General features: G+C 42.7%; 2 protein-coding genes across 3 annotated transcripts; one reads left to right on the top strand and one right to left on the bottom strand.

The window, feature by feature from the left end:
- The first annotated feature begins 13,329 nt into the window (after positions 1–13,329).
- MCRS1 (microspherule protein 1) lies at positions 13,330–35,945 on the top strand. 2 transcript variants are annotated; one of them, XM_063426198.1, is made up of 14 exons: positions 13,330–13,563; positions 17,341–17,479; positions 18,499–18,540; positions 25,443–25,601; positions 26,116–26,225; positions 26,323–26,431; positions 26,511–26,649; positions 26,751–26,826; positions 27,197–27,225; positions 27,313–27,405; positions 29,425–29,507; positions 29,904–29,991; positions 30,305–30,432; positions 34,383–35,945. In XM_063426198.1, exons 1-14 carry the CDS (start codon positions 13,448–13,450, stop codon positions 34,467–34,469), a joined length of 1,398 nt encoding a protein of 465 aa, XP_063282268.1. In that variant the 5' UTR covers positions 13,330–13,447; the 3' UTR covers positions 34,470–35,945. The 2 variants fall into 2 exon arrangements, with proteins under 2 accessions (XP_063282268.1, XP_063282259.1); XM_063426189.1 differs by having other exon boundaries at positions 18,436–18,540.
- A 1,745-nt stretch (positions 35,946–37,690) lies between these two features.
- KCNH3 (potassium voltage-gated channel subfamily H member 3) lies at positions 37,691–103,772 on the bottom strand. Its single transcript, XM_063444736.1, has 16 exons — positions 103,579–103,772; positions 102,454–102,567; positions 88,364–88,597; positions 66,985–67,119; positions 66,765–66,895; positions 61,159–61,408; positions 60,391–60,548; positions 58,316–58,523; positions 53,824–54,087; positions 51,852–52,051; positions 47,833–48,082; positions 46,782–46,999; positions 45,713–45,972; positions 45,440–45,525; positions 42,364–42,425; positions 37,691–38,302 (listed from the first exon to the last, which is right to left on the bottom strand). The coding sequence occupies exons 2-16, from the start codon at positions 102,530–102,532 to the stop codon at positions 37,805–37,807; spliced, it is 3,033 nt and encodes a 1,010-aa protein (XP_063300806.1). The 5' UTR covers positions 102,533–102,567; positions 103,579–103,772; the 3' UTR covers positions 37,691–37,804.
- Between the last annotated feature and the right edge of the window lie 18,124 nt (positions 103,773–121,896).

The following is a 121,896-nucleotide window of genomic DNA, read 5'->3' as shown; positions in this document are numbered from 1 at the left end:
CATAACACACACACACACACACTACATACACTGACAAAACACACACACTGCATACACTGACACAACACACACACACACACACACACTACATACACTGACAAAACACACACACTGCATACACTGACACAACACACACACTACATACACTGACACAACACACACACACACACTACATACACTAACAAAACACACACTACATACACTGACACAACACACACACTGCATATACCAACACAACACACACTGCATACACTAACACAACACACACTCTGCATACACTGACACAACACACTCTGCATGCACTGACACAACACACACCGCATACACTTACACAACCCACACTTTGCATACATTGACACAACACACTCACCGCATACACTAACACAACACACACTCTGCATACACTGACACAACACACACACCGCATACACTAACACAACACACACCGCATACACTGACACAACACACACACCGCATACACTAACACAACACACACACCACATACACTAACACAACACACACACACTGCATACACTGACACAACACACACACTGCATACACTGACACAACACACACTCTGCATACACTGACACAACACACTGCATACACTAACACAACACACACTGCATACACTAACACAACACACTCTGCATACACTGACACAACACACACTGCATACACAAACACACACACTGCATACACTAATACAACACACACTGCATACACTTACACACACAGTGCATACACTAATACAATACACACACTGCATTCACTAATACAACATGCACTCTGCATACACTACACACTAACACACTCACTGCATCCACTATACTGACACACACTCTGCATTCGCTACACATTACCACACTCTGCATTCACTACACTAACACACACTCTGCATCCGCTACACACTAACACACTCTGCATTCACTACACTAACACACACTGTGCATCCGCTACACACTAACACACTCTCTGCATTCACTACACTAACACACACTCTGCATCCGCTACACACTAACACACCCTCTGCATTCACTACACATTAACACACACTCTGCATTCACTACACATTAACACACTCTCTGCATTCACTACACTAACACACTCTCTGCATTCACTACACTAACACACTCTCTGCATTCACTACACATTAACACACACTCTGCATTCACTACAAATTTACACACACACTACATTCATTACACTGACACACTCTGCATTCACTACACCCTAACACACACTCTGCATTTATTACACACTAACACACACTCTGCATTCACTAAACTATGCACACACTCTGGATTCACTATACTGACACACACTCTGCATTCACTACACTAACATACACTCTGCATCACCTGTACACACAGCATCCACTACACAAACATCCTGTATTCACAGTACACACACTACATCCACCACAAATTGAAACATTCTGCATTCACTATACACAGACACTGTGTCTAATACACACACTACATCCACTACAGACACTGCATCCACTAAACACATTTCATCTAGTACATACAAACACTACATCCACTACACAAACACACACTACATCACTGTACACACACTACATCCACTACTCAAACACTCTCTGCATTCACTACACATTAACACTCTGCATTCACTACACTAACACACACTCTGCATCCGCTACACACTAACACACCCTCTGCATTCACTACACATTAACACACACTCTGCATTCACTACACATTTACAAACACTCTGCATTCACTACACATTTACAAACACTCTGCATTCACTACACATTTACAAACACTCTGCATTCGCTGCACTAACACACACACTACATTCATTACACTGACACACTCTGCATTCACTACACACTAACACACACTCTGCATTCATTACACACTAACACACACTCTGCATTCACTAAACTATGCACACACTCTGCATTCACTAAACTATGCACACACTCTGGATTCACTATACGACACACACTCTGCATTAACTGTACACACAGCATCCACTACACAAACATCCTGTATTCACAGTACACACACTACATCCACCACAAATTGAAACACTCTGCATTCACTATACACAGACACTGCGTCTAATACACACACTACATCAACTACAGACACTGCATCCACTAAACACATTTCATCTAGTACATACAAACACTACATCCACTACACAAACACACACTACATCACTGTACACACACTACATCCACTACTCAAACACACTCTGCGTTCACTATACACACTGCATCTGCTACACTAACACACTCTGCATTCACTGCACAAACAGTATCTGATACCGGAGAAACTGACGGAAGCCAAGCACAGAGAGATGGACACAGGTTTCTTCAGGAAGGAAGAGATTCTTTATTGGATCACCGATCGGGACTCAGAGGGACTAGCGTCACCAAAATACAGCAAAGTCTGAGTACTGAATACATAGAGTACATTCCTTATATAGCACTGTAGCTCCTCCCACAATTAACTACACCCACACATACCCTTAACCTATTTAATGAATAGAGTCTAAACTCATCCATCCGGTCTAACCACGTGGCTCATCTGATACAAAGGAGAGGGACGCGTAATTCCAGTTCTTACATTCCTGCACCTGGTCAGTACAGTGATGACAGTATCTTAGCTACGTGTTATTAACTAACTGATACTACAAACACATATACATACATATGCCTTGTGGCAATCTTAGCCTGCTAAACTTGTATTTTACTGGAATTACATCACATTCCCCCCTTTGATGCCTCTGATATTTCACAATTACTTGAGGCATCACTTAACCTTGGTTTGCATATACCTCAGGTTACCATGAACCAGACCAGACTTATCTTATGATGTGAATCTTCAACATTCATCTTCTTGCATTGGTTCTCCCTGATCTAGAGCCTTATACTTATATATCGCCATTATCTGTGCAGCAGCCTTCCTCTCTGCTATACTTCCTATCAGGCTTTGCACAGACCTAACTACTAAGGGTATAAGACACGGTAGGAGTAGACACAACAGTAAAATCAGTAGGACTCCACCTACCACTGCCTTAAGCCCTCCAAACCACTCATACCAGCTACCAAACCAACTACTTGGATTGTACCCTTTCCATACCTGAGTAGGCACATGCGCTAGTTTAACCATATGGCTAGTAAGCTCAGCTATTGCTTGCCCTTCGTCATCTATTTGAAGACAGCAATTACTTAGGTTAAACTTCCCACATACACCTCCCTCTACTGCCAAAAGGTAATCCAAGGCTAATCTATTTTGGTAGACTGCTGTCCTCATCCTGGTGTTATGCTTCGCTAGAAGATTGAGCGCTTGTGATGTCTCATTTGTGATAATCTCAACCACCGCCTGTAATCTTATAATACGGTTGAGCATATAAATAGGGGTTCTATAACCAAAGGTACCATCCTCAGCCCACGTGGCTGGCCCATAGTAATCTATAATACGCTGGGGAGGCCATTCATCATCTTCCCAGGCGCCTATCTCTATGGGTCCCCTTTTCTTCCTATGATTCACATCATACACTTTAACACCTAAAGTCTCACCTGTTTCAATCGGTAACAAGAAGAAGGATGGTTTGAGCATACCCAACACACATGCCCCTTCCCAGTCCTGTGGCAGCTCCGAATAGGCTTTCTTACCACAGATCCAGTACAAATTTGCTGGGGCTCTCCAAGTAGATGTGATGGATAGATCAAACCACACATCCTTTAAATTGGCATATCTAGCAAACGGGTTAGATGGTTCTGAGACATTTGAAGCCGACCACCAAGTTGTATTCTTTGTATCATCATCATAAGCTTTTTGCCCTAGACAAGTTAATTCTCCTACAGAAGTATTATACATTATTCCTTTCCTTGCTATGCAAACATAACCTATGATGGAGGTCTTTAATCTCCACTCAGATTTACCTCTAACACTCATATGATAATCGGCTTGTGTAGATATTAATTGGTCAACTGCCTCAGAACCGGACATTACCTCCTTTGCTTCCCAAGGCCATTGGTCTCCCATGTTAGTACCTCCACACACATAGCAGTTGGTAACATTAAGACTACCGGCAATACTTTCAGCTAAATCGATGAACAGGTTTTTAGCATTATGGGGGATCTTATTATCTATACTCATCTCTTCGTAAAAGGAATGGTATACTTGATGAGTCTGGGAGGATACCGTATCAGTCTCTATTCCTATAAACAATAATGTCCCAGGATCTAAACCCGTCCCGTATATTTGAAACCCAAATAAATTTCCATACTTATCTAAGAACTTGTCGGGGTTATTAATGAGTATATGGACTGGGTTGCATTCCATAGACTTACAATAAGGGCTAGTCGGCAACTTAGTCACTATCATGTCTTTGTCTACTGTCTGTCCCCAAGTTGCCCACCCCACACAAGACCAATATGGGCAAAAGTTATAATCTCTATTTGGGCATCTAGGACTTACATATTTATTTTTGCTACTGGGACAAATATATTTATCGTTAGACCCATACGTCCTCTCCCATCTAAGATCCCCACATACATTCCACGGCTTTCTACCACTCGATATCGCTTTACACGCATCAAATAGCAGAACACCCGAAGAATGTACGGATTCTAACACCGTTTTATTAATTAGGGTCCCCTGAGGATCTCCATTCCTGAGAGTCAACCAGATTGTACGAGGCTGATACTCCGGACTGAAGCACTTAGGTTCTCCTACTCTTAAATGGCACACACTATAATCTATATTTAAGTATCTACATCTCGATACATCTCCTTTACATTCGTATTGTGAATGCCAAATTAGGGTTTGGGAAATATGGTTACCTGTTCTCGTAGTCTTAATGCATACCTCACAGCTAGGAGTGTCGGTACCTCTACCTTCCTGAATATAAAAACACATATAAATAAACACTATCAAAAGCACATCTTTCGCCGTCATCCTCAGTCTTCGTCCGTGCGATGGCGCCTCAGCTTCCAGGATGTGAGGGGCTGCAGGGAATGGAGTTCTGCTCATCTTCACAGGTGTCCCTTCGAGACTTTCCTGGCTTATACACTATGTGATGGTAAGCGGACAGGCTTTATTATGGCCTTCTCACTCACACCTGTAACAATAAAATTTGTAATCCACAATAATTCCTCGTTACTCCGACTGAGTAGTGCGTTTTAACCGGATCTTGCAGGGATTCTCTGGATCTGCTGTAACTTGCCAAGAATCGACTGCTGCTGGTTTAACCCTGGAGTGATGTATCCACGGAGTCACTTCTGCTACTTTTATCGCTGTAGGGGTAGACAAAAGAACAACATAAGGACCTCTCCACTTGGGCCCTAACGGTACATTATTCCACTCTTTAATCCACACTTGATCTCCTGGATGATAACTATGAACAGGGGGATAAATATTCACCGGTAATCTATCTTGTACCCATTTCTGTACCTCCTCCATAGTCTTACCCAACTCTACAACCTGCTGCCGAGTAATTCCTTCTCCCAACTGACTCAAGTCCCCCCTTAAGTTACCAAGTACGGGAGGTGGTCGCCCATACATGATTTCAAAAGGAGAGAGGCCCATCCTTCTGGTAGGGGTACTGCGGATTCGCAATAAGGCTATAGGTAAGAGAACGTTCCACTTAAGTTGGGTTTCCTGACACATTTTAGCCAACTGGTTCTTTATAGTTCTATTCATTCTCTCTACCTTACCAGAACTCTGGGGTCTATATGCAGTATGAAGCCTCCACTTTATACCAAGCATATGAGTCAGTTGTTGTAGGCACTGATGAACAAAAGCTGGACCATTGTCCGATCCTATAGAACAGGGTAGTCCATATCGGGGTATTATTTCTCGTAGCAGGAATCTCACAACTTCTCCTGCTTTCTCTGTACGAGTAGGACATGCTTCTACCCAGCCTGAATAGGTGCACACAATTACCAGCAGGTAACGATGTCCACCCGACTTAGGCATCACTGTAAAGTCTATTTGTAGATCGGACATGGGGAGTCCCCCCATAAACTGAACTCCTGGTGGCTTTACTGGTCCTTGTCTTGCATTATTCTTAGCACACGTTACACATCTGCGTACAATGGCCTGAGTCAAGTTGGACAATCTTGGTATGTAGAAATGTTTTCTAAGAGATTCTTCAGTACTGTCTCTCCCAGAATGTGTCCCGTTGTGATAGTTTTGGACAATTTCTACTGCTAGTGATGCTGGTATAACTATTCTTCCATCTTCTAGCTGATACCACTTGTTCTCCAGATACTTTCCCGGTTCAGTCTTTAACCACTCCTCTTCTTGAGCTGTATAAACTGGAGTCCATTGGGACAGTGGAGTTGGTATAAGAGCAGCTATATGCCCTACATACTCCTGTCTTCCTGATTCAGCAGCACGCTTAGCTGCACTATCTGCCATCCGATTTCCTTTGGTTACATCACCATCTCCTCTCAGATGCGCTCGACAATGTATGATACCGACTTCTTTCGGCTCCCACACTGCTTCCAATAGTTGTAGGATTTCGGCTGCGTACTTGATTTCTTTGCCTTCTGAATTCAGTAGTCCTCTTTCTTTATACAAAGCTCCGTGGGCATGAGTGGTTAAAAACGCATACTTAGAGTCCGTATAGATATTTACTCTTAAACCTTCAGCCAATTGTAACGCTCGTGTTAGTGCTATTAATTCTGCCTTTTGTGCTGATGTTCCTTTCGCCAGTGGCCGAGCTTCTATCACCTTGTCTATTGTTGTCACTGCATATCCTGCATAGCGGATCCCTTCTTTCACATAACTACTGCCGTCGGTGTAATATTGAACATCGGGGTTCTGGATGGGAAAATCACGAAGATCTGGTCTACTTGAGAATACTTCATCCATTACTTCCAAACAATCATGTTGACTTTCAGTAGGTTGTGGCAAAAGGGTAGCTGGATTTAAGGTGTTTACAGTCTCTAAATGCACTCTTGGGTTTTCACACAACATTGCTTGATACTTGGTCATACGGCTGTTACTAAACCAATGATTTCCTTTGTAATCCAACAACGTCTGTACTGCATGTGGGACTCGTACATAAAGTTCTTGACCCAGAGTGAGTTTATCGGCTTCAGCTACTAGCAGGGCGGCTGCAGCTACGGCTCTTAGACAAGGTGGAAGTCCGCTGGCCACTGCATCCAGTTGCTTAGACATGTAGGCAACAGGTCTTTGCCATGATCCCAAGTACTGTGTCAATACTCCCACAGCCATTCTTCTTTGCTCGTGTACATACAGGTAGAATGGTCGTGTGTGATCAGGTAGACCTAATGCTGGGGCACTCATCAAAGCCTTCTTCACATCTTCAAATGCCGTTTGCTGTTCTTGGGTCCATAAGAAGGGGTCGTGCTCTGTACCTTTGATAGCTGCGTACAGAGGTTTTGCTAGTATCGCATAACTGGGAATCCATATCCTACAGAAGCCTGCTGCCCCCAAGAATTCTCGCACTTGTCTTCTATTCTTGGGTATTGGTATTTGGCAGACAGCTTCTTTTCTCTCTGGCCCCATAATTCTTTGACCTTCAGAGATATGGAATCCTAGATACTTGACAGTTGGCAAACACAACTGAGCCTTCTTTCTAGACACCTTGTATCCTGCCTTCCAGAGAATGTGTAGTAGATCGTGCGTTGCTTGCTGACAGATTTCTTTTGTAACTGCTGCTATCAACAAGTCATCTACATACTGTAACAATACACACTCTCCTGGGATGGACTCGAAATCCAATAGATCTTGACTTAGGGCTGAACCAAATAGGGTAGGTGAATTTTTAAACCCTTGGGGCAGTCTTGTCCAAGTCATTTGGCGTTTTGAGCCCGTTACAGCGTTCTCCCACTGGAAAGCGAAAATACATTGACTTTCTGCGGCAATTCGGAGGCAAAAGAAGGCATCTTTGAGATCTAAGACTGTGAAGTAAGTAGCCCCGCCCGGAATTAAAGCAAGCAGGTTATATGGATTGGGTACAACTGGATGTATACTAACAACCGCATCATTGACTGCTCTTAAGTCCTGCACAGGTCGATACTCATCTGTACCGGGCTTTTGAACAGGCAGCAATGGGGTGTTCCAGGGGGAAGTACAGAATTTTAGGATACCATACCGTATGAACTTATCCAGATAGGATTGGATGTTCTTCTTAGCCTTCTGCGGAATGTGATATTGTCTTAGGCTCACTGGATAAACCCCATGTTTCAGTTCAATTTTTATTGGTGGAATATTGCGGGCCAGTCCTGGTGGGTTGTTCTCTGCCCAAACTCCTGGTATGTTAAACAATGTCTCATCACTCCTAGGGTTTTGGCTAGTCAACACTGTATAAAGTCGCCACTCTTCTTCCTTTGGTACGGATAAAGTCATAATACCTGAAGGTCCATTAAACTTTAAAGATGTTGTTCCATCTGGTAGGAACGTAATCTGCGCTTGTAATTTGGATAGCATATCACGTCCCAGCAATTGGACTGGACATTCAGGCATATAAAGGAATTGGTGTTTTACTACGTGGCCTCCCAATGTACAGAGTCGACTTTTAAGAACCGGTCTTTCAGCACTTCTTCCAGTTGCTCCTATCACAGTAATAGTCCTTCCAGATGGAGGAGCAACCAGATTAGTCACCACTGAATGTTCAGCACCAGTGTCGATCATGAACGCACTCCTTTTCCCCCCTATTGATACATCGACCATAGGCTCCGCTCGACCAAGGGGGATGGAGCCCGGTCGGTATCAATAGTCCTCCATGACCGTGTCAGCCAATCCTACGAAGTCCCTACCTTCTCTATCGCGGGACCTTTGCGCTGCTGGAATATACCTATCTTCCCTCACACTTCCTCTGTTCCCATTACTCCCTCTATAACCATTACTCCCTCCGGGACCTCCTCTACCTCTCGCTCTGCCTCTAAAGTTTCCGTAGCCTGCCCTGGGTTGGTCTCTCTCGTACTGCTCTCTTTGCGGACATTCGTTCCTCCAATGCCCTTCTTCCTTGCAATACGCACACTGATCCCTACTCAAAGGCTCCCTACTCCATCTATTATTGCCTCTATCTGGGCCCCGTTTATCTACGCCTGCGATCGCTACCGCTAGCATATCAGCCTTTTTACGCATCTTGCGCTCCTCCTCTTTCTTGCTTTCTGTTTCCCTATTCATATAGACCTTATTAGCTACCTCCATTAGTTGGGAGATTGACATACCTGCAAACCCTTCTAACTTTTGTAGCTTGCGCTTAATATCTCCGTAAGCTTGGCTGACAAAGGCGGAGTTAACCATTCGGGAATTGTCTGCGTCTTCCGGATTAAAGGGGGTGTACAAGCGGTACGCCTCCAATAATCGGTCATAAAAGACACTGGGCGCTTCATCGCTTTTCTGGATCACCTCAACTGTCTTCGACATGTTAATGGCTTTCTTTCCTCCGGCTTTCATGCCAGCAATTATAGCGTCTCTATAGGCTCTGAGTTGAACCATATCAGCACCATTTACGTTCCAATCGGGATCAGTGTTGGGATAATGTGTTGCGGCCCATGCTGCTGGATTAGCTTGATTCAAAGCACGGGCTCTATCTTCTAATGCTTTAATGGCTGCTTGATTTATTCTTGTCCTTTCCTCATTGTTAAATAAAGTCATTAGTAACTGCTGGCAATCAGCCCATGTCGGATTATGCGTCTGTACTATTGAGGTGAACAGATCAGTCATGGCTTGTGGTTTCTCAGTATACGAGGAATTGTGGGTCTTCCAGTTTAAAAGATCGGTTGTAGTGAAGGGAACATATACGAAGACAGGGTCAGCTTGTGCCATTTGACCTGCGGCATTAATATAGGCTGACCCGGGATTCAGACGAAGAGGCATCTGATAGTGTCTCAATTGTTGGGCACCGGTCAACTGTCGGGTCTGTATGGGGCTACGTGGAGGGGCGTCAGTCATGGGTTCCGGTCGGGGAGAGATAGGGTATGGGGATGTGGGAGGTTGGTTTTGGGAAAAGGTGGTAAATAGAACACTTCGGGCCGAGCTAGATGAAGCTTGACCGGAAGTCTGAAGTGGCGCCAAATCAGGATATTCGTTTCTAATGGGGGTGGGTTCTGGTTCCGGAAGGGGAGATTTAGTACGAGGGGGGGTGGATCCTGTACTGGAGGAGGAAGCGGAAGTGGATGAGGGTAGTGAGGGAAGGGTTACAGGACTTCCTGTATTTGCGTCACTTCCTCTTACCGGAAAGTAAGGGGGCGGCAAAGGGATCTCGGACTCAGGGGGCGTGTCCAAAATGGGCCTAACACCAGCCCTAGTGGACGAACAAGTCCTAGCTACCATGAGGCGACACTGTTCCTCGTGGCATGTCCGGAGCCATTTTGGCGAGTCATTTACGGCCTGTCTCCAACAATCAATATAAGGAAACTGGCCGTAAAGTTCAGGCCTACCTGATACAGCCACGTGTAAGCGCTGTACCAGAGTTGGATCCAAACTGCCACGTGGCGGCCATGCCGCAACCAAAGTAGGCCACTCCCTAGTGCACAAAGTGACCAAACGTACAGGAGACATCTTTACCCCAAAATCACAAACTTTGAATCCCTTTTTAAAATTCTTAACCATACATCCTAAGGGATCCGGAATCGTTGACTGCGACGCACCCATATTTAACAGTGGAACGTCGTCGACAACGATTACTATACACGCGTACTATTCAACAGTCACACCCGTTTCCTCTGGCAACAGCACCACGTGGTACGGTTACCAAGTGAAACGTACACAATAACAATAAACACTCAGGGAATTCCCGTACACACACAGCTGCTACACCAGTCACTATATAATCAATATTATGCCCTTTGGCGTAACTACACAGTCACCCACGCTATAATTCTCTATATACGAATTACCCGTCTATAACACACCCAGTAACATCGTCTTTTACAAATAGCGGTTACAGTACGGTTAGCATAGGTCAAAGCACAAGTTAAGGTCACAATACAATTATTAGTGGTTATGGTGTTAAACATGCAATGGACGACAATGATTAGTACTTATTATACAATGTCAGTAAATATACAGGGTTATGGTACCGTGCACTATAATACATCAACACACTATCAACACTCTCGCTAGACGGCTGAGCTCGCGCTATCTAACAAGATATACACTTTACTAAAACAATCGTTTAACACATTTACAATTCCCAACTAAACTATTGGCCAGTACCTTGAATGGACTACCTAAAACTATATACACCCGTTTTGGTTAGCCACACTGCCCAATCACCACATATATAGCGAGCTAGAGAACCGAATTTACACAGGCGCCTCTTAGTCGCACTATACAACGAGCTAGAGAACCGAATTTACACAGGCGCCTCTTAGTCGTACTATCAAAAGTCTAGTGGGTTCCAAATTTACACGCCTTCCCACTTAGCCCAGATAGGATGAGAACTAGCGAACCGAATTTACACAGGCGCCGCTTAGTCTCCCGGTCCCTCCGACCTAGCGAACGTAATATACACCCTAGAACGCTAGTCTAGACAAGACACCGGTGTCCGGCTAGGGCTATCTTACACCTGGACCCCGCCTGACTAACCAAATCAAACGGTCTGACTAAAGAGCGTTCGATCGAGCGGTGCGCCTTCGCTCCTTCCCTCCGACAGAGGGGGGAGATACAGATTCAAAAACCCCTTTGGGCCTACCGCACAATCGGTATACCCCTAGCGGGTCCTGCCGTCTAAAACAGCAGTTGTCTTACCTCCTCGTTCCTGAACCTGAGTTCACACTCATCGACGGGGACACCCCAGCACTTCTCACGTAGAGGCCGATGATCTCCTGGACAACAGACCAGTGGCGCCGAGACGAAGGGAGGTCCACGCAGAAGTTCAGGGGTGCAGCCGTAGAGAACGTGGGCAAAGATAGACCGTCTCACGCCTCTGCCTCTCAGCTACCGTTGAACGATGAGCTTCCCGGCCAATGCACCAAATGATACCGGAGAAACTGACGGAAGCCAAGCACAGAGAGATGGACACAGGTTTCTTCAGGAAGGAAGAGATTCTTTATTGGATCACCGATCGGGACTCAGAGGGACTAGCGTCACCAAAATACAGCAAAGTCTGAGTACTGAATACATAGAGTACATTCCTTATATAGCACTGTAGCTCCTCCCACAATTAACTACACCCACACATACCCTTAACCTATTTAATGAATAGAGTCTAAACTCATCCATCCGGTCTAACCACGTGGCTCATCTGATACAAAGGAGAGGGACGCGTAATTCCAGTTCTTACATTCCTGCACCTGGTCAGTACAGTGATGACAGTATCTTAGCTACGTGTTATTAACTAACTGATACTACAAACACATATACATACATATGCCTTGTGGCAATCTTAGCCTGCTAAACTTGTATTTTACTGGAATTACATCACATATCTAATACACACAAACACTACATCCATTACACACATTCTAATTCACTTACACTATACACACCACATTCAGTCCCGCATCATTGTCAGCGGACTAGGTAGGGCGTGGGCGGGCCCGGGAGGGAGGGGTCGGGGGGGGGGGCCCAGACCTTGTGCTTTGTCAGGGGCCCCAAAATTTCTGATGGCAGCCCTGACCCTGGGGGATATTAGTAAAACTGGGAATTGTCCCAAATGTGCCAACACCAAAACTGGTGCCAAACTACTGGAGCTGGAAGAATCATCATATTGGCTATTTTCCTCCCCAAAATCAGCTATTTTGCCTTAAAAAGTATATTTTCTGTTTCAGTGAATGGTTTTCTGCTCCTTTCATGTAGATCTTTCCAACCAGGACCTGAACCTATTGATAAATATTGTATTGTGTTCACTATTGGCTGTATGACATTTATTGTAATTTGTATCCATGAACTGATGTGATAGGGGAATCACCATTCTTACAAGATTAACCAGCAGCAATACACCGTATTATAGTGTTTTATATATATATATATGTATTTATGTATTTTGTTTTTGGTAAAGAGGTTTTGATACTATTGTATATCACTATAAACAATGATGCTGTTACTGTAACCCTCCGGGGTTCTCAACCCAGTCCTCAGGATCCCCTACCAGTCCAGGGTTTAGGGATTACCTGGGTGTGTCTAAGGTGTTTAGAAAAAGGGGGAAAAAACACATTAGAGACTCTAATGTGTTTTTTTTTCTTTTTCTAAACACCTTAGACACACCCAGGAAATCCCTAAACCCTGGACTGGTAGGGGGTTATTGAGGACAGGGTTGAGAACCCCTGCGTACAGCAGCACTCTGTGCACTCGCTGGGCATGCTGGGTGATATCATTACGTCATTACCGTGCGACTTGCTGCCGGAAGTAGATTCGCGTCACCCACAGTGGAGGTCGGGGGGAGTGCATTCCTGGCGGCGGATGGAGTCCGATAATGGGCCCTCAGTTCGCGATCGGATAGTTTGTTCCCGTACTCGGTCACCTTTATCGCGGTGATGGAGTCTCTGCTGGCCTCTGCCAGCCGCTCCGAGGATGAGGATTCCTCCGCCGGACATAACCGGAGCCTGTCCCAGGGGTCTGGCCTCATCCCTAAAAGGAGGAGCTCCTCCAGGTGACCTACTTATTGCACTGTGTGCAGGGATAACCCGGGTTTATACTGTGTTACTGACCGCACTGTGTGCAGGGATAACCCGGGTTTATACTGTTACTGACTGCACTGTGTGCAGGGATAACCCGGGTTTATACTGTTACTGACTGCACTGTGTATAGGGATAACCCGGGTTTATACTGTTACTGACTGCACTGTGTGCAGGGATAACCCGGGTTTATACTGTGTTACTGACTGCACTGTGTGCAGGGATAACCCGGGTTTATACTATGTTGCTGAGTGCACTTTGTGCAGGGATAACCCGGGTTTATACTGTTACTGAGTGCACTGTGTGCAGGGATAACCCGGGTTTATACTGTGTTACTGAGTGCACCGTGTGCAGGGATAACCCGGGTTTATTCTGTGTTACTGACCGCACTGTGTACAGGGATAACCCGGGTTTATACTGTGTTACTGAGTGCACTGTGTGCAGGGATAACCCGGGTTTATACTGTGTTACTGACTGCACTGTGTGCAGGGATAACCCGGGTTTATACTGTGTTACTGAGTGCACTGTGTGCAGGGATAACCCGGGTTTATACTGTGTTACTGACCGCACTGTGTGCAGGGATAACCCGGGTTTATACTGTGTTACTGACCGCACTGTGTGCAGGGATAACCCGGGTTTAGACTGTGTTACTGACTGCACTGTGTACAGGGATAACACGGGTTTATACTGTGTTACTGACTGCACTGTGTACAGGGATAACCCGGGTTTATACTGTGTTACTGAGTGCACCGTGTGCAGGGATAACCCGGGTTTATACTGTGTTACTGACCGCACTGTGTACAGGGATAACCCGGGTTTATACTGTGTTGCTGACTGCACTGTGTGCAGGGATAACCCGGGTTTATACTGTTACTGACTGCACTGTGTGCAGGGATAACCCGGGTTTATACTGTGTTACTGACTGCACTGTGTGCAGGGATAACCCGGGTTTATACTGTTACTGACTGCACTGTGTATAGGGATAACCCGGGTTTATACTGTTACTGACTGCACTGTGTGCAGGGATAACCCGGGTTTATACTGTGTTACTGACTGCACTGTGTGCAGGGATAACCCGGGTTTATACTGTGTTACTGACCGCACTGTGTGCAGGGATAACCCGGGTTTATACTATGTTGCTGAGTGCACTTTGTGCAGGGATAACACTGGTTTATACTGTGTTACTGACCTCACTGTGTGCAGGGATAACCCGGGTTTATACTGTGTTACTGACCGCACTGTGTGCAGGGATAACCCGGGTTTATACTGTGTTACTGACTGCACTGTGTGCAGGGATAACCCGGGTTTATACTGTGTTACTGAGTGCACTGTGTGCAGGGATAACCCGGGTTTATACTGTGTTACTGACCGCACTGTGTGCAGGGATAACCCGGGTTTAGACTGTGTTACTGACTGCACTGTGTGCAGGGATAACCCGGGTTTATACTGTGTTACTGACTGCACTGTGTGCAGGGATAACCCGGGTTTATACTGTGTTACTGACCGCACTGTGTGCAGGGATAACCCGGGTTTAGACTGTGTTACTGACTGCACTGTGTACAGGGATAACACGGGTTTATACTGTGTTACTGACTGCACTGTGTACAGGGATAACCCGGGTTTATACTGTGTTACTGAGTGCACCGTGTGCAGGGATAACCCGGGTTTATTCTGTGTTACTGACCGCACTGTGTACAGGGATAACCCGGGTTTATACTGTGTTGCTGACTGCGCTGTGTGCAGGGATAACCCGGGTTTATACTGTGTTACTGACCGCACTGTGTGCAGGGATATCCCAGGTTTATACTGTGTTACTGACTGCGCTGTGTGCAGGGATAACCCGGGTTTATACTGTGTTACTGACCGCACTGTGTGCAGGGATAACCCGGGTTTAGACTGTGTTACTGACTGCACTGTGTACAGGGATAACACGGGTTTATACTGTGTTACTGACTGCACTGTGTACAGGGATAACCCGGGTTTATACTGTGTTACTGAGTGCACCGTGTGCAGGGATAACCCGGGTTTATTCTGTGTTACTGACCGCACTGTGTACAGGGATAACCCGGGTTTATACTGTGTTGCTGACTGCGCTGTGTGCAGGGATAACCCGGGTTTATACTGTGTTACTGACCGCACTGTGTGCAGGGATATCCCAGGTTTATACTGTGTTACTGACTGCACTGTGTGCAGGGATAACCCGGGTTTATACTGTGTTACTGACCGCACTGTGTGCAGGGATAACCCGGGTTTAGACTGTGTTACTGACTGCACTGTGTACAGGGATAACACGGGTTTATACTGTGTTACTGACTGCACTGTGTACAGGGATAACCCGGGTTTATACTGTGTTACTGAGTGCACCGTGTGCAGGGATAACCCGGGTTTATTCTGTGTTACTGACCGCACTGTGTACAGGGATAACCCGGGTTTATACTGTGTTGCTGACTGCGCTGTGTGCAGGGATAACCCGGGTTTATACTGTGTTACTGACCGCACTGTGTGCAGGGATATCCCAGGTTTATACTGTGTTACTGACTGCGCTGTGTGCAGGGATAACCCGGGTTTATACTGTGTTACTGACTGCACTGTGTACAGGGATAACCCGGGTTTATACTGTGTTACTGAGTGCACCGTGTGCAGGGATAACCCGGGTTTATACTGTGTTACTGACCGCACTGTGTGCAGGGATAACCCGGGTTTATACTATGTTGCTGAGTGCACTTTGTGTAGGGATAACACTGGTTTATACTGTGTTACTGACCTCACGGTGTGCAGGGATAACCCGGGTTTATACTGTGTTACTGACCGCACTGTGTGCAGGGATATCCCGGGTTTATACTGTGTTACTGACTGCACTGTGTGCAGGGATAACCCGGGTTTATACTGTGTTACTGACCGCACTGTGTGCAGGGATAACCCGGGTTTATACTGTGTTACTGACTGCGCTGTGTGCAGGGATAACCCGGGTTTATACTGTGTTACTGAGTGCGCTGTGTGCAGGGATAACCCTGGTTTATACTGTGTTACTGACCTCACGGTGTGCAGGGATAACCCGGGTTTATACTGTGTTACTGACTGCACTGTGTACAGGGATAACCCGGGTTTATACTGTTACTGACTGCACTGTGTACAGGGATAACCCGGGTTTATACTGTTACTGACCGCACTGTGTACAGGGATAACCCGGGTTTATACTGTGTTACTGAGTGCACTTTGTGCAGGGATAACACTGGTTTATACTGTGTTACTGACCTCACGGTGTGCAGGGATAACCCAGGTTTATACTGTGTTACTGAGTGCACTGTGTGTGAGATACACCAATATATATACCGCTGCCCCCTCTGATACAGCGATGTAGTGTTATTAAACCAGAGGGAGCAAGTTTGAATCTAATGAATATACCTGATCCAAGATATAGTGTTATTGAACCATTCCACTATATCCTGTTAAAGGGTTCTGATCAAATGAGATGGTTAAGATCACATAGTGATTTCAAATCTTAGGAAATAATATGACCAGATACCTCAATTTAGTTGGATGAAACTTAATAACCTCAAGTTATGGTTTGGAACTACTCGGTAAAGACTAGACCTTAGACCTTTTCTATACATTTAGAAGAGACTGTAAACCTTGCAATGTTCTAAAGCTGCTGTAAAGTGCATAACAATATCTGGTACTGTCAAATACATCTTGAAGTTATTTTCCCTTTGCAGTATAAAGCACCTAAATGTAGATTGTTGGTCTGGCAGGTTTATTAAGCGAAAGAAATTTGATGACGAGTTGGTTGAGAGCAGTCTTGCTAAGTCCACAAGTCGTGCTCGTGGTCCTAGTGGAAGTGAACAAGGACGTGGTTCAGGCAGTGAGCCTTCATCCAGTGAGAAGAAGAAGGTAGGAAACTAAGTTCTGCATTAAAATCTGCAAAACCAATGCAAACATTAATTTATATTATATATTATTGGCATCTTAATGAAAGCCATTTTTTTAAAAATATGTGATACAGGGAATATTTCAAGGCAAAAAGCTTATGATGCTGTGAATTAATCCCTTGAGATGTGCTGTCTTAGCAAGTTATCTCAAAGAAAGAAATGCAAAGTATATTCCTGATACTATAGCAGGGGTAGGCAACCATCGGCACTTCAGATGTTATGGACTATACATAATGCTCTTACACCAATAATGCTGGAAAAGCATCATGGGAGGTGTAGTGCCGAAGATTGCCTACGCCTGTACTAGAGTGTTCTTTTAAGTGCTTGATATGATTACTGGGTTAAACAAGGATAAGTGTTTTGGCCTTTTAAGTTGAATCCTATCAGAGGACACACCACTCCTCCCTTTTTAATTGTTTTGCTGGGGGACAAAAAGCACATTGATCATAGTGTCTGTAGACTTTTTTTTTTTTTAATTGATCTTGACACTGAAAGGGACACTATAAGCACCCAGGCCACTTCAGTTTGTTGAAGTTATGTGGGTGCAGTGTCTCAGGTCCATTAACTCTGCAAAGCTAATTACTGCAATAATTAGCTCTGTGGGGTTACTCCAACTCTAGTGGCTTTCTACCAGACAGCCACTAGAAGGACTTAACTGCCTGCGCATTAGGTTTCCACCGCCGACAGCGGTGGTGGAGGAGCGTAGGCGGACCCGAGCAAGGGACGAAGGACATCAGTGCTGGAACCAGGTAAGTGACAGGTTATTTTTATATATATATTATAAAATATTAGCAAGGCAGCTATAGTGCCCGAAAAAAACTTTGTTTTCCTGGCACTATAGATTCTCTTTAAGTATATTGAGAGACAGATTGTCAAACACCATCATCCTTGGAGTCCTCACAGATTTTCTCCTCCTAGATTCATGCCGATGATGTATGGATGCAAAGTACACTGACCCCAGGCTTGCTTCCCCTTTCTCAGGACATGTTAAAGGGCAGTGCTTTGAGGACAGGTGTTAGTCATGTGAGTACTTCTTCCTCCCATCTACTTTGTTACATACACATCTACTTATTGTTTTTTTTTTGTGTGTGCTTTCTTACACATGGAGTGTAACTTCATTTTCTTTCAATATAAAATACTATTTTATTTGACAGTGTGTAGTGAAAAACGTAATCTGATTTAAATATAATGTTGTTGGAATAAAGAACCTCCTTTTATAGGTGTCCTTTTCCTTCGCATCTGACCAACATTGTGAACCCATTTTAAGTTTATTTTTAAGATGCTTTGATTTAACACATGTAGTATGAGCGGTAGGCATATGGTAAAAGCATACAAGTTATTTATAAACAGTGAGTGAATCAACAATCTAAAAACATGCATTGCAATCGTGATTAAAAGCATCAATTTTTCTTTTTAATCCAAGCATTTCACATTTGTTTGGGGACAACGGGAATGAGTTAGCTCGGGTATGATACTTAATAAGGTTATCAAGCTTGTCGTGGTCTCTAAGCATGGTACCTATGACATGTTCCCTTAGGTGATTCAGGCAAATATGTGGAGGCGCGGACTAAGGGTACAGTGTCATATATGAGATGATATGCTGGACGAGGCCGTGCAGTAGATTTAATTTATCCGTGCAAGCACAATTTGGCTCGGTGCATGGCGCTGTTCAGTGATGTCACACTGGTGTGAAGTCATTCCTCATCTGGTTGGGAGGTGGGTGCATATTGCGCTAGATTTGAGCTTATGTGCTCCAGGTAATTAATGGGAGGATTAGGGGGTATGCATCCATGCTGAGATCCCCTGACCGAGAGGGGGGGAGGTGGTATGCCATATGGTGAGAACTATGTATGTACAGCCTAATCAGCCCTCGCGTTTGCAGGACTCGCACCTGTGAGCGTAGTGTAAGGTGTTGCCTAAAAACGCAAAATACAAAATTAAACCAACTATGAACACAAACTAAGTCAGGGCTTTTTTTAGGGGGTTTCGCCAGCATTTTTCATCCAGTAACCAGCATCAGTCTCCCTGCCATTCCAATCACTTATCACGTTGGGTTATTGGATTGGGAGGAAGGCTGGTTCTTATTTGGGGCCAAGCTAAAGGAACCGAATTGATTTGAATCTACCTGGCTAAATCCTTTGCTAAAAAAAACAAAACCTCAGCATTTAGTAATTACGAAATACCCTATATCTTCAGGGAGTGAACTAACATGAGGGACATATAATATAGGTATGGTTGTAGATACATGAAACAGATGGCCAACATAGCTTGTAGAGCTTGATATTTCCTATATTTAAAAAGGGTTCAAAATCCTTGCCTGGAAATTATAGACCTGTGAGCTTAACTTCTGTGACTGGGAAATTATTTGAACGGCTATTAAAGGATAATATTCAGGAATTCATTGGGAAGAACTGTGTTATTAGCAATAATCAGCATGGTTTTATGAAACATAGGTCATGTCAAACTAACCTAATTGCATTCTATGAAGAAGTAAGTAGAAATATAGATCAGGGTGTTGCAGTGGATGTGATCTACTTGGATTTTGCCAAGGCATTTAATATGGTTCCTCACAATAGGTTAGTCTTCAAACTAAAAGAAATTGGTCTAGATGAATATTCTTGTTCTTGGGTAGAACATTGGCTTAAGGATAGAGTACAACAAGTTGTCATTGATGGTAAATTTTCAAGCTGGACAAAAGTGGTAAGTGGTGTCCCTCAGGGTTCTGTTTTGGGACCGCTTCTATTTAACATATTTATAAATGATCTTGAAATGGGCATTGAAAGTCCTGTATCAGTGTTTGCAGATGACACAAAACTTTGTAAAGTAATAAAATGTGAGCAGGATATTGCCTTGCTGCGGAGGGATTTGGATAGATTGGCGGACTGGGCACTAAAACGGCAGATGAAATTTAATATAGAGAAATGCAAAATTATGCACTTCGGGGTTAAGAATTCACAAGCAATTTACACCCTAAATGGTAGTGAACTAGGGATAACCACACACGAGAAGGATTTGGGAATTGTTATAGACAACAAATTAGGCAGCAATATACAATGTCAATCTGCCGTTGCTAAGGCCCAGTAAGGTTTTGTCATGTATAAATAGGGGCATAAATTCTCAAGATGAAAATATAATTTTGCGGGGCGGAGCTAGCAGCCATACTGAGAGGACGCACATGCCTCGAGCTCTGAGCGAAACTCGCCAAATCACGCTAAAAAACGGAAGAAAAACTACCTTAAACACATATACAACAACTGTCCACCCGACAAACTGACATGGGGAGACGGAATAAAAAATCAAAGCCGGACAGGCCCCCTTATACCGCGGACATCGGAGATCTCCTGCGGAGGCCTCAACACTCCCCGAGGCCAGTAATGGCGTCCCAGATGGCAAGCCTGTATGCCTCATTTAGTGAGGCCACAGAGTCTGAAGAAGAAGATGGAGGGGCGAGAAGATTGACCCACTCACCTCCGAAACCTATCCTTACAGAGGAGAAGCTCAAAGACATGCTGGGCGAGCTGCGTCGCAACATAGCAGCCGACATCGGAGTGTTTCGGGATGAGATTAGCGGAGTTGTGGCCCGCTTGCAAAACGCGGAGCTCAACACCGCCGCACAAGAGATCCGAATCGTTTCAGTGGAGCAACAACTCCTGGCCCTGCAAAAGTCCCAAAAGCAACACCAAGATAGCTTGGCAGCACTTGAAGACAAAAGACGCTGGAAGAACGTCAAGATCCGCGGCCTACCAGTTGCGGTAGAGACCGCAGAGATACCACACCTCTTCCGAAGAATGCTCAACACCCTCTTCACGGCCAAACAGGCCAAAGGAATACAATTGGAAAGCTATTTTCGCATTGCAAGACCGCAATCCGGAACCTCTGAGAAGGGGCAAGATGTTATCATCAGATTTCAACAAGGCAAAGACCGACAGGCATTCATGGCAGCCGTTCGCGGCAAATCTCCCTTCCAATTTGAAGGACACTCCCTGGCCTTTTACCCGGATATATCCAAGGCCACCATGGACTGGAGAAGGTCCCTGCGACCCCTGACTACGGAGCTCCTTGCAAACAACATACCATATCGCTGGGGCGCTCCCAGACACCTGTTAATACCCAGAGACACTGGTAACCTCAAGGTGTGTGATGTAACCGAGATAGCGGCCACCATGCAGAAGCTCGCACTGGCCGGACCAGCACCGAGAAGGGCTGACAATAACGAGCCGACAAGAGCCACAACCTGGAACCCCGCAACGGTGCGTCCATTCATACCGGCAGCCCAGCGAGGAGATAGCGCGACCACCTCGGTGCCATGAACTGATGGACATTGAGAACAGCCTAATGCCTCTGCGCTTGGCTCCATCTTCAACCTCTATATGTTAAGTTAAACAATTCTTCTGTTAAAAGTTAGAGTTAAATTCTAATAAGTTACTTACTACACACACACCATCGCTCAGATGCCTAGGCATTCCCAGCTCCTTTGCTGCTTAAACCCCCCCCCCCCTTCTGACAGATAAAAACCGAGCCTATGGCCCTTGAAAACTATAAAGGGGGAAATAAGCCTCTCAAACTCACCCTAGTGCAACAGTATGTGTTTAAACCTAGCTGATTAAGGAGGCAACAGTAGCATCCTGCCCACACACACTAATAGTCCACTCGACTTATAACACCTGCGCAGGATTTGCACACTAGCCAGATAATTGATCACCACACTGTCTAAAATACTACTTACTATATAAAAATGTGTTTTGTTACCGATGCCAACACTTGTTTATTCCTGTTCTGAACGAATCACTTGCAACAGCTGTTGTGGCTAAGCAAGCATGTCTGTACCAACTATGCACAACCAAAATAAAGAATGAAAAAAAAAAAAAAAAATATATATAATTTTGCCTCTTTCTAAAATCGCTGGTAAGACCACACCTTGAATATGCTGTGCAATTTTGGGCACCTGTTCTAAAGAAAGATATCATGGCACTAGAAAAAGTGCAGAGACGAGCTACAAAATTGATAAAAGGAATGGAGCATTTTAGTTATGAAGAAAGGGTTAAAAAATTTAAATCTCTTTAGTTTGGAAAAACGGTGCCTGAGAGGGGATATGATAACATTATACAAATATATTCGGGGCCAGTACAAACTATTATCTGGAAATCTATTCATAAACAGGGCTATACATAGGACACAAAGTCACACATTTAGGCTTGAAGAAAGGAGATTTCATCTAAGGCAAAGAAAAGGGTTTTTTTTTTTACAGTAAGAGCAATAAGAATATGGAATTCTTTGCCTGAAGAGGTGGTTTTGTCAGTCTATACCGATGTTTAAACTGCAATTGGATAAATACTTGCAAAAACACAACATACAGGGATATAATTTCTTATTATTGGGGTAATAGCTGCTTGATCCAAGGAGACATCTGACTGCTATTTTGGGGTCAAGAAGGAATTTTTTCCTAGTTTTTTGCAAAGTTGGAAGTGCTTCATACTGGGTTTTTTTTTTTTACATTTTTTATTTTTGTAGTGCAGGTGATTACAGATTATTGTCATACGCCACAACAGCGTTCATTTTCATAAGGTTACAGATGCGTTAAACAGTGGCATAAGGAACTTGCACAAAATTTTTGTTTTTGTTATACATGCTTAGCTAGACGATTTATGTATATGTTAGCAATCTAGTTGACAGACGAATATTACTTAGTGTTGCTTCTATACGTATGGGGGTTGTATAATACTCTCTAGCCAGTCTATTTGGCTCTATGCATTCTAAGCGTAGTAGATTCTGTGTTTTATCACGAATAGTAAGAGCATGCAGGTTTACGAATACAATAAGCGATTAGCTACACGCTAGTATTGACATGAGTGTCCCAGAGTCTCTCCCCCCCCCCCCCCCCCCCCGCCCTGACAAAACAATATTGCCCAGTGGCCCAATAAAGTATACAATTTAAGACAAACAACTTAATTGCAGGATGGGTTAATCCGGGGTGTGGTGAAGCATTTCAGGGGCGCAGATGCTTGTCTCCAGGCGTTGGGTTCAGCTGTGGAGTGTCCAGAGAGGGTTAAGCAGTTCTTAACGGGTGCTGGAGTAGGATAAGTCTCTGTAGGCTCGTACCTTCGCGGGAGCTGGTGAGAGTACGTTCTTACGACTTGTTTTGCCGCTTGATTGAGGGTTCTCCCTTCCGGTTTGAGGGAGCCCGGTCGACTTTCTAGGGTTTGTGTAGGCCCGGTCGGGATTCACTCTGCATGGTGTGTGGTATATGGCGTCGTATCGCATTGCAGGTCCCCTCTCATGGAGTCCGACGGCTGGCTCACCGGTGAACAAGTCGCTTTGCTATGCGCCTGGTGGATTTAATAGCCGTTTCTCCCAGGTGAGGTGGATAGTACAGGGTAGGTGTTGCTGCGTTCCGTGCTCCACCATTAGTCTCGGCGTACGTGAGCTGGTTGAGCGGGAAGTGCTTTCCCTTGTTTGCAGGTCGGAGCTTGGCGGCCATCTTGGGCCCGACATGTGGACTGCAGTGCGGGTGGGAGACTCAGGATGCTGGCTTGGTAGGTTGGGTCTCAGAGGTGTGGACCGGGATCACCCCCCCGGTCCATAGGGGGGGGGGGGGGGGAAACGGGGCCGGCATCCCCGCGGGTCCGACTCCAAGCCCCGAGCAGTATGCGGCAGGGCAGCGGCCGGCCGTCCCGCTTGCCTCTGGAGTAGGCCTCAAAAAGGGTCGGATAGGTTTCTTCGTCCAGGGGACTGTAGCCCGTAGGGCCAGCCTCGCCCTGGGCCCCAGGGCTCTCTGCCCGCCAAGGGCCACCGTTGCCGGCAAGTTTTTGCGAAAAATTATGCTTAAAATCGCCTGTTCAAAGGCTAGGCTGTAGGAGCTGGTCTAGCATGCGACCAGCCGGCTCGGCGGTCCGGCCCCGCCCCCCATAATGGGTTTTTTGCCTTCTTTTGGATCAACAGCAAAAACATATGTGAGGAAGGCTGAACTTGATGGACGCAAGTCTCTTTTCAGCTATGTAACTATATAGAGACACAATATTTGTTATAGTTACACTGCATTTGATTGAGATTGCATTATACACTATTTAGTGTCATTTATTTTGTATTATATTTGTAGGCTGGGCTTAGTGTGTTAAAGTTAGGGTTTTGTATACTGTTATTATAGTGATGTGCATACAGGAAGATTGAGAGAGACAGACATATTGCAAAAGGAAAAGACAGAATGAGAGGAACCTGCAGATTGGTAGAGAGAGACAGACCAATGGAGGTAGACTGACATTTTTAGAGAGGCTAAGCTTGTGAGAGATGAATGAAAAGATGACCGCTTGAAATAAGCAGACGGACAGTGGGAAATGTGTAGAGAGACCAACCGAGAGGCAGACAGACATTAACAGATTAAGACCGAACACATGACAGATTGTATTATGATTTATTTGTACCATTAGAGTTGTTGTACTGACGGATATGGCTGTCTGCAGAAGCTGTTCTGAGTAATGGGCATGGGTAGGTGAAAGAAATCAAAAGAGCTAAATAATACTGGCTGGGAACTGTAGGACATGTCTACATATTGAATTTGCTTTTACCTGTAGCTTTTGCAGACCTGCTTATACATGTAATGGGATTAACACTCCTAATACGATATAACCCATGTATTGGTACTGCTCTGTAGTACCGAGCTAGAAGCTGATCTCTGGTTAAATATACCTTTATTGTACAGAGAAAAGCAGGGTCTATTCCTCGGGGAGGATAGATCGAGATAGATGTATATTAGAGAGTTGGAGATAGATGTGCATATGCATACATGTACGCATATAATCTATATACACTAATTTTTCTTCTGGAAAATTCATAGGAATTGAGATCAGCAGTAGGATGTTTTAATTCTAAAGATTGCATGAAACACATTCTGCAATCTTTTTGAGTATTGTCTCTTTTATTTGGTACAGGTTAGTAAGACTGCATTAACTCCAGCTCCACACTCTCCTGCACCAAGTCCCAGCATCACTAAACGCATCAAGAAAAGCAAACAGCCCATGCAGGTTACAAAAGACCTTGGAAGATGGAAGCCTGCTGATGATCTGCTACTTATCAACACAGTGTTACAGGTTTTTTTGAATTTCACATAGATTGTTAATCACTAGAGTCTTTGCAGCTGAATTGCTGTATACATATATTATAGATAAATTGGATTAAGAAAAAACAACACTGTTGGCTAGTCTCTTAGCTGTTCAGCTGATGGGTCAGAATGTGTATACTCATTCTGTTCACATTTACTTTAAATGGAAAATTAAAGTCATATTACTATTGGATGTATGCAGTCTAAATGCCAGGAAAATATCTTTATATTTGCATTGTGAGACAGATTAACCCCTTAAGGACCAAACTTCTGGAATAAAAGGGAATCATGACATGTTACACATGTCATGTGTCCTTAAGGGGTTAAAGGGCTATATTTGTGATTTTTTTTTTTTTAATAGTTCCTGAGCCTTAAAATCTTGTCTGTATGAGCTGTGGAGTACAGTGTAACATTGGGGTTTCCCAAGATCTTCTGATAACATACTGGCAACAAATATAGGCCATTTATACATTGTTTTACAGACTTGTTTTTTTTGTTTTCAGACAAATGATCTGCAGGCGGTGCACCTTGGAGTCAAGTTTAGCTGTCGCTTCACACTAAATGAAATCCAAGAACGCTGGTACGCTTTACTCTATGATCCCGTAATCTCCAAGTGAGTTTTAAGTTTTCTGATCATGCTAAGAGGGGGAAAAATGTGCAACGTTACAAGGTCTGAAACAATGCATTTCTTTTTATGAAATATTTCAAAGGTTGTCATGCCAAGCCATCAGGCAGCTTCACCCAGAGGCCATTGCTGCGATCCAGAGCAAAGTATTGTTCAGCAAAGCTGAGGAGCAGTTATTGAGCACAGTGAGCTCGGTATGTATATGTATCTTTAGAAGCATCTGTTTAGATAGTAGTACAGCTCAATGAAAACTATCCTCTATTGTCTTCACAGACATCCCAACCTACTCTTGAGACATTTCAGGATTTGCTGAGCAAACATCCAGAAGTATTCTATGTATCCCGTACAGCCAAATCTCTTCAGGTGCATTGGCAGCTTATGAAGCAGTACTATCTGCTAGAGGACCAGACAGGTGTGAATAACATACTCCCTGAACCACTTTAAATATGTAGCATAACATCCTTTCCACGAATTTTCTGTAAAGGCTTGTTTTTGCTTCCCATTATATTTCAGTTCAGCCACTCCCCAAAGGGGACCAGGTTCTTAACTTCTCTGATGCTGAAGATATGCTTGATGACAGCAAACTCCGGTACGCTTTTATACATGTGTGTTACCTTTGAATTATGTCAGCTAAACAGTATTGGATTTACAAATCACATGTCCATGCATACAGCGAAGTGTGTTGAGAGGAAAGTATTAGATACTTCCTACTGATTTTACGTGATTCAGAAATTTACTATTTTACATCACCTACATATTTCAAGCCAAAGCAAATAATGTTAAGCTCAGACATAGCATAAAGGACTTGCTTTATCTAAAATCTCCATTTAGGATCAGTTAAGGGTATGCTTTTTACATGGTATACATGGTAGTTATGTATATGCATCATTGCTTTAGTGTTGTACTGCTTTGCTTGCATGCTGTGTATCAGGGTTGAATTCTGTTTTATCTTCTTGCAGAGATACTAGAGATGAAGTTCTTGAACATGGCAAGTCCTATTTTAACATTACATATTTTGTTTTCTCTTTTGTTCTGTAAATCCGTTCTAACCCCTGTTTATCCTCTTTCTTTGTAGAACTGACTGTTGCTGACCGTCGCCAGAAACGTGAGATTCGTCAGTTGGAACAGGAGCTACATCGATGGCAAGTGCTAGTTGACAGCATCACAGGTGAGTGATTAATTTGCTTCTAATGGGAACTTTTAATCCACATTTTGTGCAAGTGGCAAAGTTTAACAAGGTATTGATTCCATCTACATATTATGCTGGAGAAGTTTCCACTGATGAAAATATTGAAAGATATAGATTTGTTTTAACTACTATACTCCAGCAATGGATGGAGAAGCTCCACCACCAAATGATTCACACAGCAGGCTATTCATCATATTCTGAGGATCTTCTGTTATTTATCTTTTTGTTTTGAATGCAGTATATAACACCAAAACCATGTGTTTACATGTAAAAGTATCACATGAGAATAGGACACCTCACCACTAAAGAAAGCTTAATTTGTTTCCTTTCTTCCGTAAGTATTTTTTATTGTTTTCAAGATAGAGCCCCCACTGCAATATAAAAAAGCAACATGTATCCAATCCATGAGTAACCGCATTAACAGAGCAGCTCATTACTTTTTAATTTTTTCTTTTTTTTTTTTTATAAAGTAGTAGTGTTGCGTTTTAAATAAACACTGAAATCACTTTACCTACTAGCCCACTGAAGTGATTATGCCTAGAGTACCCTGGCAACATCCCAGTGTAACTTGTCAAACTGATTTTAGTTTGACAACTTACCTTGGTCCTGCTGGGTGGCCACGGCCACATTCCTTTTTTTCTGGGATACTCCTGCATTAGAATCTGACTCTGCATAGCCTAGAAGAGCTGGGCTGCACCTGAGGTCCAGTTAAGAGAGAGATTTTTATCTCCCAAGCCAGTTTTCACAGACATTCTGTCAAAACCCTAATCGTATGACTTCTGTTTTCATGGATTAACTAAATTAACTTGGAGTGATCTGAGGAAAGGCAGAACTTGTGCACATTCAATGGGAGCATGCAAGAAGACCATGTGTTCTATGTAATGTAACCCAGGAAATGTGTTAAGCAAGTAGCTTCTAGTGTATAATCATGTGGCAAACCGCCCATAGGTCTGTAAGGACATCAAATCAACCCTCATGTGAAATCGCAATAAGGGTTTTTGGAGGTCTAACTGCCACAAAGATCTGGGGGTCCTTTTTTAACCCCTTACAAGATATGTATGTTTATGATTTATGGAATCTAAAATAGTATATTTGATTTGGGATAATTAAATATTGAAGGGAGACTTCAGTTTGTGTTTATAAATATGTGATTATTTTATAGTATATTCTATAGTACGGTGAATAATCATGCTGTGTGTTTTTGGGTGTAATAAATAATAACATGGTATAAATACTGACCACTGAATTTCAGTAAATTATAAACCAAAGTGGGAAAATTTGACAAAAATAGCCAAACTGACAATAGCGGAGTTGGAGAATTTTTCATAAATAAAAAAAATTGCTTCACTTTAGTGCTTGAGATTAGTTTGCCTTTCTATTCTAAATCATACAATGATTTAGGGATTTACATGAAGTATATTAATACTTTTTTGTGAATAAGGATTTTATTTGTCACCACATAGAAATTATTTGCAGTTAACAAAATATGCATGTAGTAATGGTAACAATCGTTTTTTTCTTTTTGAAAGCATCCAATAACTGTGCAGACAGCCATCCAGGGCTGATATAGCATCAACGGGAATCTGCAAAGAAAAAGACACATAAACTGGGACCCTTGAGTCCAAATTTTAAGCACCTTTTTTTGCGTTTTATTAAATGTACTTTCATTCTGTGAATTTTATTGCATGTAAGGGGTTTAATGTAAGCAAGAAATATAATATATTTTGGTAAGGAAGAATCTGCTTGACAAAATATTTGGGTGATACCTTATGGAACTAATGGAAATTATTAGAGATAGACAATAGAAATATACTAAAATGCTTTCAGCACTGAAGTGAAAGAAAGCTCTAGAGAGCCTCAGCAGTAAATGGGTCTTACACTAGATATATGTAATTTATAAATGGAGAATCCATTCTACTTTGCTGTTGATTATGGCACTCCGGTGTAGGGTGTTCTGCTGAAGCCTATTTAAACCTGATGCCACTGTCTGTTCCCTAGGAATGAGCTCTCCTGATTTCGACACTCAAACATTAGCCGTGTTAAGAGGACGGATGGTGCGATACCTGATGAGATCCCGAGAGGTATGAAATTTATGCTGTGTGCACCCGTTTGGTCCATTAAAGGCAGTGCAAAGATGATATTTTAGAAAAAGATAATGCATATATATGTACCGATAAAATGGATTTACAATCAAAAGGCATGCTGATTTAATGATGTGCCAGGATCAAACTAAAAGGAATTCACAAAAATGAATTTCCTGAGCTGCCTGTAACTGCAAACCTCTGTTAAACTCTATGTGAAAGTAGAGATATATTAACTGTGATGAGCCTTATGGTTGTTGTGAAACAGCATTTTAAATAAACCAGAGGATGTAGCAGGTGTAGGAAACTGGAGTAAGGCAGGGTGCGATCTTTTCACAAGTGTTTTTGAAACAATATCATGTAGAGGTGATCTAATGCCTAATGTTTTGTGAGCAGATCACGCTTGGCAGAGCTACGAAGGACAACCAGATTGATGTTGATCTTTCATTGGAGGGCCCTGCATGGAAGATATCACGCAAACAAGGTCTGTAATGAAGATTTAACTTCCTATCATAGGGCGTTTTACATTTCTCCTGATGTTCGTGTGATCCTGTAGACGAGTTCTAAGAAACCTGCATTCACAGGTTTCCTTTCACTTCTGTAGTATCAGTGGAGAGCACATATTTTTGTGTCCTCTAAGACAGGGCTCACAATTTCCACTGTTAACTAGTTGTTGGCAAGTGGAAATGCGCCTGGGTAAGTGTGCAATGGGCCCTCTAGGTTTGCAGTGGCTAATAGCACAGGCCATAAAATTTAAAACTTTGCTCTGAGAGACTAATTTGTGTTCCAACTTGTAGGAGTGATCAAACTGAAGAACAACGGAGACTTTTTCATAGCCAACGAGGGCCGAAGAGCTCTTTATATAGATGGACGACCTGTCCTGTCGGGGAGTAAGTGGAAGCTGAATCATAACTCTGTCGTGGAGGTATGTAACTCTAGACATTTCCTTTATAGCTTTACTCTCCCTTATTCAATGTAGTTAAATTGTAAATGTTCAACCTTTTCTAATACCCATTACTTGCTGATCCACATGCAAATTGCACACTTCTAGTTATGCTTGAAGGGAAAGAAAAGCCTTCTCTAGTTGTGGTTTTGCCTTTGACCATACATCGGCTAAATGTACCTTAAATCCCTGCTATAACTAGAAAAATGTATCCAGTTTTTCTGTAGAATAAAAAGAAATCCACCAATGTAATGTGATTTGGCATTGTAAATTTATTTTAACTATCATAAAAATATATTTAAAATAAGTTTAATGAACTTGTTTTCTGATAATATACTTTGAGAAGTTTGGGCATGGGGCTTTCTTTGATTTCCATTGAATATACATGCATTTCACATCATGGCATCAACAGGGTGATCTCCGTATACTTCAGTATCTTCTTGAAGGCTTCTCAGTGGAAATGCGTTCCTTACTACTGTAATTTTTTCTATCCTGTAAATTTGGGTTCTTCATTGCATGCACTAACAATTTTTAGAAAAGGGACGCTCTGGGCTCCAAGCCTTCTCCGACACTGGGTGTCGCGTATCTGGCTTCTGCAGAGCTGTTCATTAGCTGAGCACTCTCAGGCAATGAATGATCCTTTGTGCAAAGTGTTGACATTGGCCTGCCTGGAACTCTTGTTCTGGACTGGCTAAAGACATACTAATGATTCTGCTGGAGGTGGAGTTATTCCTTTGACAGCAATATAAAATATCTCTGTCTGTTTAATATGAGTTTAATATTGAAAAGCTGCTCTTTCAGACTTCAAGCACCATGATCACATCAAATTACTGAAGTGATCAAGGTGCTTGGAGTAACCCTTTAAAAGGGACACTTTAGGCACCCAGACAACTTCATCTCATTGAAGTGGTCTGAGTGTACTGTCCTTGTCCCATTAACCTTTAAACATATTTATATTCCAGGGTTAAGACTGCCAGACAGCAACTAGAGGTGCTTTCTGCTGTTTCATGGAGTTTGACTCCATGAAATAACGCTAGACGTCTTCACGCTTTGCATGAGAACGTCCAGCATCTTCAGATCCTCCATTGGATGTCCAGCGCCTTCAAATCTATTCAATGCTTTCCTATGGGGAAGGTCTAATGCGTGCACGGCGCTCACGTCGGGGGAGGCAGAGATGGAACCAGCTACGATATAGGCCTCGCCGCTGGAATAAAGGGTGTGTAATAAGGGTTTTAACCCTTTATTTGCTATGGGGGAGGGGGGTAGAGAAACACTTTGTATTCCTAACACTAAAGTGTTGATTTAAGGTAACGTGTTCATTGTGTTTACATATATTTGCAGAATAGCAACTGGATTATTTTTTTTTTTATGTTTTTGCTGTTTAATAGTGTATGTTGTCTTAATTAACATTGTTGTCAAGCTTAATTAACATTATGGGAACTAATTTACCAAATAAGTAAATAAGACCTCAATATACGGCCTCTTGCTACATAGCTAATACCTGTTTCATGCTGAATAACCTTTGGACTATAATGTAATCTTTAAATAGATTTGTTTTTTTTGTTTTTTTTTCTCCAGCCCATTTTATTAAACGAAATATGGATTCAATTAAATAAATTTAAATAAAACGTAAAAAAAAAAAAAAATTATCTTGATGCCTATATTTCCGGTCCAGTCTCATACACAGACACTGAAGGAGCTGGGACAGCAATGAGTTTTACAGCTCTGTTATCAAGCATAGGAGGCTGCTTGGATTAGGGAGAACACTGACCAAGATCCCCGATTCTTATCTCCCTTCACCAACCCACCCAAGCTCCAAACCGGCAAATTATATTAAATGTCTCTATAGGCTGGTACCTATTCTGCCTATTGGGAAATCCTGCCCTAGATATACAACTGTTTGCACATTTTTATTTATTGATAAACTAGATTTTGAGTGGGCCCCAAAAAAAGTATTTTTACCATCCAGCAAAATACATGTATTTTATATACATCATGTATTTAGGAGTTTATCATGTCAAATATGTAAGGCAAGTACATATTGGTTACATATCTCATGAGAGTTGATACTGCTAATGGATTGTTTAACTAAAGAACAATATATATTTCCATTACATCCCCACAGCAGTGTTATCAGGAGTTCTCTTATGTTACCTTAATAAGACTAGTGAAAGGGAATTTTCATTTAAGTAAAATTCTGTATATTGTGTTCCCATGGCAACAAATATAACAGTTTAACAAAGCAGTAAGTAAATATAGCATTGTTTGCGTACATTAATGTAAATATCTAATAATCTATCAGTGGTTGAAAGTAAACAAAGTCATTGTTATCCGGGGACTGTATCTTGTGTACTTACCACGTAATTCTGCTTGCCGACATTATATTGATAAATAATGTAACCAAGTTAAACACATTACTGTTGTGCAAGCATAATTAATATGTTGCTCCACTTAGAGACCAGCTTTACAATTTTTATTTTTTATTTTTTTTAAAGTATGCTCACTTTAAGGAACACTTTAGAATCGGTAATACTTGTTTGTATTCCTAACACTATAGTGCTGGAGTGGCCGTTTCTTCTCTCTGTGGAATTAAAAGGTTTAAAACTTACCTTTTTTTCCTTTGCCGTGGCTGGCCCCGCCTAAATGGCTGAGATCATCAATCTTGATAATCTCAGCCAATCCAATGCTTTTCCATAGGAAAGCATTAGGAAGCTATTGAACTTGTCAGCATCTCCTCAAAAAAGTGCATTGAATCAGTGCATCTCTATGGGGAACTTGCAGGGTCTCCATGCAGACCGTGGAAATGCTTAATGATGATACTGCACATTGTGCAGCACTGAGATATTAAGCACCTCTAGTGGCCGTCTGAGCGACGGTCACTAGAAGTATTACTAGGCAGCAATGTAAACCCTGCCTGCAGAAACATGCTATAGACACCAGCACCACTACATTAAGTTGTAGTTGTTCTTGTGACTATGGTTTCTATTTAACTTGTATTGTCTTCTTTTTACTGCCACATAATGATCTGGTGAAATGTATAAAAACCAAAAACCTTTGCCCAGAATCTGTTCCGTGCTGCCAAATGTCAATTCTGTGCATAAAATATATCCGACCACTGTGTAAATGAGATCAGGTTTTAAGCAGTCCTGAAATATTTTTTAATTAAAGGTACCTTAGTGCTGCCGTCAACGTCAGTTCATGTTGCTTGATCAGTGGTACAATAAATACTAAATACAGGAAAACAAAATGAGAGCAGTGTTTGTTGTACCTCTTTGTCATTCAACTAAATCACTATTGTAGCACTTTGTGCACACGGCATATCCTTGTTGTGCTGCTTTCATTGTTTCCTGTATTTTGCATAAAACACATCAGTTCTAAGCGATGGACTTATTGAGTTTCCCTTTGCAGGCCGAGCCTGCAGGGTGAAACCTCTCCATTCCCTCCATTCCTTCCTGTTTACAGCTATCCCCACCTACCCAACAAGTGAATTTTTTAAAATATATCCCTCCCTCCAAACACCCCCTCCATTTAAAAAAAATAAATGCATTTAAAAGGGTTGTTTTGAGATTTTTATTTATTTGTTTTCGTTTTTTCTGGATGCTTATAAGGAAGACCACAGTATTCTAGTAAATAATAGTTAATATGAAAGTGGATAAGTGACAGTTTGTCGATCCAAAGAATTAAAATGACAAAACCTAACTACAAACAGGGCCAGGGATTTAAAGACTGCATGGAGTAAGTGTATTTAGTGAGAGTTTATATTCATTTTAGGATTATAATACCATTTTTTTTGTCCGGCATACAGCATAGTCACAGCATCTGAATTAGGCCAATCCCTTGTATTGAATAGGCTGGACTAAACTGTTTTCCCAGTGCCTCTGTGAATGGCACATATGCTACTTCTATCATTTAATGATATCTTTCTTCCCCAGATATCTGGACTCCGTTTTGTGTTCCTTATCAATCAGGAACTCATTGCTTTAATTAAAGCAGAAGCTGCTAAAATGATCCAACAATGAACAGTATGACATCTGGAGGCATTAAGAGATGCTTGAGTTGGCGTGGGCATTTAGAAGCTCTATTTTATTTGAGAGACTGTTCCTTGGTCCAACTTGTTTGGAAAATAGAGAGTGACTTTCAAGACACAGAAGAAAGAACTGCTGTTACCAAGGCAGTGTTTGGAGCACATTATTTTTCAGACTGCAAGTAATGTATATCGCAGGGTTTTTTCAGCTTATATCTGCCTTCATTTTGTTACGTACATAGTTAAGAAATATTTGTTTATTAAATTAATTGTGCTTTGTAAACAAAACCACTTGTGATTTGTCGGTGGATCAATTCCATAAAACCGAGTAGCAACATTTCCAAAGTGCAGTCATGAAGATTAATTTTTTTTGATTTTTTTTTTAAAGAAGAAATACAACCATTCAAATGGAAATTGTTTTATTTATCAAAATAACAAGGTAAGTTTCTTGGACAAAAGCCAGTCATAGAGATGCCACCTGCACTTAGTTCCTTGGAGAGATGCTACCTGCATGCATAGTAAGAAACACATTTTTGTTGCAGGACACACATTTCCAGGTACAATATATAAATGCAATAAAAATAATGAAACTGCTGAAGAAATAAGTGGATGTGAATATGGAAGCATGTGTTTACCTTGTTTATGGATAGGAGTCTGCCCCTTTCCTGATTTTTCAGTTGGAGCAAATTGTTCAAAAATCCGGACCCTATTCTGTAGGCCCCCTCGCTCTCTCCCCCCAGTAATTTGTAGTATCTAAACATTATAACCCCATGTACACTAAATTAATATTGACTAATTTTAAACTATTCATGCAATAACGTGCTAAATGTAACAAATGTCAAAATGTCTCTCGTGCATTTGTTTTTAATAAATTTCTCAGTGCTTATATATAGGTTTCCACACTAAAAACTACAACATAAAAGTGCATGATCTTTTTACACCATGCAGCCAGTTTATTAAAAAAAAAAATCATCCCAACATGAAGTAAATTATTACAAATCATGACTCTTCTAGTCAATCAGCGTTACACCACCATGCAGGTGATCCTTCAAGTACATTATAGTAAAGAAATCAACCCAATTGAACACACTGCTTAGTGTCACGGTGAGCTTAGCTTACTTGCATCTAGAGAAAAGAATGCATTAATGTTCTGCTGCAGATAAAGGGATCCCACAAAACATAATTAATTGCTCCAATCAGTGACCTATCCCTAGGAATGCTGAAAAAGTGCACTGGGCATGCTAACAGATCTCTTCACCTTGCAAAATCCAGACTGGGAAAAGAGTCTGATCAGTGTGATTACACAGAGCAGGCTCTGTTGTTTGGATTCTATCTCCTTCTGCTACACAATGATGCCCTGTTTCTGTCATTAGTGGAATACTCAAAGTGAGGTGGGTTGAAGAAACTCTTAGCAGAGAGGCATGCCCAATAATGTAATCTGGTCAAGTTTATAAACGTATTACATACTTTTTTTTTTTTAATTTGTTTAAAATGTTTGGTTTAAAAAAATAAAAAATAAATTGTCACGTGACACGTCCCTTTTTTAAGTATATATTCTCTTTAAATACATGTTGACTTCTTGGATTCCCTTGACTTGCAACTCCCATGTAGATTATGAAGATGTTTGTATGAGCCTGCTAATCTGCCCACTCACACTTGATTTGCTTAACTGTAAATCACTAAATTGACAAGGAAACTATATATTTACACAAACGTAAGTCCTGCGCTCAAACTCACACTACTCCTGGGCGGCAGCAACTACCATAGCACACATCAGCCCCAATACATACAATAAAAACTCAAAGAGAAAACAAACTTAAAAAAAAATATATATATATATATATATATATATATATATATATATATATATATATATAACCCCTTAAGGACCAAACTTCTGGAATGAAAGGGAATCATGACATGTCACACGTCATGTGTCCTTAAGGGGTTAAACCAAAATAATGGAGAGGGAAAATTGGCCACTATTTCCGGTCTAAACAATAACTGCAAATGAGACTGGAATAAACCTTAAAGGACAAAAAGGAACTTGCACAACTTTCCCACATATTCAAATTTGAGATAAAGGAACATGTTTGGCTGAATATAAATCCTATGTCTAGCCTTAGCAGGATGTAATTCTTTTCCATGCAAAGTAGTGTTCACATGCCCATGTGGTTTTAGTGATGCAATGGTGTGCTTGTGTCATCTGCAACGTGTAACCAGACTTCCTTAGGCTATGAGCTAAGAATCCAAAGTGGTTTCAAAACAGTATTTGCTGTAAGGAACAACTCCATACAGTCCTGCTCTATCGCTGCTGTTCTGGTTGATACTGCAATCTACTTGGGAAATATAAACAATCCTTTTAACAGAACAGCAAACACATGTTGTGACACAAAGCAAGTCTACATAAACTTTTGGACTGGTATTTTTTTGATTACTTGGCTACCTCATCAGATTATAGTGTAATGCATAAAAGTACCAAATTAAGTTGATAATGCTACACATCAGTCCAAGACACAAATTATTTGGTAATAGATGTAGTATATAGAAAGAGCTTGTTTGACTCAATACAGGAATATTGTGTCTCCTAAATTTAACAGCTGTATTACCAGAAAAGGAAATATGTATGTTAAAAGGATTTATTTATTGGTGTGGTATATTGTTTGCCTAGTTGCAGATTCACAGAACCCCTTATCCATTTTGACATAACTTCTATTCTTAGTCACTGGTTTGTGTAATTCATCCATATTTTGATATATGGAATGACTTTTTCTGATGCCACTCTCTAATACAATTTGGAATTAAAGCATACCATTTGAGAATAAAATAGGCTCTATAATGCTGACAACCCTATTTCAGTCTTTTGACAATTCGGTCCATGTTCTGATAGCAAACATCTAAATCTAGTTCTATTTAGTGCACATCCCAAACATGTACATTTAAACATTCTGTCCAAGCATGGTATGTTCATACATAAGAGTCGCTTTAAAAGTCTGAATCATAACAGTGGTGTAATATAGTTACCTTACAACGCAAGAAACATTTGCCTGCAGAAAAATCTAACTAGTAAAGAAAGATCTGACACTTGTGTGTGTGTGTGTGTAGAATTGTTTTTTTCTTTATCAAAAGGCTCATTCTTATACAGATCCAAAATTCAGCAATAAAATGTAAAAAAGGAAAAAAATACCCCAACAAACTTTTTAAAAGACATTTCTGAAATAGTGTTATATTAGTACAAATTTCATTCTCTACTGCTTGTGGCCATTTTGATTATCATCCCTGAAGCTCACATAGTCTTTGTGGAGAGAGGAATATGGATATTCTACTTTATTATACCCCAGTTCCTTCCTCCCTAGGCCAGCAGCCTGGGTCATTGTCACCACCTCCTTTGTAGGGAAGAATGAATTGCATTTCCAGGGAGTGGGCATCAGAGGTGGCAGAGTCTCTCTTGATCGCTACATCAGGTGTCTCATCTATGTCCATTGTTGATGAGCCTGACTGACTCTTGTCTCTCTGCTCGTGTCCTGTGCAATGCAGCCATAGAGGGGTAGGGGGTGCCCAAAGCCAGGAAAAATGTCCCTCTGTGCATGTAGAAGAGTTATGTATATAACAGAGCTGAGAAGGCTTTTCTAACCTTTGAGGGTGGTAAAGTGGGGGGCAGGTACTTGTTCCATCTACTGGAGATTGTGGACTGTTACCACAATGTGTGTGCAAGTCTCCATGGAAGCACGGTGAAGGATTGCAAGGCATAAGAGACAAATGTACTGCTTGACGGAGAGAATGCAAGCCTTCCCTCAGCTCCTGCACTTGGCATGAAAGGTCAGACACCTGTGGAAAGGTGAGAAGGTTTAATTAGTTTAAGAGATACATACTTTGTGTTATTTGTAATCCCCAACTTTCTCTAAGTCTACATTCAGATAGGCTTTAGGTAGCCTATGACTTTTATATAGTTTTGTATTTTATATTCTTAGTCATTTCCATGGATGTATAAATTAAAATACTATAGAAACATTTAATTAATAAATATATATATATTTTATAATATATAATGCAGCTCTTAAAGGATGCTGTAAGCTAAAATTGCTTTCAATATTAGAAGCATTAATGTTTTATTTTTATGAATTAACAAAAATGCAAAATGAGTAAACAAAAGAAAAATCTAATATTCGATATTACCACCCATTTGCCTTCAAAACGGTATTAATTATTGGTGCATAATCTGACCACTTTCCAAGATGACCATTATTTAAGAGCTCCTGCACTGTTTCACTATAATCAGCACGAGTAACCTGCATAACCCGAGTTCCCTGAAGTCTGATAACACCCATTTGTGTTGCTAGCATGAGAACTCCCTGCAAGACTTCCAAAACCACAGCAGACGGCATGTGGTGGAGTGGTGGAGACATTTGCCACCTCGTGGGTCTCCCAACAAGCCGCTCAAGATGCTGACCGCACAAGCCCATCATCACCTGTCTCTGGAGAGGCAAGAAGACATGAGCTGGATCCTGAACACAGTAGCCAAAGTTAAAGCCTGCCTGGCAGGTGAGAAAGCATATAAGCTCCAATTCGCACAGGTTCTTTGCATGCCTTGGAGTGGAGGGGGATCCACAGAGTCTAGCTACCCCTGCCTGCTACACTCACCTTGCCTACACTTCCCAGAGAATGACTTGAAGTAGGAAACAGGGCAGCAAGCAAGACATGAGTAGACAGCCGGACTACCAGAACTGTTATCTGACTATGGTCGGATAGCAGCGTTTGGAAGGCCGCTATGACCCAAGTCAAATCTCACTTAATGCCCAACAGGACACCAGATAAGTTGGTACCCAAAAATATATTGCAATACCCAGACTGCACTCCCAACCAGCACATGATGCTGCTTTTATTGTGTTACTTCCAGAGCGACGCAGTTGCCATTTGCCAATAGTAAGGCCATGCAACTCAACTATCATTAAAAACACAGGAACAGGAGTGCAGAATAGAGTTGAGCGAACCCGAACTTTATGTTTTTTGTACCCTGAACACGGACATATCACTGTATGTTCGGGTTGGATTTCGACGATTTAATGACGCGTTTTGAAAGGCTGCAGGGCAGCCAATCAACAAGTGTTTGACTCGTGTGCCTGTGGCTGCTCACTGTTAAAAAATATTTTTTTTTAATTCCCCCCTCCTGAGCCCCCACCCGCGATGTGCGAGTGGGGGCGTTTAAACTAAAGGGGGCCATAAATAAAAATTGGGTGGACGACCTACTGTCCTCCCCTCGGGCCCCCACCCCTACACGGCGGGTGGGGACCCTAAATAACAATAAGGGGGAACCTAATGTCCTCCCCCCGGCCCCACCCCTGCGCGGTGTGTGGGGGCCCTAAATAACAATAAGAGGGGACCTATTGTCCTCCCCCCAGCCCCTGAGCGGTGGGGTCCATAAATAAAAATTGGGGGGGCTAATGTCCTCGCTCCCCGGTCCCCACCCCTGTGTGGCGGGTGGGGGCCATAAATAAAAATTGGGGGGGCCTAATGTCCTCCCCCCGACCCCCACCCCTGTGCGGCAGGTGGGGGCCCTAAATAACAATAAGGGGGACCTAATGTCCTCCCCCCTGGCCCCCACCCCTGTGCAGGGGCCATAAATAAAAATTCCCCCCTCCCCCAGGTGACTAGTGGTCCCCAAACCCCTCGTCACCCCCTCCCCCAAAATAAATTACCACTACCTACCCCCCTCATCCTAAAAATAATGAGGGGAGAACCTTGTCTAAATACCTGTAAAAAAAATAGACTTACCATTTGATGTCTTCATTCTTCTAAAATCTTATTTTTCCAGCCCCCCAAAAAGGCCAAATAAAAATTCAGAATAACGGACGCACTTTAAAAAAAATAAAAATAATAATCCTTCTTCACCCATGGAGGGCTCCATGCAGACTGAGCTCTGCTGGGCGGGGGAAGCCCCACCCTGCAATTAGGCTCTGAGCACTCTGATTGGTGGGTTTAAGCCATCCAATCAGAGTGCTCTGACAGGTAATTCTCTACATTTACCTGTCACAGCACTCTGATTGGTTGGCTTGAAATCCACCAATCAGAGTGCTCTGTGTCATTTTACACAGCGTGGGAAAGTTCTTTGGAGCACTCTGATTGGCTGCTTTGGGGACCCCTAGTCACCTGGGGGGGGGATTTTTATTTATGGCCCCCACCGACCGCACAGGGGTGGGGGCCGGGGGGAGGACATTAGGTCCACCCCCCCCTGTTGTTATTTAGGGCCCCCACCCGCCGTGCAGGGGTGGGGGCCTGGGGGGGAGGACATTAGGTCCGTCCCCCCAATTTTTATTTATGGCCCTCACCCACCGCTCAGGGGTGGAGGCCGGGGGGAGGACAATAGGCACCACCCCCCATTGTTATTTAGCGCCCCCTACCGCGCAGGGGTGGGAGTCAAGGGGGAGGACATTAGGTGTCCCCCCCATTTTTATTTATGGCCCCCACCCACCGCTCAGGGGTGAGGGCCTGGGGTGGGGAGTCAAGGGGTGGGAGTCAAGGGGGAGGACATTAGGTCCCCCCCCCATTTTTATTTATGGCCCCCACCCACCGCTCAGGGGTGGGGGCCGGGGGTGGGGAGGACATTAGGTCCCCCCCCTTATTGTTATTTAGGGCCCACTCCCGCCGCGCAGGGGTGGGGGCCGGGGGAGAGGATGACATTAGGTCCCCCTTATTGTTATTTAGGGCCCCCACCTGCCGCGTAAGGGGTGGGGGCCAGGGGGGAGGACATTAGGTCCCCCCTTTATTGTTATTTAGGGCCCCCACCTGCCGTGCAGGGGTGGGGGTCCCCGCACTCCAATTTTTATTTATGGCCCCCACCCACTGCTCAGGGGTAGGCGAGAGGACATTAGGTCCATCCCCTCAATTTTTATTTATGGTCCCCACCCACCGCTCAGGGGTGGGGGCCGGGGGAGAGGACATTAGGTCCGTCCCCCTAATTTTTTTTAGGGCCCCCACCCGCCACACAGGGGTGGGGGCTGAGGGGGAGGACAGTAGTTTTCGTAAATTTAGGTTTGTGCACGGAGCTGTAAAATATGGCATCTGAGCTGTAGCTGTGCTAGGCCCCGCCCCCACAACCAAATTTGTTAATTATATTCAGTGGGGGAAAAAAAATGTCAAGCTTTCCTGGAAGTCATGGTATGGCTCCCAACAGAACCCTGATTTTAACATCACAGGGTCTGTTTGGGATTGTAGAAGATGCTGAAGCAACTGAGACTGCCTAAATTTTCAGATGAACTGTGATTAGTTCTGATGTTTGGAACAATCTACCAGGTGAGTTCCTTACAAAACTGTGTGCAAGTGTACCTAGAATAATTGATACCGTTTTGAAGGAAAGAGTAAAATATTACTTTAATTTAGATATGTCTTCTGTTCACATTTCTGTTTATGAAAACATTCTTATCATGTATCTATCAAACTATAAAAACACATTTATCTACCCTTCTGCAATTCCTTATTGACTGAGCTGCTAATCGGACTACATACTTATTAATACTATTACTATTATTACTTATTACCATTTCCTGTCCTAATGTGTTTTACACCCCACCTCCTATAGACTGTAAGCTCGTTTGAGCAGGGCCCTCTTCCACCTATTGTCCCTGTAAGTTTTATTGTAATTGTCCTATTTATAGTTAAATCCCCCTTTCATAATATTGTAAAGGGCTACGGAATCTGTTGGCGCTATATAAATGGCAATAATAAATAAAATAAATAAATTCCTCTCACCTGTCCCTCGCTATATTTGAGTATTTTAGAAAGGGTAGTAGGTATTGTAAAAAGAATCATGCCCAATTTAATAATAGTAATTCTGTCTAACTTATTTTAGAGTAATTTCTTAGCATACAGATCTCATCAAGATTAGAACTTACAGCCTGGCTAAGTCGATCCATACTTTCGGTAGCTCTAGGTTCTGCGTTCAGAAACAAATGATCTGCAAAGGAACAAATAAAAATGTGTTTAGCTTTGATTCTTCACAACCGTTCCTGAATAAATGAAAACTGCCAACAGAAAAAGTAAAGGCCTAAAGAAATGATTTTCCGTTAGTATTTGTAAAATTGCCTGGAATATTGTTGAGAGATATAGGAATGAAGGGATTGGTCTGCACCAAAACAGCATGGCAACAACCTAGAAAGTAAAGGGGAGAAAAGTAAAATAAAAAAAAATATGGATTTAATAGAAGAAAGTGTTAAGGTTCTGCTTATTGGTATATCAGGATGCTACAACAAGATCTACAAAATTTGTAAGAAAAAAACAAATACACTCTCTAGTGGTAGCATTAAAAAGAGGCTGAAAAACCCAGGTTAAAAAAAAAAGGCGTTTGGAGTCAAGATGGAATTGTTTCCCTTTTTGTGGCTTAACTGGAAATGGCTACAATTGTTTTGCCTTCTTATGGATCAACAGTGTAAAAGAACATGACAATTCTCTTAAATGTAGTGACACCCCAATATCTAAATATCAGCAAACATGATACAAATGAACCATTTAGACCATAATATGTTACCTTAATGTACTAGCAGAGAGCGTGGAGACCACAGCCCCACTGTTTCAGCCTGACGCATTGTTATATTTATATATTGTAGACAGTTTGGGGTGTCACTGGATTTAGGAGAATTATTGCATGTGTTTTTATGTTCCTGTGACACACTGTATAAGTACTCTTCTAGTTTTTTTGTACTAATAAAAACTTTTGTGTGATGGCCATGGTGTGATATGGTTTTTGCATGTAAAATGCTAATGCAAGGAGCCTGAGTAACAATAGAAGATTACGCCATAACTAATTCATTTAAATGAGCATACATTGTTTAGAATGATAAGAAAAGTGAGTTGGATATGTTCACCTTTTTAAAACTGTAGCCCTGTTTTAAAGGGACACTATAGTCACTAGAACAACTACAGTTTAATGTAGTTGTTCTGGTAAGTATAGCATGTCCCTGCAGGCTTTTTTGAAGCAAACATTGTGTTTTCAGAGAAAAGGATGTGTTTACATAACAACCTAAGGACACCTCTAGTGCCCACTCCTCATATTGTGATTGGCCGAGATCAGCACCAGCAGACTGGAATAAAGGGAGGGAAGGCGGGGGGAGGGGGGGGGGGACACAGTGGGTTGGATAGAATTTTTCACACTATAGGGTCAGGAATACATGTTTGTGTTCCTGATCTTATAGTGTTCCTTTTATGTAAATCGCAAATGATGAAACAAATGAATATGAGGAGGCCTTATAGGTAAACATATTTTTGGGAGATAAGAGGAGCAATATCTTAGTTGTAGATATATGTTACAAACATCAACTATTATGATGAGCAAGATAAACTGTAAAGTCCAAATGTGCAGCCTTTTCAGTTTGTGCTAAAGCTTTAAATAATTTAAGATTTTAAATTCCCAGGCATTGACAGGGACTGAGGGACTAGCTGTTCAACTAGGGGAAGTGTAACCTATTAAATGACACCTTTATATCTCAGCTAGAAATAACAAATAGATTTTTGTCAAACATGTAAGTAAGGGAGCGCTTGGGAAATAGTGACTATAATATGGCGCTATTTAAAAATCAGGGGGTTGGCAAGGAAGCTGTGTAATTACTGTGCTCTTCCTGCTCAGGAACCCTGTTCACTCTGTAGTGATGCTTGAACCGAAATGTGAAGTCACTGACGTTAACATCATTACAGGGTGCAGACTGAAGCTATGCCAACAAAGCACAGTGAACCCAGCAGCATCCACTGGACAACAGGAAGAATTTCCAATCCAGCTCTCCCAAGCACAAGTAGAGAGGTTGTGCATCTTAAAATGAATAATCAAGTAAATAAAAAGTGACAGACAACACACCACACAACGATGTCATGTAGCAGTTGGTTGCTAAGGCCAGTAAGATATAGTGATCCATAAACTGTTAATTAATGAAACAAAAATATAATCTTGCCTATGTATAAATCGATAGTGAGATAGTTTCCAAAATATTAAATAAATAAAAAATTTTAAGAAGGATGTTATGGAACTAGAAAGAGTGCAGAGGTGTCTACAAAATTAATTAGTTATGAATAAATGCAAAAAAAAATAACGACCTGGTTTACAAAGTACAAACAGCGCAATAGACCTATACGATGAACAATTGTTCTTAACAGTAAATACAGTAAAGATGTGGAATTATCTGCCTAAAGAGGTTGTTTTATCAGATACTGTACAGGTTTTCAAATAACCTCTGGATTCTGTTTTGAAAAAACAAAATATTCAAGAAAATAATAGTTAATACAGTGGGCTTATTGATCCACAGAGAAATCTGACTGCACATTTCCCCACATTTTTGTCAAAATCATCACGTTGTTTTGGATGAACAGCAGTATTAGAGATGTGTGAAAGACTTTAACAAATGTAAAAATAAATGTTTTGAGTATCCATTCAACTTAAACATTTAAAGGGACACAAAGTAATAAACCATTAGAGCTTGCTGCAGTGTATATGTTGTCTATAGTGTTATAATGCCATCCCCTGTTTAACTATCACACTATTTAGGAGTGAGCTATAGTGGTTTATGTTGCTTAGAGTGTCCTTTAAAGTTATTGGATAAGACCAGTATCTCAACTGTGCAGCAAAAAGGCTCAAATGCCCTTACAATTTGTTCCCAACCTTTACCAAAGTCCTATTATTTTTAAGGTGGTGAATAGTACAAGAACTAAATGTTGATAGCCTAGAATTATATAGACCTGTTACTCTCTATGGAACCAACTTCTATAATTCTGCTCCGTCATGCAAAGTAATTTATATGTGTTTCCTTGGTGCTTGTTGGTGCAATGTTGAAGTCTACTCCTGCCCCAGTCTCACTACCACCTCTCTACCAGTCAATCTGGTGGTTCCTTGGTTGATTAGAGTATTAGAATTATTTTATGCCTTAATGATCAGTCATAAGCCATGGTTAGCATGCGAAATAATGTTTTGGGTTTGCATCTTCTTACCTGGAGAAGCTTGAAGAGCACTGAAGTTCGGAAAGTTGAACTTTTGTTGAGTTGAGTTAGAATTTTCTTCTATCCCATCTACCACCCTAAGGAAAACATTGGTGTATGCTGATTTTACTCCAGTACAAAGAACAGAGAACAAACAATGTTAGGTTTAGCCTTGGAATGTTGAACCCATGATGTTGCCAGACTCAAATTCCTGTAGGAATGGGAGTAGTCAAGCAACTTATCAGGAACCACATTTCAACACCCCCTAGCTTTAAGAACCATTACCTGGGACTGAGTTCTGGTGGTTTGGAGTAGGGAACACATGGTATCTGCAGTTTTGTAGCAATCAGCCGACGCGGTGTGCTTTTAGGTGTTACTTCTGCAGATTTGTGCTGGGGGCTGCAGTGAGAAAACCGAGATGGGGAAAGGTGGAGATGTGAAGATTTCTTTGGAGTAAGTAGAGAAGTGCTGAGACCTGAGAATACGTGTGAGTCTTTATCCCGGGAAGATACATTCCTTGGTGACTCTTGAGTGTAGGCATCTGTCTAAAAAAAAAAAAATGAATATGCTTCTGCCTATCATACATTTAGACTATCACAGTGATATGTAATTGACTTGAGTATCAGACTCAGAAGTTACAATCAGATTTAATTTACATGTTTTATGTGACATTAAAGGGGCACTATAGGCATCCAGACCACTTCAGGTCATTGTATTTTTTTTTAAAACTGCAATAATTAGCTCTGTGGGTTAACTCCACCTCTACTGGCTGTCTACCAGACAGCCGCTAGAGGGACTCCCAGGTCATCAGGCGACTTTTGGTTGCCTAGCTGATGCTGGATGTTCTCACGCTATGCACGAGGACATCCAGCGCCACCGGAATCACCATATGAAAGCATTGTATACGGCTTTCCTATGGGGAAATCCAAATGCAAGCTGGTCCCTACCACCCACTAGTGGGCAGTTTGGAATTTCAGGTGGGCGGTGGTGGGTTCTGCAGAAAACGCCCAGTGTGCCTCAATGATCAAAGATCTCTCTCACCAGTCCACTGGCACTTAGTTCCAGTAGAGAGAGAGAATAGACTTGGCTGTGTGTTTCTCCTGTGAGCAGGCTGGTCGGAGCATTGCCACGCGTTACCACACACTGCCCCCCTCACAAACGCACTGCCCCCTCAGATGCATGCAGCAACCCTCACACACACACACACACACAGCACCTCACAGACAAACGTAGAAAAAAAATAGACAAATTTAAGTACATATTTAAAAAAAACAACCCTTTTACCATCAACAAAGGTACGGTGGGCGGTAGGTATTAAAAGGTTGACTACCCCTGCTTTACAGAGTTTTCTCACCTCGGGCTCACATCTACTGCCTCCCAGGTTGTAGCTGAGCTGGTTTGTGATCTGACATGTGAATTTCTGAGCATATTCCGGATACAGTGATAACGTGTCACGAAGTCCCTTTAAACTGATGCCTTGAAGGTCACAGTATGTAAGTCCTTTGACATCTGCATTTGCTTTAATCACTGTATCCACAGGAGAGACCTCGCAGCCAATCAAGTCACCCTTCCCTACAGAGAAGTAAAAACACCTTTATTCTATTACTTGAGATGAGACATAAATATCAACTTTTCAAAGATCCCAAACAACATTGTATTGAAATGAGCAGAATACTGAATTCACTAATTGTACAAGTTTCCATGGTTAGTGAATTATTTTGTCAGTTATACTATACCAGGAAAATCAATGTGTCTAAGGTCAATTGTGTGCAATCTGTCATACTCCCATCATGTAGAGGAAATACACTTTAGTGGATTAACCAGCACAAGTACAGTTTGCTGTTTAACCCATCTCTCCAGTATTCTGCATCAAGTGGATCGTCATCATCTTCCTCTCCATTATATCTAGTGTCAGTCTAAATATTCCTTTTTTTTATTGCACCATTATTGTTTTTAACATGGATATTGGATAAAAATGCAGGTTGTGCATTCCCTCTAAAAGGGAAAAGATCAGGAATGCTCATTTTCTTCTACGTTTCGTATTGTAGTAGCAGTTTTTTTCATTCAATATTGATCCATATGCTAATTGACTAGGAAATCACGATATCTTCCAGCATGTCGAAGGAACAGTGAATGAGTAAGGGAAGGCTATCTGTGCCATCTATGGAAGAGGCTATTAACTCCATTCTGTACTGACTGACTGAAGGCTGCTTCAAACTGCACTTCAAGGGGACTTCTATTGTTCATTCAGCTGATAGCTGAATGCTATTTCTTACTAGAAATTCAATGTTAAAGATCTGTCTTGTGCATCGGTTTACACAGCGCAACCTCCAGGTGGACCAACATTTTATTAAATGATTAGATCTGGTTTAGAACCTAAAATATATTGTGGGTTTCCTTCACACCTAGTATTGCCAATACAACACCATCCTTGAGGACTTCCATGGATCCTGAGCACACACAGTATAAAGCTTCCAATGCATCGCCCTGTCGGATCAGGTACTCTCCAGGGGTACAGAATGAAGGTCTGATATTTAGGGACAGTGATCGCAGACAGCCACGACTTGCCATGGCAAACAGCGGCATCTGCAGAAACTCCTTGTTGAGATGCATAGCAATGTCAGCGCGCAGTTCATCTGGAAGACTATGCAAAAGCTGCAGGTGTGACAGAGGAAAAAAAAACAAAAAAACAATGAAGATTCAAGGGGAATGAATGAAACTGCAGCAAAAAACTATATATTGTCATATCTGTTTTTATGTCAAATTTCTATTGTCATGCTTATTTTTTTTTTTTTTTTGCATATTCTGGTGTTTTACATTATCTTTTCATATGTAGGGTCATGCACTAAATAGTCATGAAATATGAAGAATGTGATGATTGATGAAGGGGTGGTAACAAAAATGAAGAAAAGCGGTTTGAGCGGTTATGCACAAGTAGGAAACACGTGGAACATGGAGTTTCACTCCTATATGGGACCCTGAGGGAGACAATGGATAACAGCCCCCTAGGATACATGGGCAAATGGGAACGGGAAACGGGCACACAACTCACGGATTACGGATTACTAACCCATAAATGTTCCATCAGCTCGAAAATTCAAGAGACCAGCTACAAGTTGCTGTCCCGGTGGTACCATACACCCGATACCCAGAGACACTTTGACGACAACAACGAGGGCCAATGCTGGAGATGCGGCTCAGCTTTGGGAACGAACCTACATATCTGGTGGTCGTGCCCGCGCATAGCGGCATACTGGCAGCTGATACATACAAAAATCCCCCTATTACCCATGACGATGCTCTTGCACCACACATCAACCCCCACACAGACATACAAACACTCTCTGACAATTCACCTACTGAACGCCGCAAAAGCGCTGATACCCCTACACTGGAAAAAAACATCGACACCCACTTTCAGACAATGGGTAGATAAGGTCGAAGCGACATACGACATGGAGATATCGACGGCCTCCCTGCAGGGACGCTCGGACAAATGTGCATTGAAGTGGTTCCCGTGGAGGCAATATATCTCTACGGGAAGAGCTTAGACACTGGGGACGGCCGCCGAGCTCGGGGGCCGGGACCAGAGCGAACAAATGTGCAGACATGGACCAGGCACAGCCGGGACTCGAGACTAGCAAACGCCTGGGGGGACCAAACACGGGCAGCGAACCCACACCCGCACCAATAAATACCCTACCCTTTTTTCCCACCCCCTTTCCTTTTACCTCCTACTGGACACCCCCCCCCCCCCCCTCACCCTATGTGGATGGAGAGGAGATAAGACTGGCCTTGCCTTAACTAGACAACGCTCAGACAGACTGATGAAACCGAAGCAGGACAAACCGAACACCCGCCGAAAAGACTGGACCCGACACCTGACACATAGAAAAGGTCGCGCTAACGTGACTGGTGAGGAACAACACTAGGGGACAAGATAACAAGTAACTCTCCAGAGATAGGCACCCGGACATACACGAGACTTAACAAGACACTCGCTAACGTGACACGTAGCTCTATTAACACACGACAAGTTGAGGGAGTCTGACACCTCCCCCATCAGAGTGCGCTTGACCCCGCATGCTCCACAGGACACATAGACTAGACTCTGACCAGGTCAAACCCAGACAACCCCTTGCAGATAGAGAACTCCTACAGACCGATTAGTCACAAAGAATGGGAAAACAGGGTGACAATCCACCCAAACCGAGAGAGGAGCTAAACCGATGATTCGGGGGGAGGGGGAGTAGACCACGTAGACCACGTGAAACAGACCACAGATGGCAGAAGCTGCGAACAAACAAGACACTGCCTGAGTTAAGTTTAACCTTAGTTAAGACACACTAAGCAAACCCAACTGTAGCGGGATGTGCTTCCCTATCGAGACGAGCTGGCAAACTTATAGTTCATACGATTCCTTTTGCAAACCGCTGTACTGAACATGTCATGTATACAATGCATATCAGTTGCTACCCTGTAAAACTCAATAGATTTTGATTGACAAAGAAAAGAAATATAAATGCAAGCAGTTATACATGTGCATACGTATTAATGTTGAAAGCCAACGCAAATATATGAATACCTGCTGATATATTACCCATTCTTGCTTTATGTTCAGTCTAGGTTAAGCGACTTACAAAATAATATAAAAAATGAGGCATTGATAACATGGAAATGTAACTAACGGTGTTATCGCTATATTAACCCTACTCTGTGAAAATTCTTGCATTTCCCTTCCTTTTTTTATTCTGAACCCTTCATACGTGCCTTAATAAAGAAAGATTGACAAAAAAAATGAAGAAAAGTAGGCATTATTGGCAGCTTAAGCAAAATACAATGCTTTGCATTTTGTGAAAGGCACAAATGACAGAGCATATTGCAAAGTTTATCATTTTGCATCTAAAGGCATTTTTAGTTAAATGTAGTCTTTATAACATAAAGGGGGAACTGCTGAATACTGTTTGAAAAACACAGAATCAACCCAGCAGTGAATGAAAAGTGAAGAAAATTCCTCTTGTTTGACACTTTAAAGGGACACTATAATCACCAAAACAACTTTAGCTTAATGAAGCAGTGTTGGTGTATAGATCATGCCCCTGCAGTCTCACTGCTCAATTCTCTGCCATGCCCCTCTGCCAGTCCTTACATTGGCTCCCTGTATCCTATAGAAGTCAATTCAAAGTGCTAACCCATACATTTAAAGCACTGAACAATTCCAGCCCCTCTTATATCTCTTCACTGATCCATAGGTATGCCCCTCCTCGTACCCTCCGCTCTGCCCGTGACCACCTCCTAACCGCTGCTCGCACCCGTACGGCCAACTCGCGCTTGCAGGGCCTCTCGCGGGTGGCTCCTCTCCTATGGAATAGCCTGCCTACCGCCATCAGACTCTCCCCTAGTCTTCAATCATTTAAGAAAGGCCTTAAAACCCATCTCTTCAGGAAAGCGTATGGCCTCCCAGAGTAATCTCTACCTTACATACCTGTCTCTTGCTCTCTCCTATGGGACAGTGCTTTGCTCTCTCCTCCAGCTCTGCTTCACTCCTACTTGATATTTCCTGTCCTAATGTTTCTAATACCCCACCTCCTTTGTCTGTAAGCTCGTTTGAGCAGGGTCCTTTTCAAACTATTGTTCCTGTAAGTTTTCTTGTAATTGTCCTATTTATTGTTACATGCCCCCCTCTCAAAATATTGTAAAGCGCTACGGAATCTGTTGGCGCTATATAAATGGCAATAATAATAATAATAATAATAATAATAATAATAATGTAGGAGTTAAATTACTTTATTTATGCAGCCCTAGTCACACCTCCCAGCCTTCCTAAACACTTCCTGTAAAGTGAGACCTAATGTTTAAACTCACTTTATTGCACATTATGTTTAATTTAGAATTTCTTATCTTGTGCACTGTTAATAGCTTGCTAGACCTTGCAGGAGACTTCTGTGTGTAATAAAAGTTTAATTTACAGAGCAGGAGATAAACATTTCTAAAGTTAGTAACCATCAGATTAAAAGTTAACCTTTTTTTCCCCCTGCAGGCTGTGTGAGTCACAGCCAGGAGAGATGTAACTAGGGCTGCGCAAACAGAAACAAAACTTATTTAACTCCTAAATGGCAGAGAATTGAACAGGGAGACTTCAGAGACATCAGTTATACAGCCAAACTGCTTCATTAAGCCAACGTTGTTTTGGTGCCTCTAGTGTCACATTAAACCAGCAAAGTTTTGAGCTTCCAAAGATCTTTTTCAAGTTTTGCTTATTTAAAGTTAAAAATAAGGGGATATTCTTCATTTTACAAGGAGTGATCAATTAATTACTTTATGTATATTTATACTCAATAGCACTTTGAGGCGGGACCCAATGGCATATACCCTTGCTGAACATTGCAATCGTATGTGCATTAAACTGCATGATGGAACTTACCTCATTTGTGTCAATTCCATTGTTTACTGCCCATGTGGTCTGCACGTATTCTAGCATGCGTTGTTTAAGGGGCTTGGGAATCCCATGGATGCGGATGTAATCTCGCAAATCACGAGTACGGCTGTGATAAAGAAAGCGTCTTGCATACAGGCGTTGAATAATGGCCGTCACATTTCCAAACACCAGGGCATGCATCAAGGCTGCAAATGAAAGGTGGTGATCATTTTTCCAAAATAGAAACAATAGTATTTAAAATAAAAGGCTAAACTGCAGACTGAAACTGCTTTCAGACTCATAAGTCACCTTGGACTTTGACCTTGTTTTCTAAAGTAGCTGGCAATAGCACATGTTTATAAGTTGATTTTGGAGTTATAAGAAATGATATATATATATTTTTTTAACCTTTCAGGCATAAGTTCTAGCTATAAATACACAGATTGAGAATCCCGCCACCAAATGTACACACTCCCACGCACACGTATGCACATAAAGTCTCCATGGAAATGGCCCACTCTTGGCCCACACATGCAAAGATAGAAAAATCTGCATAAGCAAAGAACTGAAAACCACTAATTAATGAAAAGACGTGTGAAGAAAGAGTATGGGAGAGAGATTCTGCTGAAACGAGGAAATAATAAAGTAGAGAGAGTGGAAAATATGGCCTGATACATACTACAACCACTCACCCCCCCAAAAAAAGGAACAATATAGTTGAAGGACAACACATCAGAATTTACACAAGGTTTTGTCACACTGTGTACTTCAGGCAAGTACATCACATTTCTGTCAACAACTCTGTCATGCTATTCATTTGATCTATTTTATATAAAAACAGCCAAAAATATGTAAAATTTGTAAAATGCTTTCCTACGGGGAGGGCCTAATACACCTGTGGCAATCGCCATGCATGTGCCTCCCCATTGCCGGGTGACGTCGGAGGAAGCGGAGCACCGACCCAGCACTGAGGGATATCACAGGTTTGAATTCCTAACACTATAGATTCCCTTTAACGCACCTCTAGCACTAAACTCAATAATCTTAAAAACACCCCCTGTATTCAAATGCTAAATTTAACACCACTCTAATCCTAAACAGTCCTTATACTACAACTTTAACCCATCTCAAGCTGTTAGTTTTCTTAACACTAAATACCCTTTGTAATCTAACTCTGTTAACTCTTCGCTAACAGTAACCCAGCCCTTTACCCTAACCATTTCTAACATTAACTTTAAAGGAACACTATAGGCACCCAGACTACTTTAGCTCATTGGAGTGGTCTGGATGGACTGTCCCATGTCACCTAACCTTGCAAAGCGAATTATTGCAGTTTTTAAGAAACTGCCATAATAAGCTTTGTTGGTTAACTCCACCTCTAGTGGATGTCTACCAGACAGCTACTATAGGGACTTCCGGACTATTAGGAGACTTTTGGTCACCTAACGGATGCTGGATGTCCTCACGCTATGCATGGGGACTTCCAGCGTCACCCAAAACCCCATAGGAAAGCATTGTAAAATGCTTTCCTATGGGGAAATCCTAATGCGAGTAAGGCCATTGCCGTGCATGCACATTAATCCTCCCCTGCCTGATGACTTCGGCCAGGGAGAAGCAAAGGCAGACCCGCGAAAGAGGGGGAAACTATAGTGTCAGAAAAAGAACGTTGTTCTCCTGGCAATATAATTTCTCTTTAAGCCTACATGCCTTTACACAACTGCATAAACTCACTACACTCACAGATGCAAATACAATACACTACAAGTAGGAATATGCACTTACCTACATGTATACATATGCAGTTGTCAAATATGAATATGTTTTTTAGATGGGTTTAGGCCTGCAATGTCCAGTTAATAAATTAACTACACTTATCCATATTTGGGGTTGGGGAGCAGGAGGCGCCTTAAATATTTGTGCCTACAGCACCCAATATGTAAATCCATGCCTGCAACTAATAGGTAGTTTATCCTCTTACCTCCAATCATCATGATGCATATAGAGAAGATTTTTTCTGTGTCTGTGTTCGCAGAGACGTTTCCAAAACCCACACTAGTCAAACTGCTGAGTGCAAAGTACAGGGACGTTATATAAGAGCTCCGAGAAGAGGGTCCCCCTAATAAAACCACGCTCGTTCCATTGGAAGCCGACTCATTGTTCTGAAGTGTTGCTTCCCGACTTCCGTTTCTCCTTCCCATGTAATACGGTGTTTCCAAACGTCGAGCTAGCTCTTGTAGCCAACCTGTGAAAATTATGGAAAGCTGTAGGTGTGGCTAGTAATATATTTAGAAAAAACCCTCAAAACAATATTTTTAGCTAGGGAGCAAGAATTATCTAAAAACATGCCCAGTTAGCATGAAAAAAAATTAACTTCCACATTAGGCCTGGATTTTATATTTTTGATAAGCTTTTTTAAATTGCTTAATATTTTTGGATATGCCAGTATATTGATTTTATTTAATATGATAATCAAAATTTTTTTATCTACAGACATTAAATCATTTAAATAAATTATCCAAAACGATTAAAATCAAGACTAAAATATAAGAAATAAAAAATATAAAATAAAGAATAAATATATAGAATATACCAAAATGAATGACTAGATAATGAATGGCAATAAAAGGAATAACAATAAAAATTAAGGAAAATACAGAAGTATAAATACATTTAATTATAAAATGGTCCACTGACTGGTCACCTGGAGCAGTGATCATTATTAATGAAAAGCCATTTTAGTGTTCAACCAAGTGAGTCAACCCCATCAAGACCAGTTAAAACAGAATGTTCTGCAGTGTGTTCATATGAAGCATATTCGCTTGCCTCTAGTCTCTTAGGTATAACATAATTCCTGTCTACATGACTCTTGGGACCAGTGGGACCTTCTCTTGTAATATATGGGGTTGGTCAGAGTATCAGAATCAGAGTAATGAGGTTAAGGGTGAAATGTAGAAATATGATAGGAGACTTGGAAGAGGTTGATATGAGTAAGCTGAGTGAAGTTAAGAAAGCTCCCATGCTAGTCCTAGGTTAGAGTGAAGACAATTAAGAAGGGAGTGCTTCCATGCTGGGCATCTCCCTATTGCGTTTTAATTTTGTATGTCCGAACCAGGACAGCCCCCATCCTCCCTCGGACTCCGCCTGTCAGGATCCCCTGCCTATTCACAGGATATGAATTCTAGCCAAGGATACCATCTATGGGCATTTGTATCTCTAGCAGCTGCCTCTATCTTGGCTACCTTAGCTAGCTGGTGTTGAATTGTTGGGATTTATGTGGTTTTCCATTTAAGAGGTATAAAGAGATTTGGCTGCATTTAGGAAGAACCAGATAATTAATTTTATTATTCTTAGACAATGGAAGACTAGAATGGTGTAGTACAAGGGTAGACAACCTTTGGAACTCCAGATGTTGTGGACCACATCAACCATAATGCACCCATAATGCTGGCAAAGCATCATGGGAGGTGTAGTCCAAAACATCTGCAGTGCCGAAGGTTGCCTATGCCTGGTGTAGGAGGACATTTTCCAGCTGTAACAGTGGTGTCTTTGCCAGAATTATTGCAATGGTATCTTCAACCCCCTCTCAGAATGTATGTATGTATATATTTATATATATATATATATATATATATATATATATATATGTATATATATGTATGTATATATATATATATATATATATATATATATATCTCAGGGCATGACCACCAAATAGGGAAATGGGTTCCAGGTGACTCACCACAATGCCAACACAGAGGAGAATGTATGGTAAAGATTTTGTGCAGGCTAACTGGGGTTGTATAGTTTGTCTTTTAAAATTTTGAGCATGATGTGCTGCGATGATTAAGAATCAAGATTTTGGATTACCCCCAGAGCCTCCTCCCTTCTCCTCCCAAAAGCTTCTGCGCCGATACTAGTTTGTGTGAGCAAGAGTTGGTACATAAACGATATGCCACGTTCAGTTGGTTTGCCTCTCATGCACAGATCCTCAAATGTAGTGCTATCCCTTGATAGTGTGAAATTATTTGGTATGGACTTGTAATAGTGTTTAAAATGTGCATATCTAAATTACTCCATTAAGGTTGCTGTGCGTGAAGCCATAAGATATTCCAGTTTCTGGAGTCCCATGGTCCCAAGCACTGCTCAAATCAGTATTACTGCACCAGGGCCCAGGAAAGCTAGCTCTCCCATAGGGAGAGACTTTGTTAGCTCAAGGTTGTGTGTTATGAGAGAGCTGGGTGACAGAGTTATTTGAGACTGTCTCCTGATCAAGAACCAGACCTTCATTGTAGAGGAGATTGGACTGAGTGAGCAGTATCTGTCTGGTAATGGAATTAGAGTGTAACCATGCCAGTGCATTTAGTGGGCGGCGAGGGCTCAAGTTGTTCTCCAATACCAACCAAGGCTTTGTGAGCTCTCACTAATCTTGAGCAGACCTGTGTCTGTATGTCCTAGTTCTGTCTGGGATTAGGGCTCTCTGACTGCAAAGAGGTGATCTGTGTATTATTTCTCGTTCATTACGGAAAACAGTTGCAGAGATGGTATTCTAAACATGCCCACTGACATAAATATTGGTGAGATAGTGCAATATTAGCAAGTCCTTTCATAACTAGATTGCTGATGTCCCTTTATTCCAGGTCCAGTCCTTTAATGGCTAATCCAATTGATAGCAGACCGAATAAAAGTAATAAAAACAGAATATTGAACAAAACTCCGTAAAAAATAAAATAAAATACTGAAACTTTGTCTTAGTCATGAAGAATAATAAAAAAAAAAAAGTTGTTTACTCTTTTTAAAAACATCCATAACTTCATTGAATGCACATATCATAAGACTTGCGGTTTGCATAAATACAGCTTCATAACACATAGCCAGCCAGTCAATAACTATATGGATGTTAATGGAAACGGCAGGTCATGTGACCAGCAATTCCAATAAAATGCCACTTTCAACACTCAAGTTATTTATGTTCCAAACAAACCTGCATTACAAAGTATAAAATGGACTTTTATAGCAGCTCCCAGTTCAATTTAATGTCTGCTGATCTTATGTTTTAAGCATCACTCCTGTTTCCAGTTTTCACCAAAGTGCTATTTTATTGGTTTTACTCCATCGAACTGATGGAGCATGGCTTAAAGATGGCTTATTGTCAAAGGATCTGGAATGTTGATGCTAATCTGCCTGATGACAGAAAAATATAAACCCTTCTTATGTCTGTTTTGGGATTTAAGGACAATCCGGTATTTTAATTACATTTTGCATTTAATAAATATATATACCTAATCTGTGCACTATGGTTTTCTTTTGTAAATCGATTTTTATTAAGTTTTTGCATCGGGAGCAGGGCATACAGATATAAGCATGCAAGTGTAGATAAAGCAGATTGAATGGATGCTCAGGTCCTCGTGGTAAAAAAATGTAGAGAAAATTTGTGAGAAAATGAGTGTGTCTGTCAGTGAGTGAGTGTGTCTGTCAGTGAGTGAGTGTGTCTGTGTAGGTTACCACTTCCTCCTCTGATAACATGGGAAATGTGTTTTTACTGACCCCTTTTCCACGCCAGGCTGTTCCCATCGTGGCTGGCCCCGACCCCATGGCTGAGATCATCAATCTTGAGACTATATTGCACATGCACAACAAAACATTGCACCAATCAGCATCTCCTCATAGAGATACATTGAATCAATGCATCTCTACAGGGAACATCCAGCTCCTCCATGCAGAGTGTGGAGACACTGAAAGTAGGTGCAGCACTGGACTAAGAATCACCTCTAGTGGCAGTCTGAGTGACTGTCACTAGGCACACCAAAAAAGCCTACAGGGACATGGTATACACACCAAAAACAATACATTAAGCTGTTGTTGTTCTGGTGACTGGAGTTTCCCTTTATAAATTGTATTTATTCATTGAAAATTAAACTTTGCTAGTTTAAAAAAAAAAAAAAAAACGTACAGAGGAGAACAAAATGGAGGCACCCAGGCGTTAAAATCCAGCACAAGGAAGAAAAGATAAATTAAATAAAGGCAAAGAGGAGACATGACTGAGCTACTTTAAATTTGAAACTCACGGCAATGCTCATTTTAGTGAATAACCATAATAATGTGTCAATAATTGATGCAATCGTGCTACAGCAGCAGGCCACACAGTGTTACATTTACAAACTGCTTAACACTTAATTTACATTATCGGACAACCACAGCCCTAACAGTCTACCCAGCTATACAGAAGTTGAAATTTATACTTCCACATTAGTATACCAAATTTGGATATTGTTCATTGGTTGTATTATGTACTATACTGCAAAGTACCAATCATTTCCTTTGATGTAGTATTTTCCCTTCAACAGACAGTGTTTTCTTTCTCAATATGGATAATAGGGAATGGGATGTTCTACAGGTGCAGAGTGGAATAAACGTTTAGTTAACAATAAATAATGCAGCCATATCTGAAAGCCATGTATAGATGTTCTTACCAATTTCTGGTACTTCTGACTGGCTGCTCTCAATCTCTTGTTGACCAATAAAATACCAAATACAGGCAACCCAGTGCGCCAGGAGAGCAAATACAACCATGAGGAGGCTCAGAACCACCGCACTATACTGAGAATAGCGATCCAGTCTTGGCAAGAGGCGCAGCAGACGCAGCAAGCGCACGGCCTTCAGGAGATGAGCTCCAAAATACTTTGAATAAAAGGAGAGGTGAATTATAATTTTATAGGCAGTAAAGAGAAAACCATGAAGGTGGAATAAAAACAAACATACTGAAAAGGAAAACAGAAAGACATGAATTGCACACTAATGGATGATACAAGATGTGAAGATGTGGATAATGTAGCTAATATTATTGGAGGAGTAAGTGGCAGGGTATTAAAGTGAACAATTTATAAGAAGAGTTCAAATGGAAGCCAGATGCTTTATCATTGTCTGTAGCATAAATAGGATCTACCATACCAATAAGGGATATTGAGTTTAATACATATATATATATGTATATATATATATATAGATATATATATTAGAAAGGTATACAAGCCTGTATTCCAAACACTAAAGTTCCTCTGTCCCTAGTTGTAGTAAAGTCTGCCATAAAAATTAATAAAATAAATGATTTACTTGTCTTTTTGCAGCTGCTCACCCCTCCGCCTCCCACGACATCATGGAGAAGGCATGACCTCCTCTGCAATGGTCCAATTCACTGCTTCTAATAGAGGAGCATTGGGGACCTAGTGTGCATTAAAGCTCCCCCATAGGAAAGCATTATATCCAGTGCTTTCCTCTGGGCTTCTGCACCACATGAAAGAGTTTTAAACTGTCAGTACAGAAAAATCACCTCTACTTGCGGTCAGTATGATAGCTACTAGAGGTGGATTAAACACTGCAATGTACATATTGCAGTTTATAAAAAAATGCAATGTTTTACCAAGCAGGGTTAAAAAGACAGGGCAACTGCACCAAGGCCATTTCAATGAGATGACTATAGTGTCCCTTTAAAGGGACACTCCAGGCACCCAGACCATTTCTGCCCATTGGAGTGGTCTGGGTGCCAACTCCCACTACCCCTAACTCTGCAAGTGTAATTATTGCAGTTTTTTATAAACTGCAATAATTACCTTGCAGGGTTAACTCCACCTCTAGTGGCTGTCTACTAGACAGCCACTAGAGGTCACTTCCTCCTTCATAGCACAGAAAACCTGTGCTAGAGCGTCGCTGGACGTCCTCACGCTGTGTGAGGACCTCCAGCGTCGCTCATTTCCCCATAGGAAAGCATTGAAATTATTTTTCAATGCTTTCCTATGGGGAGCGCTAATGCTCATTAGGTCTCCTCGGCCGGTGGGCGGGATCAGTCTCACCCACCGGCCGACGCAATGCAGAGGAGGATGGGAGGGAGAGGGACCCTCCAGTGCCAGGAAAACAGATTGTTTTCCTGGCACTGGAGATTCCCTTAAAGCATGGTTTCTTGTCCACAGGTCATTCAGTTGTTCTATCCTAGACCTTTTTACCTAGGAATACTCTTAAATGTGTGAGAAACTCATATGTGTTAGTAAAAATTATGGAATTGACCCATTTTATATTTATTTGCAGTAAGCTCTACATTTTACAGAAAATCTGTCATGAGTGGAGATAGAAGAGACCATACTAAAAAATATTAACATATTAGAAACCAATGGTGCAATCTGGCTGACTTGGTTATGTTTCAAACCACGCAGATAGAATTTAAATCATGATCAGTGACCAGAAAATGCACCAGGAATAACAAGCTGACAAAAGTGCTCTCTTTCATACAATTCTGTTTCGTTTAAGCATTTTTCTTTAAAAGTCACTCACATTGTTCTTACTGAGCCAGTCTAAGATAGTTTTGTGAAATGCCAAAACCATAAATTTTATTGAAACCATGTTTTGTGAGGATTTAAAGAGTAAAACATAAATGTAAAGAGGAGAAAAGTAGATTGTGGAGAATGAGGTCCATAATGATTGATTGACCATTCAGACAACATAAATGGAAGGAATTGCAGATAATGCGCAACAGTGTGAAGAAGATTAAACCCACCACATTGACTTTGAAGCTGTAGAGCAGATCCACAGGAAGTGCAGCCAATAAATCCAAGAGGAACCAAGTCCTGATATAGTGAATGAAGATGAGGCGCGATGAAAATACTACCTGCCCAGACTGACTTACGAATGTTGTACGGAAATTTAGAACTATATCTGTTGACAGAGACATTAATGTAAATGGGAGACATTATGGACAATGACAATTTGCACAGAAACAGCCACACACTATCACATTTTTGTGCATGGTTTAAAGTTAAGTTTAATCACTCAAGACAGCCAGAAGGACCAGCTTCGCCACACAGTTACCACAAATTTCATTATGTTTAAAGAACAAACAAACAGAATTCTGCCTCATTTAGAATATTTTAGGAAATCAGGACCCACTTTGATGCTCAGAAACATACTGAAGTTTCCAAAATCTCTCACTGTATTGCAGCCAGAAAATTGGTCCAGGCCCAGACACATCAGCTTTTCATATACTGACAAAAGAGAAGTCGTCTCATAAATTAACTGTCATGAAAACGGATTAGGCCAACATGTTGGCCGCATGTGTGTGGCACTTATAAAAAAAAATATTAAATCTGAGTGACCTGGAATTAACTACCTGTGTTCTTAATGATCAGTTTAATGAACCTTTATTTCAGACACCTCTTAGTGAAGGGGTTAAACGTGAAACAGTTGGTATTCTAAAAACATTGGTAACAAAGCTTGAGCAGTACAGTATTTCTTTAGGTTTTATTAAAAGCCCTTGCTCATTACTTACCTAGTATGAAGAGGACTTCTACAGTGAGATCGCATGGACTGGGTGGGCTACGAGGACTCGCAATGCCTTCCTCTTTACCGCTGCTGAAGCATACACTGTATGGAACAGTCACTGCCACGTAGAAAGTCGCTAGCAAGATCAAACAGTCCCAGCAAGACTTAAAGGTGCCATAGTGAAGGAGAATAAAAGGAGACTTGCGCATAGAAACCACCTTGTATTCAGGAACTCTAGGCTTCTCACCAAAGACCCCCTGTGGATATAGTGGAATGGAAAGATAACGATTAGTCAGGCTGTAGAATGGTGGATGTTATGAAACACCTTTACTGCAGTCTACCCACGTGTAAACCAATTACCGGTAACACATAACGTGGGAGAGAGTATAGCACAGCAGAGCAATTGTTTGAAAAAATGTATTTTCCCTCCTGGTAAATGATATAGATCATGATAAGTCTTAAAGGGACACTATAGTCACCAGAACAACTACAGCTTATTGATATTGTTCTGGTGAGTAGAATCATTACCTTCAGGATTTTTGCTGTAAACACTGTCTTTTCAGAGAAACGGCAGTGTTTATATTACAGCCTAGTGATAACTTCACTGGCCACTCCTCAGATAGCTGTTAGAGATCCTTCCTGGGTCATGGCTGCCTAAAATGCATCCAAACACTCAGTATCTCCTCCCTCTGCATGCAGACACTGAACTTCCTCATAGAGATTCATTGATTCAATTAATCTCTATGAGGAGATGCTGAATGGCCAGGGCTGTGTTTGAATCATGCTGGCTCTGCCCCTGATCTGCCTCTTTGTCAGTCTCAGCCAATCCTATGTGGAAGCACTGTGATTGGATCAGTCTACCACATCTGCTGATGTCAGCAGGCAATGGGCAGGTCTAAATGAAACAGGCACAAAGCATGCAGCTGCAGACTTGAATACAAGTAAGATTTACTATATTTAGGGAGGCATGAGGGGACCAGGGTGGCTAGATGGTACATGTTTGTGCTCCTGACCCTATAGTGCTCCTTAAAAAAAGATTAGGGAATGGAATCTACTGTTTTATTCCATGATGCCCATGTGTCAAATTAAAGAATGCTCTAATACAGCGGTTCCCAAAGTGTGGGTCGCGACCCACTGGTGGGTCGCAGGGCGATCCCCAGTGGGTCGCGCTGACCCACACATCCAGGGCCGCCGGGCAGTCAGGCATGCAGACTGACACCAGGAGGGAGCCCGGCAGCTTGCCCTGTATGCCGCCGGGCTCCCTCCAGTCAGTCTGCCAGCAGCTCCGGTCTGCAGCTCCGCCGGGTGCAGAGCTGAAGACCGTGTGATAGAAGTCTCGCTAGCTCCCAGAGCATTACCATGGCAACACTCAGGGAGCTCGCGAGACTTTTATTACACTGTCTGCAGCTCAGCACCCGGCGGAGCTGCAGACCGGAGAGGTAACCCACCGGACCACCAGGGAGACACTGGACCACCAGGGATGTTTAAAGAAGGTAGGGCACAGAACCCAAACAATGCCCCCCCCACCCCAATGTAACCCCTTCTCTGTCTACCCCCCACCCACTGTAACCCCTTCTCTGCCCCCTCCTCCCCCTGTAACCCCTTCTCTGTCTGCCCCCCTCCCCCGTAACCCCTTCTCTGCCTGCCCCCCTCCCCCCACTGTAACCCCTTCGCTGCCTGCCCTCTCCCCCAATGTAACCCCTTCTCTGTCTGCCCCCCTGTAACCCCTTCTCTGCCTGCCCCCCTCCCCCCCAATGTAACCCCTTCTCTGTCTGCCCCCCTCCCCCCAATGTAACCCCTTCTCTTTCTGCCCCCCTCCCCCCCAATGTAACCCCTTCTCTGTCTGCCCCCCTGTAACCCCTTCTCTGCCTGCCCTCCTCCCCCCCACTGTAACCCCTTCTCTGTCTGACCCCCTCCCCCCAATGTAACCCCTTCTCTTTCTGCCCTCCTCCCCCCTGTAACCCCTTCTCTGCCTGCCCCCTCCCCCCAATGTAACCCCTTCTCTTTCTGCCCCCTCCCCCTGTAACCCCTTCTCTGCCTGCCCTCCTCCCCCCCCACTGTAACCCCTTCTCTGTCTGACCCCCTCCCCCCAATGTAACCCCTTCTCTGCCTGCCCTCCTCCCCCCCACTGTAACCCCTTCTCTGCCTGCCCTCCTCCCCCCCCTGTAACCCCTTCTCTGCCTGCCCCCCTCCCCCCACTGTAACCCCTTCTCTGCCTGCCCTCCCCCCCTGTAACCCCTTCTCTGCCTGCCCTCCCCCCACTGTAACCCCTTCTCTGCCTGCCCTCCCCCCACTGTAACCCCTTCTCTGCCTGCCCTCCCCCTCTAACCCCTTCTCTGCCTACCCCCCACTCTAACCCCTTCTCTGCCTACCCCCCACTCTAACCCCTTCTCTGCCTACCCTCCCCACTGTAACCCCTTCTCTGCCTACCCCTCCACTGTAACCCCTTCTCTGCCTACCCTACCCACTGTAACCCCTTCTCTGCCTACCCCCACTGTAACCCCTTCTCTCCCTGCCCCCTCCCCCACTGTAACCCATTCTCTGCCTACCCCCACTGTAACCCCTTCTCTCCCTGCCCCCTCCCCCCACTGTAACCCCTTCTCTGCCTACCCCCCCACTGTAACCCCTTCTCTCCCTGCCCCTCTCCCCACACTGTAACCTTTTCTCCCCCTGCCCCCCCCACTGTCGCCTTTTCTCCCCCTGCCCCCCCACACTGTAACCCTTTCTCCCCCTGCCCACCCACTGTAACCCTTTCTCACACTGCCCCCACACTGTTACCAGTACACACACTCCCTCCCACACTGTCACCCTCACCTCCTGTCTCTGCGTGTCCTTTTGTGTCAGTGTGTGTGTGTATTTGTGTGTCTGTGTGTATCTGTGTACATGAGTGTCTGTGTATCTGTGTGTGGGAAACTAAGTGTCATTGTGTGTATCGCTGTGTCAATGTGTGTATTTGTGTGTCTGTGTGTGTATACACTGCACACATACTCCATACAAAAACCATGCTTACATTGAAACACACATTGTGTATATGTATATTTTATAAACACAATATACACACACTGCATCCACTACACACACACACACACTGCAATCAAACGCAAACATTACATACAAATACACCCCTGCATTAAAACACTAAAATTATCTACAAACACCCCTTCATTCAAACACCAACACTACACACAAAAAGCACACCTGCATTTAAAGTCCTACACTACATATACAAACACCCCTGCATTCAGATGCAAACATTACAAATAAGTACACCACTACATTCCAATAGCAACAGTACATACAAATACACTCATACATGCACACATATACTTAATACAAAAACATGCTTACATTCAAACACTGCTCACAAATATAACCCTGCAATGATGTGCAAATGGTAGATCTCCATCTGGCATATTATTGTTGAAGTTCTCCGACAGATGGAGATCTACCTTTTGGCCACACTTTCACTAGATGGGGGCCCAGAAAACATACTTGCACCACGGTCCTCTCTACATTAGTTCCACCACTAGGATAATCAACGTGAGGTGCCTGGATGAAAGAGCAGGACAACAAAATTTCTGATTCTGAGTTTGTGAGTAAGCAGTTGTATGTCTCTAAAACTGATTGCCATGATGTGTAAAGTTTCTGCCTCTAAAACTGCCATGATATATCAAAATTATGCCTCTAAAACTGCCATGTTATGCCAATTTTATGCATCTAAAGCTGATTGCCATGGTGTGCCAATTTTATGCATCTGACTGTTTGCAATGGTGTGCCAATTGAATGCTTCTGAAACTGATTGCCATGATGTGCCACATTTATGCATCTAAAAGTGATTGCCATGATATGCCAGGTTTATGCATCTAAAGCTGATTGCCATGGTGTGCCAAGTTTATGTATTTAAAGCTGTCATGATGTTCCAATTGTATGCCTCTAAAACTGATTGCCATGATGTACCAGTTTTATGCATCTAAAACTGATTGCAATGGTATGCCAATTGTATGCATCTAAAGCGGATTGCCATGGTGTGCCAATTGTATGCATCTAAAGCGGATTTCCACGGTGTGCCAATTGTATGCTTCTGAAGCTGATTGCCATGATGTGCCAAGTTTATGTATCTAAAAGTGATTGCCATGATATGCCAAGTTTATGCATCTAAAGCTGATTGCCATGGTGTGCCAAGTTTATGTATTTGAAGCTGTCATGATGTTCCAATTGTATGCCTCTATAACTGATTGCCATGATGTACCACTTTTATGCAACTAAAAGTGATTGCAATGGTATGCCAATTGTATGCTTCTGAAGCTGATTGCCATGATGTGCCAAGTTTATGCATCTAAAAGTGATTGCCATGATATGCCAATGTTATGCATCTAAAGCTGATTGCCATGGTGTGCCAATTGAATGCTTCTGAAGCTGATTGCCATGGTGTGCCAAGTTTATGTATTTAAAGCTGTCATGATGTTCCAATTGTATGCCTCTAAAACTGATTGCAATGATGTACCAATTTTATGCATCTAAAACTGATTGCAATGGTATGCCAATTGTATGCATCTTAAGCGGATTGCCATGGTGTGCCAATTGTATGCATCTAAAGCGGATTTCCACGGTGTGCCAATTGTATGCTTCTGAAGCTGATTGCCATGATGTACCAAGTTTATGCATCTAAAAGTGATTGCCATGATATGCCAATTTTATGCATCTAAAGCGGATTGCATTGGTGTGTCAATTGTATGCATCTAAAGCGGATTGCTATAGTTTGCCAATTGTATGCCTCTAAAGCGGTTTGCCATGGTGTGCCAATTGTATGCCTCTGAAGCGGATTGCCATGGTGTTCACTTTTTAAAATATGCATTAAAAGCAAGTGGGTCTCGAAAAATTACCATTTTGAAAAGTGGGTCTCGGCCCATAAAAGTTTGGGAAGCCCTGCTCTAATAAATAAAATTGGAGTTTTTACCAGAACTCTCGGCTAACCTGCAAGACAGATGAGATCCATGAGCCTGGTCATACAAGAGCAACACATATATAATAAAATGATAAGCCTTCAATCACTTAGTAGCCTAACCTATCTATTATGAATAATTCTGCTGCTGTATGAGTTACACACGATTTAGATTACTGCAGGCTCAGGAATCCTGAAATGTGAGTGCCTAAACGGAACATCTAATCTGAATGCTTCAGCAAGGCATACAAACTATCTGATACACTTAACAAAAAGAAGGACCTCGAGTTAGTTATATTATATTGTCAGAAAGTGCTAACATTTAATTGCACATTGATCCTGCTACAAGTGTAGCATTCTCCTGTAATCCAGTTAAATGCCAGCCATGAAGTATGTTGCATGTCTCAGGAATGCTCATTACACTGAAGAAGTGTAATTCACTGTGTGAGAATGATTGTCTAAACAGTTTCTGAATCAAAGGTCTGTCTTTATATTTATGACATTAAAACAATGATCTTTCAATGCACTATTAGTAAGCCATTAGCCATTAAATGCTCTGGGCATTGGTAACAAGATTTGACTAATGCAATCATTCTGCCTCTGAATAAGTTAAATCAAATATGAGCCATGCTGTTAATATACCAGCTGTGATAAGAATACCTATGGATTACCTTTCCAATTTTGGCATTGGCTCTGTTTTGCCTCTGCAGGTGCCCAGACAGATGGTAAAGCACTGCTCTACTCCGTCTACGATTAGCGTTAAAACCTTTTCCTGTTGCTCGTCCATGATGCTCTCTGTTTCCTGCCAAGTAAAGTTATGATCAACAGGTTACCCACAAAAAAAAAAATAAAAAAAAATAAAACACTCGATGAAATAGTTTGAGGTCATACCTGAGTCTTTCCAGCTCTCTGTCCCAGCACGGGTCTTGGTATCTGTAATGTCTTTATGGGAGACAAGAAAGAGAACCACCTCTCCTTTCTCGTTCTTGATTGGCACAACATCCAGCAAGCACAAGAAAGTCGAACCTGTAAAACACATCTTATACTAAGCTCCACATTCCAGTACTGACATGACAATTATGACCGGAACTAAATTATTAGTTACACAAAATTAATGAGAATTCAGGCATATCTAAAATAAACTCAACTAAACTGTTCAACTAGTGATGTTGGTCAATGCCACTTACTTGGCAAGTATTAACAAATTTAGCTATTCAGTAAAGTTATGAATGCATTTTAGTTCAAAGGGCTGGGCCTAAATCATTACTTCATATCTACAACAATCAAGTCTGGCGACTCTCCAAAATAATGGATTATTAAAATGATGAGTAATGCAAGCCTTGGACCATGAAGTCTTCTTAGCCAAACAACTTACCGGTTCATTTAAAAAACCCTCAGTTGCTACTTACTGACATGTTTTTCTAGATAAAATTCATAATATTGCTATTTACTTGTGGTTTACAGGTATATAAAACCACATTTTTAACATTACGAGTACAGATCAGTAGCGATCAAATAAGCACAAAAAATTATTTCAAAGAACTTAATTTACAAAATGGAGTGCTTTTATGACACTCAGCATTTTATAAAAAGGAAGTTATTTTTTTGCGACACATTTCCTTTAAAAACGTCTTTGACTTCGCTTGCTTTCTGACAGTGTCTTTCCTTTAGCTGAATACTATCCCCAAGTTCATTATCACTAATATCTATGCACCCATGTCAGTTGAGACACAAATGTGGTAGAGAACAGATGGCAAAGGAACATTTAGCATTCTATCTCCGCGCTCCTCTGGTTTCTCTCGTTGTCTGTATCTGTTCCTCTCTTTGTGTCTCCCACCTGCTATCTCTCGCACAGCCTTAGGCGTTACACTGTTTGTCTTGCACTTATTTCCATTGTGTTCAAGTACCAGCTGGTCCCTGCGAAAGATAGGGATGCTGCTTCCTGTGCCACTTCTGTGTATCTTTGACAAGGGGGTGTGCTACTTTGGGAGCCATAGGATAACTAGCCTCCTATCAGCAAGACCCCTCCTGTGTGTGATTTAACATCAGCTAATATATAAAGCTATGAGATATTATATTATTCATTTTTAATTCAGCAGCACGTGCACTTTTATATACAATTTAGTATTCAAAGAGATAGAAAATAGACAGGGCTAATTAATATCTAGGAATGGCCAGACAGAACAACTCAGGAGTTAGCAAGTGAATTTGGGAATGGACTATGGATAAAATGTCCATGCAACGACAGACAATTTCATAATATATCAAAAGCCTGTAAAGAAACTGGGGTCAAAATGAGGATGTTGATAGAGTTGATTTATTTATCCTAAAATACATCCAGAACGTGTCGGATGGTTTCCAAATCCAGTCATTACCTCCGCAGGTTAAGACAAAATTCTTGCCGTGTAACAGGTGTTAGGAAAACCCTATGTAAACTTGCAGGACTCGAATTCTAGAACAGTTCAGTTCACTTTTGCATGCATTTCTCTGCTGGGTGCATGCTCTGCTTATACATTGTGGATGCTGGCACAGGGCAAATGGTTTGAAGTTTTGAATACAAGAATATAAAAAAAATAAAAAATAAAATAAAATAAAACCAACAACAGATAACTAGAAGGTGGTATGTGTCAAATATGGTCCTATATCATAGATCATGCATCATGGTGTACATCGTTTGGTATGTGCCGCTATCGGTGGTCACTATGGCAGGAGAATGTATCTATGCGTCTCATGGAATTCATCAGGCTTCTCAACCAGTAAAGGGTAACTTTTAGCATTCTATATATTTGTGGACCAGGTTTCCCTTAATGCTTCACAACTCCGGAAAATTAAGTCTTCAACAGACAAGAATGCCAAAAGTTATCAATCATTGGTTTATAACCCCCAATTTCTTCTATGCACAAGATAATACATAAGTGAAAACAATATATTACAAAACACAACACTGTCCTCTAGTATTCTTCTAACTATTGGAAAATATATGAAAGAACGTTTCATGGTGTTTGTAGGGCATTATAAGATCTGCATGGACCATGACAAGAATAAAGTGAATGCAAACTGGTGTTATTTGATAAGACCTATTGTATTGTATAGATAGAAGCTAGTATAATATTAAAGACAAAGCATAATATTAAAAACAAACAGGAAGGACCCATACGTAATTTAGGGTATGACTGCAGTTGGCATATAAAATAAACATATATATATATATATATATATATATATATATATAATTTATTTTTTTAAAGAAAAAAAAAAAAAGTAGACAACACTACAAACAATCTTCATCCCAAAAAAGCAAATGCTAAACAAGACATTTTAAAGGAATACTTTGTCAGAATCATATTCTCTGTTAATATAACCATAGGCAGTGGTGTTACTGGAGCACACAGTTTGATTTAGGCGTTCTTTCACTGTTAGTTGGGGGTCCCCAGTAATAATGTAAGAGAAAAAATACCTCTAAATTAATCATTTGTGCCAATGACAGTTTATTTTTTTTTATTTTTTTTATACATTAAATACAAATAGACATGTATTGGTTCATCCATGGAACCGTTTACAAACAAACAAACAGCAGTTGTTGTGGAATACGTCTCATACATCTTTACTGAGGTTTAACATTTTTAGCCAATAGTTATTAGGCCCTATATCACAATACAGTATTACCATAATATTCCCGGCTAAGCTAAGTCTGTCAGACAGTTACGTTTGTTCAGCAATAGATCTTCAGAAATTATTATCCTTTATTGCGCTGATAGACTCTAGAATGCCTCAGCCTTGTAGCATTCTTATTGGGTCTTTGTATCCCCTCCTGCTCTTGCACTTGCACTTACACTCTCACTGTTACTCTTACATCTATAACATTCATACCATGCATTCATGTGGGATTTGGGTTTCCTCATATGTCTCATACATATAGAAAAAGGTAGTTTATACGCTCAAGTTCACTCTTTACGGGCACATCATCCCACCTCCTTTATCCTTCTCTCAAATTTTCCTCTCTTTCCCTTTTTTAATTAACTATGGCTCTTTTAATATCCGTGATAAGACTCAGATAGAGATCCTTAGTTTTATTTTTAAAATGCAAATTTGGTGAGATCCCACCCATTTCCATCTCAATTTGTGAAATTATTTGTTTTTTCAATTGTTGCATGTTTGGTACTAATGTTTGTTTCCACGCTCTAGCAATCAATAATTTAGTCGCCGAAAGGCAATGAATTACCATAATCTCTACTTTTTTGTCTAATTTCGTTCCATACAAATGTAATAATGCTATTTCAGGTTTATTACTCAGGCAAGTATCTCCCACCTTGCATATTAGTTTGAATGAGAGGTCCCACATGGATCTTATTCTGGGACAGTTCCACCAGATATGCATCATAGAGACATCCATGTGGAAGCATCTCCAGCAATTGGGGGGATTACTCTGGGAAATTTTATTGAGTCTACTTGGGACCATATACCATCTATAGCTTACTTTGATGAAATTTTCTAATATATTTAAACAGTGTATGATTTTTTTTACTCTTGAGTAAGCGTGACACCATTGTTTATATTGGATCTCTATACCCAAATCTCTTTCCCATTTTTTAAAAGCTGTAGGAATATCTGGTCCATCTATATCTTTTAGTAATTCCATTGTTGGAGAGTATTTATTTTTAGCAGATTCGATTGAGAGGACCTTTTCAATCAGAGTACCCGTAACGCCTTCGGTAATTAATACATATTCTTTCAAAAAGCTTTTAACTCGAAAATAATTAAATAATTCTCTAGGAGGTAGAGATAGCATGTCAGATATTTCCACATACTCTTTTATATACTTATCTACATATAGGTCTTTAATTTGAATATTTTTATTTTTATGCCAATTTATCAAGTTCATATCTGGCATTATGAGTTCTAATGTTTTGAGGGATACAGTGTCTGGTATCTTGTTGTTAAACCCCAGCTTTCTTTTTAGTCTATACCATTCGCTCAGTGTCTGAGAGAGAATCGTGGATCTCAGATTTGGAAAGTTTTTATTTTTTCCGATATTATTCCATAGCAGTATTTCTAGATTGTCTATCCCCTCCCTATGTGCTTCTAGTTTGTACCAAGCCTGACGAATCGATGATGGAATTGATTTCATACTCCTCTTGTCCCTCAACCTGAACAGAGCGAGGAGAGGATGCAGTGGAGGAAAACTTGTTACATATTAGGGGTTTTAACAAGGAAACATGAAAGGAGTTAGGAATGCGTAAGGCAGATGGAAGAGCCAGACGATACGCAACTGGGTTAATTCGAGTCAGGACCCTGTAAGGTCCAATGTAACGAGGAGCGAATTTCATAGAAGGAACCTTCAAGCTAATGTTTTTGGTACTCAACCATACCCTGTCCCCTGGAACAAAGACTGGAGCCGCCCTTCTATGTTTATCAGCGTGTTTCTTGAACAACATGGAATTATGCAGAAGAATTTGTCGAGTCTGATCCCACAACTTCCTCAGATTGGCAACATGAACATCAACCGACGGTACTCCCTGGGAAGGAGAAACCGAGGGAAGAATGGAGGGATGAAAGCCATAATTCATGAAAAAGGGGCTAGAACGAGTAGAATCACAAACGAGATTGTTGTGTGCGAACTCTGCCCAAGGAATCAGACCAACCCAATCGTCCTGGTGTTCGGAAACGAAACAACGCAAATATTGTTCGATCTTTTGATTAGGCAGAAGAGAAATTCAATTTGATACCCATTTGAGAGCAGAATGACTTCCAAAAACGGGAAACAAATTGGGAACCTCTATCAGAAACAATTTCGGAAGGTATCCCATGTAAACGAAATATCTCTTTAGCGAATATCTCAGCCAATTCAGGGGAAGATGGAAGTTTAGGTAAGGGCACGAAATGAGCCATCTTAGTAAACCTGTCAACCACCGTGAGAATCACAGTCTGTTTTTTAGAAACAGGTAAATCGACAATGAAGTCCATAGCCAAACAGGTCCATGGTTTCTCGGGAATTTCCAAGGGATGCAAAAGCCCACATGGAAGCGTCTGAGGTCGTTTAGTCTTCATACAGACCTCACATGCTTCGACGAAATCCCTAATATCTTTACGTAAGGTGGGCCACCAGAAATCTTTGGCTATTAAGGAACATGTCTTACGAATGCCAGGATGCCCAGCCACCTTACTATTGTGAAAGCATTGTAGCAGTTCTCGTTGGAGTTCAGCAGGAACAAAATGCCGTGACTCAGGACTCTGTCTAGGAGCCAGATGTTGTAGCTTCATAATCTCGGCAAGCAACGGAGAATGAATCCTGAGGCTAGTGTTGGCGATAATATTGCACTTGGGAACTATAGAAGAGAAAACCGTCTCAGATATAGTAGAAGGTTCATGTTGGCGAGACAAAGCATTGGCCTTAGAGTTCTTAGAACCAGGTCTATAAGTGAGCACGTAATTGAAATGGGTGAGGAACAAGGACCAACGAGCTTGTCTGGCGGATAAGCGCTTGGCCTCCCCAATATAAGACAAGTTCTTGTGATCCGTCAGAATAGTAACAGGATGCAAGGTCCCCTCCAATAAATGTCTCCACTCCTTTAAGGCCATGATAACAGCTAGTAGTTCCCTGTCACCAATATCATATCAGCTTTCAGTCCCAGATAGTTTCTTGGAAAAAAAAACACATGGATGTAATGGTTTATCCACGCCTAACCTTTGAGACAAGATGGCACCTATACCTGTCTCTGAGGCGTCTACCTCGAGTAGGAAAGGTAAAGTTGTATCGGGGTGAACTAAAATTGGTGCAGAAGCAAAAAGTTCCTTAAGTGTCTTGAAGGCAACGAGAGCTTCAGTAGACCAAGTCTTAGTGTCAGCCCCCTGTCTGGTCATATTGGTAATAGGAGCAATAATGGAAGAGTATCCTTTAATGAAGCGCCTATAATAATTGGAGAATCCAATAAACCTCTGAATGGCCTTGAGACCCCTAGGTAATGGCCAATCTAAAATAGACTGGAGTTTATCCGGATCCATTTTAAAGCCTTCCCCAGAAATCACGTAACCAAGAAAGTTTATCTGAGATTGATCAAAACTACATTTCTCCAATTTGCAGTACAACCCATGTTGTAGGAGTTTGCGCAATACCCTTCTGACTTGTCTGTGGTGGGTCTCAATTTCTCTAGAGTGTATTAGTATATCATCTAAATATACAATAACACAATCCTGTTGAAATTCCCTAAGAACTTCATTGATCAGATCCTGAAATACTGCCGGTGCATTACAGAGCCCAAAAGGCATTACCGTGTACTCATAGTGCCCATATCGAGTATTGAACGCTGTTTTCCACTCGTCTCCCTGCTGAATTCTCACCAAGTTATACGCCCCTCTGAGATCTAACTTGGTGAAAATCTTGGAACCCTTTAAACGATCAAAGAGCTCAGTAATCAAGGGAATTGGGTATGCATTTCTGATAGTTATTTTATTCAGACCTCGGTAATCAATGCAAGGCCTTAACGTGCCATCCTTTTTATTCACAAAAAAAAAACCGGCCCCGGCAGGCGAGGATGATCTCCTAATGAATCCCTTGTCTAGATTCTCACGGATATACTCCTCTAAGACTAAGTTCTCCTTAGTGGATAAAGGATATACATTGCCCCTCGGAGGCATAGTACCAGGTAGGAGATTAATCTTGCAATCAAAGGACCTGTGTGGAGGTAAAGTATCAGCATTCTTCTTGTCAAAGACTGCCTTTAAATCTATGTATCGAGACGGTATTTGTAAGTCTGTAGACTGGGTGGAGTTAACCGGTGTATTACCTACGCAAAGTGGTGAGACTTTCTGTAAACACCTGTCCTGGCAACCCTGACCCCATGAAGTTATCTCCCCTAGCTCCCAATCAATAATAGGGTTATGTTTCTTTAACCATGGATACCCCAGAACTATAGGAACAGAAGGGGAAGAGATAAGCATAAGGGATATATCCTCCTCGTGTAAGATACCAACAGTCAAAATAACAGGTATAGTCTCATGAGAAATTACAGGTTCAGATAATGGTCTACCATCTATGGCCTCAACGGCCAAGGGAGTATCTCTTAGCTGAGATGGGATAGAGAGTGTTTAGAAACAAAAACTTGGTCGATAAAGCTCTCAGCAGCTCCGGAGTCTATCAATGCCATAGTCTTTATTACTCCCTTCTCCCATGCTAAAGAAATCGGTAGTAGAAGCCTGTGATCTTTATAATTGTGTATAGAGGACAAAATAGAAACACCCAAGGCCTGTCCTCTAGAGAAACTTAGGTGCGAGCGTTTCCCGGACGATTAGGACAATTTAGGCGAAGGTGCCCTCTTACTCCACAATACATACACAATCCCTCCTTTCTTCTGTACTGTCTCTCCTCTTCTGAGAGGCGAGTATTGCCTATTTGCATAGGTTCAGAAAAAACTGGGATAGTGGTTTGAGGACCTTGAAATAAAGGCGCTAGTTTAAAGGAAGGTCTACGAATATTATCACGAGTGTTCTGTCTCTCTCTTAAACGTTCGTCAATACGAGAAATAAAAGAAATTAAATCCTCCAAATTTTCAGGGAGCTCTCTAGTAGCCACCTCGTCTAGGATTACATCAGATAATCCGTTTACAAATACGTCTATATAGGCCTGTTCATTCCACTTAACTTCTGCCGCCAAAGACCTGAACTCTAGTGCATAATCCACAAGGGTTTGGTTATCTTGTCTAAGGCGCAATAGTAATCTAGCTGCATTGACCTTTCTACCTGGAGGGTCAAAAGTTCTTCTAAAAGCAGCGACAAAGACATTATAATTATAGACTAACGGGTTCTCATTCTCCCACAGAGGATTAGCCCATCTCAGAGCCTTATCAATGAGGAGTGTGATAATGAATCCAACCTTTGCCCTATCTGTAGGGTAAGAGCGAGGTTGTAATTCAAAATGAATACCAATTTGGTTTAAGAAACCACGGCACTTCTCCGGAGAACCACCATAACGTACAGGAGGTGTAATACGGGAAGAAGCACCTACAGTGGCTACTTCTAGACCTGAACTTACAGGAGAGATGGACGTAGCACGCATCTCCTCCGGTGGATTGCTAGATCGAGATAATAAAGCTTGCAGCGCTAGAGCCATCTGGTCCATTCTGTGATCCATGGCATCAAATCTAGAATCGGAAGGACCAACCTGAGTGTTTGTACCTGCAGGATCCATGGCCCTGTCGTAATGTCAGGATCGGGACAGGGATCCAACACGCAGAGTACAAACAGGTACAGGGTACGTATACCGGACCTTAGAATGGCCGGACTAATGTAAGAGTAGTAAAGAATGGTCTAGAGACAAGCCGAGGTCGAGGGAACGAGAGAGCAGGTAAACGAGAGACAAGCCGAGTCAAAGGGTAATAGAGGTAAACGAGGTAGAACAGACAAGCCGGGTCAAAACCAAAGAAACTAACAGAATACAAGAGCACTGAGTGACTAGACAAGCTAGAACCACGACAGGGCAATGAACAAACGTAGAAAGCCCTCTTTTATACCCTGATTCTAAACAGGTAATCACGCCCCCGACGAATCCTCATTCGTGCTTGGGGCTTGATTGACAGATCGGGTTGGGTTGTCGTCATGACGTCGGCTACTGAACGCCGCGTCATAAAAGGAAGTGGATCCCTCGCGGCCAGCGTGTAAACAACCGAGGGAACCGCGAGGAACGAGTGATTCAACCCTTTTGCGAGGAAGAACGTCCAAGTGTCTCACCTCCACAGAGGTAGAGACAACAGGTGCCCTGACACATGCTTGGCAGGCTGTTTACTGCTTGTGCTCATCATTTCCCTTCTGGGCGCCAGGTGCAGACCCTGGGAGTCCCTGATACCTGGAACAACAAAGGCAAGTCTCTGGCTGAGGGCCCGGTTCGCAGCTTGTGGTGGTGGAAGCTTGTTTTGTCGGGTGGTCGGATCTGTCCCGGTGGTGCTTCATGTCCGGTGCGGGATTGTGGTGGCTTAAGGTGGAGGCAAGTGCTTGACATGGGGCAGGCTCTGCATTTCTGTTTGTGCCTCCGGTCCAGTCTTCGACGCCTTTTGCGTTGGATTTTAATGGGGACTGCTTCGCTTAGCTGTGGTGGAGCTTGTTGGGGCTGTGGTGGAGCTTGTTGGGGCTTCCTGCTTGTTATTTGCTTCCAAAATTGATTAAAGAGTCTCTCCAGCTTAGACTCAATATCCTGCCATGCTTTGCTGGTACCAGGAGGACATGCGGCTGCCGCCAAATTGGGAGAGTCGGAGATGAGTATGTCAGCCTGGGCGGCTGTGCTCTGTGCGTCCATTAGCTCCAGACAGCCTCTCAGGGGTGAACCGGGATAACCCCCACCGGTCCGAGGGGGGGGGTAACGGAGCTCCTGCCGGGAAGTAGCTGCTCCTGGGCATCCCAGGATCGTGAGATCGGCTGCCTCTCCTGCCCGGTGAGCACCAGGCCACACTTGCCACGCGGAGGTAAGTAAGACTCTATCGAGTTGCTGACCGCTACTAAGCATGTCGGGTCGGTCAGGTAGGAGCAACATTGCTGGGTCATCCCCTTCTGGGGTGAAATTCGCTTGTTGATAGCTGCTTAAAGTGAGACATTGAGGGAGCTCACACGAAGTGCGTCTTTCCTCCATGACAGCTAGGCCCCGCCCCCCGGAAGCTGCATTCTTAGTGAGAGGAGGGACAGTGTAGCTGCTGCTGATTTAATAGGGAAATCGATAGCTAGGCTAGTGTATTCAGTGTCCACTACAGTCCTGAAGGACTCATCTGATCTCTGCTGTAAGGACAGCACCCCAAAAAGCCCTTTTTAGGGCTAGAACATCAGTCTGCTTTATTTTTATTTTTTCCTGTGTAATCTAATTGCAGTTGCCTGCCTGCCAGTGTGTGTCAGGCTCACAGCGTATACTGTGCCAGCTTGCCCAGTGCCACCACTCATATCTGGTGTCACAATAGCTTGCATTTAAAAAAAAACAAAAACTTTTTGGACTGTAATAAAATAGCAGTCAGTTTCCTTCACATGTGTGCGTTTCAGGGCCTGCCAGGGCACAGTGTCACACCAGTGCAACTCATATCTGGTGTAACAGTAGTGTACATTAAAAAAAAAAACTAGAAATTTGACTGTGAAATAATAGCAGTCAGTTTCCTTCACACGTGTCTGTTTCAGGGCCTGCCAGGGCACAGTGTCACACCAGTGCAACTCATATCTGGTGTAACAGTAGTGTACATTTAAAAAAAAAAACTATACAATTTTGACTGTAATAGATTGAATAGCAGTTAGTTGTCTGCAAGCGTGTGGGTCAGGCCTACAGCGTCTACTCTGCCAACTTCTGCAAGTGCACAGAGCCACTCATATCTGTTGTCACAGTAGCTTGCACGCATAGTACCACTAATCGAAAAAAAAATGACAGGCAGAGGCAGGCCACCCCGCAGAGGCCGTCGTGGTCGTGGTGCTGTGATTCCCTTTGGCCCTTGAATAATGCCCAGTGTTCAGAGGCCACATACCCTGAACTCGAAAAGTTCTGAGGACATAGTTGACTGGCTAACACAGGACGCCTAATCTTCTACAGCTTCCACTCGGAACCTTGACGCACCATCCTCCTCCAGCTTAGCTTCGGGCAGCTCTCAAGTTACCACTCGGCCGCCTGCCGCCACCACCAACACTAGCACCAAAGCTGCTTCACTTGATCTGTCAGAGGAGTTATTTACACATCAGTTGGAAGAAATGAGTGATGCGCAACCATTATTGCCAGAGGATGTAGATAACAGGGATATGTCTCAGTCAGGCAGCATTACACACATGGACGTACGGTGTGATGATGATGATGTTGTACCCGCTGCTGCTTCCTTTGCTGAGTTGCCTAGGTCAAAAAAGTCTAGATTACCTCACCTTTATTAAGATGAATGAGGGATGGATCCTGAAGGGACTGACAGTGGGCGATACATTCGACTAAAAAAGGCCTGATGAGGTGGACGTAACAGGGATTAAACTGATAAGAATAGTAATACTTAACACACCACTCCTATCTGGTGGCACATTAGATTGCACGTGCAGTGCCCCAAATTTGAAGTAGGAGGACCAACCAAGCATCTTTTTCCATCTCCCGGTTCCTAAAATTGATGCCATATACACGTCCCCTGATAGGGGACGTAACAGGGATTAAACTGATAGGAATAGTACTACTTAACACACCTTATAATAACGCAGAGAGAGGCAGCGCAGAGAGAGGAGTCTGAAGAAGAGGAGTCAGAGGAGGAAGGTGGCTTTGAGGAGGTGGAAGACCAAACACAGCAGGCGTCCCAGGGGGCTTGTTGTCACCTTTCGGGGACCCTTGGTGTTGTACGTGGCTTGGTGGAGGATGAGACCATCAATGACATCAGTGAGGACAAGGAACGGGACATGGCTAGCTTGGTATCCAACCTTGTGCAAATGGGGAGTTTGCGGTTGTGCAAATGGACTGTTTGCGGTTGTTTGCGGTGCGTTAAACGGGGAGTTTGGTCTGTGACTGTGAAGCGGGCGTAACCCTTACACTACCTGATCGATACAACATCATACCTGATGTTTTAAAGCACGTTATTCCAAACAATTTAGGAATGGGAGTTTTGCCATGGATCCCCCTCCGGCATGCCACAGTCCAGGTGTTAGTCCCCTTGAAACAACTTTTCCATCACTATTGTGGCCAGAAAGAGTCCCTGTGGGTTTTAAAATTCGCCTGCCTATTGAAGTCTATGGCGGTTCGCCCGGTTTGCCCGTTTGCGAACATTTGCGGAAATTCGCGTTCGCCGTTCGCAATCGGAAAATTTTATGTTCGCGACATCTCTATCTACCACTAAACTCTGAACCTAGTAAGGGTGAGCCGATGCTTTTCTTGTTTCCGGCAATTGGGGAGAGAAGGGCCACGCAGGGGAAACTAGAGACACAGGCTGACACTCTGCATCTCCCCCACTCAATCTTGGCCTCCTACAAACAGCGCAGACAACCTGAGAAGGCGATCCCAGAGGCCAGGCCACAACCAGAAATGATTAAGGAATCCCAGGATATTAAAGCCATACTACAGCGCCCCACGGCCTCCAAGATGGCAGCCTGGTCGGACCATGACCAGAGCCTGTCCAGCCTTTATACTATCCAGGCAGATACAAGGGCCTTCTCCACATCTGACACACAATACACTATATAGTATATACAAGCAGGATATATCCAACCTACTTTGGGACCTGAGACAGATGTTCATGGTGGATCTTGATGTGAGGTTCAGATGGTGACTGCGCGGACACCGACCTCAGAGGAAGATATCCTGTGTTTACAACAAGAGGTACAAGGTCTGAAAGAGACTATGCACCAACTGCAGTCTTTCCAAAACACCCTGACAATGAGTTCAGACCTGGCAGAGTACCACAACCGACACACAAATATAAAAATTCGAGGGAACCCCTGATTTTGTTGACCCATCCGCATTACCCCAATATTTATGACATCTCATGGTCATGATCTTGCCGCACAGTCAGGCGGAAAAAAAATTATGTTTGATGGCTTCTACAGAATTAATAAGCCTAGACAGGCTCCATCTACAGCCTCCAGGGATTTTATAATCCGATGTCAGTTTCTAACAGACAAAAATCGTATCCTGGCAGCATTTAGGGGCAAAATCCCATTTGACCGTCCTCCCAGTTGATGTTCTTTCAGGACCTGATGAGAAATACATTACAATGGCAGATGTCCTTTGGCCTTGTTACAAGCCAATTCTGTCAGGCTGGAGTGGAGTTTTGCTGGCATTTGCCAAGATCCCTCACTGCCATTAAGGAGGGTAATATGCTGAGACTCACTTCATTGAATGAGGCCGCCTCATTTCTCCAAGCGTTGGGGATTCCCATTGTACATGCAAACTAAGCTACCAACTAATCAAATATTGTAATTAATTGCTGAAACTACTTTTAATGTTATCATTTAAGTTTCTCTTTTCTTTAATTTTTTTGACATATATATCAGGGTACCTGTTAGCTTTAAGAGTATTTTTTCTCAATGACCTATAAAATATCGTATAGGAACAGGATACGTCTGTTTCACCTATGATCGTTATACAGCAATAGTTGAAGATGTCATTGTGCAATCACTTTTGTATTAACCTCAATTAATGTTGGCTTATAAATTCCCATTTCCTTTATTGTTTATTCTAGCCTTCTTTCTCAACAAAAAAAAACCATTGCGTGCTGCTTATGAACGCTGTACACATATTCACTTTTGAATATCTGCGCATTCTTTCTATGACTTTATGATAATACATATACCTCAAAGATTCAAAAAAGGAAAGGCACAGAAGGAACCCCTTATCCATATGCCCATTCATGTTTGCAATCAGTTTCTTAACAGTCCTGTATAATGGGAAACACGCAACAATTCAAAAAGGTTAGTTATATGACAGTTTGACTTTACAATATGAACCCTCTGGAACTGTAATATGTCATCATGCCAGTCAGTAAAACATTGCTGTGGTACTCACCAGATGGACGCACTGAGCTTATCGTGCAGATCAACTGTAAAGTACCACTTCTTGATTTCCTTCAGACTTTCCAGGCACGAATACACACGATCGCGAGTCGATTGCTATTTAGAATAATGATATAGAGAGGGACGCTGCATGCTTATGACAGTGCCACGTCATCACAACGACCACATTCCCGCACTTTTTGGTGTCACAGGGGTGATGTGGACCAATCAGTGTCCACCATAGGGTTTAAGTAAAGTTTTGCCCCAGTTGTCATTGCCCTGTTGTGGTTTCCTTTTGGTTCCTAGCATAGTGTGTTATATTGTTCCTTGATTTCCTGGTTTTTCGATTTTGACTTGTTACACTTGCCCTTCTGATTTCTTTTTTTTTTTCAATTGATAATTGTTATTTTCATAGAGTCAATGCAATACAGAAAGAAAGAGGGATGATGGGGGGATCACAATCCATTACAATGTACAATGAAGTTTGGCATTTGTGTTCGTATCTTGGTATCCGAACAGCAGGAGGCAGAGGGTGATGATACTGAAGACCCTCCAGGTTGTGTTGTATGTGAGCACCCATAGTTATCCCGAAGAACACCTCAGGGTTACATTTATCACATTAAAGATTTCTGTTTACTGCCTACGTTCGGTTGTCCATTAACCATTTGTACCTGAATGGGTTGTGTTGCAGTTTTAGACCTTTGGGATTCCCCAACTGGGAAGAAACAATGGGGGGGGAAAGGGGGAGTGTAGGGAGGGAGGGGGAGGTGTGTAGCGCAGCGGAGTATGGTACATAGCAGCGCGTAACCCTGGCGCATGGAGACCACAGCGTAAAGGCCATAAGACCCTCTGGAGTACGCTACTTGACTATGCTTATTTCTATACAGGGCCAATTCGTATCTTTAGGAGTTGGTATGGGTGACAAGTATTCAAGAGTCCGTCATGTGTGAAGGGGGGGTTGGCTAGCCATGGGGTAACATCGGCCTCTTCCTGGTTAGTGCCATAGCGGCTTAGGGTGTTGTTACCATAGCCATATTGTCCCTTAAGTCTATCCATGGTGCCCAGTCTTCTTGAAAAAAATGTTGTTGAGCGGCAGTCTTGGTTGTAGTTGTAGCTGACTTGGCTAGTTAAATCGGGTTTCCATATTTCTGGTACCATGATCTTGACTTGTTTTACGCTTGCTCTAATTTTTATGTTAAACCCAGCTATTCTAAGGTCCAGTAATACATAATTTCTGACGGTTTATTCCTGAACTAAAATAGTTGGGTAGGATAGTCATGTCAAACATAGATCTACAAAATACATTCCTTCTGCTGAGGTAAGGGCATCACACCTGAAAACAATAAATTATTTTAAAGTCTGAGAAACAGATAGCTGCGAAAGAATTCCCTAAATGTATCTGAACACCGTGTAAGAAAGCTGCATAGGAGACTTTGGGTCAATAAAGGCTCTTTATTGCAGGAGACATTACACACAGAGTACACGTATTAAAGGAGGATTGATAGTCCTTCTCACAAGCTTTTGGTGAAATGAGATGTCTTGGGAAATGCATTTTGGGTACAGACACATTCATCTCTGAGCTTGATAATTATTTTGCTGGGATATCTGTGTGATCTCACATTGAAAATAGCAGAGGGATGTACTATATATTTCAAGAACCACGGAATGAGGCTGCTCAAGATCGAGCTGCTTATATATCATAAGCCATTTGCTGACAGAAAAAGTTTATCGACCAGTAATTTAGTTGTTTTGCTTCTGAATTTAATCAATTTTGGTTATTACTGAGCTTGTCAAGTAAAATCTAAATGGAACCATGATTTATTCTTGAATGGATTTCTGCATCTATTAGCAGGTTCCTTTATAATAAACAGTTTATAGTTTTATACAAACTCTTTCATTGTGAGCATACCACTTTCTGACTTTTACTTTGCTGAAAGTATATCGCAATGAACTAATTGGGGATGTAGAAACAGGACCCCAAAATAGTAATTGTCCTGCCAAATGCTGGGACTATTGGGAGCCAATATAGGAATGAGGCATTTATGACAGGGAGGGGTGGAACAGCAGGGAGGTGGCGTAGACTCCCAAATTTGATTTTATATATATATACACACACACACATATACATACATACATACATACATACATACATTCATGCATGCAGGGACGTTTTAGCCGCGAGGCTAACAAGGCATTTGCCTTGGGCGGCATTTTCCAGGGGTTGGCAAAAAAACCAAAGCCCAGGGCAAATGCCTTGTTAGCCTTGCGGCTAACTGACATGCTGGGCTGGGCGGGCAGCACTGGCGAGGGAGCACTTCCTCTGAGCTGTCTGCTCAGCTCCCTCGCGCGCTGCAGAGTGAGGCTGGGAGCCGGAATATGACGTCATATTCCGCCTCCGCCTCCCAGCCTCACTCTGCGGGCGGCGCGCGAGGGAGCTGAGCAGACAGCTCAGAGGAAGTGCTCCCTCGCCAGTGCTGCCCGCCCAGCAGCCACTGGACCACTGGGAGGAAGAGAACCCCCCCCAGCATTCCCAAAGGTAAGGAGGCTGGGGGGGAGGTTAAATTAAAAAAAAAATGTGTTAATGTGAGAATAGGAAACTTCTGCCTATAGGCTACATTAACTAAAAATGTGAGCACTCAAATCACTATTTAATGAATAAAAGACATTAATACATTCTAGCTTATATAAAATGCAGCAGGTACTAAAAGAGGGTGAAGTTAGAGGTACCCACTACATATTGAGATGCAGCAAATCGCATTGAGGGGGAGGTTAAATAATAAAAAATAAAAAAATGTGTTAATGTGAGTGTATGTGTGTGTGTGTGTGTGTGTCAGTGTGCGCGTGTGTGTGTCTGACTGTGTGTGTGTCTGTTAGTGTGTTTGTGTCTGTTATTGTGTGTGTCTGTTAGTGTGTGTCTGACTGTGTGTGTCTGACTGTGTGTGTGTTTGCCTGTTAGTGTGAGTGTGTGTGTGTCTGTTAGTGAATGAGTGTGTGTCTGTAAGTGTGAGTGTGTTTGCCTGTGAGTGTGTGTGTCTGTTAGTGAGTGTGTGTTTTTGTTAGCTAGTGTATGCGTATCTGTCAGTGAATGTGTGTGTGTGTATTTTTAGAAGGCGGGGCAGGGGGGGAGGGTTGGGTGAGGGTGGCGCCTGGGGGAGGGCGCCTGAGTTTTGTCCTGCCTTGGCAGGGCCGGCGCTTCCTATAAGGCGCCTAGGGCGCCATATAGGAGGGGGCGCCCTGCGCCCCCATCGCCGGCCCTTTCAATGCTGCAGCCGCCTGAGCGCTCTATAGAGAGCGCTCGGGCGGCTGCCGCAATGCCTCACCGCCTCTGTAATCTTCTCTCTTCCCCTTGTTCACCTCCCCTCCCCTTCCTGTAGCGTGGCCGAGCTCCTCTCCAGTCCGCGACCCGGCCGGACTGACAGGAAGTGCACACTCAGTGTGCACTTCCTATCAGTCCGGCCGGGTACAGGAAACACAAGCTCCTGTACCGCGGACCGGAGAGGAGCTCGGCCACGCTACAGGAAGGGGAGGTGAGGAGAACAGGGGGGGGATAGTGGAGAAAAGTACAAGGAGGGGGGGAGTGGAGAAAATTACAAGGGGGGGGGAGTGGAGAAAATTACAAGGAGGAAGGGGGGGAGAGTGGAGAAAATTACAAGGAGGGGGGAGTGGAGAAAATTACAAGGAGGAAGGGGGTGAGTGGAGAAAATTACAAGGAGGGAGGGGGGAGTGGAGAAAATTACAAGGAGGGAGGGGGGAGTGGAGAAAATTATAAAGAGGGAGGGGGGAGTGGAGAAAATTACAAGGAGGGGGGGAGTGGAGAAAATTACAAGGAGGGAGGGGGGAGTGGAGAAAATTACAAGGAAGGAGGGGGGAGTGGAGAAAATGACAAGGAGGGAGGGGGAGTGGAGAAAATTACAAGGAAGGGGGAGTGGAGAAAATTACAAGGAGGGAGGGGGGAGTGGAGAAAATGACAAGGAGGTGGGGAGTGGAGAAAATGACAAGGAGGGAGGGGGAGTGGAGAAAATGACAAGGAGGGAGGGGGGGAGTGGAGAAAATGACAAGGAGGGGGGGAAGTGGAGAAAATGACAAGGAGGGAGGGGGAGTGGAGAAAATGACAAGGAAGGAGGGGGGAGTGGAGAAAATGACAAGGAGGGAGGGGGGAGTGGAGAAAATTACAAGGAGGGGGGAGTGGATAAAATTACAAGGAGGGAGGGGGGAGTGGAGAAAATTACAAGGAGGGAGGGGGAGTGGAGAAAATTACAAGGAGGGAGGGGGGAGTGGAGAAAATTACAAGGAGGGAGGGGGGAGTGGAGAAAATTACAAGGAGGGAGGGAGAGGAGTGGCGAAAATTACAAGGAGGGAGGGGGGAGAAGAGAAAATTACAAGGAGGGAGGATGGGAGAAGAGACGATTACAGGGGGAAGGGAGAGAAGAAGAGAAGATTACACGGGGGAGGGGAGAAGATGAGAAGATTACGGGGAGGGGAGAAGATTACGGGGAGGGAGGGGAGAAGAAGAAAAGGGGAGCAGAACACGCGGGGGGAGATGAGAACACAGGGGGAGTTGAGGAGAACGTGGGGGAAAGAGAGACCACTAAAGGAGGGGGGGTTGAGAAGAACGTGGGGGAGGGAGAGACCACTAAAGGAGGGGGAGGGTTGAGGAGAACGTGGGGGAAGGAGAGACCACTAAGTGGCAGGGGAGATCTCTAAGGGATGGGAGGGAGAGCTCTATAGGACAGGGGGCAGGACAGGGAACTCTTTCACACTACGCACACACACACAATGCATCCCTACACATACTCAGAAACACACAATGCACCCCTACACACACAGAAACACAACATGCACAGAGAAACACACAATGCATCCATTACACACACAATGCAACCCTTACACATAAAGACAATGCATCCTTTGCACACACATTGCATCACTTACACACACACAGAAACACAATGCATCTCTTACACACACTCAACGCACCCCTTACAGACACACACACACTGCATCCCTTACATACACAGAAACAAACTTTGCATCCCTTATGCATACAAACACAGATTCACACAATGTTTCTTACACACAACAAGCAACACACAATACACCCCTTATACACAAACACACATTGCTTTCTATCCCTTACACAAAAAAACACTGCTTCCACTACACACAAACACACTGCATCACCTACACAAACTGGTATCCCTATACACTACATGCCATAAGCACACATATTAGATCCTCTACAATAACACATAACACATCCCCTATACACTCCACTCCCTGTGAGCGAACTCATGGGTGGAACATATAGGTGGACTTATGGGTGGGCCTTATGGGCATACTCACCGTCAGGCCCTGGGGCCCAGACCTTGAGCTGTGTAAGGGGCCCCAAAAAATGGAGCTGCTTCCTGTTCTCCCAGAACATTGAATTTTGTGACCACAGTTACAAACAGCCTCTGGAGATCCGGTTCTACACCAGACCAGTGGAGCCAGACTGCAGCCAGAGCCCATCACCATCCTCATCTGGTTGTAAGTAGGCAATCTAGTATATTATTAGTGACACTAATCTCTAATTTACCTCACATTAAAGGGACACTATAGTCCCCAAAACCACTGCAGCTTAATGAAGTGGATCCGGTGTCTATAGCCGGTCCCTGCAGGCTTTTTAATGTAAACACACATGTGCAGCACTGGAGTTAGTTCATATGGCAGATCATATAGGTGGGGCATTGTGATGTCACGGGGGGTGGGGGGTGGCGGCAAATCTTTCTTTTGCCTAGAGCGTCAAAAATCCTTGCACCGGCCTAGGGCAGCACAAAACCAGGATACATCACTGCATACATGCACACACATACACCAAACAGGCTGCACACACACACATATACACTGATCAGTCACAGCACTGAAACCACTTGCCTAATATTGTGTAGGTACCAAAAGCTGCCAAAACAGCTCTGATGCATCAAGGAATGTACTCCACAAAACCTCTGAACATGTCCTGTGGAATCTGGCACCAAGACATTAGCATCAGTCTTACAGGTTGCTTAGTGGGGCTTCCATGCATCCAGATGCTCAATTAAATTAAGATTTGGGGAGTTTGGAGGTCAAGGCAATATCTTTAACTCTTTGTCATGTTCCTAAACAATTCCTGAACATGTTTTTGCAGTGTGGCAGGGTGCATTATCCTGTTGAAAGAGGCCACTGCCATCAGGGAACACCAATGCCATGAAGGGGTGTACATGGTATGCAACAACCTCTAGTTAGCTGGTACATGTCAAAGTAACAAACATGAATGCCAGGACCCAAGGTTTCCCAGCAGAACACGGTCTCCACAACCTGCCTTCTTCCCATGGTGCATGCTGCTGCCATCCACAGGTAAATGGTACACATGTACCCAGCCATCCACCTGATCTAAAAAAACATAATTCAGACCAGGCAACCTTCTTCCATTGCTCCATGGTCCAATTCTGAAGCTCATATCCCCATTAAAAGCACTTACAGCAGTGGACATGGATCATCATGGCGCAATATAAATAAAATAATAATAATAATAATCATGGGCACTCTGTCTGGTCTGTGGCTAAGCAGCCCCATACGCAGACAACTGTGATGCACTGTGTATTTGAATAACTTTCTATCCTGGCCAGCATTATTTTTTTCAGCAATTTGAGCAACAACAATTATTTTGTGTGATTGAACCAGACGGGCTAGCCCTTGCTCCCCACATGCATCAATGAACCTTGGGTGCCCATGACCCCCAACACCAGTTGACTAGTTGTCCTTTCTTGCACCCTCTCTGATAGATACTGACCACCGCATACCAGGAACACACAAGACTTGCCTTTTTGGAGATGCTCTGACCTAGCCGTCCTAGCTGTCACTCCCATCTCCATTTTTCCTGCTTCCAACACATGAAATTCAAGATCTGACTGTTCACTTTCTACCTTATATATCTCACCCCTTGACATACACACATAATGTAATGTATTTAAAAACTGTCATGAACTGACACTTGTGCGTAGATTGCATCAAACATTCCAGAACTGTAGCAAGTCGAATAGGATAGAACACATATCTTCTCCTTTCCATAAAGAGCACATCTCGGGAATGACCTTCCCTGAACCCTGGACATTTTCAAACTTTTAAATGCATATAAAATACAATGTGAAGAGAATGAAGAAGCTTGCGTGACTTTACAAGACACTACAGCCTACTTGAGGGGTAGGTAACTTCCTGCACTCCAGATGTTGAGGACTGCATTACAGACAGACATTATGCTGGCAAAGCATCAAGGGAGATATAGCCACAATATCTGGAATGCTGAAGGTTGCCTATCCCTGCCTAGTTTGTAGATATTGGGAAAATATATATATAAAAATAACTAAAAACCTTGGTTTTTACAAAATGTATTTTTAGTTGATGGTATTTATTGTCCATGTGTTTTAAGATCTCCAACCTATTGACATATCTAGCTATGTGTTTGGATCTGTTATATCAGTCCAGTAAATACAATAACCTGCTTTATTTTATTCTGTCCTTGCTAAATATTCTGTAACAATAAACATTGAATTTACAAAACAGAAAGACCCAAAAAATCCACTTAGGCACCATGTTTTCAAAAACCATCTTTGTAGATGTCAAAAGGTCAATAGAGTATATTAAAACAGGGATACAATTGTCACTTAGGAGAATGGATTTCATTTCGACATTTATGAAACTATGTACTTCTATACAGTATGTAAAATCTAGTGGTCTTAAATAAGTATTTTAAACGTTGTCTTACTGTTTCATAGCACACATATTTACTCACCATTTTTCTTGTAAAGCAACAACTCTGTCTTGAGCTCTTGTTTATCATTTAGAGCCTCCTTGACACGTTGCTGGACCTGCTCTCCTGTCTCTGGTCCATATAAGAATGTACATGCACATGACCTCTGCATGACTTCACCTCGAGCAAACCCTGTGAGCTCACAGAACCCATCAGAGCAGTAAACCACAGGAAAAGACTGGGGCAACTGAGCATTGCCAAGGACAAAGTTACTGTCTGTAAGAGAGGAAAATACAATGACCATTAAAAGATATATGGAAAAGTTGATTTAAAATATCAGAAGACAGCCATTGGTAGATCAACGATTATTTAAACTACAAGCATTGCAGATTCTAACAGCACAGTCCATGTGAAGAGTCTTGCGCTAATTAAGTTTGCTTAACTGCAAATAACACATAAATATAGTTGGGCATTCTCTGAAAGGTTTTTGCACCCAGTGGATGTAGACTGGGACCAAACAAATAACATTGTGTGGCACTGGACATCACATCAAACATAAAACGTAACTGTGTTTTGTGTTGTTTTTTTTTGGTTCTATTTTGTCTTTTTTTTTGTAAAATAACAAATGGGTTAGACCAGGTTACAAAGTATTTCACTCCTCAAGTACAAAGTCTTATTTAAGCAAATACTGCTCAAAGTAGACCCCTAAATTTAGATAGATCCCAAGTGTCCCATCATGATTCTATAATGTAAACATTCCAAATTGTATTTCTTGCTCTAAACAGCAATGCCGCCTTCCAAAAATATATTCGGCTCTAGCATATCTGCTGGAAATTTAGTCTGTAATTCTTTCACTAAACTGTGAATACAGTTTTTATTATTATTACTGGTATTTATACAGCGCCAGCATATTCCGTAGCGCTTTATAATACTATCAAAGGGGGAGATTTAACAATAAATTAGACAATTTGTTGAAGAGGGCCCTGCTCAAACGAGCTTACAGTCTTTAGGATTCAAAATAAATGTCATTGTTTTTGCCCAAAATAAATAACACTTTTTTTTTTTTTTTTTTTTTTAATTCCCATATTGGAAACATTCTCCAGTTCAGTTGTGCCATTTTGATCTAATTTTTAACATTCACTTTATATTCCTGACAATTCGCAGTTTAGTAAATAACCCACTATATAGCCAGAAAAAAAAACACATTTCCACATTATCTCAAACCTTTCCTCTAAACTTTCAGGGACAAATCAACTCTACTCACTCTCGATTTACAAAACGTTTATTGGGAATTGAATATTAATCAGCAATTGTGACAGAAAGGTAGAAGAAATACTGATATTCCTGTTAAAACAGATAATGACCTTGTAAGTTCTCTAAAAATTAAATATGTTATGGTTTCGTTTTTTTTTCTTTTAACTATTCGCTAAAAACCAAGCTGCAATGACCTGAGAACTAACCTGTCATTTTGTTGTTTTTTTAATCAGCTTGGCTATTTTTTCCTAAAGTTTGGAAGTGGGTCTCCGACCACCACATCTGGAGGTTTAGTGATTAGACCAAGATATGTAATAAGCAACTGCGTAATAAATATTCATATATAGCAGATGTCAGGGTAATGAATCAGACTTCACAGAAATCGGGGAAACCAGTCAGTGCAAAATGCAAGTGTGAATCATGTTATATTTTTAGAATCGATCCGAATTGTTATTTTACTTTTATTTATAGTTCTGAGGTCTCAATGTCTACAAAACATTAAAAATATAATTTATTTACAGCGTACACACAGCAATCATCAAATGTATTGCCTAAATATATGTATATTATCACATCATACTTAGTTTTTACTAAATGGACCCGTATAATTATCAGATGACACAGTTGTTTGCTTTTTTTGGCATGATCTCTCTAGAAATGATAAGAGCAGTGTCACGGCTAGATAGGAGAACCCAACACTCACAGACCCTAATCTGCTGAAGAGATAATTACCATGTATTACCAGGCCTTAGAATGGCCGTATTTAACGTAAAGAGTAGTCAGAGAGAAAGACCAGGTCAAGCGTAGGAGAAAACAACATAAACAAGAAACAAGCCAAGGTCAGGAACACAGAGATCGGAGAGATGAATAAACAAGCAACAAGAAATCTAAAATACAATAAAGCTCACCCTTGGGCAACTTGCTTCAGAAATCCCTGGCTTTATATAGCCAGGTCACTAACATTATTGGTTGGCATCACTGAATTCGGCCGAACGCGGAATTTGGGCACTCTGGTTTGTTCTTGCCGATCAATTCGGCACTTAGAGTCGTGCCGTTATGACGTTGGCGCGACTTTATACAAATAGACACGCACGCATAGCATGCAGCGTCTGACCCGCCGCTGGATCGGGGAGCTCCGGAATGGGTAAGCATGACAAGCAGTACTTATGTCTCAAAATAGTGAGAAAGGTTTCAGGTAAATAATGAACCTATAAAACCATGTATGATAAATATCCCTCCCTAAATAAATAAAAAAAATTATATATATATTACATATATACATACACACACACACACATACATCAAACTTCATATACACACACATATACATCACTTCCCCATGTCATGTTCTGACCGCTCATGCACAGTTTAGGGGGGGGGGGAGAGCTACAGTCTCGCGCTGCCTACACCTAGTGGTGAATGTTTGCAGATTCAGTAGTGTGACAGCACTAAGAGTAATGTAACAGTCTTCTCCAGGCAAACTAACATACCAGTTCAGGCTAGCACAGTCGCTGGATCGCAGTAGGCGCCCCTTGTTAACTGGCGCCTTAGACCACTGCCTAAGTAGCCTAATGGAAGCACCAGCCCATGGTGAGATATATTAGGCAGCAAGTGAACAGTCAGTTCTTGAATCTCATGTGTTGGAAGCAGGAAAAATGGTCAAGCGAAAAGATCTGAGTGACTTTGACAACGGCATAATAGTGATGGGTAGGTGATGGGTAGGCAATGGTGTTCCCTGATGGCAGTTGTCTCTTTCAGCAGGATAATGCACTCTGCCACACAACAAACAAATGTTCAGGAATGGTTTGACGAACATGACAAAGAGTTTAAGGTGTTGCCTTGGATTCCAAATACCCAGATCTCAATCCGATTGAGCATCTGTGAGATGTGCTGGAACAACAAATTTGATCCATAAAGGCCCCACTTAGCAACATACAGGACTTAAAGGATCTGCTGCAAATGTCTTGGTGCCAGATACCACAGGACACGTTTAGAGGTCTTGTGGAGTCCATGCCTCGGCGCATCAGAGCTGTTTTGGCAGCATGAGGGGGACTTACATGATTTCAGGCAGGTGGTTTTAATGTTGTCAATAATTAGAGTATGTACACACAGACTGCGAAACTAGCCAAAACAGGGAATTTGTGAATATTCCAGCTATAGTCACAAGTTAAAGTACCTCTTTGGCATAAAAAACTTTATATAAATGAAGTCCCATGCTTTTTTTGTTTTTTTTAAATTCTTTATTTTTGCTGTGCGGTTAACAACAAACGGGCCCTTGGTGCCACAATAGCAGTCCAGGGCAAAACAATCGTATACAGTTTCAACGTGGCTAACAATAATTCTGCACACATTTTTTAATTTTAGAGAGATAAGTCAGACGTCGTGTTGTCAAATAGGGCATACGTGACATAGCAATGGTCATATTGGGTGTCTGATGGGTCGGGTATGCTGTTGGTGTTATATGACAGTTTTAGTAAATCATGCCTTCAATAAGCTCTGTGGGTGAGGGTGATATCGGAACAGCTAATCTCATTCCACTTAGCCACAGATGTGGGTTCGTTCGTAAGATAAGGTACCTGCTAGGAGCTAGTCGACTAGGTGTTCACTGTCAGTGTATGTTAGTCTCGCCAGGACTATTGCTGGGGCCAGGAGTTTGATGCCCGGCTAAAGGGCTGCTTGTGTCGGTCTTTGGTGCGCTTCTGTCGGGTATGGGGGGGGTTAGTGCGCGGTCAGAAAGTCGCTTTAAGGGTGGTGTGCGTGCATACAAAAAGAAATAAAAATACAAATACACAACTTGCGGTAGCTTAGGGTAACTTAGAGTAACTATGGGTGTTGGGTACCCCGTATCATATGTAAGAGTTCAGGTGGTGACCGGTGCGGCTCCAGTCGGTGGAGACTTCCGCGGTACGAAAGTTGTCACCTTTGCCGGGTCCCAGCGTTGAGGTGCAGGATTGGGCCTTTGGAATCCATCTGGTGTCACCGAGTCCAGTGTGAGTCCCATTGTGTGCAACAGAGCCTGAGCTTCAGTGAGGTCGCGGACTGTGTGCTGAGATTCTCCATGTAGGACTATGAGGGTTCGTGACAGCCGCCACTTGTACTGGATGCTCTTCTGCTTAAGGAGGGTGGTAACCGGGCGGAGAGATCTCCGCCATGCCAAGGTCCCTCCCGAGAGGTCTGGATAAAGGGTGAGTTGCGTTCCTTCGAAATTGTAAGAGTCCCGGTCTTTGAGAGCCATGAGCATTGCCGCCTTGTCCCTGCCATTGCGGAAGCGAACTATTAGATCCCTCGGGCTGCTGCTGGAGCTTTCGGTGCTTTCGGTATGCAGAAACAGTCCTCCATAGCCATGGATTTGGCCTGTCTTGGGAATAACAGTGCCACCATGAGGCGTCTCAACATATGTGGCAGCTCCTCTGTGGGTATAGCCTCTGGGATGCCCCTGATTTTTAAATTGTTTTTGCGCCGCATGTCTTCCAGTATCGCCAGTCTGGTATCGAAAGCTGCGTTCTGTTTCTGGAGCCCCTGTACTGTTTGCTGCATGGAGGCAATTTGTTGTGTATGCTCCTCCGTGGACGCTTCTACGGTTCCGATCCGGCCTGTCAGGCCCTGGAGGTCTGTGCGTAGGTTCGCCACGTCAGCCAAGATATTGTGCTGAAGCTCCGCCAGCAGAGTTTTCAGCACCGCTGTTGTCACCGGCTCTTTGTCTGGGCTGACCGGTTTTACTGCTGGCGCCATTCTAGACGGCAAATCGTCCTCGTCGTCCTCCAGGGACAGTTCTTCAGACAGGTCTGAGTAGGCCTCAGGGAAGTCGGCCATTTTGGGCCCGCCGGCCTGTTGTGCCTGCCTCAGGAGCACGCCAATGTCGTGGCTTAATCGAGGTGTATCGGGCTTTATCTTTTTGTTTTTCCGACCCATATTGTATTGTGGGTCTACCGCCTGCCTTTCCTGGTGTCTCGGTTCGGTAATACTGCGGGTAAAGTTTGTAAGTAACGCGATGTGTCTCGGAGCTCTGAGACCGTGCGGCCATGCAGGTCAGTCGCTTAGCCACGCCCCCCCGAAGTCCCATGTTTAATACACAATGTGATATAGATTTTTATTGGCGTCTCATTCACATTTGAAAACACAGATAACTTAACAAAATGCTGCTCGCTTGTCACTACTATTTTGGTGAACATGATGAGATATTTTCTTTTACCTATTTAGGGTTGATGCTAATCAGAGAGGAACCTACACTGTTAAAGGGAAAAAAAAGGGGTATATGAGTGACCTGTCCAAGGTGCTGAAAATATATTTGTTTCTTTGCTCGGTGGTGTTCTAATCCTGACTTCCCTGCATTTATTGTAAATCTTGCGAAAATATTGGCTTAATTTCCATTGATTTTCATATGTATGAAAGGTTAAGCATTATGGGAAATGTAGTCCACAATATCTCCAATGCAATATTACAGCACACTGCTCTGCAATTTCAGGCTTTACACTTGCAAGTATTTTTTTTTAACCCCTTAAGGATCAAACTTCTGGAAAAAAAGTTAATCATGATTTGTGTACGGGATTATGGAAGGGGCGCACATTAAAGTGTGTGTAGTTTTTAATATATAAGAGTCGGTTGAGGTGTGCCGAAACCGACGCGAGGTTAGGCCTGCAAAAAGAGGGCCCACCTGGGTATAATGATATATAAAGAGGGTGTGGTGGGAGGGAATTTCCGAAATCGTCGAAGACAGGTGAGTAAGGGGTTTGCTGGGTTTAAATAGGGTTAAAATCCCTCCCACAACTTCAGGCATACGCCTTCTATTTGTGTACGGGATTATGGAAGGGGCGCACATTAAAGTGTGTGTAGTTTTTAATATATAAGAGTCGGTTGAGGTGTGCCGAAACCGACGCGAGGTTAGGCCTGCAAAAAGAGGGCCAAAAAGTATGTAACATGTATTAAACATAACGACATCATTTAGACATATTATAGAAAGCGAGCCTGATTTCTTCACTGGACTTGGAATGAACCGGTCGTATGCCGAGGACTTCCAGCGTCCCCTCTTCTCTACAAGATGAGTTGGAACTTGACAACTAGAGGCTGCTGAGGCGGCCCTAATACTGAATGAATGTCCCGAGAAGGAAATTGGATTGAGGCCAAGACTAATAGACGAGGAGCGGATGTATAGCATGAACTGTTTGAGAGATGTGCCAAAAATTGTGCAAGCAACCATTATAATCGGAACGCATGTATTACCTTGAACCACATATAATACTTACACATATCGTAAGCCGTAGAGTACGTTTGCTTAGTATTATTGGACAAATCTTACCTGCGTAGACTCTAACTCCAGGCATGATCGATACCTTTTTTGACCTGCAGAGGAAATCTGGACTGCGTGTTCTTTTATTCCAACCGTTACATTTAAGCAAGGTCCGACTTCAGGACTTCGGAAGTGGCTAAGGCGGAGGATACTGCAGGGGACTTGAGACGACAGGGTTAGCGTTTATTAAAGATAATACGATACCTGAAGCTAGCTGTTGTAGCGTGCTGTGAGGAGGAAGGAAACGTAATAAGTTTAAATTATGCAAAACTCAGAAGCCCATTGAGCTTTCTCGTGTAGTAGAGCTGCTAGCTAATGGGTACCAATAGGTGAAGATAAGGACTATCCCGTAAGAGTTGAGGCCGTGCTAGTAGCCCTGTGTTTGAGAGAAGCCCTACCTACGATTTGGGCCATGTGGACTTGTACCATCTATGCGCGGCAGGGTATTAACCTCTTGTGGAAAAGCGTCAACCCGACCGTAAACGTGTGATTACCTGCAGTAAACCACAGCAAAAAAAGGACTGTAACCGGCACCTAATGAAACTAACTGTCGTGATGTGAACCGAAGAATAGAATGCAGAGCCGTGACTCACCGTAGGGAAATATTTGCACAAGAGAGGAACCTGAAAAGGAGCTTCGATTGTAGTTTAAATTCGAAGACGATATGTGTTTGTATAGTAAGTACCCTATAGCAGTTACTTGGTAGGCGCGAGATCGTAAAAGTTTGTATTATAGGATGCGTAAGGTGTTACAACTTAAATCGAAACATCCAGCATGACCGAAAGTAACTCCTGATGGACTTCTTAAAGTTAAATAAAGTGAAACGTGAACAACATCAAATGCGTGATGAATGAATTGGATGCGCATGGAGGACCCTGTGAACGCCAAGCGTGCAGACAAGTCCCTAATTAGTAGATTAAGGATTGGAATGGTATACGTTTGGTCGAAACGGAGGCAGAGTGAAGCCTCGATGTTCGATATGAAACAAGTGGGAATTCTGTTTACCCGGTCTAATCGGATTGCTAAAGCTTATCCTGCATTGCTTGTATAAGTGACTTAGACGTGAAAACTAAGTGAGAGTATGAGTCGACAAATGATAATTTAGAACTCAACGTACCAAATGCCCCCCAATATGTTGTGAAGTAACAAAATGTATAACTGTAATACATGAGTCTGGAGGCAGTCACTGTATGCAGGTCAGCGCCTGGAGGACCTGACGACGGTCCAATACAAGGCCAAACCTGTACGACGTGTAACGTGAAAGGCAACGTGGGACCCAACACACGTATTTAACTGAAAATATGTAAGAAATGCCTGAAACAAGTTGTTGAAAGGAACCGCTGGTCTAGGTGACTACTAGCTCGGCCTGGGCACGTAGTGTATGTGGTACTTGAGGATCACCAGCAAGTGACAGGTTGGGGTAATATGTATATATGGCATCCTCGTACTGCTATAACTAAGTATCTAGCGGAGCCATAGCCCGTAAGAGATAACGTATTGAAAGCACAGGAATTAGCCTAGCATGAATGTTCTGACAAACTGTTTGGATCACTGTAAGAGTATGTAACGCACAATCGAAACTAAAGCGGGAAATAAAGCGCTAGGATGTCAGATATGGTTATAGGATCTAAAACATAGTGATTATGCGTGATGGGTCTGTAGTGTGCCGACCCCCCAGCGCACTAGGGGTGCGAGCGTGAGTGTGAGTGAGTGTGGGCTGGCTGACTAGCTAGTGCCGCGATGCGGCGAAACGATTACTCTAGGTTGGTGACAGGTGAGGCCCTGCTATTTGCCAAGCGGCTTGAGAGGCTCTATCTATGCGTTGGCGCGAGGGGGCAGTGTGGCCACTGGACGGTGTGGCGGGGTGTCGGCCTCTCGGTGAAAGTTAAACATAAGATAGAATGGGAGTGACAGATGAGGCCCTCTCTATGCCACCATGCGAGGCGACTAACTATGATTTGGCCCGAGGGGCAAAGTACCTCCAAGTATGAGGATGGGTGTTGGCCTCGCGGGACCACTAACCTATGGCAAAGAAGCCAGGGGGAATAACAACTAGTGGACACCTAGGAACCTGACAGCCAGCCGTTGCTAACTAAGAGGGAAGGTCAGTACGTGAAAGAGGACATGCCACGGAACGAAAAGCGGGTGGTAATGAGTTAGGATCATACAGCTGTACCGAAACTGGAGTGCCCTGTGAGCATGTCGGGGTCCAGATGGTCGGGACGTATGAACAAGAATGTGTGTATGAATCGTATGTATGGCCCTCGGGGCCCATGGTGCCATATCGCGGCCCTGGTTTGTAATGTAAAACGAGTTTCAATTTATTTATTTTTTTTATGCGAACAGCAAAGACCTGATGTTTCTGAGATACAGCTTAGGGAGAGGAAACGCCCAACTAATATAAAAACGCCGAACTTTGGATGAAGTGAAACATCGTTGTAACGAGAGAGAGAGAGAGAAACGGATACACGTATCAAGTGAAATCGCTGGCCATGTAGCCATTGGTATTTAGTATGCAGAATACCTACATACTAGCCGTTCTATTTATTCGGACGGAAATGTCGTAAAGAAGTATACCATGAAATAGACTGAACATTAACTGGTTAAGGAAGCTTTAAGAAATAATGAAAAGTGTACTAGATGAACAACCGTGTACGAGTGCTAGTTGTACCTATCATGTAATGCACAAAACCAGGTACTTGAACAGCGGGATGAATGAGACCCAGCCCCATACTCACGTCATTTTTTTAGAAAGGAATTTTACTAACCAGACTGAAACGGGAACACTACGGAAGTGTAGCAACGTATGTCGGTGCCCAATTATTCCCTTACGTCCGGCAATTAAAACGAAAAAAGACCGACTAACACTAAATAGGTATGTAGCTTTAAGAGACACAGCGACCGTATACTAGACGAATTCCCCTGCCATCATGAAAAGGAAAAAAAAGAAAATTGTAAAGTTTCCAGATAAACGATGGAAGTGTGAAGTCCACATTCCCCAGGTCTAACTGTTCAATTGGAATCTATACATCCTGGGATATTTGAAACGTGAGATGTAGATTACTAGCAAAATATTTTATGTTGTCAAGAACACGTTTCGTTTTTTTTGTTTTTTGTTTTTTTTATGCGAAGAATGTGGAAACATACAATACCAGTGTAAGACTGACCATTTGAGGAATAAAAAATTCGGTATGGCATAAAGGTTGACAGGACATTGTGTTATAAGATGCGAACAATTATTTAAATATAGCATGGTTTAATTAAATGGTGGGAATAAATGAAGGTGAGGACTAGTGGTTCAGTTGAATGCCACGGGGAAGGGGTTCAGTACCATGGTGAGTGCGTGGATAGCGCTGAGGCTGGGTGACGTGAGTTAGTGTCGTTCATGTACGCGTGGTCGTAGTGCATAGGAGTCGGTCGTGGAAGACCTGTGTTAGTTAAGGTTCCGCACTAGGACAGTCGGGGTTGCGGTCTCGTCATTTCTAGTGAGTACGAAAGGTGGGGCGCCGCTCCTGTGTTGCGTGAATCCCCGTACCCTATGGTTGTAGGTGGTGCATGGTTTGTTAAGTGTCAGTAAGATGCTATGCGATCGTTGTGCCTTGCGCTCTGGTGCAATGAATATAATTGCAACAATTAAATTCGAATAGCAGAGTTTAGAACATAACCAAGTGAGAGATTTTTTTTTTTTTTTTTTACCAGCTTAGCCATTTTGTTTTTAATTGCCCAATCAAACACAATTCATGACAGTCTAATATTTTTTAACAAGCACCAGACTACGACATTAACAAGTGCACTAACATTACATTTTTTATTTTTATTTTTTTTTTCAACCACTGTTAAAAGAAACCATTAGCTTTTTCACCCTGTACAATGTCAAAAGCGTCTGTTTGTTCTCGTAACCTGTACGGCACTAAAAGTGTTCCTCTTGATCAGCGCGATGACCTAGACTTCACTATTTTGCTCAACAGACACACTGCTAAGGTCTGCCAGCTTTCTCAGCCTGTGCACTAACAGAGGGGTCCACTTGGTCTCGCAATATGTACAGAAGAAGAATGATAAATTAGCTCTTTCAGTCTTCCCCTTTACTGTACAATGCTCAAAGAGACAAATAGAACAATACCCAAAATTCTGAAATACATTTCGCAGTCCATTTGATATAATTAGCCTCGTAGGCAAACAGACCAAGCCACCCAAGCTTCTAATTACATACGTGAATAGCCATGCTAAAGTATAGAATTTGCCATTAGTTGTGTACGGGAGCTGCAGTTCACAACATCGTATTAAAATGCTATGAACACGTAATTTCACTCGACAATAGAGATTCCCCGAAGCGAGAAAGTAAACGTGTCTATGCGAAATCCGAAGTGTGTGTGCCGAAAAAAAAATACTCACGATTGGAAACTAGCTGAAACGCAGAGGAACGTGTACTCGTGTCGAGGCGGAAATGACGTCAGAAGGTCTGCGCTACCCGGAAGAGGAATTTCCGAAATCGTCGAAGACAGGTGAGTAAGGGGTTTGCTGGGTTTTTAAATAGGGTTAAAATCCCTCCCACAACTTCAGGCATACGCCTTCTATATGTCACACATGTCATGTGTCCTTAAGGGGTTAAAAAAAATGAGTTTTTTTTTTTTAGGCGAGACAAGATCTAGCAATTGTAAATGTTGGAATGTGTTCAACATCTTGAAAACCACACAATACAATAATGTGTAGATTAATAGATAGATAGATAGATACATAGATAGATAGATAGATATATAGATACATAGATAGATAGATAGATAGAAGTGACTGGGCTGATTTTTGCAGAAATATGTAATTTACCACAAAAATAGAGTGACAAAGAAATTAACATACTGGTATGATCATAGTCCACTGTAATTTGCACTCTTGATTAAAGATTGTATTCATTTAATCAACACATAAAACATTATATTGTTTTACAAGGTACACTATTTTGGTTTCCATGGTAATCGCATCTTGTTTCGCCCTTTCTTTGCGAATATGACCTGCTTTTACTTTGATAAATGTGACTTTTAATGCCCAAAAGTCAGTGTAGCCTACACAATCCATATTTTATAGCCAACCAGATGTGCAATATTGTTACCATAGCGTTTTAATGTGCAGATCGCTGAGACATGTTTGTATGCATATCTCTGGTCTTGTTGTATGACCACAATATTTTCTTGTTGTTGACTTTGCCAGACATTGCATTTGTTTTGTTTAAATACCATGTTCTGGTCTTGTCCCAGAGGAATGACAAAGCTCGCAAAGAGTATTATTACTGCTGGCTCAACGCCTTTCCTATCATCACTTGCTCGTACAAAGGGGAGGACAGAAGCCCACAGAGCTAATAGTCCTTGGGTTCTGCATGAGCTGCCACATGTCTTTTCTCTTGTATTATATGAATATGAACCTAGTTAACTAGAGACTGCTCTCGAGAGCAGTTGTTAAAGAAAGGGAATATGAAACATATAATTAAGGAGGTGCTCACGGAATTAAACTAGTGTTGCTTTATAAAGCTCGGTGTCAGTGCACAAGTAAAAGTTAAACCTGCAATATGGCAAAGTTAAAGCTCAAAGATCAAAATCATGCCCGAAATCTGTATTCACTGTGTTTTGATAAAGTACCGGTTTTAGGATCAAGAGCATTAACAGGGATTTGTGAAACGATGAGCTTTAAGGACTGTAGTCAATTTTTATAGTAGTAGTAAGGTCAGGCCAGCCTTCGTACACATAAGATTGAGCCAGATGACAGCTAACGAAAAGAAATAACGCAGTACTGGACACTGTGGAGGAGATAGTTCTGTGCTCCGACATCAAATTAACACAATATACTGCAGTTACCATCCAGTGAATTAGATATGAGACCATCCAAAGGCGAAATAGCCTCTATGTCACACAGGCCACCTTCTGGGACTCCTTCAAGTTAGGATTCTTTTCCTGAAGATCCACATCTGTCATAAAACTCATGCAATGCTATAGCAGCTGGGGATCTTCCATTTTCCCATCTGTGCAGGGTTGTATTATGGAGCAATGCTTGTGTTTTTGTTGAATGTAATCATGTTTTTGTATGGAGTATGTGTGTGCGTGTAGGGATGTATTTGTATGTTCCGTTGCCATTAGACTGCAGAGGTGTTCCTCTGTGCAATGTTTGCATTTTAATGCAGTTGTGTGTTTGTATGTAGTGTTGGCTTTTAAATGCTTGTGTACTTGTGTGTAGTGTTGGTGCTTGAATGAAGGGTTGTTTGTATATTTTTGGCATTTTAATGCAGGAGTGTGTTTTTATTTTACGTTTGTTTGCATGTACTATTGGCGTTTCATTGCTGGAATGTATGCGCATATACAAATATGCTGCTACATACTACATTTTTACATTGATACACATACACACTGACGCAAACACAGATACACACACACACAATACATATTTACATAGATATACATACACATAGACCCACAGATAAACACACACTGACATATTAACTCATACAGAAGCACACTCTGATGCATACACACACACACACAGATACACACACAGTTACACGCTGACGCATACAGAAACACACAGATACACATATATAAGCAAACTGACTCATACAGTTGCAATGAAAATTATTCAACTCCTATTGAAAATCAGGTATATTGTCAAATTTAACAGACTTACAGTTGTTTGCAATGAACAAATAAAACAAAAGCAATTATAATAGCCCAACACAACAAATGCTTCAAATGGTTTCCCCAAATTAAACTGAAAATGCAACTTATAATGACTTCTCCAGTCTCAATATTATTCAAGCCCCTAAATAGAATCCCTCACAAAAGCACAAATATGCAAAACATATGTTGTCTCAAGCACAATCAAGGGCTTCATTAGTTGCACCATGTGTTTGAGCTGGAACATTTGAAATACCTGAGCTGGCTGGAGTTTGTTGAATGTCATGTTTGACTGCATGTTAGAAATATGGCAAAGTCAAAAGAATGGTCCACAAAGTTAAGATAAGAGATCCCCATGCCCCGCGGTAGTTCTGCCACTGCCTCTGCCCCACATACGTGGCAAAGGCAGTGCATGCAATAACCTTAACCCATAGGAATGCATTTTATTAATTCTTTCCTATGGGCTTTTGCTTGACGCTGGATATCCTCATGTACAGCTTGAGGACGTCCAGCGTAATTTTATGGAGTCAAACTCTGTGAAACTGCAGGAAGCGCTTCTAGTGGCTGTCTGGTAGACCATCACTAGATGCAGTGTTAAAACGGCAATGTAAACATTTCAGTTTCTCTAGAATGGCAATGTTTTACATCGCAGTGCTAGAGGGACAGGGACAGCATGCAGCCTCTATTTGAGAAACACCATTTTCTTACATAAAATATTTTAAATAGTTGCTTTGTTTTGCTAATAATCATTGTTAGAAACTACTTTTTTGTGTTGTTTTATTTAGTTAAATAATTGTTTTTTCCGATGCTAAAGAATGGTTTATCTGCAGATATTTTTAATCAGTGTAGCCGTGCTATTAAGTGTGTACAGGTTAAAAGGCTTTGCGTGAGACAGAGAAAGATGCAGGAGTTTTAGCAATGTAATTAATAATACTCACGTGTTCCGTCAAACCTTGTCGCTATGGTATCTAAGAAGGTATTCTGAGGAGCTAGTAGTCCTCTCATGGCTGGCATCATGTTAATGCCTGCTGCATCCACTCGTCATGCCTCTTCTGGAAAAGGAAACATATTTTATTCGGTCAACTCTGAGCCAAGTTTGTCAGCCATTAATTGTTTATAGAGAACTAGAAAATCCTGACCTCACAACTACATGCACTGCCATTGCCACTAGATAGAGTCTGGAATGCAAGAGATTTAAAGGACGTGTCCAGCCATTTGAGTCCTAGAGGGACACTTTATCTGTGCTTAAATAATGTTTTATCTATTCTTAACTGCCCTGATTTGATCAGTACGTGAGTGGGATGTAAACTTTACAGAGTCTTCTAATGTTGCATTCAGTGCATTATTTATGAAGATTCCAGAAACCATTGTGTAATTAATTCGATTTATATCGGTATCTGTGAAACACTAGATCCATTCATTCACTGAACCGTTTAATAACCAAATTAGAAATATTCTCCACAATTACCTATTTTTTCCCCAGCTGGATAATTTTGGCCTAAAATTTCTATATTTCACCGCTACAACATGCGATTTAGTAAAGGAGCCTAGGTTCAATCACATCAGACATGCTTGTTTATCATTCACACCATGTAGCTTCATATTAGCTTCATATGCAAGTAAATAGCACATACATATCTAAAGGACAGATGTACCTGCAGTCTATAAGTCTATAAGTATAAAAATCCAATTAACAAGCTGACGTCTACAGTTCTTTCTGAATGCTATTCAAGGCACAGTGTTAGCTATTAACCCCTTAAGGACACACGACATGTGTGACATGTCATGATTCCCTTTTATTCCAGAAGTTTGGTCCTTAAGGGGTTAAAGATGTCAGGGTAGTCCGTTCTCTTATTAGGCAGGACTGCCTCTTTAATTGCTAGTTCCTGACAGCATTGAATACAGAACTGAGCATCGTACCACAATGATTAACCCATTCTTTGCTAGTCAAGGAAAGGATAACACCACCACCACCAGTTAAATGATATTAAAGCACCTTACTGGCAAACTGTACAGAGCAGTACATGCCTTGTCCTCCAGCCAGATACCTGTCATCTCCTCACCTGGACTCACCTGAAGTCCATCTTTATGTGTCTGAGCAGCAGTTGTCAAATGAGACACAGCCCAGAGTCTGCACAGGTTGCCTCTCAGCACTTTCACCTTTTCATGGAGGCCCTATCAGCACCTTCTCCTCTAACACAAACTTCAACACCTCATTGAAATCTCATCTGTTTCTCTTCTCTGACTGCCTTGCAGCCTGCTTTACAGCCTTTTTCTAAATGGGTTGGGAACAGATTTGCCTTTATTCTCAGCTTGAAGTTTCCATAGTTACTCCTGGCACACCCGGTCCTCTTCTTAAAGGGACAGTGCACAGGAGAAGGAGGCGTTCTCTCTCCTTGTGAAGAAACGTTTAGCCATCATGTAGTTAAAAATTATATAATCTCTAATGGTAAAATTATTCGCTTGACGTTTACATTTATTTATACCTGAAGGATATGATACGCTTGAGGCAAAATGGTCAGAGAAAACGCAGTTATTTCACATTATCAAGCATCCCACAAAAATATTCTGAGGAGCATTATAATGTATCGATAGAAAAATTGCTGTTTTTTTCAACTTGGAAACTCATCTTCAAACAGTATGAGCTATTGGTCCCCAATTTTTGTAAATCATTTTTTATAAATGTTTTTTTAGTTGCTAAACCTAGTGCAAATTCACCTCCAAATTTGCTGAAGATTGCTGCAAAAAAATTTCGGAGGCAAGAGTAGTTTTGATATTAGTAAATAATGCCTCGTTGTAGGTATGCCCCACCCCAGGACTCACATTGGGTCAGGAGGGGGGCTATTTAAGACTACCTTTATATATCACAACCCATGTTTTGGTTTACAAATGCATGCGTCTGACGCGTTATGCCTGTCTGTGCTTATTTGTATGTCAACATGGAATTTCTGGCACAGTTGTGGATAGATTATTTCTCAGAGTTTATGTTCCCAAGAGGAGACTTGCAAAATCCAAACAGAGATATGTAGGTAAAGCGCAAAAGTAATGTGTCTGAGAATGTTTTTTTTTATATCAAGTTTGGTCTCATCACAAATTAGAGGCTTCCAGAACTGGTGCCATACCGATGACAACAAAATATGTTGAAGCGGTAACGGTAAATGGCTGGTTTCTGGTTACTGTTACAGATCGATTTGGATCAAAACCCATGCTTAGGTTTTTTAAAAAAAAAAAAACGCTGTGTAAAAAGTGTCCGTTGCTAAAGGTAACTACAGAAATGCAAAGTAAAACACAATGCCTGTCTGTATTCATTTGCATGGCAAGCTGGAAATTCTGTGATAGCTGTGGAAACATAATTTCTGAGTTCCTGTGTCTAAGGAGGACATCCCAAAGTCCAACTTGAGATAAGCAGGTCAAGCGCAGAAGTAAAATATATACAGCGGTGAATACAGTATACACACACCCATAATCCTCAGCCTTCTTACCCTCAGTTATGTCTCTGACCTCTAACCACCTTCCTCTTTTGTTTCCTCCCTGTCTCCCCCTACTTGTTTTCCCCTCACCCCCCATATTTGTTTATACTCACTAAATCCCACATATGCTTCTGTCCTCTAAGCCCATGTATTTATACTCTCTAACCGCTACCTGTGTTTATAACATTGATAAGCCTTAACTGGGTTTATAATCCCCCAAACTCCCCCATTTCTCATTTGTGGGCCGGACCCACAACGTTAACAGGTCTCTCTTAATCCACAAACTTTTTGAATCATCTCTGCAACCATGAGCCTCTGTCCAACTTCCCCTTCTGAGTCCTGTCCTATATATACACAAACACACACAGACACACACACACACACAGAGACACACAGAGACACACAGACACACACTCACTCACACTACTGCCCCTATCCCGGTAGACCCCAGGCAAGTTGTCAAACAGTTTTTTAAAGGGTTTGACTACTTACTCTTGGAGGCACCACAGCTCTCCTAGCACCATAGCCACTACTGAGAGCTGTAGTGGTTATTGTGTATGGATTGTTTCTTTAAATAATCTGTCAGTGCCTCCCAAGACCTGCCCCTACTCTTACCATAACCTTTGCATTGTGGTCAAGCATGGAACCTGCAGACACCTAGCAATGTTCCTTGTCTCTGCCTGGTGTCTTTACTATAGGTCTATGTGATGGGTGCAGCCATCTGAGTATGGCTGAGTATATCCCTGCCTCTATTCTCAAGCTGCACCAGTGCTGAACTGCAATAAGGACACCTGTCAGAGGCAAAGCACTGCCTGGTGTCTGTATACTCTCTGCTCAGCCAATAACAATTATGACAATAAGGAAAGTCCATGTATGTTGTGTGCCCCACAACTATCACTGGTGCTGCAAAAAGACTATTCCTCAGATCTTCCCAGCTGTCTATCACTAACCTCGGGCCCCCGGTCTTTAGGAATTTATAAACCAGTGGTTTTCAATCAGTTTGCCATTACACAATGATGTGGCTACAGCATCCTCACTGTGTACCAGAACCCATTTAGGACAAAAAAAATTACCCTAGCTACCTGGAGCTATGAGTTCCGGCTTACCCAACAAATCGCGCTGATGGGCTATCCTATGGTGGCTGAAATTTTAACAAAACTCTAGCTCACTCTCAAACATAACAGTGGATCAGAGTGCTCAAAGCACCATGCATATGACTAGTCTATAATGATGGTTATACCACAAATCTGTTATGATATTGACATATCTCTCTCCTACTTCCCCTCTTTTAATACACTTTACCGTTTTAGGCTTGATTTTTAAAAGATTTAAAATGTGCTGTTACGTTTTTGCCATATGAGCTTATAGTGATGAATGGAGCGCTTGCCCTGACTATGCTGTGGGGCAGCAACTGTGATTATTCATGTAACTGCATGACTAAATAACTAATTCATTTTTAAATAGTGCTCAATGTATTTAGACAAACCATCTAATCTTAGTTTCCCACTGTAAATTTGTTTAGTGTTGAAATTATGATGCGTAACTTAGCTTTCTTTCATATTGCCCATATGGTGCTAGTTCTAGGCAGTTTTTCGAGTTTTGCCTGATAGCATGTATTACTTTTTCCTGAGACATCTTTGCCTTATGCTTAATTCTATTTATAGATTAGCTCTTTTAATCTCAAAGGACCTATATATAGATTATGTAAAAGCCTTGTACATTTTAACGTGGTTACCATAACTATGAACTAAGATATCACTCCCATACATTATAGACTGAGAATAACAGGGGGTTGCTAACAAGTAGCTATCTGACACTCTGTAAACTGAAGCTTCTATGCGAATCACTGAAATTTGGGAGGCAAAAAGGTAATTTGGCATTAAGGGTACACTACCTTAGCAATAGAGCTACACAGCGACTACCCCTGGTCTACAGAATATAATTAAAGGTTTCACCCCTTAGAGCTAGATCAGCAAAAAGACACATTGCTATGCAAATTGACAAACTGAATTTTTTTACCTTAGTGGTTAGTGAATTACGTCTTTTTTTCTGTTGGGTATCATCTTCCCCATCTGCCTTCTCCAACAGCCGGTTTTCTTTTAATCAAGTCAAAAGACCCAGTGAAAGACAAGTAGTAGGACCGGGTGTCTTGTTCCTCTGATCTGCATTTCAAACTACACTCCCCGTACCTTCTCTTTTATTCTCCACCTTTTAAATGAATTTGATCTAGCTCTCACCCCCCTCTCCATCTATGGGAGCATAGCTGGAACAGTGATGTCTTACTGGTATCATTAACTGATAATTATCTATTCTTACAGTTCCTGAACTTGAGTTTACTTTGGTAGAGAATTGCCACCACCAGTCTGCATAACACTATGCTGCCTTCAAGAAGAAGATAAATATGTGATTTTTAAAACACTTTATTTTTTTAGTGTGTGCACTGCCCTGCCCTGCCCCATTGCCATTTTTTTGTGTGGACACCTATTCCTGCTTTCTATGACATATTCCTTCTGAGAGTAGTTGCACACGAAAAATCCAAGTGCAAGGAAGAAACAGCAAATGCAAATGACTAATTTCTATCCTTTTGGAAATGAAATTTGCCCAAATAAATCTTGATGCAGACAGACTGTGGTGAAGCTCCTCAGCACAGACAGCACTAAGAGGGTAAGGAGAGGTAACACAGTGTTACTTCTAAAGCTGTAACCCAAGGTTAGCCCTAAAATACAAAACAATAGCTGGCCTCTCTTTTAGGTTGTCCAGGATCTGACGGCCCAAAGCAAAACAAAGAGAAGACGTCAGAAACCCTGTTAGAGCAGAGCATGGATGTCTGAGAGGTCTATACCCCGAAAATGGGGCATTTAAATAAATAAATTAAAATGTTACAAAATTTTGACTTAATGACTTGATTAACCCATTGACAGGGTCTACAGCCATCAACAGGTAGGGAGACAGCTAATCTGCCGCACACGTTAGGACAGACCCAAGTTTTATTAGCACATTAAACACTTATTAGTCCTTTCCACAACAATAAACGTAATTTTTTTTATGTTACGCAAAAACTGGAGGGGGCACTGCCACACCTGCCTCCATTGGTGCCCAGCAGTGTCAATTGAACATTTCCACAGTTTGTAGTGTTACAACTTGAAATTAAAGCGAATTTTGAACAGTTAAAGATGCTGTTAAAATATAGATAGAGCATTGATGTCAGGACAAGAAAGTATATTCCAAAGGAAGGCAGCAGTCTTACAAAAGTTCTTCTAATTAGAGCTGGCATATACAAACCGAAGAACGACAACATTTATTGTTGGCACAAAAAAAGAACCAAGATGGAGAACATTGGCTAATGAGAGATGAGAGGTCATTTTGGTGCTTAGAACTTTGCTGAAACAGAATTGAAAATTGTATCCAAATGATACTGGAAGCAAGTGGAACTGACCAAGGGTTATGTATGAGGAAAGTGGTGGATAAGGAGTATATGGCCTGGCAGCACTATTCATTATGCATTGCGTGGGGGCAGTCTGGGGATACATGACAATGGATGCCTGTAATCAAGGAGGAGTATAACACATGTATGAACAATAGGTTTGGCTGCTGTGAGCTACATCTTGACGTGACAGGATTTGGAGATTGATGGCATGAAAAAATATCAGAGGGGTCAGAGTCAAAATCTTGCCAAGATGGATGGAGCAGTTGCACCAGAAATTCTATGCACCAAAGCAGGTGATAAAGTGAACGCAAGTCAACAAGTATGGTTCATATGTTTTTAAAAAGCATCGACCTTACAATATAGAGTATGTTAGGATGTATAATTTGAACAGGTGCTGCAGTATTATCCAAGAAATGTGCATTGTTCAATTGTAAACCAATCTGTAATATTAAACTGCAGGGCGCACAGAATATTATTTTAGTGAAAGGAGATTGGTTTGTTTGCTTGGAATATGCTCAATGTTCATGTTACTGTTATTACGAAATCAGGGTCATAAAAGTCAGTCTGTTTGGATTTTTGTTATAGGAGTCCTGTACACGTTCTTCCCGTTTTTTAGCGGTCTCTCTAAATTTCTCAGTAATGCTTTCACACTTTATTGATGGTTCACCATGTTTGTACACATAGAACACAATTTCTCATGTTACAATCTCTTTAGAATAAGTGACACAGATCATTCTGTAACAGGAGCCGTCTGAAATAGAAGCAGAGAGGTGGAGTATGTTTCCGTTTTCCCTGTTTTAGTCAGATTGCAGCTCAGTATATTTCCTAGAAGGTATACCAACTTGTCATGTGAGTTTAAGTATTTCAAAACGAATGTAAACGTTGGCATTATGAGTTGAAACAGCCTATGCCTTCATCAGAATGATGGCACTTTATTTACAAGTAACCCCAAAATAATGTGGGTTATGCTTGTTTGTACATTTTCTTTTCATGATTTAATAATACAATATTTCAATATGAGGATTTAGTTTTTCATGAAACTTCTGCAATATTACAAGTGTTTTTCACTCCTTCTGAGAGCACTCCTGTGTCTTTCACCTAAGATGGGAAACAAAAAACAAATATAGCCACTGTATAAACAGATCTAATTATTAACCCCTTCATGTCACCACTTGTGTTTACACGATTGCCAGGGTCTGCACCCATACCCTGCAACTGTGTATACACGATTACAATCATTGCAAACGAAATTCGTTCATTGCAAACTAAATTAGTTGGCAATTATTTTCCTGATAGCACAGCACCAGCCGGCAGGTAGAGCGACATATCTGTGTAATGCACACAATAAAAAAGGGGGGGGGGGGAGCGGAGCCAACAGCCGAACAGAGCGGTCGCATCTCCAGTGAGCTCCGTGGTATTACAAGCCTATTTCCACAAAACTACAAAATAATACCCCCCAAAAAAACCATACGACCAAGCTGATTGCTCCAACAACCTAGACAGCATGGGGAAGAAGAGTAAAAAACTAAAATCAGACGGAACACGTCCGGGAGCAAGTATTGGGGACCTGTGGCGGAGAGCGCAAGGGGCCCTGGAGCCCAACATAGCGGACTACACGGGCTATGTGGACGACTTGACCAATTCAGACGAATCATTCTCAGACCAAGAAGAGGTGGTCTTACCCGTTTAAAAAACGCCGACAACACCCAAGGCACAGCCGGATGCAGCTCCGGTCACAAAAGTGGAGATGAGGGAGCTGTTGGCGGAGCTCCGACGAGGCATCCAGGCCGACATGGCGGAAATGAAGAGAGACATCCAAGGCCTGTCGGACCGCGTGGATGTCGTCGAGCGAAACACAATGAGCCATAAACAGCAACTTGCCGCTATGCAAAGAGATGTCGCCACCCTACAACTGCAGCACATCCAAGTGGAACACAAGATGGCGGCAATGGAAGACACGCGGCGGGCCCAAAACCTCAAGATCAGGGGTATAGCGGACTCTATCTCGGATGCCGAGGTGCCTCATCTCATTCGGCGTCTGGTAAGCACGATTCTCCCCGTAAGACAGGCCAAGGGCATAAGCATCGACGGTGCATTCCGTATACCCAAACCCACGACAGCCCCAAAGACGGCACCCAGGGACATTTTTGTCAAATTCCACAAACGCCAGGATAAAATGGCAGTAATGGCAGCCACCAGGGGAAACACGCCATATGCCTTTGAGGACATGTCCCTCTCATTTTACACGGACCTCTCTAGGGGAACAATGCAATGGTGCGCAACCCTCAGACCCCTCACCACCTTACTCCGCGCACACAACATACAATACTAATGGCGCCCACCCCGCAAACTGCAAGTGCTTCACGGGACTGACACCTATCTAATATCCGACCTCCCAGAGGCAAAAAAGCACCTGGCGGCATGGGGCCTCCCTCAAGACGCCATCCAGCAGCCTAACAAGCCCTCCAGCTCCCATATGGGGAATCCAGCCACCTCCGAGACATTTGTCCCGAGAAACTCCACCCAAACGGCAATATCGGCGGACTCACACTGAGACAGACGGACTTAAGGCCCCTCACCTACCATTTTGTTGTTGTCCCTTGGGCTGTGTGGTCTCAGGCTAACGCGGTCCGACTCCCAGACCATCCCATGAGGAGCACCTGGAACACCGGCAGAACGACACCTATGGCCTACACCCAGGATGCCCACCTGGACGCAGAACGGGACAGTTGACGTTCTTTTCGAAATATAATTGATTGCACAACCAGAGACTTACACTCTCCCTTACGATTTGTTTTATTATTGTTTTAGTATTGCTACTTGCCTTGTTATATACTCTTATTCAGACACTACAAGACGCATTAGATTAGTGTTTGAGGTCGCCTCCCCGACCACTATTAAGGATATATGGCCTCTCTTAGGATACTTACCAGGGACCAGGCTTGTTATGTAGACCTGTTAACCTAGCTGAACCCACAGGGCCTTTCCATAGACTTCTACCTCCACTTTGTGCCTCGCTACATATACCTGTGCTCACCCTTCAACTTATCACTTATAGGCCTCCTACTGTGACAGACTGCCCCTAGATAACCCAGGCAACGCATTATACTTAGGACAGGATCGCTACTGCATAGACGGGCAACTCCAAAATTAGCGCCAGTATCACTGGCAGAACCATGCCAAAGGCAGCGTTTCACAACGGTATCCAGCTTATACGCTGATTGTAAGTTTTAGCCCCTTCTGTTAGGCAATCGCTGTATATAGCCTGATGTTGGTCTAACATTGTATGTTACTGTAACGAGTAAGATGCACAGCATATAGAGGTAAAATGTCCCTCCTGGGCTTATGTAGTACCCGAGTGCTCCCGCCACGGGCCTAACCCCCCCAACCACTTCATATGTCATTGACCCGCTAAAACCCCCACACAGAACTTGATCGTTCCTAACCGGCACGGTTCGTATGCTGGATAGCAAGATTTAACTCAAGCCCTTAGCGTAACCTTCCCGCCCTGAACAGCAGTACAGGGTACACACTTTCTCGCTTCCCCACTCGATAAAGCGATATCAAGGGATATAACCTAAGTAACTTCACCTCATGCCTGCCTAGTGAGTACCCAGCTCACATTCACAGTTAAACAAACTGCGCTCGCATACTCAAATTGAGCAACAGCAGTTACATATTTTAGAATCTAGAACTACTCTCTTGTTCATCCATATTGTTTTTGTTTTATTCATGTTTATAGTCAATTTGCAACCTGGCAGATTTTTTTTTTCTTTGTAAAATACTGATGTTAAGCGTAACGTTTATAATTTAATTTACTTTATCACCTTACGCGCAGCTAGCTATATCTCAAAGCATGTTATAACATAACAGCGAAGCCAACTAGGCTGACACCTTTGTGTAATTTGTACTCTTAATCTACGTTTAAGCCTGTTTAATATGTAATACTTTTTTTAAAAAAAAGTGCTTTGTCTATCTACTACCCACTGTAACAAATGTTTCGCACTAAACATATGGAATGCCGTTGGGGTACCATTTGTAAGCCTGTAACCATTATAAGCACTGCAAAAATAAAGAATTAAAAAAAAAAAAGGGGGGGAAATGCTTCCTGCAGTGTCCTCCAGAAAGGGATGGCCTGTTCCTGGAGATATCAAATTGAAAGGCAGTCTTTTTATTTGAAACAAGGACGTATAGACAATGTTTCGGCTCATCTCTGAGCCTTTACCAAGTCTCTGGCCCTCTGGCTGAAAGCAGCGCTCTGCAAATGCCTCCCCGTGAGAGACCTAAAGGGTGCACTGTGAGGGTTCTGCTCTCAGCCAGAGGGCAGATTCTACAAGCAGAACATCAGACCAGGGTAGCCACTGGATCACCAGGGAAAGGTGATCAGAGCCACCCTCACTGCTCAAAGATAAGCAGGAGGGGTGCACAGTTAAATATTAAAAATAGAAAAAAACAATAGCACTGTGTGGGGAGGCTAAATAAGAAAATATAGCCTCCCCACATACAACCTACCCTTCAAAACAGTTACTCAAACAGTCATACCACCCAGGGCTGGACTGGGAAGAAGATTCGGCCAGGGCATTTTTTAATTACAGCGGCCCACTAAAAAGGGGGCTGGGCCACATAGGGTGTGTTTTGTCTTCACCAATGACAAGCACACCCCATCACAAAGTGAGCATGTTGGTTCAATGCTCTTCCAGGGCAGACCATTCGCAGAGCTCTGCTGAAGAGCTCTCGCATGAGAAAAAGACCCTGTATTTGTTCTGCACAGCGCAAGCAAATTTAACAACATGCTTGCACGGTGTTTGCTTGAAATTTGTCTCTGGTGTCTCCATAGATGGTATACCAGGAGACAAAAATACCAGGAAAGAGCATTGTGCAGTGAGTGTGTGAGGGTGATGTGTGTGTGTGTGTGTTAGTAAGGGGTGTAGTGTGTGTGTGTGTGTGTGTGAGTAAGGGTGCTGTGAGTGTCAGGGGTGCTGTGTGTGTGTTAGGGTGATGTCTGTGTGTTAGGGGTGTAGTGTGTGTGCAAGAGGAGTGCAGTGAGTGTGTGTGAGGGTGCTATGTGGGTAAGGGTGTTGTGTGTGTGTGCTGTATATGAGTGCTGGGTGCTGTGTTTGAGTGAGGGTGCTATGTGCTTTTGAGGGTGCAGTGTGTGTGTGAGAGTGAGGGTGCTGTGAGTGTCAGGGGTGCAGTGTGTGTGTGAGTGAGTGAGGGTGCTGTGAGTGTCAGGTGTGCAGTGTGTGTGTGAGTGAGTGAGGGTGCTGTGAGTGTCAGGTGTGCAGTGTGTGTGTGAGTGTGAGTGAGGGTGCTGTGAGTGTCAGGGGTGCAGTGTGTGTGTGTGAGGGTGCTGTGAGTGTCAGGGGTGCTGTGTGTGTGTTAGGGGTGTAGTGTGTGTGCAAGAGGACTGCAGTGTGTGTGTGTGCTGTGTGTGAGGGGTGCAGTGTGTGTGTGTGTGCTGTGTCTGATTGCTGGGTGCTGTGTTTGAGTGAGGGTGCAGTGCGTGGTGTGTGTGTGTTTGAGGGTGCTGTGAGTGTCAGGGGTGCAGTGTGTAAATGAGGGTGCTGTGAGTTCCAGGGGTGCAGTGTGTGTGAGTGAGCGTACTGTGAGTGTCAGGGGTGCAGTGTGTGTGTGTGGGGGGGTTGCTGTGAGTGTCAGGGGTGCAGTGTGTGTGTGAGTGAGGGTGCTGTGAGTGTCAGGAGTGCAGTGTGTGTGTGTGTGTGTGTGTGTGTGTATGTGTTTGAGTGTGCTGTGAGTGTCAGGGGTGCAGTGTGTGAGTGATGGTGCTGTGAGTTTCAGGGGGGCAGTGTGTGTGTGAGAGTGAGGGCACTGTGAGTGTCAGGGGTGCAGGGTGTGTGTGTGTGGGTGCTGTGAGTGTCAGGGGTGCAGTGTGTGTGTGTGAGTGAGGGTGCTGTGAGTGTCAGGGGTGCAGTGTGTGTGCATGTGTGTGAGTGAGGGTGCTGTGAGTGTCAGGTGTGCAGTGTGTGTGAGTGAGCGTGCTGTGAGTGTCAGGGGTGCAGTGTGTGTGAGAGGGTGCTGTGAGTGTCAGGGGTGCAGTGTGTTTGTGTGTGTGTGTGTGTGTGTAAGGGTGCTGTGAGTGTCAGGGGTGCTGTGTGTGTTAGGGTGATGTGTGTGTGTTAGGGGTGTATTGTATGTGCAAGCGGAGTGCAGTGTGTGTAAGAGGATGCTGTGTGGGTTAGGGTGCTGTGTGTGAGGGGTACAGTGTGTGTGCTGTGTCTGAGTGCTGGGTGCTGTGTTTGAGTGAGGTTGCAGTGTGTGTTTATGTGTGTGTGTGTGAGTGAGGGTGCTGTGAGTGCCAGGGGTGCAGTGTGTGTGTGTGTGTGTGTGTGTATGTGTGTGTGTGTGTGTGTGTGTTCGAGTGCCAGGGGTGCAGTTTGTGTGTGTGAGTGAGTGAGTGAGGGTGCTGTGAGTGTCAAGGGTGCAGTGTGTGTGTGAGGGTGCTGTGAGTGTCAGGGGTGCAGTGTGTGTGTGTGTGTGTGTCAGGGGTGCTGTCAAGTGTCAGGGGTGCTGTGTGTGTGTGTTAGGGGTGTAGTGTGTGTGCAAGAGGAGTGCAGTGTGTGTGTGTACTGTGTGTGAGGGGTGCCATGTGTGTGTGTGCTGTGTCTGATTGCTGGGTGCTGAGTGAGGGTGCAGTGCGTGGTTTGTGTGTGTGTGTGTGTGAGGGTGCTGTGAGTGTCAGGGGTGCAGTGTGTAAATTAGGGTGCTGTGAGTTCCAGGAGTGCAGTGTGTGTGAGTGAGGGTGCTGTAAGTGTGTGTGTGGGGGGGGAGGGGGTTACTGTGAGTGTCAGGGGTGCAGTGTGTGTGTGTGAGTGAGGGTGCTGTGAGTGTCAGGGGTGCAGTGTGTGAGTGATGGTGCTGTGAGTTTCAGGGGGGCAGTGTGTGTGTGAGAGTGAGGGTGCTGTGAGTGTCAGGGGTGCAGGGTGTGTGTGTGTGTGGGTGGGTGCTGTGAGTTTCAGGGGGGCAGTGTGTGTGTGAGAGTGAGGGTGCTGTGAGTGTCAGGGGTGCAGGGTGTGTGTGTGTGTGGGTGCTGTGAGTGTCAGGGGTGCAGTGTGTGTGTGTGAGTGTCAGGGGTGCAGGGTGTGTGTGCGTGTGAGTGAGGGTGCTGTGAGTGATTATATCCCCCCTCCCTTCTTACCTTTAGCCTGGGAGGAGATATGGTGCTGCAGCCATACCTGGTGGTGCTAGCTAATGGTGAGTGAACTCAAGCCTGTGGGGCTAGAGTTCACTCTGACGAGACCCGGAGCATTGCCATGGCAATGCTCCGAATCTCTCAAGAGGAACCCGACGGAGCTGCAAGTTAGAGCTCCTTCAGGTTCCTCTCCTGTCTCCCTCCCTCTATCCCCTGCCTGGTGCAATATATTGCATGTGGGCCAATGAGGGAGATCGTTGATCTCCCCGCCGGCCCGTCATGGAATGCAGCAGGGTGGTGGCCGGGGGGGGGGAGGGATTATAGGGAGGAAGAACAATAGGTCCCCCCCCATTTTCATTTAGGGCCCCCACCAGCCTAGGACAATAGGTCCCCCTCCCCCCAATTGTAATTTAGGCAACCCCCATGGGTAGTGTCCGGGGCGAATAACAAGGGGGAAGAACAATAGGTTCCCCACCCACCCTTCATGGGTGGGGGCCAGGGGGAGGACAATAGATCCCCCCATTGTCTTTTAGGGCAATCTCAGAAGAGAGGAGGCCAATCTCGGTCTTTCAGCCTTTTAGTAGATAGCTCCCTAATACCGTGTGAATTAGGGAGCTATCTACTAAGCAGCTGCAAGATGCAGCCGCAGAACTGATCGGAATATCATTCATTCTAATGAAATTTCAAACCGACCTAAAAGTACCGAATGTCGTCCTAACATGGATAAACAAACTGTTCTCATTCTGTAATGGGGAAATTCGGCAGTTTCGTCGGTGTCCTTTCTAAATGACAGGACGTTCATGAATAGTGAAAGCAGGCATCGCGAGATCACAGAGGAATGGGTGAGTATTGTGGGAACATTTCTCTGACCCACTTGAGCTGGTCAAGCGTCAGAAAAATATATATGACAAAGTAGTCCCTACTTTGTCTTATGTTTTAAAGAAAACTAGATCAGATAGGAAAAAAAGAACAGATCCAGAGAGAGGGAGAGAAGAGGTATCGATTGGGGAAAGGTAAATTTGGCATGACAGTGCCGCTGTAAGATATGGCTTTAAAGGGACACCCCAGGCACCCAGACCACTTCTGCCCATTGGAGTGGTCTGGGTGCCAACTCCCACTACCCTTAACCCTGCAACTGTAATTATTGCAGTTTTCATAAACTGCAATATTTACCTTGCAGGGTTAACTCCTCCTCTAGTGGCTGTCTACTAGACAGCCACTAGAGGGCACTTCCATGTCTATAGCACACATTACGTGTGCTATAGCGTCGCTGGACGTCCTCACGCTATGTGAGGACCTCCAGCGTCGCTGAAATCCCCATAGGAAAGCATTGAAAGCATTTTTGAATGCTTGTCTATGGGGAGGTCTAATGCGCGTGCGCGGCATTGCCGCGCATACGCATTAGGTCTCCCCCGCCACCGGCCACGCATGCTCAATTGGTCTCCCCCGCCGGATTACGTTGGCGGGGGTGGAGTGTGGGCGGTCCCTGAACCAACGCCGAAGGACATTGGCGCTGGATACAGGTAAGTCACTGAAGGGGTTTTAACCCCTTCAGTAACTTGGGATGGGGGGTGGGAGGGAGAGAGGACCTACAGTGCCAGGAAAACGGTTTGTTTTCCTGGCACTGGAGAGTCCCTTTAACTCATGTTTGACAAAAAAGATACACCATCACCTTTCCCATTTTTTCTATTCTTCCTAAATAGTGTGTACCCATTTAAGTTAACTGACAGTCATGTGTTTCATCCCACCATGTTTCAGTTATTCCAATTATGTCATATTGCTTAGTGTATAATGTTTGGGGATTCCTGTATGTGTTATTGTGTTTTGAGGTGTTTATTTGTGTTTTGTCCTCTGTATCCAGGAGATAATTAGTTTAATGAACAGTGACCCAATTATCTTCCGGACACAGATGCACCAGGGTGGGATTTGTGTTGCAAATAGGGCCCCCAATGCTGGGGGTTCATGTATAAATAACCATGCTGAACTGAATAAAACCATATATACTCCCAGCATTACGTTTTGGCTAATGCATGGCGGAAAGGCCATTACAATCAGCCTGCATGCACTAAAGGTTGAAAGACTCAGGGTTTTCACAAAACGTTTCACAAATTAAATCAAGATCAAGTTTCAAGATCATTTTTGTCTCCGTTTTTCCATTTGGATGTAATTCACAAAAAAATCTGAGTTTAGTGAATAACCCTGTCTATGTCCCTGTCTCTAGGCATTCTGAGATCATTGTTCACGTCAGTAAGAGTAAATTGTCTCGATGGACAAGTAGATTGGTTTACCGCTTTACCACTTTAGTCCCTTTGACAAGTATTTGAAGAGAAGGGTTTATTAATTATTTTGTTCAGTATTGTATGGGTTGTTAGGTTCCCTATTTTTGCACCCTATTCTAATCTATCTCTATTCTCAATCAGCGCTCCACTACCTGCACTTTAAGTATTTGCACACCCCTGTCAGTGTACTGCCCTGAAACAGAGATTGGTGTGTAAAGAGGGCCCCTCCGGCTAAAGAAACTGCCCTAGCTGAAAAGGATGCTCAACAATGCAATGTGGCCAAGTTCACAGTAAGTTTTAGAATGTTTATTACATACTTTTCAAAGCTTGTATTGCTTCATTTTGCTTTGTATATTTGTTTAAACGAGTTTGCTTGCTCACTTAAAAAAAAAGGACCCTTTAAAACCATACTCTGAGACAGTCACAAAATACTGTCTTTTAAACTCTACAAAATAAATGGATGAATACAGGCAATTGAAGATGATATTGGAGACATGCAACAAGTCTCTAAAATAAAGAACAAAACCACTAGCAAGTTGCTGCCCTCAACCCCAGAACCTTCTCCAGGCCTTAACCTACCACTCACTACTTCTGATGTAAACCAGCAGCTAGTACTCAAGGCAGGCAGATGCACGTGAAATGACAACTGAGCATGATTCCTGTGTAGCAGAAGCCTCATCAGCATAAGCTGAAAAATACGTGGCAAGCTCATGGGAACATGATATCTGATATGGCTCCTCTGAAGACCCCATCCCTCTGGTCGCTCTTGCATTACTGCAGTAATGAGCAATGGATCTTTTGCTGTGCACTAATCTACTTATCTCTTCCTAGCAGCTTAGGATGACTCTTCCAAGACTTGGGATATTAGCATTTTCATGCGCTGGCATCAAGCACTCATCAGTCTGGGAAACTGAATATGCTCTGAAAGCACTTTCTACCTTCACTCCAGAAGAGTCAAGGTACTCAGACTTTTGAAATAGAATGGTCTTTGACTAATGCTTCCATCCTTCGGTAAAGTCAACTGGCTTTATACTGAACCAGTGACTCCACTAGGTGCCGAAGTTGAGACTCCTTTGACTTCTCAGTCTTACCCAGAATTTAACATGCTTACTACTGGAGGAAAAAGCTTCTCTAAGAATAAATTTAGGGGAAAAAAAGTTCAAATTTCAGGTTGAGTATTTCTATGTCATAATAAGCGGGGGCTGACCTGCACATCTTTCTGTAAAAGGAGGATCTAAAAAGATAAAATAAAAAACAGACACCTAGAGCAATTTGCCATATGTCCCAATCCATCGCACTTCTAGGCAGAATATTTAGCTCCATAGCCTTGTAACATCCATGTTAGGCTTAGTCAAGAAATCACTCATTAAAAACTTGGGAAACAGTAACCCGCACCTCCCACACCTCCCCCTCTGTCAGTTCCTACATTGGCTTCCCGTAAGATATAGGATTCCGTTTAAAATTCTGGTACTTGCTTACTGTCATGGAAGCTCCTGTGCCACAGCCTGCTGGAGAGGCATAACAGCTAGCCTCCTGCCCACAGATGCCTGATCACAGACTTTAAAATGATATATAGCACATGGGGTTACATTGTGTTAATGTTGAGTTATTATGTAAAATGTTGAGCTGGATGAAAACGATTGTGTTAATTGTATTATGTAAAAGCTGTTGTGCAGTTAGTTTGTGCTGAAACCAGACTTCAGGTCACTTCTGTGTGACTTCTCACACCTTACAGAGCAGCTCTGCTGGGGGTCCCAGCTTCAAAGAGGAATTTAGGTTGTAAGCTCTGACCTCCCATACAATCAAACTGACATTACCACCTCTACCAGGCACAAACATAACTTTCGTTTTACCGAACCGATCTGAACGCTTTTTGGATATGTTGTGTGCTCAGATCGTGGCTATTCAGGAATATAATATTTTTGTGGGGGTTCTGATGTTGTCATGTATTTTGTGATATGTAACAATTGTATGTAAGTTTTCCTATTTGAGAGATAATTGGATTAGCCTAATTGGAGTTCAATTATCTCTCAAACACAATGGCTTGTGGGAAGGGAACCCCTGTGCAATAATCATGCGGTCTAATCAGCATCTTGATATGCCACACCGGTGAGGTGGATGGATTATCTCGGCAAATGAGAAGTGCTCACTAACATAGATTTAGACAAATGTGTGAACAATATTTGAGTGAAATAGGCCTTTTGTGTACATAGAAAAAGTCTTAGATCTTTGAGTTCAGCTGTATTAGAAACCCCATGCTAGGGGCACTGCATAATAAGCCGAGTGGCCTAATAAAGTCAGTTTTGCTTCTTTTACCCAATACGACTGGTTGCGTCCATAATATTGGGGAAACTCTACACAACAGGAATAACAGTACTCTTGTTTTACCCAATACGACTGGTCTTGTACACTATATTGGGGGAATTTTACAAGGTTTCAGAGGGCTAGAATCACTGTATGCTGTAGCTGAATCCAGGACCAGCAGAGGATTAGAGAAGCGGCGACACTAAGATACCCTGCAACCCGTGACACAGGTGTCAAGAAGTGGGATCCTCCATGAAAAGCAATGGAGATGGATGTTCAGCAGAAAGTACAGCAACCAGGATGGCAGACAACTATAGGTACCTGACTATCCTAACCTAGCCCTACAGGAGCTACTTACTCACAGAGGTAACGATCCAGCAGGGCTAAAGAAACCTGAGATGATCACAGCCCTGATAGACCTGGCCCACGAAAGGCCAGACAGCCCTCCCAGCGAATCACCATCATCACTGGCAGCACAGACAAGTCAGGATGTGCTCTCACAAAGGGTAAGAGAACGCCTGACTTTCTATGGCCCAAACCGTCACCTGAGGTGGTTGATCGGATTATGGTGGAGGCGGAGAAAGAGCAAGCTGAAGGACTTGCCATAAGACTAGCTGAAGCCACTGGCAGTATTCCTGAGGATATGGATCAAGTTAGCCATTGTGCAGCATCCTTATTCGAGGAAGAGTTCTCGTGCAGAGGATCAGAGAGATGGCCCTGCTTTGGAGGCAATCCCTCAGTAGATAGAGGACACTTACAAATCTCTACATAATGCTTCTGCAACCAACCTATCTTCTAGTTATCTATCTACTCTTACCAAGTCTTCATTTCTTCAAAAAAAACTAATTGAAAACTCTCTTGAGGAAAGCAAAATTAAACTGTAGCTTTCCCTCCCCGCAACCTGATTTCTCTCCTGTAACTGACATTAAAAAAAAATCCTAATCCTTTTGTGACTACTCTTCTAGCTACCGACTTTTCTACCCTACCCGTATCTTTTGTGTCACTATACCCCACTCTCTCTAGCATATAAGCTCATTTGAGTAGGGTTCTCAACCCCCTCTGTCTCCGAATTGTCTGGATACGAATATGTGTCTGTAGTCCATCCATTGTACAGCTCTGCGGAATTTGTGGGCACTTTATAAATAATAATGATAATAAAACAAAAACAAAAAATGTCCTATGAGAATTACACAATTACATTCATCAGAAATGAATTAAAAATGGATTAAACTGTGTCTTTCTAAATGTTCCTAACATCTTCTGAAAGACTAGAAATCTCCAAATTAATGGAACCGTGTTTTTTTTCTTTCACTAACAGCCTTTGATTAATTGATAAGACTACAAACACATTTGCATTTGTAATAGAACATATCTTTTAAATTGATACTCTAGTGCAGGGGTAGGCAACTTTCAGAAATCCAGATGTTGTGGACTACAAAGCATGAAGGGAGATGTAGTTCATAAAATCTGGAGTACCGAAGGTTGTCTAGGCTGTAGTTGGCCCCGCATATTCCAGAGCATTAGTGTATATTAGACTTTTAAATATAAATAGTTTTTTTACTGCTTTCCCCCCCACTATTGGTCACTTTTCACTTGATCTGTGGAGAAAAAACAACAACGTTTAATAGCTGTACCCAACAGCTAATGACCAATACTGTTTTTTCCTATCAATCATCTCTTTGGGCGAATCTTGATTCAGGAGAAACCACATGTACAAGTCTACTAGGTATGTATATATATATAATATAATG

Source organism: Pelobates fuscus, chromosome 1 (genome assembly GCF_036172605.1).
Source record: "Pelobates fuscus isolate aPelFus1 chromosome 1, aPelFus1.pri, whole genome shotgun sequence".
NCBI classification, from domain to species: domain Eukaryota; kingdom Metazoa; phylum Chordata; class Amphibia; order Anura; family Pelobatidae; genus Pelobates; species Pelobates fuscus.
This window is presented reverse-complemented; position numbering and strand designations above follow the sequence as displayed.

What these genes read in the sequence shown, in the direction of transcription:
- MCRS1 (XM_063426189.1), top strand. Translation starts at nt 13,448, where the DNA reads ATGGAGTCTCTGCTGGCCTCTGCCAGCCGCTCCGAGGATGAGGATTCC. An exon ending in CTTGATGACAGCAAACTCCG is followed by an intron (nt 26,827 to 27,196) that starts GTACGCTTTTAT and finishes ATCTTCTTGCAG; the next exon opens with AGATACTAGAGATGAAGTTC. An exon ending in AGATGAAGTTCTTGAACATG is followed by an intron (nt 27,226 to 27,312) that starts GCAAGTCCTATT and finishes CTTTCTTTGTAG; the next exon opens with AACTGACTGTTGCTGACCGT.
- KCNH3 (XM_063444736.1), bottom strand. Translation starts at nt 102,532, where the DNA reads ATGATGCCAGCCATGAGAGGACTACTAGCTCCTCAGAATACCTTCTTA. An exon ending in ACAGCTTCAAAGTCAATGTG is followed by an intron (nt 58,524 to 60,390) that starts GTGGGTTTAATC and finishes TTTTATTCAAAG; the next exon opens with TATTTTGGAGCTCATCTCCT. An exon ending in TGCTCTTCAAGCTTCTCCAG is followed by an intron (nt 42,426 to 45,439) that starts GTAAGAAGATGC and finishes GTTCCTTTGCAG; the next exon opens with ATCATTTGTTTCTGAACGCA.